At 42.7% G+C, this 144,179-nt stretch overlaps 1 protein-coding gene across 1 annotated transcript; it reads left to right on the plus strand.

The window, feature by feature from the left end:
- The first annotated feature begins 21,147 nt into the window (after nt 1–21,147).
- Nucleotides 21,148–112,008, plus strand: FOXO1 (forkhead box O1). The gene is made up of 3 exons (XM_057707350.1): nt 21,148–22,234; nt 109,250–110,605; nt 111,072–112,008. The coding sequence occupies exons 1-2, from the start codon at nt 21,590–21,592 to the stop codon at nt 110,585–110,587; spliced, it is 1,983 nt and encodes a 660-aa protein (XP_057563333.1). The 5' UTR covers nt 21,148–21,589; the 3' UTR covers nt 110,588–110,605; nt 111,072–112,008.
- Nucleotides 112,009–144,179: the final 32,171 nt, after the last annotated feature.

Here is a 144,179-nt window from a genome sequence, read left to right on the forward strand (position 1 = left end):
CAATGAAGACTCAATGCAGCCAATAAATAAAAAATAAAAGTAATTAATTTTTTAAAAAAAGAGTGTAAATGTCCTTTCCTTAGTGCCCCTTTGGGTCTTCCGGATGCTTGTGTTGATCAGGGCTCCTAACTCTCCCCCGGCCAGTCGCATGTCCATCGTCTGGCACCATGTATGATATACAGCAGAGCATCTGTTATGGATTGAATGCTGGTGTCCCCCCTAAATTCATATGTTGAAACCCTACACTGCTGGGATGGTATTAGGAGGTGGAGCTTTTGGCAGGTGATTGGGATTAGACAAGGTCATGAGGGTGGGGGCCTCATGAATGGGATTCGTGCACATAAAAAGAGTCACAAAAGAGCTTGTCCTCTGCTCTCTGCCATGTGAGGACACAGCAAGAAGTCAGCAGTCTACGACCTGGAAAAGGCACCCTGATCTTGGACTTCCAGCCTCCTGAATTGTGAGAATAAATTTCTGTTGTTTATAAGGTACTCAGTCTACAGTATTTCTGTTATAACAGCCTGAACGGACTAAGATGGCATCAAACAATTTTTTTAAAGGTGGAGCAAGAAGGAAATGTTGACTCTATTGCTTCAAATGAATGATTTGGAAATTAATTGTGTACAAGTTTGGGAGGCTTCTAGTATCATAAAGGGGCTGAGTTAAAAGTGGATGTACTTTTTTTTTCTTTTTTAATAAACATTTATTTATTTATTTATTTATTTATATTGTCTGCGTTAGGTCTTCATTGCTGCATGCAGGCTTTCTCTAGTTGTGGCGAGCGTGGGCTTCTCTTGTTGCGGAGCACGGGCTCTAGGCACATGGGCTTCAATAATTGTGGCTTGAGGGCTCAATAGTTGCAGCTCGCAGGCTCTAGAGTGCAGGTTCAGTAGTTGTGGCACACGGGCTTAGTTGCTCCATGGCATGTGGGATCTTCCCGGACCAGGGATCGAACCTGAGTCCCCTGAATTGGCAGGTGGATTCTTAACCATTGCGCCATCAGGGAAGTCCTGATGTACTTTTCTTCAAGGCAGCATAATGTCAAGAGGTTCTTGGACTTGTCAAAAAGACCTTGTCTACTCTCTTCTTACATTACTCTATCTGCCTATCTATCCATCTGTCCATCCATCCATCAATCATCTATCATCTATTTATCCATCTATTATCTATTCACATCTACTACATACAGAGCGACAGATATCTCTATTTGTATCTACTGACTATCGAGATATAGTGAGAGTAATAAGTGTGTGTGTGTGTGTGTGCGCGCGCGCGTGCGCGCGCACGCACATATTTAAGGATACAACAAATATTCTTCTTTTGGACTTCAGAACCAGGAAATTAAATCCACCTTGCAAAGGGATGAGGCTGGAAAAGTCTAGTTGCTTTCATCATTGCTCCTCTTTGCTTACATTGCATTTACTGGGACTTCTCAATGCAACATCCCAACCTCTTGGTGAGAAAGGTCCATCACTGGCTCACAACAATATCTTTATCTCTTAGTTTATATACTTATGAAGGATGAAAGCTAATGGACCCATTTTTCTCAGTTTGGGCAGAGTCTTAATCTTAGTCCACACCATCAGCCCCTGGGCACACTGTGGATTGGTCCCTTTGGGTTAGGTGCCCTTTCTGGGTCTATTTAGGGACTGGGGAGGATGGGTGGAGTAAAGGTTAGTTAGCACGCCAGGCTGTCCCTTTGAAGGCTGTGGATGGAACAGTTTAACTTAAAAGTCAGGTGTAACAGGAAAATCACCACATATATTCAGTGCATAGCCCTAACTTTCCCATATCTTGTCTGAGAGACATTGGGCAAGTCACTCAATATTGTTGAGCTGCAGTTCCCTCATCTGCAAAATGGGTGTGAGCACACTTGTTCCACAAATTTCCTGTGAGGAATAAACATGGCAAAAGGTGTGAGCTACCTGGAGACACAGGTTATGCTTCCATCACAGTAATTTTGTTGCAGTGGTGCCCATGAGATCTGAGACGATTTTTGTTCGGCTCATGAGTGATAATTTGGTGTAACAAGACTTTTCAATATTACAATGATTAAGGAATAATATATTTTAGATCATTTGCTAAAATAGCAATGTACTTCCTACAACTTAACTTCTAGGGCATTGAAGTAAATTGCTTGAAGAAATTGCTTTCCAAAGACTCCAGGTGGGTAATTTTTGAAGTATGTCCACATTTAAGCAGAGATCAAAGAAACCCATCTAAAAGAACTGTGGACTAAGTGACTTGACAACCGTAGATTGAGCAAAAGTTATTTTTAAAAGGGCTATCTGGGGACTCCCCTGGTGGTGCAGTGGTTAAGAATCCACCTGCCAATGCAGGGTACTCGGGTTCGATCCCACATGCCGTGGAGCAACTAAGCCCATGTGCCACAACTACTGAGCCTGTGCTCTAGAGCCTGTGAGCCACAACTACTGAACCCACACACCACAACTATGGAAGCCCACATGTTCTAGGGCCCATGTGCCACAACTACTGAGCCCACATGCTGTAGCTAGTGAAGCCCAAGTGCCTAGAGCCCGTGCTCTGCAATAAGAGAAGCCACCACACTGAGAAGCCTGTGCACTACAACAGAGGAGCCCCTGCTTGCCGCAACTAGAGAAAGCCCGTGCACAGCAATGAAGACCCAAATGTAGCCAAAAGTAAAATAAAATAAAATGAAATAAAAGGGCTATCTGGAAGATTATGACTCAAACTTTGGAGCACTGGCAGTGGAAGGAATCACAGCATGTGAAATGCTCTAAGTAAAAATGCACTGACTTAAAAAAATTGGAGTTGAGCAGAACACTGAGCCTGTACATGGCAGGCACTCAACACAGACATCAATTACCATTCAGAAACAATGCTAAGTGTTTACAAACAGTTCATCATCTTAATTCTCCAAACTGGAGTTCTACTATGTTTATTAAATCTGAATTTCTTGTTGGTCAAAAAGGCTTATGAGGAGCAGAGTGTTGTCTTTAAGCACCCCATGCTTTCTAGGTTTCGCATTTATAGAGGACCCGTTAGATGCAAAGTTTCAGGAACACGTCAGCCATTCTGGAGTACAAAGTGAAAAGAAAATGCCTGAGGAAGATGACAAGTGACAACATCTAATGCAAATTAATTGGACTAATAATTTGAAAGCAGAGCAATAAAATATTTAATCAAGTGCAGAGTTGCCAGAAATCTGCCTTTCTGCCAGTCCATCTTCCACGATACTCCTGGGATGCTTTCTAGGCGCTAGTTACTTCAGAAGCCAAGACGCACTCACTCAAACCCTCTTAAGAGAAAAAGGATTTGTGGTAAGTCCACATGGACTTGACCTGGGTCAGAGGCCCTTCTAGGAGCCAGCTCCTCTGCTGGGTTCTTACGATCTGCATGCTCTTGCTACTGCTGCCCTGGCCTCCTCTCCCTACGAACGAGCCAACTTGGTCTCAACCCTGTATACCTAAACTTGGAAAGAGCCCATCTGGCTGGCTTAGTAATAACCATAGTCCATATTGGCCACAACCATCCTTTTAGGTCCCCTCTTGATTCTGTGTGTGGATGGCTGGCCCTGGGATCAGATCTTCTGATCCTTCTTATTTAATTACAGTCAACACTGCCCCAGTCAGCCCAGGGCAGCTTCCCTGAGCTGGAGGCTGTGGGCAGGTCAGCTCCATCTAGGAGAAGAAGTTGGGTCTGGAAAGCACTGTGTCTACCTGACAGACATGTCCAAGACACATTTGTTTTTAAGACAGAAATTGAGTCATGTTACTCCTTTCTCATCATTATTTGTTTTTTCTTTTTAAAGTATTTGGGATTCCCAGCCATTACCTTTTTTTTTTCCTGTACCACACAGCTTGTGGGATCTTAGTTCCCCAACAAAGGATTGAACCCGGGCCCATGGCAGTGAAAGCTCCGAGTCCTAACCACTGGACCACCAGGGAATTCCCCCCCACCCATCACCTGTTGTAGTAGTTTCCAATAAGCAATATTTAGGATGTTTCTTCTCCTTCATAACTACCAAATCAGTGGCAAGAAGAATAGAACTAAGGTTGCTTTTTCTTCTTTTTTTTTTTAGCAAATTTGCCAAAGTTCCCAAAAATGTTCCCTATTCATTTTCAGTGGTTTAGCATGCTAGCTGGTGGAGTTGAAATTCAATAAATGTTTGATGAAAATATAACAGAATAATGTTTTCTTAAACTATCGCAATTATGAAATCTTCCGCCTAACAATATTTCTTGTCCTGAAAGATCTCTAAGTTCAGGTCAGTTTTCTTGAGTCCCCCCACCTGGGGGACACAGACTGCTCAGCCTCATATATATTGGGTTGCCCAGTCCCCTTTCTGGTCTCCATCCAGTTACAGTGGAGAAGGGAAGCAAACCCCCAGATCTCTCCCTCAGTTCTACCATCCTTGTAAACATCTGCTCAGTACATACCTAAGATCAGTTTATAATCTATAAGCATAGAGTGGGCTAGATCTTGGGGAGATGTGGGGAGCAGATGCTCCCCTAATGAAAACATAAGCATATGTTTATGGAACATAGTCTTACAAAAATAGTGGAGCACTTTGCATCTTCTTCAGAAGCATCACTTTCCTGTCTTCCCCAAGGACAATGAAATGGGGTTGAATTTGCTTCTGTGTGCATAAAGAGATAAAAATAGATCACACAATTTCTCCAGGGTGATCTTGTTTTAAAATACAGTGTTGGTAATGATCATCTTCTCTTTAAAAAGCCTCTCCCACCCCTACCCCCAAATCCTTCCATAGCCCTGCACTGATGAAACAGCAAACTTTATACCTTTGTACCTTTGCATGTGCTCTTCTCCCTGTTTAGAGCACTGCCCCCTTCTCTGATTTGGAAACTTCTTACCATCCCAGAAAGACACAGTTCAGCACTTGGCTGCTGGGAGCCCTCCTCCCAGGCTCTCCCTGCAGAGCTGGCCCTGGCCTCCCCCTTGCTCCCACGGGCCAGTGTGTCCCAGCGTCCATGCAGCACACGATGCTTAGATCACTGACAGGTAGCCTGGCTCCTGATGAGCTGTGCCACTGTGCGTCAATTACTTACCGCCTTTGTGCCTCAGTTTCCCCATTTGATAGTGATCGTAAAACTCGGTTCCTAGCCTATAGGGTTGTTGTGCTATGTTGCATGATATAGTGCTTAAAACAGCACCTGGCACATAATAAGCAGGAAATAAATGTTAGTTCTTATTCATAAACAGTGTGGAAGGAAGCATCAGTGAGTTTCTTGTGAACAACTATGCAATCCTAAATTTTCTCTAAGTTAGTGGTAAGAACTCAGCATAAAGAAAATCAGGGCAACTGCTTTTTATATCAGGGTTTCCAACTTTACCTACCTGTAGGGTTTGTGATTTCAAAACAAGAAGCCCCACATTCCCATCCAAGACTGTATAAGCCAGGGGCTTCACTGGTGGCTCAGTGGTTAAGAATCTGCCTGCCAATGCAGGGAACACAGGTTTGAGCCCTCGTCCGGAAAGATCCCACATGCCTCAGAGCAACTAAGCCCATGTACCACAACTACTGAGCCTACGCTCTAGAGCCCGCGAGCCACAGCTATTGAGCCCATGTGCCACAACTACTGAAGCCTGTGTGCCTAGAGCCCGTTGCTCTGCAACAAAGAGAAGCCACTGCACTGAGAAGCCCAAGCACTGCAACGAAGAGTAGCCCCCCGCTCATCACAACTAGAGAAAGCCCACCTGCAGCAATGAAGGCTCAACACAGCCAAAAAAAAAAAAGACTGTATAAGCCAGAATGTGTTTGTAGGTTACAGTCTAATTTAATTTTTTTTTTGGAGCTAGAAATTTTAGTCAAACTATGGAATGCAGATGAATATGAGCTCTTTCATAACAAGCATCTACATTTTGATAGGCTTGGTTATTTTTAAAAAATTTAAAAATGCAACAACATTTTGTGCTGTCCCTTACTTTCTCCTAGAGCATGAGCTGAGATGTAAAGTTGAGTCAAATTTATAATGTGCCTCTGACCTTATGAGAAATAGGCCCTGGAGACAGTTTTCAAGTTGTCTAGTTCCTGTGAAATTATAATGGGTAGGTGTGGTTTTAGAAGAACTGTCAGTTAAGGCAGCTTTTTTCCCCCTACAGTATGACTAATAATGGCAGTTATTAAAATTGAAGCTAAAATACCTAGAATTAAGATTTTGGCAGAACACACTGAGACATTCCATGGTTTTGGACATTTTAAGTATATGCCTTGATGAAATGTTCACTTCTCACTTAACAGATTTTAAAAGCAAGAGGTGGAAATAAATGACAGAAATAAAAGTTATATGACAAATGTATCTCAAATGCTTCTCCAATGAATTTTAAAATTAAAAGTAGGATAAGGGAAAAAAGCCTGAGTAGAAAATCAAGTCTAAAGGATCGAAAACAGCTTAAGAAATCCTTGAGGAGAGTATTTCGGGCAATGTAAATTTCCTGGGACGCTTTGCTCTTTGTGAGGTTGTAATACTTTGAGAGTAGCTTTCACTGTCAGGGCTAATCTTTCAAACCTGGCACAAGATTATAAGTGAAAAGGTTTCACTTGGCCCATTTTCGACACGAAGCTATCTCTAGTTTCCCTTTGGCTTTGCAAAAACAGGCTCGCCCATCACCTACTGAAGTGGAAACCCTGAATCACTGCCTATCTTCCCCTCTTGGGCCCCTGGGACCCTTCAGTGCAGACCAGCCTCCAGTTGGTCATGGAGTGCTCTTGGACGCCCACTTACATTTTCTCCCCTTTAGCTGGCTAAGAGTAGATAGAGAGGTCTAGGCCATATGGGCTCCCTTTGCCCTAGTTGGCTGTACATTCTGCCCAAATACAATGAGAAAAAAATGGTTTCCATGTGCAAATCATTGTTCCAAAGTGATTTTACTGTCTAAAACAGGGCTTGCTTTATAAAGGACAAAAATCTTTTTCTACATTTAATTCATCATCACTCCAGTTCCAGTTCTTACCCCGCCCCCTCCCTGCTCCATACACACACACCTCTTTGCATTACTTCCTGTCCCCTCTAGTGGTTCTTCCCTCCACTGATCTCTCCTGGCGTGGAGTGTTCGTCCAGTCTCCTTACAGGGATGTTGGATTTTATCATAATGGCTATTCAGCAATCTGCCTCCATAATTATTATCGTTGTTGATGAAAATCCAAAGCATAAATTTCCTTTAAAGACTGATCCATTCCCAAAGGCCACTTCCTCCCTTTTTCTGAAGTGAAACAAATGTTCTATTTTAGACTAATAAACCACCTCAGGGAGGGTGTGAAGATCTAAGGGAAATTTTCTCTGAGTGAGTATATTTACTTATTAAATAAAAATGATCCATTTCCCAAAATGCAACTGATAAAGTTTTTTCCACCCAAACTAAATACTGGATTGAGTGAAAGATATAAATAAGTCAAGATGTTTAATGTTAAAATATGCCTATATAAGGAACAATAATAAAGATGGTGGGGTATTTATATTACTCTTCAGTAATATAGTATGAAAATTGGACACATTTTAAAGTCATAAAAGGCTCTCTCTTTTTGTTTCTATGAGTTAATTATCTTTTCTCTAAAAGGTAAGAGAACCTTTTTTTGCAAATAGACTACTAATGTCACATACCAGTAGGGGGCACTAAAACATTGCTATTAAACATTATTTAAAAATACTTTTATCAGAGTGAAAGCGGGTTTGGGGGCAACTTTTTCTTTGCCCCATCAGGTTAATCTGAAAATGATGGAGGACAATGGCAAGGGAGAGAAACAGTTCAATTAGAAGATCAAAGCTAACAAATTTACCTCGGCTAAGTTTGCAGAGAGAATCATTTTCTGTGTAAAAACTAACATGACAGCTGTGTTTAATACGTTTGGAATCAGGGAACTTCTCATGGACACAAGACTCCATGCTGGCTCTCTGATGCCCCGTAATGACTCTGGACAATTACGTATGGGGATCCCTCAAACGAAAAGAAATGGCAAAACTCAACTGCGCATAGTCTACTATGCCTTGTGATGGTTTAGAATATGTAACTTTAAAATCCTAGAATGTAACAGCTTTCAGGTAGGTGGTAGTTTGGGCTTGGACCCTTTGGCCATCCACTTGAGGTGTGGCAAGAATACAAGGCGGGGAACGACCAGATGACATTCTCGGGTGTCGGGTGCCACAGCATTCTGGCCAGGCTGGACCACTGGGCACCCTGCTCTTTACTGGCAGGAGCAACCAATGCCGTGATGTGAATGAACATCTGGTCCTAAAAAAGTGAGTGCTCTGCTTCTTGGATTGTTTTATTTCCATGAGAGGGAAAAGCAAGCCCGTGCATGTCCCTTTGGCCATGCTCCACAACTGGAGATTGTGCACTGAATTTAGCCTGGCCTGTGGCATTCTTCTCATTTGTTTTGCAAATGTTAGTAGTATGGAAAGAAACCAGCAGCACAGGGGGAAAAATTCCTATGGCTCTGTATATGTTCAGATTGTTATCAAATACAGGGCCCAGCCCAGCTAGTCTCCAGTGGGGCAGGCTTGTGGTCTGGCTTCGCCAAGATGTTGAAAGCTCCCTCGGCAAGGTAATTCAGCTGTGCTGAACACGAGATGAGGGTTTAGATCCAGACATGGGAGCAGCTGCGGTAATGTGAGCTGAGAGGAATGCAAGCGTGTATGGGGAGTATTGATTTCAAAAGCAGGTTCTCCCGAGTGTTTCTCTCCCCATTAAGAGGCCCGGGCTCATATTAAGACTAGGAAGGGAATTAATGAAGTGTTGTCATCAGCCCAAACAGGTGGACAGCAGAGGCACGGACAACCCTGATGAGACCAAGTCTGACCTATGGGGGTGACCAGCTGACAACTCATGTTATCAGTTGTGATTCCAAAAGGCCCAGATTGCGGGAGGCCTGCGAGGGAGCCACAGAGGTTATCTGGACGGCCAGTGTTTACAATCTGGGTGGACCGGATCCAACAGCGACATCTGAGGCTGGCCCCAGGGAAGGTTGGTCTGGTACTAGGATGCCTTCAGCCACATGGGCTGGAGGGGAGTGCCGGTGGGAGCTTGAATGCTCTTTGGGTAGTTGGGTATGGGAGGCAGGAAACTCATGTGGGTTCTGTAGGCTCCCGAGGGGACTGCCAGAGGATCTGGTCGTTCCTTGCCTTATTCAGTAGGCTGGCCTTTCCATTCTTTCAATGAATCCCACATACAAACGCTTTTTAACCAAAGGCTACTTTTCCTAAATGTGAAATTCCTAAGGGCTCTCCGGAATCCTGGTGAAGGTGGGAGAGAAGACCTCCAGGGGCTAGGGAAGGGAGAGTGAGGCCCCCTTTTTCCGTGCCATTCTTACTTGTCCACTGGATGGTTTACTGAAAGCAAGGGGTGATGGGCCTGTGCAGATGGGCATGGTTTAGCCCTCATGCACTACAGGTACAAGATGAACTGGAAGGGGATGTAAGCCTTTGATGGAACGAAAGCCATGGTGGATGTGGATTTCCACACAGCAGAGAGCCCCTTTGAATACTGTATCTTGAAAAGGAATCTCAGACCTTGTAAACAAGTCTGCAGTGCCCACCGCTAATCCCACCTGCAGGCACCTTTATATAATTATCTCAGTGGAGCCCCGCAGCAGTAAGTATCATCATACCCATTGTTCAGATAAGGAAACTGCCTGGAGGAGTAAGGAGTAGAGTTTGAATTTGAATTTAGGTCCTCTAACCTTCCAGGCTAGTGATCTTCTCACCGCTTTTTACTGCCCTGTGTTGGGTTGGTGAGGGAGGGCTTATAAATATTAGATGTACTAACTAAAGAAGCCATGTGGATTACTGGTTAAGAGCCAAGACTCTGGAGCAGACTGTTGGGTAGGTGTCCCTGTTAGCTAGGTGACCTTGTGCCAGATGCTCAAAGTCCCCTTGGGGCCCCAGAGTGCCTCCCCCATGGGGTTTGTGGAGATGAGATGCGTTTATGTGGTACAGTGCTCGGAACATAGTAGGTTCCAGATGCGCGTCTTCCGCTACTGCTGACCACGCTGCTGGTTCACAAGCCACGCATGAGCAGCATGGATCTGGCTGAGACTTCGCTTTCCAGTTAGCGCTTTGTTTACTTAACTGCATTTTTGGGTTAGGGCCCTTTAGACCCTCCGTGCAATGTTAAAAATTTACCCTAACCTTTGGAAAAACATAACTGATCCTTTGTTCAGTGGATTGGTTTTCTAGGGCTGCCGTGACAAAATACCAGAGATCGGAAGGCTTAAAGAACAGAAATTAATTTTCTCACAGTTCTGGAGGCCAGAAGGCCAAGATTCAGGTGTCAGCAGGATTGGTTTGTCTTGAGACCTCTCTCCTCAGCTTGCAGTCGGCCTCCTTCTTGCTGTGTCCTCACAGCATCTTTCCTCTGTGTGCTCACACATTCCTAGTTTTCTCTGTGCTCACGTTTCCCCTTTTCATAAGGACACCAGTCAGATGGGATTAGGGCCCGCCCTAATGGCCTCATCTTAATTACCTCTTTAAAGGCCCCTTCTCCAAATGCACTCACATTCTGAGGTTCTGGGGGCTTCAATATATGAATTTGGAGGGGTGGATACAATGCAGCCCATAGCAGCCAGGTTCCCCAAGCCCCTCAGATCTAGATGCACTGACTTCAATCTAAGAATGCAACAGGTACCATTTAAAGGGAGAAGTTGCGAACTTGGGAGCCGTGTAATGACTGGTGGATACCAGAGGGAGTGCCATGACACGATCATGAGTGTGTACGGGTACCACAGCACACTCAGGGTTTTAAATTGTGTAGGATATCACGATTTAAAATTTCCCCCTAGCTTCTCTCTCCCGCTCTCCGTTCTCAGCTGTCTAAGAGAAGAACATGTTGCAGGGCAGAGAATGGAAGTGAGTGTGGACTAAGGAACACAGATGTTGCCTCACCTGGGTGCAACTCAACAAAGACCTTTGAATCTCCCTGGGAGACAAGAGAGAGTACTTTATCCATTACGACCACCTTAATAATTTTTTTTCACAACCCATTTAAAAATGTTTTTTCCATTGTGACCAGTTTAAGAATTTATCAGCAAAGGTAGCTATGAAGGTCCTTGCTAATAAAAACTGTCACAGCTTTAAGTGTTTGGGGGTAACATTTACATTACAAATTCTTACCTTGACTGTGTAATTTTAGCAACATTTTTTTTTTAATTAATTAATTTTTTTTTTTTTTTTTTGGCACATGGGCTTAGTTGCTCCACAGCATGTGGGATCTTCCTGGAGCTAGGATCGAACCCGTGACCTCTGCATTGGCAGGCGGATTCTTAACCACTGCGCCACCTAGGAAGCCCTTAGCAACATTTTTTAGCAACTTCTTTTGTTTCTTAATTTCAGGTCCTCCTGATTTCTAATTTAAGAGGTTTCCATGGTTCTCATCAATTTTTGTTTATTAGTGACTAAATTTGTTGTATGTTTTAATTGGGCTGTGAAAATAAGGTGGCATTTACACTCTTTTAATAGAATCCTGGTATGTACACGTAGGAACATGAACGTGTGCGCCTGCGGGTGTGCGCGCGCGCACACACACACAGAGGTTAACATACTTTTAGAGTACCATTGTCAAGAGTAACTAATCTAGGAATAGCTGCAGAATCTGATAATACAGGTGGTGTTTCTTGTTAAAAAAATTTGTCTACATGAACAGACATAAATTCTTTTTCATTTTAAAAGCGAGCATTAAAATTAAACTACTGCCTTCTTCTTAAATAAATATTTCAATAGTCTTAAAAAAAAATAAGACCTAGAAAAAAAAGATTCAGGACTCAGAAGCTGTTATATTCCAATTCCCTTTAAGTAGAATACTTTTTATTGTTTCTGCTCTGTATGTTTTTGTTCTCTTTGTTTTTGAGAGAGAGCTAATGTTGTAGGACTATTCTGTTTTCATGAGAAAGTCACTTGTCTTCAGCTTTTATGTTTCTTAGAGACAACATCTAACTCAAAAAATATGCTGCCGTGCTTGAGTGGGTTTAGTTTTTGAGAATTTTGCCCCCCCCAAAGAGCCACAGAAAACGAAAGAATACATTGTATCAATTCTCTTCTACTATTGTTTTAGAGAAATTTGTTCTATTGTTAAAGTTGTGCTGCTTTCTATGATAACATTATCTGTTCAATGAAGCTGCCAGTGTCATCAGCTAAGCTACCAAAATGAGTCAGCTAACTTTATTTTTAACCACTTTTTAATTGCCTGCTAAGACTATCAAGAATAATGTTAAGAGGATTTTTAAAGCCTTTATAGCAGTGTTTTGGTATATCAGGCCATATAAAATGATGTATCAAAGGTTGAGAATTCTCAAGTCATTTCCACGAATTTTTCCTCTTAAAACTCAGCTGTAGGGCATGCATAAGTAATATAAAACATCCTTGAGATTTGAGACTTTTCCTCCATTTTTGCTTTGACATTCCACGGATGTTATACAATCTCTGAATTCACAAAGAATCAGCTGAATTTGGGCAACCAATGTGCACAACCCTTGAACATGAAGGAGCTGTAGCATGATTTAGAACAAACATCAGTGATTTAGAAATCATGTGTTTACCTAAGCTGAAGTCATTCGTATAGTGACAAAAACCTACCCACGAGGTTGTACCCAAGTCAAAGAACAAACATTTCATCCCTGTTTCAAAGCACTTTAAGACATTATTTTAATCCTTACAATACCTCTTTGAGGTATGTAGGTGGCAAGTAATACCAAGATACAAATTCAAAATGCAGAATAAATTGAACACTACTTAGGGAAAAAAGAACTTTAGTTGATCGTGCTTTGTTGACTTACTGCTTTTCTTGGAAGATCCATGGGTGATTTCATTTGATCATATTTTGCAGGTAAGGCCAACATCATGGCATACTTGATAAAACAGCTGTTGTGATCTATAAGCAAGTCACTGTGTTTCCACAGCTTTCTACTCACACTAGCCTTGGTTGGAGTTGAGCGAGGGACACACGTGGTTTGCTTTTCTATCCAGGTGGAGGCATTCTACTCCTTTCTCTGCCCTACATCCCCGAGCTTTGTCGGTCTGTGTCCACAAGAAATGTAAAACATCATATATACCGCTATTAAAGAAAAGAGATAATATATTTGGATGGTTATAGTGATTTTAGTTGATTATCATACAAAGTTATGATTATCTGCTGACTCTCACAACTGGGTACATTGGCTACTTAAAACTAGGACATCTCCTGGAGATGGGGAAGCATGGAGGGGTGATTTTCCTTTTGTGATTCATTGGCAATTTAAATTGGCTGAAAAGAAGGTAGCCACAGATAAGCTCTTCTGACTAATCCTGGCCTGTAGTCTGTGGGTTATAGAGGCTGCCAACACGTCTCTGTGATGGGAGGCTGAAGACAGGAGAACACAGCCTAAACTCTTAGCTGAAGTGTGTTTTATTCACGCTTTTTGTGAAAACTGGGGGTTTTCATAAAAAGGATCCCATCCCAGTCCCAAAGTAAGTTTTTCTAAAGGTGATTTACAAATATTCCTGACATTGCTCACTTGGTGGTGGAGAGGGTACTGTCCAATTCACTTTGAGGTCGAGAGGAACACAAGGGTTTTGTTTGTTTTGCTCTTAATTTGATTTACTGTCTCATGAAAGTAAACCTTATGGCTTTGATCAATCCCCAGCACATTCAGCAATAGAGCTGGATGAAATAGTATGGGAATAAGATCCCTCATTTGAACTGTAAAATATATGTTCACTTGTTCTAAGCTAAATACGAGCTTCCGAAACTCATATGAGTAATGGCTTTTAGATAAAAATCCAATGCTAACCACTTTCTTTGGCGGGGAGAGAGCTCAATAGAGCTGTTGAACTTGGTTTGATGTGTTTTATTCAGGATAAGGAGAGCTTTGGAAACAGTTTCAGAAGAGCCAACCATTCCGGAAGGGCAGATTGCTCTTATTGTAGATGGTCTGAGGCTGTCTGTTCAAATAAGCAAGTGCTAATGGCTTGACATCCCCCACATCATTTGCGTTATACAAATGCAAACATCAGCATTATTATTGTGATTTATATTCTATCTCTAGGCTTCTTCCATTAACATAAACTAAACTGGTTTCAGGCGGAGCTGATTGCTGACAAAGATCCCCCCCAAAAAATGTTCAAATGTCAATTTTCTGGAAAAAAAAAACAATCATCAAACTAACCTCTGGTTAATTTCTAGGCCTCTAGAAAAATCAATCCCAACATTTATGGAGGGAGAAAGTGTGTTAACCAGGAGGTGAGCTCTGGATTTTGGTAACAGTAGGTTCAAGTCTGATTACAATTAGATAAGCTTCTGAAGTACCACCTTAAGGAAGTTTCTCAGCTCTCCGTACATACCTGTTTCAATTTCTGTAAAATATGAAGCATAATAATTCCTACATTATTGGTTGCTTTTGAAGACTGATTCAGATAATAGCTATATAGTGCTTAGTCCATAATTACTGTTGAAAAATAGTAGTTTTTATTAACATTGGGGCATAAAGAAAAAGTGTATATTCTGATTCTGGGTAAAAAATGATAAATGGCTTGGAAATGAAAACATTTTGAAATGAGAGATATATATTTATATTTACCGATATACATATCCTCTTGTTTCAGATGATATATAAATCTGAAAAACAGGAGGGCAAGATCTCAGCAAGTCTAGTCTTGGATTGTGAAAAGAGTTTCTCCAGGTTGGAATCTTCTGGAGTGCAGGCATGTAACGTAGCTGTCAAATGTTCTGTTTTCAGTTTGTTCAAACACACAATTATTTAAAGTACATAGCGGCGTCATATGAGACAAATCAGTGTTTTCCTGCAGCATGATACCAGTGATCAGCTAATTGGAAGCTCCATTTTAAAATGTTAAATCTTAGAATATAGACCTTCAGTGTGTTTTAAAGGCTGTATTTACCACCAAATAAAAACCTGATACTCCAGAAAAATACTCACTATTTGTCTATGTTTACTCTCTGGCACAGCAGACTTTGCATATGGGCGGGCCCTGTGAGTCAGCCAAATCTGAAATTTGATAAACTCTTACCTCCTGTTTTTACACCATAACTGACACAGTCAGTGACGATACATACCATATTAAAAACACATGTACTCTGATTACACAGTCATTACCTCTTGTTAGTGATTTTTATCAACAAATGACAAGCAACATGGTTAGTTACTATCAAATGCTGTTTCTTCTTCCTTCATTCTTTTATTATTGTGGTGGACTCTCTTCTTAGGGGTTTGTTTACAATCACATTTGACTCCCTTTTCCGACTGCAATGTTATGGAAATAGGGCTCTTTGATTGGAAAAAACTGATTATTGTAAAACAGCAATTAATTCTGACTTCTTAACTTGAACATTCATACATATTAGTTTTCTAATAAGTAGAACGCCTTGTTAAACTTCCTTTCTGCCAAAAATGTACTGCCATCTGTGAGCTACATGGCAGCTTTTTCTTATTTAATACATATGTCCCCCCTTTTTTGGGAAGCATGTTAAGAGCTTTAATATGACATGAAACAGAAATAAAATAGTAAAAACACATTGTGTTTCAAGCATGAATGCAAAATTCAGATTTGTGACATTGAAGAACTTGGGATTTCGTGGGCCATCCATTAATTTTTATGGCAACTCTCAGTCCTTAATGTTAGAAAAAATTTTAATTGTAATGTGGAGGCAGTTTGGAGTTTGGGAGAGTAATTTTATTGTCTGAAAGAGAAAGACCTAGTGTTAAAAACAGGCTGAATTTCATTAAGTAGTCAGAAAACCTCCAGTTAGAAAGGTAAAGTGAAAAGCAATACAATACAAAGAAAGAGTTTTTTTTTAATTAATTCATTAATTTATTGGCTGCATTGGGTCTTCATTGCCTCACACGGGCTTTCTCTAGTAGCGGCGAGTAGCAGCTACTCTACGTTGTGGCACAGGGGCTTAGTTGCTCTGTGGCATATGGGATCTTCCTGGAGCAGAGATCGAACCCGTGTACCCTGCTTTGGCAGGTGGATTCTTAACCACTGCCACCTAGGAAGTCCCCAAAGAGAGAGTTTTGGCCTGAATTCTAGGAGGTCTGAATTCTGGCCCCAGCACTTCACTAAATGTACAGCTTCGGGCAAATCACTTCTCATTGTCTGTTTTCTTACCTGCAAAACGAGGGGTTTGTGTGAGATCACCTGTAAATCCATCACTGAGATACAACCGTTGCTAACATTTTTAGCCGACGATACCTCCAACCTTGTAAATATCGTATCACCAGCACTGTCGCAATGCCATTACGAATGCTTGGTCCACTTTATTTTAAATGACTATATATGATTCTAACAGACATGCCATTCTTTATTTAACCATTCTCTATTGTTGGTCATTTAGATTCTCTCCAAAGACATTTTTAGTATCGTTGTAGGGACCCACAAGTAGTCTCTCACTAACACTCAAAACAAAGCGATAGAGTTTATCAAAGCTGACAAACATCTTCACAACAGAATTGAAAATGTTGGATCTCTGGTTTATGATTTGCCCAGTGCTCCTCTCCACTTACAGATTAGTAAGCATCATCTTTATTTGTGGTAGACGAATAATCTGACGTGGCCTGTGTCTTTTGTGCATTTGGAGCAAGGTCGCCCCAATCCCAAGGCCTGGTGGCCAGAGCTCATACTCGCAACAGCTGCGGATGTGCATTTATTCAGCTCTTCTACAACTTGTTATTTTTCTTCAAAATGGTGACTATGAAAATATTGCAATTCTTTTCTGCCTTAGCATTCCTTGTATCTGTCAAATATTTTTCTAATTCCCTCAAATAAATATTGTCAGTATGTATTGCTGGTTATTTAGAGTGACATAGTCTTAATTCTGACATCAGATATCATATAAAGGAAAACAAAATAAACCATTTTTGACCTCAAGGAGTTTGCCATCAAAACAATGTACTCTGAGATGCATGGCACCTGGCCCATGTAGGTGCTCTACAAGCATTTGTTGACTAAATGACAAAATCCAAAGGATATTATCCCTAAAGAAAAATGACTACTTCTGAAATTTGCTATAAGTACCACTTAATAGGCCAGGTTTCAGAACAGTGGTTTAAGAAACCGAAGCTGTGTTGTTTCAGATTATTATTATTTTCTGGGGGAAATTGAAGAAGGCCTGTTTTAATTTGATAGCAGTACCTCCTAATGATTGACTGATTGATTTTTAAAAATTTATTTATTTATTTATTGGCTGTGTTGGGTCTTCGTTGCTGTGGGCTTTCTCTAGTTGTGGAGAGTGGGGGCTCCTCTTCATTGTGGTGCGTGGGCTTCTCATTGTGGTGGCTTCTCTTGTTGCGGAGCACGGGCTCTAGGCATGTGGGCTTCAGTAATTGCAGCTCTCGGGCTGTAGAGTGCAGGCTCAGTAGCTGTGGCACATGGGCTTAGTTGCTCCACGGCCTGTGGAATCTTCTTGGACCAGGGATTGAAACTGTATCCCCTGCATTGGTGGATTTTTAACCACTGTGCCACCAGGCAAGTTCCCTGCCTAATGATTTAGACACAATATTGGAAATGGGCAGTTCTGGGGAAGGGAAGGTGGAGTATGAAGTTAAGTTCCTTGACTGAAGATAAGCATCCAGGCTTTTTACTCATTAAATTGGACTTAAACGACCTATTTTGATAAGTAAGAATTTAAACCAGAGATCAGTGTGTTGGTGGAGAGGGGTAAATATAGAAATTTCTGCCGGGGAATTGATCAAAGGGAACCATCCCTCGGTCTTCCTGTCAAAGATGATGTAATAATTACCCTGAAAAGAGGCAGAGGAAAGAATACCACATTGGTTTGTGACATGGGCTTTGTGAAGATGAACTTCCTTTCTCATTTTAATTGTGTTTACCTGACTTGAAACATTTTTCTCCCCAGTTTGGCCACATGCACCAATGATAATGATTCTCACTTACTTACTAATCATTAGAAAAAGCCTTCAAAGCAAACAGCTACCACACACACACACACACACACACAAATACTGAGGGAGAAAAGAAATAAATTCTCTCTTAAGAACTAGTGCCAGACTTCCTAGGTGGCGCAGTGGTAAAGAATCTGCCTGCCAATGCAGGGGACATGGGTTTGAGCCCTGCCCTGGAAAGATTCCACATGCCACAGAGCAACTAAGCCCGCGTGCCACAAAAAAACCCAAAAAACTAGTGCCAACCTAAATCCTTTGCCATCCATCAAAGAAAGCGTTTACATTTTTTGACTAAAAAAAAAAAAAACCACTTCTTTTGTAAGCTTTTTTCTTATCTTATTATCACTATCATTTGTGTGTGTGTGTGTGTCTGCTTTTTTAAAATCTTTTAAATCAAAACTTCCAGCTCACTGGAGTTCATCTAAGTAAAATTACTGTAGGATTGACTGGTGAGAAATACACCACAAAGTTTTACCGTGGTTATTGCATATTGGGATTAAAGGGTATTTATAATTTTCTATCTGTGTATTGAGAAGATTATTGATGGGAAAGGAAGAAATTGAAGGCCTAGCCCTGACAGCACCACTGTTTTTATGTGAACTTGGGCAAGTCAGTTAGCTTCTTTGTGCCTCAATTTCCCCATCTGTAAATTAAAGGGACCATCAGGGTGATCTACAAGTTTACTGTCAACTTTATCATTCTCTAGATCTAGATGAAAAGAAAGTTCAGCTTGATACAACCCTTATGGAGGGCAATTTGGCAGTCTCACAATTACAAATACATTTAACTGTTGACCCACTGATCTCTTTTTTGGAAATTCCTCCAATAGATCTATTTGTACATATGCAAAATTAGTTATATAAGGTTATTCATTACAGAATAGTCTGTGACGGCTAAAGAGTAGAAACAAGCCAAGTGTCCACCAGCATGTATCAGTAAATTGATACATACATCAGTATTTTAGGCAGCTTTAAGAGCCTTTAAGTATATTATTTTGAATTTTTTGGAACCACGTGTCTGGGACATAGGTGCTATAGGTACTCTGGGCCTGCTTCAAGTCAAATTTTTTTAAAAAAGACCAAAGAAAGGCAAATATGTCATTTGAAGAAACAATGAGGCAAGATAGCTCAGAAGATTTCAAGGATCTGAGGAGAAAGTAAGAAAACTCCCTTAACCAAATACTCTCCTCCAACTGAGGCCCTGAAAAACCGGAATTGAAATGAAGGCAAAGCCAAATTTGCAGCTGGCTTCCTTTGCCAAGAATGATCCACTAGGACACCGCCTATTTGTAGGGTGCGGCCGTCTGAATGGGGGCTGCCGCTGCAGAGCGTAGCTGGAGAGGTTGAGGGTAGCAGCCGTCCTATGACATTACGGCCTTCCTTTCCGCTCATCATCTGGGTTACTGAGGTCCCCTAGCGGCTGGCAGAGGAGGCCCGAACGGTCCAAATGTGATAGTAAACGCAGAGACCACAAGACAGGCGGGTGGGAACCAACCCTGTCTTCAGTTCACTAGGCTCTCGACGCCCACCCACCCCCAATATCGGTGGGAAGCTGTTGTGAGAAGCGCATTATGAAGAAATAGGAGTTTGGACGTGTGAGACTGTCAAGGAGGAAGAAAATTTTCTTTAAGTCTTTTCAAACTTTTGGAAATGAGGCCTCATTTTCTTTAGATGCCACTTTTTCAGCTGAAAAACTACCTGTTAGAGCAAGGGATTAAAAATTTTTTTTTTAATTTTTATTTTTTGGAATTGGGAGCTGTCATTTTAGACGAGATATTTAAAACCCAATCTTCCATCTTAAGTGATTCCCATCCCTCTGAAAGGAAATGCCTTCCACATTCCTCCTGAAAAAAGCAAAAGCAAAACAAAACTTGACAACTGTTTCTTCTGCTCCCTGAGACACAGGGGCCATTGTCTTCCCACCTTTGGCCCCACTGATCTCGGCAGGACGTCTTGGACCTGGAGCCCAGATGGGGAAAGGTGGGGTGGGATATGTGTGTGCAGGGGGTTGATGGACGCACGGGGCAAGCAGCCTAAAGGAACACCTGGGAGCGGGGCAGGGCTGCGCCCCAAGGCTTTGGTACTATCTTCTCTTCCGTTTTCACTTCTCAGCACCTCAGCACTTCCATTCTCAATAGCAAAGAAACGACAGGCAAACAGAGCTTAACTGGAGCAAGTAATAGAGTGACAAGGCTCTCAGTAAATGCTCTCCTCTGACCCCTTCCCCGTCGCCCCAGATTGACTCAGTGGTTCCCGTCTGGGGAAGAGGTTGCCACACAGGGCACGAGGTTGAGGATGCATTTGGGTGGGAGAGCGCGTAAGAAACACGAGCATCTCCGGCCCGCGCCGGGCCCCCTTCCCTCATTTCCAGTTTCGGGTCAAGAATGGAGTGAACCCGGCCCGTGGCTGCTGGGCTGGACACCCAGCCCCCGTCTACGCCCAAGCGCAGAGGCTCAGCCGGCGGGTGCTGACAGGTGGGTTCCCCGCGCGGAGGCGGCGGCGGCGGCTGCGTCCTCCGCGCGGACTTGACCGCCAGAGCCCCGGCTCCGGTGTGGGGCCGGGTGCGGGTGTGTGTGTGTGTGTGTGTGTGTGTGTGTGTGTGTAGCCCGTGCGGGGGCTGGAGGACTCGACACGTCGCAGGGAATGGAAAAAAAAAACCCCAAAAGAAAACATAAACAAAACCCACTGACTTCCCCACGTTTCTGTGCAAAGAAATCGTGGGCGGAGTCGAGAGGGGGCGACGGAGCAGAATTTGGCGAGGCCGCCTCCGCCCGCCCACCGAGCGCCCCCGCAGCGCCGAGCGTCCCCGACCCCCGCGCGGCCCCGTTTCGGGCCCCGACTGGAGGTGGAGACCAAGCGAGCGGCTCGCTCCCCTCGGACTTCCCGAGTACTCGGCTCCGCTCCTCAGTAGTAAACAAAGTGTCGCCGCCGCCTCCACGTTGGTTTGCCTCCCAGCAATCAAAACACTGAGAGGGCGAGAGACTCACAGAAACATTTGAGAATTACCAGAAAATAATAACAGAGAGCTTAAGAAAAAAAAAAAGAGAGAGCTAGAAGGAAGAGTGCGTGTGTGAGAGAAAAACACCCCACTACCCCCCACCAACCCACTGCCGCCTCCCCGTGGAACACCGGGCCCCGCCCAGGCCGGCGTCCCCACTGGCTGCCTGGGCGGCGCCGCCGCGAACTCATTGGTCGCGCGGGCTGTCAGTCAGGGGCGGGCCGGCGCGCGCGCCGCCGCGGGCGGGGGGCGGCGGCAGATCCCGTAAGTCGGGCGGCCGCGTAGTCGCTGCAGCACCGCCGCCGCTGCCGCAGCCGCCACATTCAACAGGCAGCAGCGCCGCGGTCACGCCGCCCGGGAGAGCGAGCGGCCCGCGGGGCCGTGTCAGCAGGAGCGCGACGCCGGCGCTGCCGGGGCCCGGCGACGTTGGCCTGCCGTGCCGTCCGTGCAGCGGACCCGGAGGAGCCTAGATGTGGATGGACCCGTGAAGTTAAGTTCTGGGCTCGCGCCTCCACTCCGCCGCCGCGCCTTCCTCCCGGTTTCCGTCCGCTCGCGGCACCGATCTCAGCCCCCTCGCACCACCGCCGCCCCCCAGCCCCCCGCAAACCTCGGACCGACTCTTCGCGCCCTCTGCCCTCGGCCCCCCGGTGCCGCGCGCTCTCACTTCTCGGCAGTCCCGCGGCTGGGGGAGGGGCGGGGGTCACCATGGCCGAAGCGCCCCAGGTGGTGGAGATCGACCCGGACTTCGAGCCGCTGCCCCGGCCGCGCTCGTGCACCTGGCCGCTGCCCAGGCCGGAGTTCAGCCAGTCCAACTCGGCCACCTCCAGCCCGGCGCCGTCGGGCGGCGCGGCCGCGAACCCCGACGCCGCCGCGGGCCTGCCCTCGGCGTCGGCGGCTGCTGTCAGCGCCGACTTCATGAGCAACCTGAGCCTGTTGGAGGAGAGCGGGGACTTCCAGCAGGCGCCCGGCTCCGTGGCGGCGGCGGCGGCCGCGGTGGCGGCGGCGGCGGCGGCGGCCGCCACCGGGGGGCTGTGCGGGGACTTCCAGGGCCCGGAGGCGGGCTGCCTGCACCCGGCGCCGCCGCAGCCCCCGCCGCCCGGGACGCTGTCGCAGCACCCGCCCGTGCCCCCCGCCGCCGCCGCCGCCGGGCCGCTCGCGGGGCAGCCGCGCAAGAGCAGCTCGTCCCGCCGCAACGCGTGGGGCAACCTGTCCTACGCCGACCTCATCACCAAGGCCATCGAGAGCTCGGCCGAGAAGCGGCTCACGCTGTCGCAGATCTACGAGTGGATGGTCAAGAGCGTACCCTACTTCAAGGATAAGGGCGACAGCAACAGCTCGGCGGGCTGGAAGGTGAGTGGCCTCGGGACGCGCGTCCGGAGCGGGAGCGGGGCCTCGGGGCGCCGGCCTCCCCCCGCCTGAGGTCGCGGTGGGGCAGAGGATGGGGCGGCTGTGCGAGTTTGCTTGACCTGAACGTGCAGGGCACGCGCGCAGCGCGGCCGGGGTGCGGGAGAGAAGCGGCAGAGGTGGGTCGTGGGCTTGCCCCGGACCCGTCGGGGGACAGCAGTGAGTGTCCGGGCGCGCGCTTTAGTGAGAGTTGGAGCGGGACGGGGACGGGGCTCGTTGGGATCGAAGCGAGTGGAAAAAGTATGCCGAGAAGTGGACATCCGAGCGGTCAGAAAAGTTCGCCGGTGAAAGGAGAGGGGGCTTCACTGGGAGCTGCTCCCCCACGGCCCTTTCCCTCCGGGGCCTCGGGGGTGAGGGCGGCCCCCCTCCGCCGCCGCGGCGCGCGTGCCCCCAGCCCCGGGACGCCCCGCCGAGCCGTTTCCGCCGCGCCGCGCGGCGAGGGGCCCCGGAGCCCGTCCGCCCGGGGAAGGGGCTGCAGGTGGAGGGGGCAGGCGGGGCGCGAGCCGGGAGGCCGGGCGGGGCTGGCCGCGCAGTTTTTGGAGGCCGGTGTGCGTTTTGTTTTGTTTTGATTTTTATTCCAAGTGGCCTCGAGTGCAGGGGGCCGGGCGCGCCTGGCCCGAGGTAGCGCCTCCGACACGTGCGAAGGGGCGGCCACCGCCTGCGGAGCGCCGGCGCCCGGCCGCGCGGGGAGAGCTGAAGTTCAAGTGTGACCCTCGGCGGGGGCGGGGGCGGGAGCTGGCGACGGGGAGGGAGGGGCCGCGGGCGCAGGAAGCCAGCGCCTTTAAAGGGCCAGCGCGTCCTGGCAGTGCGCGCCTCCGGGCCCGGCCGCGGAGCAGCCGGGCCAGCGCTTCTCCGCGCCAGGAAGTGCCCCCAAACTTGGCTTCGCCCAAGGTTCAAGGCCTTTTAATTAGGCGCGGAGAGGCTCCCTTGGATGGCCAGGCTGGGGAAGTGTGTACTCTCTTGCTTTGCCGCCTCAGTGCTATCAAGCATGCAGGTGCAGAATGGAGGTACAGATCCGAGGGGCAAGGCAGCGAGCTTTGAGACTCGTGTTGGAGAAGTTGGAGTGGAAGTTCAAACGTAGGGAACCGGAGGGACCTCCTGTCTCTACGGTGGCCTGTAGATGAGGTGCCTCTGGCTCTTTTTGTCAGATAGATGGACGCGAGGAGAGACTCAGGTGGGGGCAGGCACATCCCTACCCCAAGGTGGAAGAAGGCCCCAGGGCTCTCCGGAGGACGGACTCGGGGTTGGGGAGGCTTATTGGCCGTCCCTTCGCCCTGCGGCTTCCAGAAGCTGACAGTTGCTCACTGTCACAGGTGGAAGGACCGATGTGAAGGTTCCCTAGTTGAGCTAAACGCCTTCCTCATCTCTCATCCGGACTCTACAGCATAATAAAGATTTTTCTTTGCTGCGCAATCGTTACACCAGGGTTGTTATTTACATACACAGTCATCCGTGTGGTTAATGTGTGTCAAAAAGGTTACGTTAATCACATCGTATTGAAGTTCCTGGAAAAGGAGTCAGGATCTTATTTTTCCCAAAGTGCATTTTAGAGTAAAGGCGTCACTTAAAACTTCGTTACTAGGCATTACAGGCAATTTTACCAGGTGCTTCAAAAAGGTAAAGTTCCTCTTTAAGCTCGGTATATATTCTTTTAGGTCAGAAAATCGGGGTTGTCTGCCAAATTCAATTTTACTTTAACATTTGAATTTAAGTACTGACTTACTTGTTCATTTATCAGTCTTACTTGAGCTGTTACAAAGCATTTGCCATTAAATTTTTTTTTTTTTTTTTTTTTGCATTCAAAGTACAGTATGCGCTTACACTGTTTTTTCATGTCCTTGGAAGTGGATACAGCCTACTTCAGCTTGCTGGAGTGCCTTTCTTTAAAGATAGGGATAGACAAAGTTTTGGGATTATTTTTAGTTTTGTCTCTCAAATGGCCTTAAGTCACGGTATTCTTAAGCTAGGAATATAACTTAAACGTTAAAGATTTAGTGCTTTTAAAAAAATAGATCCTAAGGCCAAATCCCACCCCCCCCCCGGCCATTTTTATTAGATTCTTGCTGAAATATTTTTCCCAAATGCAGTTATAATTTTTTTTAAAAAATCTACTGCTCAGAGTTAAAAGATTTTTAAATGTTCGTAAGAATTGTCTGTCCGGAATTGGAGGCCCAGTGGCAGCTCCCATTGGAAACCTAGTGGAGCTTTGGGAGGGAGCAGGCTGCCATTCTCAAGTGAGGAAATGTTTCAGGTGTAATAAGAGTCAGTTGGTGCAAGTCAGATTACAGCAAGTGCATTTTCACTTTGAGTAAAAGGGTATTTTAAGAAGAAAAGAAACAACCTGAGGTGTTTCTAACTCATAACTAGTCTTCTGGTTGGAGTTTTCATAAAAATGAGTTACTTGTTAAAACCAGGTTTCACTCTCAGATATGAAAGACTCGCCTGTTTTAAAGATTCATAAAAAGGAGAATTTTTACTATGACTTTTAGCTTAAAAAAAAATAGGTTCTAAAATGCAAATCAACCAAAACTTAACTGTTTCAGGACTGAGGAGAGGCTGCTTTGGAACTAAATTATTTCCTGTGATCTACTACAGGGAATTAGACTGCATCTTTAAGTAAATATGTTTTCTTCTTTACTTCCTGGGGCCTGCCTGAGAATTTGAAAGTCATTTGCATAGGAAAAAATAGTTGGAAAGCTGTTGAAAAGTTCAAAAACTTAGTTCCTTAAACACTGGTTGTATTTGTGGGGTATGCATTTTGTATTTGTAGGAATGGTATGTTAAATCTCCTTTACACTTGTTTTAATGTTGGTTAGAACTGTCATAAGGTTACACACAAAGTGGAAGCTGAGACTTTTGGAAAACCCGGGATCTTTTAAACCATGTACAGTATTTATAAATAGTGAAACTTCATTTCCATGACCTGTTTTTTTTTTTTTCTATATAGAAAGCTTTATAGAGCTTGGGAAGTAATAATGTGAACTCTGGCTCTGTGTTTTTTGTTTTTTTAATTGTGGTTTTGAGTTGACTTGGTTTTTGCTTTGAAATTATTTGAAACAATATAGGTTAAAAGAATGCTTCAACAACAAAACTTAATACTTGTTAAAATATTAAGTTGTTTTATTATGAGATATCTCAGATATTCTTTATTTTGGAATGATGCTTCTTTAACTTGGTCGTGAACTGATAGTGCATTTCCTTGTATTTAAAAATTCGTATCTATCCTTATTAGGGTTTGCAACCTGTGAGCGAGTAGCTTAGCCACAGGGATGCCATGGCAGGGATGATGGCTGCTTTCTTGCTGCACAATCACATTTGACAGAATCCTAGTGAGGATTACTGAAATTACCTTAGAGAAAACCTTTTTTGCAGTTGGGTGAGAATTTCAGTATGTATACTGGGGGAAAGGAGCATGAAAAAAAGAGAATTGGGAAACATAATACAGTGAGGTGTGCTGTCTTATATGCTATAGGCTGAAAGTTATGTGGGACTGATGTGAACATCTCATGGCTGAGATATTTTGTTCAGAAATTCCCCAACAGATGTCAAATATGAATACCTTAATATCTCCTCATAAGAACTTTATTTTTGTTTTGCTTTTGGACTTGTGGCAAATCCTTGGGGAGATGTGGTGGGAGGGGTGGCTTTTATTTTTGAATGATACTCAACTTTTTTTTTAAAGTGGCAAACATTTGTATACTGGAAAGAAGGCATTTTTATTTCTCATGTGAACTTTAAAAAAGGTTAAAGTTTGTTGAGACATCCCCTTCCCCCCATTGCTTTAAGGCCGTCACATTGGCAGTGGACACAAATATTGCCAGCTAGCATGCGCTGCAGAGGGATCTTTCAAGTGGAAGTACGAGATGGGGAGGGAGGAGTGAGTACTCAGCGGTTGGTTAGAACCCCAATGGGATGCCAGTGTTTTGCTTGCCCTTGTGCTGTAACCTCTTGTCCCAGCTCCTAAACTGCACTTCTGTGTGACTTTCCAAGAGAATAGCTGTCTGTATTGGCCTGGTATTTCTTTGGGAAGCCTGAACTATTTGTATTTTTTCTGGAACTCTCTCTTTTGGAAACTACCCAGTACCCTGGCATCATGGGAATTGACTCTGCCATTTTTTTTGGTGCCATCACTTTGGGGCTTCCTGGAATCCTCTCAGAAAGGCAGTATAAACCCCATGGTGATGGGAGAGAGTAAAGGACTTTGCGATTGTACTCAGCATGGAATGAGCAGGATGGGTTCAGCCCTGCTTCTCTGCAGTTCAGGATTTGCCTTGGCCTTCATAGTAACAATTGGCAGCGATTTGCCCAACCCCCCCCATCCCCCCCACCTTGGGTCAGGTAACCACCTTTTCTTGGCGCACACAAAATTCTGCAGTTGGGGTGCAGTTGTTCCTCAGTTGTGAACAAGAGAGGACCAGATGAACTTGAAAGTGTTTATTATGGTGTCTGAGGGGTTAGAGGCTTGTATTCCAGTGGATATGCTGTATACGAAGATACTAAGGTGTAGAAGAATTTAAGGTGTAGAAAGATTCTGCCTGGAAAGAGAAAAACAAATACCGTATGCTATCTCATATATATGGAATCTAAAAAAATGGTACCGATGAGCTCAGTGACAGGGCAAGAATAAAGATGCAGATGTAGAGAATGGACTTGAGGACACGGGGTTGCGGTGGCGGCGAAGGGGAAGCTGGGATGAAGTGAGAGAGTAACATAGACATATATATAAACTACCAAATGTAAAATAGATCGCTAATGGGAAGTTGTTGTGTAACAAAGGCAGATCAACTCAGTGGTGGGTGATGACTTAGAGGGCCAGGATAGGGAGGGTGGGAGGGAGTCGCTGCAGGGAGGGGATATGGGGATATATGTATAAATACAGCTGATTCACTTTGGTGTACCTCAAAAACTGGTACAAGAGTGTAAAGCAATTGCAGTGAAGAGCTTAAAAAAAAATAAAAGCAAGCAGAAAAAACCAAGAAAGATTTTCCCTTTTTGCTAATTCCTGATAAGGACCAACACTGCTCAAGTCAGTGGCACAGAAATCCTTTGCAGAGAATTACTACTTTTTTTTTTTTTTTTGGTCTCTTGTAGAATATAAGAAACATGAAAATGCATATTTGTATGTTGTTGATTTCATATGGTTCAACCTTTAAAATAACCTTTTTTTCCCACTGGCATCCCAGTTTACTCCACTCAGCCTACCTATGGTTTTTTGACTTGTGGGTTAAGCACTGCAAATAATGTCTTGGATTGAGTTATTCTTGCCACTTGGAAGGCATTTGGGCCACCTTCCTCTTCCCCTGCCCCCCGCATCCATCCTCATGTAGCTTTGATGTAGCAAAAGCAAAGCAAAGCAAACTTGTTCTGATATTGAGCCAAATAAAATTGGAAAGCTAAATCTGCAACTGTTTTTCAGTTTATTTAGTGAATTTTCACCTTAAAGCAGTATAAGGACATAAATTCAACTTGTGTCCTTGTTTTGCAGGCCATATTCATTACAGGAAAAAAAAAGTGACAGAACTGTGGGGTGAGCTTCAGTAGTCCCAAGTCTGGGTTCTGGTGATTGCCGAAGCTACCCTGGTTATGATCTGAGTGCTTCCCTTTTCTCAGTTTTCCTTGACCTCTTTGTAGAAGTCCTTTCTTATCTTTGGCTGGGTTACATTGTACTATCCTGATCCTTACCCCCATTCTGGCTTCTCCAGTTGACTCATTTTTCCTTCTGTGCTCAATTGTAAGTATTCCTCAGGACCAAGTGTAGATTCTTATTTTGATTCTTTCCTGGGTGGCTTTATCCCTTTATTGTCCAAGTCTCCAGTTACCTAAAGGCTGTAAATGTCCCACGTGCACCTCCAGTTCGACATGTCTAAGCCAAGCATACTATATTTCTTCTTAGATGTGGTTCCCATCTCGAGCTCCCTGATTTGGTTAATGGTCTTTAGCCCTTTCCCTTGTTTTCACACCTGGATGTCCTCTTCAGCACTTTCTTCTCATGGTGGTAGTGTCCTCAAGTCTGTTATCTCTTTTCTCAGAGTCTCTTGAGACTTTCACTTCCCAGCTTCTAACCAATCCCGGGGTTAGCTATTATATCAGGCCCAGTCCATCCTATCCCCAGGACTTGGAGCATCCTGTGCATCTGCTGGAGATTCCACAAATTTTGCTTAGTCTGCAAGGCTCAAGTCAGTTCCATCAACTTTCAACCTTGGCTTGTGTCCGAAGGCATTTTCGATTCTCTGAGTGAATGCCTGGTAATCTCTTAATTCATGCTGCTGTGTATTTTAATTTAACTTTAATGTCTGCATGTTTTCAGCATCTCAGTTATATTGTAAATACATGGTTGGAAAAATTTTTTCCTTGAAACATGCATCTTTTATGTTTCAGCTTCCTCTGTGTTCAGGATGATCACATTCTGACATAGGGAATACTGCCAATAGTTTATAATAACTATAAATGGAGTATAACCTTTAAAAATTGTGAGTCACTATATTGTACACCTGTAACTTACAACTTATATAATATTGTACATCAACTATATTTCAATAAAAAAGATCACATTCTGTAAAAGTGAGGATAATTTTATTAGTAGTATAACTAAACAGTGATTATTTTCAATCTATAGTCGAAGTATTTTCTTCCCATTTGTTGAATGAGTACTGTGTATAAGTTATTGTATAGATGCATTTGAAAGATAGAAAAATGATTCAAATGTGGATCCTGTAGGGAGATTAGATGTGACATGTAGTAACTATGATGTATGGTAGCATGGTTAAGTGCCTTAGAGAGAAATGGAGTTCTGGGTTGGCCATTGAGGTGGGCCTTGAAAATGGGATGTTATTCTCCCAAGATTTCATTATAAAATATCAATATTTCAAACATTCAGCAAAGTTGCAAGAGTTCTCCACTAAACACCCATATACCTACCACCTAGTTTCTACTTTTTCCATTGTATTATACTTGCTTTATTATGTATTTATCCATACGCACATCCATCTTCCCATCAATTCATGTTAGTTTTTAAAATTTATTTTTGGAATGATGGACTAGCATTCATAAAGCCATGAAAATAGGGAAAGCACAGTTTCTCTGAGTGATGAATGTGTGCAACACACGGAGAAGGTTTGAAAAATGTAGGAAGGAGAGTCTATTGTCGGAGTGAACTTGGACTTTATATGCATTATGAAAATAATATTGTTATAGACTGAATTTTTCTGAGATTGTATCTTTGTTTTTATAATATAAGAAATAATGAAAATAAGATTACATTTTTAGTTTTTTAAATGGAGTTTCTCAGAAACATGCTCACGTGTAAATATAGACACCCATGGAATGCAATTTAAAGACAGTGTGATGTGCTGTGTTTGATTTAAAACTGATATACAGAATTTGGTAACGCATGGAACAGACTACATAATTGACTTAATGAGATTAGTAGACACTTATAAAATGTTTAGCTTTCTGCTTGGTCTGTTTTTTAAAATCAACTTTCATGCCCAGGGTCCTGGAGGCAGAGTGATTCAAACAAAGATCACTATTGGTCATAAATCTTACTGTTTTTTCTGTATGAGAAATCTTGAAGTTAGCAACCTCTAAATATACTTAGGGCAATTATGAGCAAAAGTTATGTTGACTTAAAAAAGATGCTTTATGATTTAAATGTCAGTTCTCATATTGTATTAGCTAAATATTAGATATCCTTGATAGCTTTCTCATTGTATTATAACTTTATCCACTAATCCAAGTACAGGATGAAGAAGCTTTATAATGAGATGTTTCAACAGATCCAGAGGAGATTAAATTTGGATAGGCTAAACCTAAAATTGATGCCAAGCAGATAGACATAACTGCATGTATTCAGAATACTTGGAGTGAGTCTGACTAGCTGTTGGTGAACTACGTGGGGGGATAGGTCATTTCTTCCAAGGTAGCCCATTCCTGCTGACACTGAGTCAAATGTATTCCTTAATTCTTAGTGATGGTGGTTGGCACTACCATCTTTTGAGAAGAGAATGTCACCTCTAAAGCATGTAGCCTACTGGCCTGTACTGTGCACCTGTGACCTGGGATGTGCTCTTAGCTCCAACAAGCCCTGCTCTTTTTACACCCCTGCAAGTCACATGCATGGAAATCCCTAGGCTACCACCTTTTTGAGTGTGACTTTGTTCTAAAATCTCTGTATAGATCTTTGACCTAAAAAGAAAATCTTTTTCTGCCTTGATTACTTTTCCCCCTAGATGGTATTTGTCTTAATTACAGTGTTGTTCTTTGTGTGGCTTAAGTTGCAGAACTGATCCTAATACTAAACCCTGTGACCTTAACGGCTCTGGGGCTGCTGCCCAGCTCACCTGAGTAAAAGCAAAGCAGTAATGAGAAAGAGGGTGGGAAGAGGCGGTGGCCTGTGTCCATTTGCTTTTCCTTTGATTATGTCAAACAGATATTTCTCAATTGCCATTCCTCCCAAATCTAGAAAATGGGTCATGGTTTTGTGAATCTCTCCTTTTATTATATTAGAGATTTGATAAGGATCAGGGTTGAGAAAAAATACTTTTCTGTTTATAGCCATGATCCTGAAATTGTTACACAGCTGCCTTTGCACTGCTAGTGAGGGGCCTCCAGTATTGGTTTGCTGAGTTAAGAATTTGAAAGTAGCTAAAGGAACCTGGCTTCAGGAAAGGGGGTGGGGCCTCAGTGGTTGCATTTTGTACCTGCAGTAAAAAAAAAAAAGTCTCAAAGAGCATGATTAACCCCCTCCTCAGTCTTATTTGGATTCAAGCCAAGAGAGAGGCCTAGTGAAGGAAGGAAGAAGAGGAGAACCAGTTTGGGTTATGTGGGAAGGTCTGGAGGCACTTAGCTTTGCCTCCTCGCACGGCTCCTCATCCCCTATATCAGTTTTCCTATTTTAGTTAGAAAATTAGTGCTTTTCCTCCACTCGTATCATGCCTCAAAAGCCTACCATGAGGGCTTCCTAGGTGGCGCAGTGGTTAAGAATCCGCCTGCCAATGCAGAGGTCACGGGTTCGATCCTAGCTCCAGGAAGATCCCACATGCCGTGGAGCAACTAAGCCCATGTGCCAAAAAAAAAAAAAAAAAAGCCTACATCTTGCCTGAGAGAGAAATGACCGCACACAGAATTGGGGCAGGGGGAGTGCTATATCATTGCAGTGGTGTTGAGGGTAAGAGTTGAAAAGGGTCTATCTGAAAAGAAAGGCAGTTGAATTTCATGTCCAGTTTGGAGAGATAAATTATGATTAAATTACATAATTCCTAGACTTGTAAATATTGTGTGTCCTTCAAAAGCTTGAAAACAAAGTAACCACATAAATATCTGGAAATGGTCTGTAGAAGTATTATAACTATACAATAGTTCAGACAGTTTGATTGCTTGGAAGCAAGGTCTAAGGAAATGGTTTGCATATGATTTAGCTAGAAGCTCTTATTTTGGCAGATTCTTGTGGCAGTGGATATTATTGTACTCCTGTTTTCACATGAATTTTTTCAGTTATTCCATACGTGTAGGGTTGCATCAAGATAAATGCATTCGAGATGTTATAGCTTCCTTACTCTGTGATGCTTAATTTGCAAAATCATCAATTTGTCACACCAGTGAGGTTCCTTGTCAGGTTTCAGCCTGCCATACTGTGATTTGAATACTGGAGAAACCCAGCTACCTTAAGGCAGGCGTTACACCACCTGTCTGCTTTGCAAGGCCAGCTCTGAGGGGGTTGGAGGGGGAGGTAGCCAAAGGGAACTTGCTGAACTTGTAAATATCAACTGAGGTTGTTTGTCTACCCTGTCTCTCTAAACTTAAATGTAAACCTTTTTTCTCTGGATGGGTAGATGTGCATGCCATCATGAAATTTACATGTAGGGAATGTGAAAGCTTCCTGTGGACCATCCTACTGAGAAAGTTTTATGTAATCTGTGTGACTGTGTTAGTCTTCCTCACCTTTTGAAATTTAACTTTCCCTTTAGTGGCCCATGATGACATTTGCATGCATTGCATGTGAAAGGTCCCTATACTTTCGCTCTCTTCTGTTACCTGTGTGCCCAAAGTGGTTTCCTGAACCCTTTAGAACTCATGAAACAGAATTACCTATGTAGGGCCTGGATTTATATTTATTACATGCATTTGCATCAACGTGCAGGCTTTCAGATTATGTTGTAACACTGATTTTAAACACTGTATTTGATGGCTTTACATTGTAGAAGAGGTCACCATAATGGTTTTTATTGCTGTTTTTATTATCTTCTGACGTACATGGGATAATTAAAACGTTAATGCTAAAGAGATTTTTAAGGGTTAAAAATTCCTGTAATTAGGCATGTTTTGATGTGACTTCCATCCTCTTTTTTGGTTCTGTAATGGATACTTTCCCAGCTGTGACCACACTGCTCTGTAGTAGTCCTGTAATATTATATTCCAGAATTCCTGAGGTGTTTCCTTAAGGTACTTTATATTTCTTGAAATGCCATTTTGACACCTTTGATAATTATACTGAGGACATATTTTTAACAAGCAAGAAGTCACATTATTAAAATTTTGGAAGCATGATTGTCAAAAGCTTCAAGAGTTACTCTGCCCACACTTCAGTATTTAGGTGGGCCCCTGCGGTACAGGACTAGTCCCCCCACTGTCTCTCACCGTCCTTTCAGAGTCTGCCCTTCGTCGTGATCTTTTTCGCTTGAATTTCTCACTGGGGTGTCTAACTCAGAGGTAAATATTCTTAAAGTAATCTGTTCAGCGTAGTTGAGTTACAAGCCATTTGGTGAGTAGCTTGAATATAAAAGTTTGGTGCCACTGCATTCCTTAGAGTGACTGCTTTATCTTGAGCTAAAGGGTGGGGCATAGAGAATAAAATGGAGAGAATATTGATATTGATACGGATGCAGCCCATATTTACGCTGTGTTTTCTCTCCACAAACAATGGGAGGGTGCGTGTTTGAAGTCAGTTTCAGCATTTATTGCCTTTGGATTGCATGCGTTATATATTATGAATTGTATTTCTAAGAAAAAAGTTAAAAATACTGATTATTGTGCCATGAGCTCCCGTTGAGTAATGTAAGTGATCTTGGGTTATGTCAGATGCTGAATGTATTCCTAGAAGGAGTTCCTGCTCAATTTCTTTTGTGATGAAATTATGGAGACATTTTAATCAAAGACAAGCTGCTGATGGCTGTGTTCTTAGACTATTACTTCTGCTTGTATTTATATATAAAAGCCAAGAAGTGAAAAGGGAAAACACATTCAATCCTGGAAGATTTGAGCTGAGATCAATTCCACTTCGATTGACAACTCAGGGCCTCCAATTAAGCCTCATTTACACTCCCCATCTCCATTTGTGTTTCAACTAACTCTCTTAGAAGAGGACTGGAAGGAAGAAGTAATGAAGTCAGAGGATAACGTGAAAACTTATGACATTTTAGAGGGATTCCTTTCATGACTAAATGCTTTGTGGTCCTGAACTGTGTGAACACCCCTGGGATTGGAAATGGAGACCCCCCCCCAACCCCCTCCTTAATCACGTGCCCCATTAAGCTCCTTTCTGAGTGGCTTGCTGAGAGTGTTTCAGGGACTCAGTTTAAAAAATGACATTGAATTTTATTAAGCAAGCTTTCAAGTCTGCCACCTGCTTTGTGCAACAAAAGCTCCCCTCTTCTGGTGAGCTGTCCCTGCTCTCCTGGGCTGCTGTCTCGGGCCTGAAACCAGTTAGCAGCCACCTTTTTGCAGACCTGCACAGGGCACATCACCACCTCCCTGGCCCACCGATAAGAGCATAATGACTTGTTAGACCACATTTATTGTGCAAATGAACTTGAATGTCACTAGGACAGCACACCCCTGTAGGATTAAACAATTTGAATTTAATGTCTCTTTTGTCTTTCATCAGTTTATAGCTTTTGGATTTATAGTTACTCATTCTGGCTATAAATATATTAGTAGTATTTTTGTTTGGCCAGATATGAGGCATGACCTTTGGCGTCCTGCTTGGCTGTGCTTGGGAATTTGCCATCCTTCAGTTTAGATGGAATTCCCTTGCTTTGTTTCCTGTGATAGTGTGGGGAATACACTTTTTGGCTCTTTCAACCAGAGGTGGAGGAAGACAGGAAAAAGTAAAATTGAAACGCACACAGAGGGTATTAATTTTTTCTGCTGGGTGTGGTTCAGTTGGCATGCTTTTTATCAGGAGTCTGAGTCTACAAAAGTAGTTAGTTCATGCTATACCCGGTTTTATTTTCTCTGATCTGGATTTAAATTGTTGACTAGTTTGACATTTTAGGGTCTTTGAACTGTTTTTCATTTAAGTACACATGCTAAAAAGAACTAAAATTCTTGTCTTTTTGTGATGTCTTTACCAGTCCTAAGTATGCCATCAACAGCAGAGAAAACTGCAGAGGGAGAACATACTTGCACCTCTCTCTGAGGGGGAAAGTATTTTGCTGCTACTAAAAGTTTACAGGTGTGATTCTGTTTCCTGAATGTAGTCAAACGGCTGTCAAAAATTAGGCCCTTTGAATTGTCATGAACTTTTAGTATCTAAAATTTGATGAAGTGGAGAGAAAAGTTGAAGCCAGAGTTTTACAATATTTTCTTTTTAAAAGTTACAAAGGTCGCCTTTTGCTTTAAGTGCTTTAAACAGAAAATCATAATCTGTGTCCCCCACCTCTCAATAACCCTTTAATAGGCATGCTTTTCGGTTAATTTTCTCCTTTCCCATCTGAGGTTAATACCCAGAGTAGGTTAGTTAACAGTGTAAGTTGTAGGGAGTCTTATCTGTTCTGTTCTCAATTATCCACTAAATGAAGAATGCCCCATGCAGCCTTCTGAGCTTTTGAGGGCACACATCCAAATGCCCGTATTAGAAGGGCACTTCTTTTTGACCATCTCCTGCCCCCGCCTCCTTTTTCATCTGCTCTTTGCTTTCCTTCTCATTTTCAGCCCCCTCATTTATTTGTTTTGAATACATTTCTCCAACTTACTGATGTAAATTAGGTGAGACCTTTCTTTAAAGGTTATTGCTAGTTACTGGTGTGTTTTACTTCATTATAGCAACCTGATTGTATTTTCGATTGCCATTGGAAATGGTCACAAATCATTAATGGATCTGATCCCATTCAGAAGTATTTACAAGGAGATTTCTCTCTGACAAATTGTCTGTATAGGAGTTACCTTAAAGTGTTGGCCTTCCCACTTTTCTCCTAGTTCTTGGGTTTTGGCTTGAGGCCTTTAAAGTTTACTGAACTTTGTGTAAGAGAAGGTATGAGGAGTCCTGAAGTTTTTAGTTGGACAAATTTTAAAGCTGCTGCTTGATGTAGGAGCCTCTGCTTGGTCAGTTGGAGATTTTGAGAATCACTGCCTCCCACGCTGCTAAAAAGTTTATTTCTATATTGAGCCTCTGTGTTCATGTATAATTCCCTTCCTCCCTGCCCCCAGCTTGCTTCTGGTTCTGGGTTTGGGAGCTACATTGAATTAGCTTAATCTGTTTCCCCTTCAAGTACCTGAAGCCAGTTTCCATAATTATTCTTTTCGCAGTTAACCAGTCCTAACTCCTTAATAAACCCTTCCAGGGACTTAAGATTTCTATATGTTGTGAAAATGGAGAACCCCAAACCCAGTTGTTTGTGGTTGGGGAATGACAAGTGAAGTGCACAGCGAGGCTGATAGTGTCCTTGTCTAGGGGCAGCATGTTTCTGGTAGGGTGGCTTGAGAGCGCCTCGGCTAGCTTTTGGATGCTGTGACACCCTTTGACGTAGAAGAGAGGTAAGAGAACAGCACCAAGAGGCCTGTGTGGATTCTCATCAGCGTTTGGAGGATGGTGGTCCTGTGCTTCACATGAACAAGCTACAAGTCCCACATTAAGCAAGGCCCATAAAGAGGAAATCTAGTAGGAGGAGAGTAGCTGAGGGGAATAAGCTATAAGCTAAATGGAAACAACTTAGTGTATTTTAGCCTTTTAAGCTAAAAATCTGTTAGTATATGTTTGCCTGTCTTGAAAGTATTTTTTTTTTTTTTTTAAACTAACTTCAGTTTGTACTGGTAAGTAGGCAGGGGAAGGGAAGGGAACAGCATTTTGGATGTGGGATAATCTGAATATGTAGAATGTAAATTTCCACTGAATCTGTAGTACCAAATCCATCCCATTCAGTGATGTGTAGTTAACCTATATTTGACTTTTGGGAAGAGAGAACCACACCAAGGTGTGAGATGAGTAATCATAGCCATATCAGTGTTATGCTAGGTGTATATTGTCATCAGCTGTTTTTATTGGGCTAAAGTGTGTCTTTGTGCTTTTCAGTGGTGAATCTTGAACTTTGAGTCTAGCCATAGTCTGGCTTAGTAAATTCTGCAACCTTCTTGCTCCATCTGTGTTAAGTGGTGAAATTATTAATTTTGAGATATGTGGTGTTGGTTGATTTCACATTCTGAAATTTAAAATTTTAATTTCTGGCCTAGAGAAGATGAGGCCATAGACTGGAGAAGTCTCTACATTAGTAAAAGCAGTTAAAATCTCAGGGTTATGTGGTTTTTGTGCTTTAATGAGGAGAGAGAATGCTGCCCCTGTGTTCTGGGTAAATAATTCCATGGACAGACATTTTATCTGTTGATTACAGAGATTTGACTCAGTCAAACCAGGCCTTATGGGGTTGGGATCTCCAGTACTAAGGATTCTCAGCTCCTGTAAACCACTTAGGAAGCCCCTGAGCCAGTACTGTATGTGTGACCTGGTATATCCCTCACGTGCAGATCTTTTTACATCACGAGTGCTTCTCTGGGTCCATTGGATTTGATGCTCACCCTTATCACTGCCTTCTCATTGGTCCTCCCAGTAACTTCCTTTTTTGCTCAAGGCAGCGGAGTCCCCACTCCTTGTCAGTGCACAGGAAACTTTGCTTACTTGGCTCCACTTGGGGTGAGCCGAGTTGGGAGAGGAACACCAGTCCTGTTCTAATCACAGATTGCTGGAAGAATTGACCAGCCAGTGCCAGTGTCCATGGATCCATGGTTAGGTATTTTTCTCACACTCCTGGGAGGATGCCCTTAGATCACCAGGGTGTTTGAGAATCGATGTTGGGGTCATTTCAGAGCTATCAGAATTCCCTCTAGCATTTTCTTTTTGTGATGTGCTCATGAGCCTAGCCCAGATCTGTGATTTTTCAGTAAATATTAGGAGTCCTGGATTTTCTTTCTAGGTTGGTAACCAGATAATTCACATTTAGACAAGTCACATAACTGCTGTATTAGCTTCTTTATCTCTAAAATGGGGTTAATGATACCACTGGGGAGTACTTGTAGCACAGGTTGAGGTGCTTAGAGCAGGGAGCTATGTAATTAGGCCGTATTATACATTTTAGTATTAGCCAGAATGCTTGGGCTTAAAATTCAGAGTAGCTGAGAGTCTGGGTCTTTCATTTTTTGTTTCAGGGCTTCTTGATTATATAAAATATGTTTAGATAAAAAACAGAATAGAACCAAAGAAAGCTAAAACACCTAACTAGTTCTTTCTTTTCCTAAACTTTCCTAGTACTTCTGTAGCGAGTTTGGTATGGGCGCTCTGGAGACTTCTGTTTGGAATAACTTCTTATAGTATAGGAAAATAGCTGGTGGGTTGTATTTGGATTGTATAAATATGGATAATTTACTTTTTCTTTGTATTTTGCCTTTTTATATTTTAAGCAACAAACACTTTTATTATAAGCATTAAGTTTTTTGAAATGAAAATGAAGTTTGTGGTTTTCCATCCTCCTCTTCCTTGAGAGAGAATATTGGATTCAAGCAAGTGATGGTGTGAACATATAAGGCTATCATTACTATCACCACTTTTAGGCAAGGAAACTGAGGCATAAAGTTAAACGACCCAGTGTCACACAGTAAGTGATGGAACCAAGACGCCAGTGGGTTTTTATTGTAGATCGCAGACTCTTAACCACTTCACTTTGCTGTGTCAAAGAGAATGATTATCTTTGGAATCTCGGAAGGAGAAACTAGGACTTAAATTTAAAGTTGGAAATATGAAGGTAAAATAAAATTAATGGATAAGATAATCCTTTAATTAACAGAATCTAAACAGTTAACACACATACCAACAATCCTAGGACAGAAATTTTGCTGACTCGTCCAGTTAGTTAACTAGACTCTTAAAGATGAAAAAATACTTTGGGGTAGTGAATTTTCTTGTCCTCTGAGGAGCGGAAGGAATGCATCTGTGGTGATGATTAATGAGAGGTTGGGAGAAATGACCCAGTGACCCAGTCATGGGTCACAGTGTGGCAAAAAGGAGTTTTTGCCCCTTGTTTTCCTCACCAGACAGATGAGTGGGTGCTAGGGTGTTCTGCGGGCTCTGTCACTGTCCACACATGCTTAGAAAGAAGAAAAGTACTTCCTGTCACAGGGAGATGGACTTGGCTTGTTGATGCTCTGGGGTTAACAAATAGAAAGAACAAATACTGACCCATTTGAACAATTACTGACCCATTTGGGGTGAGCTTATGCTTCAGGAAGGCTACTAAGCCCTCTTTAAGGGACAAGGATGAGGTGAAATTTCTTAGCTAAGCTGTCACCCGAAGTTTACTAAGTACTGGTAGATCTTTACCATTTGGCCGTGTTTCCATTGCACGGATGGGACTTTACTAGATTGTTAATTGGGCTGTATAACTCCAGGATTCCCCTTGTTGAGAGAAAGTCTTTTGGTTTTGCTTTGAAAGCTGCTTGGTGAGAGTATTGTGGTTTGGAGGAAGTGATAGCCTGGGCTTCAGCGATAGATACTGCTTGGCTGTGGATCCTGCTTCCAAATAGTGTTCGTCCTCCCTACCTTTCCCATACAGCCTTTAAAAATCACATCAACCTACAGCAATTATTTTTTTTTTTTTTTTTTTTTTGTTTTGTGGCTCACGGGCTTAGTTGCTCCGTGGCATGTGGAATCTTCCCAGGGCAGAGCTCGAACCCGTGTCCCCTGCATTGGCAGGCGGATTCTTTACCACTGCGCCACCTAGGAAGTCCAACAGCAATTATTTTTTTCCACCTACTTTTGTGTATGTTTCTTGTGTGAAGTGGTGGCATGTTAGATTTTTCCTGAACAGGTAATTTCTAATTGTGCCATTTTATTTTAGTATGGGATTTTGTAGAGGGTTATTAATGTTTACTTTATCTAGATAATGGAATTTCTGTTTACCTAAATAAAAAGGCTTCTTGGAGAAGTAGTGTTTAGAACCCGAAATATTGTCACCAAATCCATTCAAGCTTGTTGAACTTAGCAGGACTTTGGACAAGTTAACATTAAGTGTAGGTTCCTCATCTGTAAAATGAGAATAAAACATCCTGGGATTGTTGTGAGGGCGAAGAGATTGGGGTTGCCACATTAGAAGACAAAGGTGGGCTTCCTAGGTGGCACAGTGGTTAAGAATCTGCCTGCCAATACAGGGGACATGGGTTCGAGCCCTGCTCCAGGAAGATCCCACATGCCACAGAGCAGCTAAGCCCATGCACCACAACTATTGAGCCTGCGCTTTAGAGCCTGTGAGCCACAACTGTTGAGCCCATGTGGCGCAACTACTGAAGCCCACATGCCTAGAGCCTGTGCTCCGCAACGAGAGAAGTCACGGCAGTGAGGAACCCGCACAGCACAACGAAGAGTAGCCCCTGCTCGCCGCAGCTAGAGAAAGCCTGAGACTAAACTAGAGAAGCCGGAGTGCAGCAACGAAGACCCAATGCAACCAATTAAAAAAAAAAAAAAAAAGGTGACTGTCTCCCCTCTCCTTGATCCATTTTATCTAGAGAGATTTTTCAGATGGAAGAGAGAAAGGAAAAAATTCTACATACAGGCATACCTTGTTTTATTGCACTTTATCGTGTTTTGCAGATACTGCATTTTTTTTTTTTTTTTTGAATTCAGTGTTTGTGGCAGCCATGCATCAAGCAAGTCTGTTGATGCCATTTTTCCAACAGCATTTGCTCCCTTTGTGTCTTTTTGTCATGTTTTGGTAATTCTTGCAATATTTCAAACATTTTCATCATTATGTTGTTACAGTTATCTGTGATCAGTGACCTCTGATGTTGTTATTGCAAAAAGATTACATGTCATTGAAGGCTCAGATGATGGTTTGTGTTTTTTTAATGAAGGTACGTATATATATTTTTTGGACATAATGCTATTGCACACTTAATAGACTACAGCATAGTGTTAACGTAACTTTTATGTGTACTGGGAAACCGAAAAATGCGTGTGACTCACTTTATTGCGTATGTGCTTTATTGTGGTGGTCTGGAATGGAACCGGCAATATCTCTGAGGTATGCCTGTATTTCTACATTCCCTACAAGAGTCTAGGCCAGTGGTTCTCAACTGGGAGGTATTTTGCCCTCCAGGGGACATGTGGCAATTTGGGAAAAATTTCTGGTTGTCAAAATTGGGGGTGGAGGTGGGGTTGCTGCTCGCATCTAGAGGGGAAAGACCAGGATTGCTGCTAAACATCCTGCAGTGCCCAGGACTGCCTGCCAGCCAAGTGTGATGGGTCCTCAAATTTCAGTACTGCCGAGGTTGAGAAGCCTTGCTCTGTGCAAAATTACCATTTATTTATTTATTTATTTTTCCCCTGCACTAACATCTCTTTATTTGTTGTTTACTAAGTGACTTCAAAACGTTTTCTGCCCTCTGCCTGGTGTGAATGTAAAGTTTGCTTCAATTCTTTTCATTACTGTCATGAGTTTTCTTAGGACAGTTGCTGCCTTCTGAAATCCTAGGTCCCGCAGGTTGTGTGATGGCAAAGCCTGGTCCTCTCACGCTTATGGCGTAAACAACTGTCATGCAGCACTCCTCCTGCAAGGCTCCCTTCCTCCTCCTACGCTGCTTCTTTTGCCCACCTCCCAGTTGAATAGGATCTCTTTCTTTCCTTTGATTCCTCATGATGGGTGTGCTTTCTCATGAATTTGTCTCTTGCTTCCTGTTTCTCCGTGGACTGCAAGCTCTTTAGGGCAGAATTCTTCCCTTCTCTTTCCTGGTCCCTGAAAACACCTGAGTATAATTCTTTCCACATAAGTGGATATGAAACATTTAGAAAATAATACATTGCATTTTTCTTGATGAGGACAGAAAAACAATTTCTTTTATTCTTTCATATTACATTTTCATACATCACTTTAATATTCTTCTGTAAGTTAGATGATGATAATGCCGGAGGTTCTCATCTGCCTTGATGTGTTTTTCTAGAGCAGCCTTTTAAATGACCAGGTCATTAAATTACCTGGTTCACTGTTACTGTACTAACCTAACCTAAACCAATCCATGCTGTTCCTAAATTTAGGAAGGAAGTGAATTCTCCATAGTGTTCCAGTCTTCTCTGCCGCTGAACTATGCTGGCAGAAAAAGAAATTCCAAGAATTAAAGAAACAGACACAAAGTGGGCAGATATATCATTGTTAACTAAGTAATAGACTGTTGGTAAGAATGTGTGTTGCAGCTTGAAGTGATCCCGAAGTGTGGTGCTTCAAACATTTTATTCTCCTCTGTAGTTAATTTACAGGTAAACATACAGTTTTTGTGACATGCGGTAGTGTTGGTTATCTGAACCATAGGTGGTTCTCATAAAGGTAATCGTTGCTGAGGAAGTCCATGTTCTGGAGTGGTGAGAACTCGGGTTTGCTGGTCACATGCCTGGATTGACTCCTGCCTCTAGCACTTAGCAGCTCTGTCGCCTGGGCCTCACTGCACCATAGTTTTCTCATCTGAAAAATGTAAATAGTAACTGTCTTATAAATTGTTGGGAGAATTCAATAAAATATGAAATATTCTAGTTCAGTGTTTGGAATATAGGAGGTTTTTTTTGGTTTTTGTTTTGTTTTGTTTTTTAAATAAATAGCAGCTATTATTACTTTAGCATAGAACAGAGTATTTGTAGAAGGCAGGAAAGATGAGACTGACATTTTTTGAGCTGATTAAAATTTGATGGCTAGGAACACCTGGGTCAAAGGTGAAATCCCAATGGGGACCTATTATAAGCTTTTACAGCAGGATCAATAGCTGTTGCATATACCCCCCACTTCTAGAAGGGCTGATAACTGTTGAATTGGGAATCTTCCTGCCTGATAATTTATTTATTTATTTATTGGCTGTGTTGGGTCTTCGTTGCTGCACACGGACTTTCTCTAGTTGCGGTGATTGGGGGCTACTCTTTGTTGTGGTGTGCGGGCTCCTCATTGTAGTGGCCTCTCTTGTTGCAGAGCGCGGGCTCTAGGCACGTGGGCTTCAGTAGTTGCAGCACATAGGCTCAATAGTTGTGGCTCAATAGCTGTGGTGCACGGGCTTAGTTGCTCCATGGCATGTGGTATCTTCCCGGGGCAGGGACCGAACCCGTGTCCCCTGCATTGGCAGGTGAACTCTCAACCACTGCACCACCTGGGAAGTCCCCCTGCCTGATATTTGAATCCAGACTTCCTGACTGGTGAGTGAAATTCGTAATCTCTTTGCCTCAGTTTACTCATCTATAAATCAGGGTAATAATGATTGAGGGTTGTTTCGAGAACTATATGAGTTAATGTGTGTAAAGTGCTTAAAAAACAGTGCCTGGCACAGTCATTGTTCAAGAAATGTCATAGTTTATAATTACTGTCATTTATTCAGCTTGTACCTGGTGGCAGGGACTGTGCTAGGCTTGTTGTGAGATGTTATTTGGTTCTCACAGCAATCTTGCAAAGTTAGTATTATCATCAGGAGACCCTGAGAGTTAGAAGAACTTACCCAAGATTGTATAATTCGTTGTGGCAGAGGTATAACTGACCCTACAACTTTTCCTGCAGACATGTGCTATGATGGGCCTGTGAAATGCACATATTGGGTCCCCAGGGAGGGGGCAGCAGTTAGAGTGCAGTGCATCCCGGAGGCCAGGACCATTCTCAGATGCCTGACACTGGGCATGGTGGGCCCCCAGTGCAAAATGAAGGACTTGGTGAAGCCCTCACACTCATCAGGGTGTGCCTGACGGCCAGAGGCCCTTCCTGCAGAAGGCACCACCCCAGTTGTATAGGGCAGTGGTTAGAGGTGAGAAATCTAGTTCAAGCAATTGCCCAGACATGACATTTTCTACAGTTTTTATATACAGATTTTCTGCCAGGATTGTTTTAAAAATATTTTCATTATAGTTTTAACAGGGTATTTGTTTCAGGATTATGAACCCTATTACAAAATTTTCACTAGTGTCTGACAAGCAAATTATGAAGCTGAGTAAAAACAAAACTGACCATGGTAATTTCTTTTTTCTTCTTAAACAACCTTGGTAATGTATAAGGGCCTCCTCCTCATTCCAACGTGTTGCAATATTAAGCTGTAAATTAAGTCTTTATAAGTTGCCCTTCTGTGTTTAAAAGGCTTTTTATTAGAAATAATTAAAATTTTTTCTTAATATTAACAGAAGTTTGTAATAGTTCTGTAAAGCTACAGATATTTAATAGCCTACAGAAAAATATTATTATCCCAAGTTCACTCCTTTCTTCCTGGGAAGAATTGAAGAAGCAGAATGGGAACCAATATTTTTCTGAACTTTTTTTTGGGTTATTTAATGTGGAAGTAGGCCTTAGGATTTCCTGATTGAAAGGCTCTTGTAATAAGCATTTCTCATGTCTGATATTTCATTTCAAGCATGTAGAACAATGCCAGATGCCCCATAAAGTTGGTTATGACTCATAAATGTTGTGAGTTAGGTTTAGAGGCTTAGATTTTAGTGAATGATACTCAAATGATGTTGAAATTGTACTTTTTTAAAGAAATTAAGACCAAAGCCACTTTTCTTAGTAATTATACTCAGAGTGACTTACAAATTATATGTTTTCTACTGCAACTTCTTAGGTTTATATTCAGTTTATTGAACATGGGACTTCTTTGTTAATGTCTAAGTGAGATTTGTTATTACCTATATAGCAAGATAATTAAATATGTACATGAACCAGTTAAGTTGCTGAGTCTTCTCCTGAAGATTTCCCCAACACAAAGCAGGACTTTGTGGTGTCATTGGGAAGATTCTAAGATGACTTTGTCATGGGCAGTTTTATTAGAAAAGTGAGGCTTCATTATCTTTTGCTGTAAAGTCACATAGCTCTGGAATATCAAACCTTGGTATCCTATGATACCTGTCTATCATATGGGCAAACAGTTTGATGTTCAAGAGCTATTGTCAAGTCCTGGATTGTAAAGGAGCTTCTCATAAGTAAGCTTCCAACCTTAATAGTAAGTGCTTTACTTGGTACATTGGTTTGTAACTTTATTTTTATGACCCTGGATGCTTGGCATGATACATACAACAGGCATTTCTACTGATCTTGTGTGCCCGGGCCAGTATTACCCAGGGGGCTACTGAGGTAGTTTGTGTTCCTGTAATTGATTATAAGGAGACTTGAATTCTTTCCTTTGTCATTCAGAGAGTTACTGTGTCTCAATACCTTTTAGGTAAAGGAATGGGTAGACATTCACATTTATATTTTTTCATAGTAGCTTTGTTGGGATATAATTCACATACCGTACAGTTAACCCATTTAAAGAGTATAATTCTGTGTGTTTTTAGTATGTCCACAGAATTGTGCAGCCATCACCACAATTAATTTTAGGACATTTTCATCACCCCCAAAAGAAACCTATAAACCTGACTAGGGGGCTGATCACTCCTCATTGCCCCCTACCTTCCAACCCTAGGCTATATATAAATGGATTCATTTAATATGCAGTGTTTTGTGACTGGCTTTCACTTAGCATAATGTTTGCAAGGTTCATCCATGTTGTAGTAGGTGTCAGAATGTGCTTTGTTCTTTGTCTATTGCCAAATAGTATTCCATTGTATGGATATACCATGTTTTATCAGTTGGATGGACATTTAGGTTATTCCCACCTTTTGACTTATGAATGTCACTGTGATCGTTCATGTATAATTTTTTTGGTGTGTGGACATACCTTTTTATTTCTCTTGGCTTAGATGTATATCTAGGAGTGAAATGGCTACGTCATATGGCAACTCAGTGTGTAGCCTTTGAAGAACTGCCAAACTTTTCTAAAGTGGCTGCATCATTTTATATTTCTACCAGGAGGATATGAGGATTCTAATTTCTCCATATCCTTGGCAACACTTGTTACTGTCTTGTTTTAGCCATCCTAGTAGATATGAAGTGGTACCTCAGTGTGGCTTTGTTTTCCATTTTTCTGACGGCTAATGATGTTGAGCATGTTAATGGCCATTTGCATGTCTTCTTTGGAGAAATATCTATTCAGATTCTTTACCCATTTTATTTATTATTTTTTTTAAAAAGGTTTTTGTTTTTATTTTGGCCTCACCACATGGTTTGCAGGATCTCAGTTCCCCAACCAGGGATTGAACCCAGGTCACAACAGTGGAAGCGCCGAATCCTAATCACAAGACCACCAGGGAACTCCCTGGATTCTTTATCAATTTTTTTTTTAAAGAAAATTTATTTATTTTACTTTATTTTTGGCTGTGTTGGGTCTTCATTGCTGTGCATGGGCTTTCTCTAGTTGCAGTGAGTGGGGGCTCTTCCTCGTTGTGGTGCGTGGGCTTCTCATTGATGTGGCTTCTCTTGTTGGGGAGCATGGTCTCTAGGCACACGGGTTTCAGTAGTTGTGGCACGTGGGCTCAGTGGTTGTGGCACACAGGCTTAGTTGTTCCATGGCATGTGGGATCTTCCTGGACCAGGGATCGAACCTGTGTCCCCTGAATTGGCAGGTGAATTCTTAACCACTGCACCACCAGGGAAGTCCCTCTTTACCCATTATGAAATTGTGTTATTTATGTTTTTATCATTGAGATTTGAGTTTTTTATATATTCTAGATACAAATCCCTTATATATATGATTTGCAAATAATTTCTCCCATTCTGTGGGTTGCCATTTTACTTTCTAAGTGGTGATGTGGTATTTTTTTTCTTTTTAAAGTTGTGGTAAAATCCACATAAATTTACTATCCTAATCATTTTGAAGTATCTAATTTAGTGGCTTTAATACTGTCATATTGTTGTGTGACCATCACCACCATCCATCTCCAGAATTCTTTTCATTCTGCAAAACGAAAACTCTTGATGCATTAAATAGTAACTCCCCATACCCTCCTACCTCGGTCCCTGCCAACCACCATTCTACTTTCTGTCTCTAAATTTGGCTACTCTAGGTACCTCATGAGAGGATTCACACAATGTTTGTCCGTTTGTGTCTGACTTTTTTCCACTTGGTATAATGTTTTCAAACAGATATTGCTTTGTAGCACAGGATTTCCTTCCTTTTTAAGACTGACTGATATTCCCTTCTGTGTATGTACCACATTTGTGTATGCATTTATCCGTCAGTGGACACTTGAACTGCTTCTGGTTTTTGGTTATTGTGAGTAATGCTACTGTGAACATGGATATAAAAATGATGGTGATATTCTTTGAAGTACACCGGTTTTTAATTTTGATGAAGTCCAGTTGATCTGTGTTTTTCTTTTGTCGCTTGTGCTTTTGTTGTCATGTCTAAGAATCCATTGCCTAATCCAAGGTCACAGAGATTTACGCTTAGATTTTCTTCTAAGAGTTTAATAGCGTTAGTTCTTACATTGAGGTCTTTGATCCTTTTGAGTTAATTTTGGTGTATAGTGTGAGGTCACATTCATATTTTATGGACTGGTGGCTCTAAACTTATCCTCCAGCTGTTAGGTCCACTTTGGTTATGCTGCGAAGCTGGAGCATAGACATTTGGCAGAGAACCCTTCTCCACCTCAGTGCTGCCATGCCCACCTCCAGCAGGACCCCGAGCCCCGCAGGATTGAGAACTCTGGAGCAAAGACGTTGCCACTAATTACTTTTGTGTCTTCTCCATTTTTCTTTATTCATCATAATGGATTCTTTCCTTCTCGCTCATCCACCCCCACAGCATAATTTAAGTCAGGCAGAAAATTCCCCCACACCTCAGCAAGCCTCTTTGGCAGTCGGAAGTCACACCTGTGTGGAGGCATTGCTTCTTCTGTTCTTCTTTTCTCCTTCTGAACCACATTCCAGCAGAGTGGTGCCAGGAGGGAATCTTGGTGGCATACCTCAAGGCAGCTTCCCTCCCATTTAATAAATGTGGAAGATTTAAACAAACAAAATGACGGAGTGATGTTGCCAAAGTGTGTAGCCTTCACAATACTTCAGGGGGGTAAATAGATTGTTTTAGTCCCTTTTCTTGTTTACCAGACCAACCATTAAATGACAAGCCTTTCCTGGTTTTTCCAGTGTGGACAAATAATTTTTGCTCTTCAGTAGGAACAAAGATAAAACTGGCCCAGCCTGTTTTGAAGGATTCCCCTGGCTTTCATGTGTATAAACTACATGCAGATTTTCTATATAATCAGTTTCTCAGGGTTTTGGTTCCTCTTGCTGTTGAAATGAACAGTACGTGAATTCCTAGAACAAAATGCCTAGCATTTTGGCAGGTCTGGGGTTCCTGATTTAGCTAATTGCATTTTAAACATTTTTCCCTTAGCTTTTAGAGGCAGAAAGGTAGAACATTTTATCAATGTTTTTAAAGTAGTGAACATTAGTAAGTTAAAAATCCTAAATGTTAGGTAACTAAAAGTTCTTATCACTCCATTTGTTGATGAGTGATAAGATGAGTGCTGAGCTTGAGAGAGGCCTGAACCCAGCTACTTTTTCTTTCTGGAGGCTTCCTGACCACCAGTTCCCATCAGCCTTCTAGGTCCCCTGGTTTCAGAATGATGCATATGCACTCCACTAGTGCATGTTTAACCACCCTGAGTCCCATCATCTGTAGCTTCCTCTTACAGAACTCAGTGCCCCAGAAGGGCCATGTGGAATCAGGTGGTCGCAGGGAAACTGGATCTGTGGTCTCCTCCCAGGTTTTAGCCAAGCGTCACAACTCAATATATGGAAAGAGGGCCACAGGTGGGTGGGTCCCACACCCAGCCTCTTCATGCATCTGCAGGTTGTGAAGTCGTAGACAGTTCAGAACTTACTGTTATAACTATTCACTGGCATTTATTGGTTGGGCCCCTTCAGTGATTAGGATCTAATCATTGTAGTTCAATATGTTATGGAATTCAGATAGTGAGCTCTCATGATGTGCAGGGAGGACACATCAAGATGAGGCTGTTACACTTGCGGAGTTGAGATAGGTTTACCTTATTCACAAGGTACACTTGCGATGAACCTGGTAGACCATAGGTGGTCTCTGTAGTACTGTGTGAATTCAGGGAAATGGTGAGTCTGTTTCAGAGAAGGTGCCTGGGAGAAAACTTGGGGAAGAATGATGAGCCTGCAGGCTTTAGATGTGTGAAGGTAATGACACTTAACACTGTTCTGTATTATTTCAGCTTACAGAGCACTCTCACACTTTGCACCTCACTCAGCTTGAACCTCAGCCACCAGGCCGGGTCCCGTCTACATCTACACTGTAGGTTGTCATGGTCCTCATTTCACAGGTGAGGAGCTGGGCTGCCAACTGAGCACGTGACTGGATACAGCCGAGATTTGAGTCTAGGTCGTGTGAGTCCAAATTCCGCTCTCCCTTTTCCCGCAGTTCGTAGTATTGATAGAATGAACGAAAAGAGGAAGAAAGACAAGCGCAGACAGCACGGCGAGTTCTTCAGGACTGTAGGGAGCAAGGGTGAAAAGTGCAGAAAAGGGACGAGAGGGCCACATGGGTACAAGGTGTGTTGAGATGGTTTTGTGAGAGAGCCCATGAAGACTGAAACCCTCAAAGGGCTGTGGATGTGTGTTTTTAAGAAACTGCTTTTATTGAGACATAACTGACATTCACCGACTGCACGTATTTAGTGTGCCATTGGGTGAGTTTTGACACACGTATGCACTTGTGAAACTTCACCACAGTCAAGATAATGAACATACCCATCACCGTGAAGTTTCCTTCTGTCCCCTCAAAAGATAAGCTTAAAGAATAATGTAAAGAACGTCTGCACACCCTTTACCCAGATTTACCAACTTTTAATATTTGCCACATTTGCTTGCGTTACGTATATATGCATGGCTGTGTGTAAATTTATATAGACATACATTTATATGCACACATTTTCTCCCAGTTTCTTCAAGAGTAGCTTATATGAAGAGTGGATATATGTGTATGTATAACTGACTCACTTTGCCCTACAGCAGAAACTAACACAATACTGTAAATCAACTATACTCCAATAAAAAAAATTATTAAAAAAAAAAAAGAGTAGCTTATATAAGTGGTGGTGCTTTATTCCTTAATGTTTCAGTGTATATTTTCAAAGAACAAGTGTACCCTCTTGTGTATCCATCATACAGCTATCACATTCAGGAACTTCATCATTATACAGCCTGTTTGATCCCATTTTTATTCCCTGTTCCCGTTTTGTCAGCTTGCCAGTAATGTCCTTAATAGCAGCTTGCTTTTTCTTGTGGTAGAGGATCCATTGCGGGGTCACACATGCATTTAAGCATTGCCTTCTTTAGTCTTCTTTGATTTGAACAGTTCCCTCAGTTTTCATCCTTCATGCAATTGTCAATTTGGAAGAATACAGCTATTTTATAGAGTGTCAGAGGGTTTTGAGCAGGTGGGTGAATATGATCCTTTGGGCTTGGGGAAGATGAACAGGTGTGGGATGGACGGGAGAGGTGGAGAGCATCAGGGGTGGTGGCCTTGGTGCTTGGTTCCGAGAGGCCAGGTGGGTGGAGGTAGTACTGATAAAATTGCTTGGCTGTAGATGGTACTGGACAAGGTCAGAACTCGTTGCGGGGTCCCGATAAGGTTCGTGATCTGGAGAATTAAAGAAATAATGAAAGAGGAGGGAGGAGGAATAAAGAAAAATTGGGAAGGCAATCGAGTTGTATGTATAGCAGTACATTTCTGAATATTTACTGGACACCATGACACTTCTGGTTTAGAAGGAGGTTGGGAAATCTTAAGAGTTTTGGATCCTGTGGTCATATTGAAGTTCTTCGCACGAAGGGCCTGTGGCCAGTGAAGTTACCCTTGGGCACGTATTGGTAGCTGGTAACCCTTCAGCCTTAGACGGAGGGAAGTCTGTCCTCTTAGCTTTAAGGAATCAAGGCTGGTGTCACCTTGGGCTGAGTCTGGTGTACCGAGTTTTAGGGGAAGTTCACAGGCCCTGCAAGTGAAACTAGGCATCTTTGCCCAGCTGAGACCACACGGAGAGTATCACCTGGCCTTGAAGGGGGAGGGGTATGGGTGGAGTTTACAATTTTGTGGGTAGCCTATGTTTAGTTTTCATTTCTGTGGGGGTATAACAGTCTACTAAGTGCAAGGAGTTACCTCTGGATCTTCTATATAGTATAGTCAGGAAAATTTGGGAATTTTAACTTGACAAGGAATTATTTTTATAACCCTTGTGACGCAGAGACCGTTGCAGGGTGTGGGGTAGGACATCTCGCGCTGATAGGACAGCTTTAGAAACAGTGTTAGGTTTTCCATTTGGTAAAATGTTTATCACTTATATTAGGTTGTCAAAACTGCCTAAAATCAGTGATCTTACTTGGTTCCTTTTTCAGGAGACTTGGGAATATTGTATTCTTCAGAGTTTTTACAGTGTTTTAAGGGTGGGATTAGTTTAAAATACACCTTATTATCAGAATATCTTCTGCTGGCTAGGATTTTTCTATTCGATCTCAATAGAACATATCATAGAACCAGGTATTTTCTAAAATAGTCTTAGGATTTAAAATAGCAAAGATGGAAAAGGCTTTTCACCCTGGTCCCTGATCCCTGGTCAGGTTTATCATTTAAACACTCACATTTCAGTTTCAGCATCTGTAAAATAGAGATGATAATCTCTTCTGGCCTGAATTACTTCTGCCAGCGTGCATGCGAAGACCCGTCTTCAAATGGTAGTGGGAAGGTTGGTATCCATATAATGTACCTATCATGAGCCATTTTCCTTTCATTTGCACCTAAAATATTTTAAAGAGGCAGTTGCCTTATGTAGAATTATCACAGGATCATAAAACCACATTTTCCTTTGTGGAAAATTAGAGTTTTTAATTGAGTCTCAGTTAATGGAAATTGAAGTATTATAAACTCTGTTTTATAGAATTTTCTGTTATGCCACATTTGGATTTCTGCCCTTCCATCCTAAGTGTTAATGGTGGGAAACTGTGGCTACTTACTGAACAATAGTCAGAATTTGCTAGATTTGTTGGAAAAGTAATCCATTAGCATTGGGGACTACAAGCAGTATAAATTGCTGACACCGTATTTACTTTATTTTGTTTAAGTAGGAAGGAGACCCCTTGAGTGAGTGTTCAGATAATACAGTTTGTACTTAATCATAAGTGCATCTGTGCCAGGTCAAATTAGTTCTAGGTCATAATAGACAGTTTTATCAACATGCCACATTTATGGTAGTCATGGCAGTGCTTTTATTCCCTCACCCCCCCCCCCTTTTGTTTGCTTGGATCCAGATTAATTTACTACATTTTGTGTTTCTTTCAGTTCACTGTGGTAATTCTGTTGCATTAAAGCTTTAATCAGTTTCGTCTTTAGTAATAATTCACTTTATCACAATAAATAGTACTTTAATGAGTTCTGCTGACTTAAATTTATCCAATCAAAACCTTATCACTAGAGTTTTTGTTACTTTTCAAATTAGTATTTAAAACCATGTTTTATAATCGGTTGGCAAAGGACTTTAGAATATACACACAGATCTTTACTGCTGAAAGTAGTATTATTAAATTTTCTACCTAATGGATTGCCAGGAATATTCTTTGTTATATACATGAGAAAGTATTATGCATACTCAGTGAGATAGTTATTTCCATTACTGAAACAATCTCACTGAAAGTTGTAATCATATATTCCTTTTCATGTTTACAAAAAGATTCAGAGTGGATAATTCCATACACTTTAAAATTTTCCAAAAAATAATTTAAAGTGGAGTTGATAAGCTTTAAAAAGTATTAAACTCATATACCATGTCCTCCTGCCATTTGCCCAGCAAACCCCGTTTTGATTTTTGAGGAGATGGTTACTCGGGCCCTATGGTTCCCCACCCCCAGCTTTTGTCAGACTACCATCCTCATAATACAATATGAATCAGGGCTAGAATTTTGTAAGTGGTAGGATAGGGTGGGCGATACCCGGTAAATGATATTTGGCTATTGTTCCTTTTCGGTACAAGTTTTAGATGTTATAAAGTGAAGCATTGCTGTGGGTTCTGATAAGTTTTGGGGAAGCTCCTGTAGCTCACTATTTCTGTATGGTCGTAGGAATTTCATGAGTGGTCTGCTTTTGCAGCAATGTTAGTTGCTGTCAGTTTTGATCACATTACTGATCTGGTGTTTTTTGTTTTGTTTGTTTGTTTGTTTTTGGTTGTTGATGGTGCTATCAGGCTGTGATATGGCAGCAGTTCCCAGGTGCATGAAATTTCAGAGTTGAGACTAGGTCACATCCCCTCTCAGCATCTTCTGCAGAGGGTCACCTAGTCCCTGTTTACCTCCAGAGGTAGGGACTTCTTTGACCCAAGTTTGCAGTACTGGCCTCCTTTCTCTTTGTGGGATGTGCTCTCATTTGTCAGTGGCCTTTTTAAAGTGTGATAATAAAGAGCTCACCTGTCCTCTAGCTAGCTATGACGTGGCCTCTTCTGAGTACGTGGGACTTTAATTTCCTGTGATCTGGAAACTACACTTTGGTTCTGCAGCCTGTATCTTAATAGCATATTGAGAATCTGCATCACTCTGATGGTTCTTCTGAAGCCTGCAGTCAGCAGACATTTCTCTGTCTACCTCCAAACACATTTCCCCCGGTTTCTCACATCTTTTTTAAAAAAATATTTTATGGAGTATAGTTGATTTACAATGTTGTATTAGTTTCTGCTGTACAGAAAAGTGAGTCAGTTATACATATACATATATCCACTCTTTTTTAGATTCTTTTCCCATATAGGCCATTACAGAGTGTTGAGTAGACTTCCCTGTGCTGTACAGTAGGTCCTTATTTGTTATCTGTTTTATATATAGTAGTGTGTATGTGTCAATCCCAATCTCCCAATTTATCCTCACCTCTTTCCCCCGTAACCGTAAGTTTGTTTTTTACAGGTGTGACTGTTTCTGTTTTGTAAATAAGTTCATTTATACCATTTTTTAAGATTCCACGTATAAGCGATGTATCTCACATCTTTTTGTACAACTCTTTTGAACTTTCAATTTTATCTTGATTTTTAACCCAGCATTCTAACTTGGTCAGTGTAATTTAATTCTGTTGTTGATTTTCTTGCTTATCTCATTTTGCTGCTTGTCATTGGCAGGTTTGATGGTCTGCCTTCTGGGTTATCATGTGATACACAGATACACATACAGAGTAAAAAAAGCTTTATTAATAAGTCGACACCAGTAAGAACTAACGCCCCACATGATTCCCAGTGCCACTTAAAAAAGCCTGTGTTCATAGAGTGGCCTTCCAGTGGATTCATGTTTTATGGTCAGATTTTTGATAGTTGGAGAAAGGTATTTCAATAGAATGGTTGTGTTATTTTCCAGAAGCCACTTTCCCGTTTCCATTGTTCCTCTTCCCCTTTACCTGTAATTCATTGTTTTTCAACTCTCCCATTGGAGGATTAGAGGAAAGGTAAAGCAGTGCAGATTAGGCTGTTTTGTTTTGATTTAGTGGAACTCTTGATAAAAGGTATTCTTTCAGCTGAGTATTTGACTGTATAAATGTGTTAACCATCAGCATACTAAAGCCGTGAGAAATGATTGGCATAGGCTTAGATTTGTGACTCTAACCCTCCAAGCAGATAATGCCCTGAGGAGTCTCCTGTCTGGACAAGTAGCACCCTTCTTCCTCCATGCTTACTTATACCTCTAGCAGTTCTTGGGGAATGGGCAGAAATAGAAGTAAACTGGAAAATAATTTTTACAAGATTGGAATTTATCAGTAATATTAATAATAATAGCAGAGAGCTAACTTTTTGTTCTGTGCCAGGCATAGAACTATGCACTTCACGTGTGTTACCTTCTTTAATCATCACATCTGTCCTGAAGTAACTACCTGCTATTTAACCCTGTTTCATAGTTAGGAAATGGGTGCAGGGAACAGTGGAATTCTGTGGACCTGGCAAAAGGTTTAGATATCTTTTGCTTTTTGATATCTTTGACTTGGGAAAGGCAGATTTGCCTTCTGCCAGAAAAGAAAGAAACTCCATGGGTGACCAGGCACCCAAGGAGTGATATCTCAGGGTGTCATGTTGAGACTCAGCCAGGTCAATCAAAGGCTTTGTTTTGTTTTAAATAAACACCCCATCTGTAAGTCTAGCTCTTTCCACAGTTGTGATGTTTGAGATTTTTATTTTAAAATGAAGAATAAGTCTTTAATGGAATATAGGCCATTACATAAGTGAAATGTCAAGCTCATTAATTAGGAGAAATTCTACAAATCATATATAATACTATACACAAATAATTATATAATACTGAAGAGTAATATTAATCCTTCAGATATATCTTTTGAGGAGCCTCAAACATATGTAGATAACCACCAGTCTCTTTTTCAGGATTTTAAGGAGTGAGAAGAACTCTATTTCTGTACTGCTTTCTACTTCCGGATGGCAGTAGAAATAAAAATCAAGCTTAGGTTGGAGGCAAGCTAATGAGATAGCTGCCTTTTACTGAGTACTACTTATCCTGTGCACGATTCTAATTCTTATTCCATCCATATAAGGTAGATAATGTTGCTGTTTCCTCTTCTTCCAAGTGGAAATTGAGGCTCAGCTATTTTAGGTAGATGACATAGTTAATGAAAAGGGCAACCTGGAGTCAAATCCAGGTCTGTCTGTCTCCACGGCTCTTAGTTGTAACTCCTGCTCTGTTCTGTTTTGTCACTCTGCTCTTTGATAAAATGACACTCTGCTCTTGCCCATTTTAGCAAAAGCACCCATCAAAATCTAATGCTGTAACATGGAACACAGCTCTTGGGAGACTGGAAGCGTGAATAGTATTTATTTTATTATGAGTTGGTATTTGTACATGTACATTTAAGTTTCTTAAATCTCGAACTACTCTGGAAGGAATATCTAGAAATGCAGGTAATGTAATTTTGACAGGCATGTCACCTGTTGGTTTCTATTATGCCAGTGAAAGAATGAGGCTGAAGTGGTTGTTTTTTGTTCAGTGGCCTCAAGTGTGTGTGAGGACTAGACTTCAGTTCTTGTTCATTGTAATCTTAACTTACCCTCTAGAGCTTTTCATTCTCTCCAGAGAATTTCACATGGAATGCTTCTCATTTGCTGTGTCCATGTGTGGCACGGAATACCCATGCTTTAATTGCTTAGGAAACTCTGAAATTAGAAATTAAATACTGCTTATGTTTTTGCTTTCTTCTTAGTTATTCTTCAGCAGTGTTACTTGACTCTTTCCTAATTGAAAGATCAGATCTCCCTCCAGCCCGAGCAACTCAGTTGATAGCGTTTCTCTTGTTCCTTCACCCAAGTATCAGTTAGGACAGCAGGGGTGCCAGCCTGGCCTGCTGGGGCTTGCATACTGTGGCGCAGTGTCTCCATTGGCTGGAGCTGAACTCCCACTGACTCCCCAGTGCCGGGTGCCCTTTCTGCAGCACCAACCTGTGATTTTACTGAGGAGACCGACTTCTTGTCCTTACCCAAATGCCTTTTGCCCTCTGCTGAGCCTTTGTTTGAAATTCTTTTTCCCAGCCTCCTCGTTAGACCTGCATTGTCTCATCCTCAAGACTCATCTCCTCTGCAGAACTTTCTAAACGTACCTGTTTGGTTCTTCCATCTCCCTCCTTCAGATGTTTCTTCAAACATTAGCCCCTCTGTAGAGCTCTCTGGCTTCATTATATGTCACACGTGTGGTATTCTTGTCTCAGCGTTGTCTGCTGAGGATATTTGTGTTCAGGGAAATATTCCAAGTAACGTTAGAGCACTTTAGAATTCAGAAGACTTTTTTCCTTTCCCACCCCAACCCACCCCCACGTGCAGTTTGTCAGCAAATTTGTTCATCTCTGGGAATTCCCTAGAGGTCCAGTGGTTAGGGCTCTGCACTTCCACTGCAGGGGAGTTCAATCTCTGGTTGGGGAACTAAGATCTCACAAGCCACAAGCTGTGGGGTGCAGCCAAAAAATATATATATATATATATTGGTCATCTCTGACTTCAAAATATATCCATAGTTCCTTCTACTTCTCACCTCCTCTGCTGCTACCCCCTGGGTCCAAGCAGTGTAATTTCTCACCTGGTTGCTTGCTGGGTCTCCTAACTGGTTTCCTGCTCTGCCTTTGCTTCCCTTCAGCCTGTTCCCAGCAGGCCCAGAGTGATCCTGTGCTCACAGCCTTCCCCCTGGCTGCCTGGCTCCCTCAGTGTAAAAGCCAAGGTTCCTCCAGTGGTTCCTCCCAAGCCTGACCCCCAGTCATTTCTCTGAACTCATTTCCTCCTTCATGTCCCCCTGGTCACATTGACCTTGCTGCAGGCCAAGCATCCTCCTGCCTCAGGGCCTTGGCACCATCCTTTGCCTCTGCTTGAAATGCTCTCCCCCAGGTGTCTGGATGGTTGACTTCCTTCACCTCGCCTCCTTTGCTCAGATGTCGCCTTTTCCATGTGACCTTCCCTGACCACTCTGTTGATAATTATAGCCTCTCCAAGCCCCCTTCTCTGCTTTATTTTTCCTCACAGCATTTATTGCCACCTGAACCACTGCATGTACTCTAGAGCATGGGCTCCACAAGGACAAATATTTTCTGTGTGTTTCTGTGTGTTTTGTTCATGCCTTTGAACCCAGGACATGTAGATGCCCAGCAACTGTTTGCTGCACGAATGCACTTTTCCTGTACCTCTGCTTTCCCTGTCTGCTCTCTACCTTACTGTATGACTAAGGGTGATTGTTGGGAGCATCCGCTTTTCCACTTCCTACCTGTGTCATAATGTCTTCCGGGGCTGTTGAAGCACCTCTTCTTAACTGCATTGGTTGGTCTCCCAGCTACTTAAAAATGGTCTTCTAGCTAGGAAGGAATGAGGTTCTCAGGAGAACCTGCATGATAGAGTATGTTAAATAACCGACTTTAGTTCTGAAGTTTGGACCCAGCAGACGCTGGCTGAGGGTCTCAGAGGGTCTCTGTGCTCTGTGGACTAGTACTCTACTTTCATCAATTTCTTCCTGTCCTGACTTTCTGGTTCATGTTTGTTCAAATAGTCGAAATGCTTTCTGAATGGTCAAGGTTTTTGGAAGGCTGACTACCAGATACGGGGAGCATTGCTGTACTTGTACTTTTTCCTCTGCAGGGTCCAGGGCCTGGGTCTTCCACTGACTGTGTAGCACCAAGATTCTTCTAGCATCATTCTCAGTAACAAAACCTTCTAGATGAAGGTTTGTCCCCTCTGTTCCTTAGTTTTCTGTTTGCAAAATGAGGTGGACTGACTGTATTTTCAGGTCTTTTACAATTCCAGTGACCTTGAATAACTGGGGCTGCTTCCCGGGTGTCATGTTTGGATGAAGCAGGTGTGGTGCCGTCCTGCTGCAGGGGCATACTTTGAAGCAGAGGATCACGTTCCTGGCAGTGCTCTTGCCTTCCTACAGTGGATTTAGCTTGTGACATATCCTGGTAGTTAAATGTATCTAGCCTCAAAATTTCCAGCCACTGAAGGAGATGGGGACAGTGGGGACCAAGTCTACAGCAGACACTTAGACTTTGGGAAGCATCCTGGCATGGCTGGGTGAACTTGAACATAACCACTGGCTCCAAGTCAGTTCCCGGGGACTTTTCCAGCATTCGGTCTCTGTGTTGAATTTTGTTCTTATTCCTGAAACAGAGTGGCTACTGAAACCAGGAACTAGAACTGCTGGAAAATACCTTTGGAAACCACTATGTTGCTTGGTAGTGGAAAGGTAACTGCTAGTAGTTCAAATGCTGGGTCAGATGCTAGTTTTTTTTCTTTCCCCCTCTGTTTTTTCCTTTTTAAAGAGGGGCTTGATTTACTTTCCCTTTTGTCTGTTAAAGCTTTTCTTGGGCTCTTAGAAAAATGAGCCTCATGGTTGTACCAGCCGTGAGTGTTCAACTTTAATTCCTATGAGAGCTGTCCTATCAGTCCTGGTCATGGGACCGAGATGGAAGACTGTACAGCGGAGGAGGTGGGGCTGCTAGGCAGGCAGTCAGGTGGTTCTGGTGTGTGTGGCTCACACTCATGTTTCTTCAAGTGACCTGAATGTGCTTCCTCTTTGGGGACCTGTTTTAAATGCAGATGTGAACACCCCATAACCACCCGCTTAAATTCAACCAGGTGAGAGTCAGGAGATTCAAATTCACAGTGCCTGTGACTTGGCCACGCTGCCCACACACACATCAGGGTCTTCAGTCAGAGATACTAGCATATACAGTAACATTCACCTTGCAGAGGGAGCCGAGTTGCTGTTGCTGTTGCTGCGGGAACGCAGCAACTTTGAAGTTCCAGACTTTGATGTGATTAAAGTCTCAGACTTAAAGTCCCTCTGTGTGTGGTAACTGTTTTTCTTTTTTTAAACACCAAACTGAAAATAAAAATTGATTTAGATTGGGGATGAGGTGGAGAAGCAGATCATAAAGGGAGGAGGCCTCTTGCAAACCACATGTCACTTTGTCACATCCTCCTGTGCCTCAGGAAGAGAGAGAGGACAGACCACTGACCTTTTCACTGTCTCTTTCTACTCGCAGCCATTCCCCACACCGACCCTGCCCGCAACACACATGCCACCCCTCAGAAGAGGACTCTTCTACTTGGCCACGCTTCACTGACCTAGTGATAATCTTGATGGGGAAATTAGAGCTTATGTACATTTAGTTGTTCTTTTTAGCCAAGATCCCAAGGTTCAAATACTTGGGGTCATCTAGTAGGTTTCCTAAAATTGTGGCTGGGAAACGTTTAGTTCTTTGCCTCTGTGTTGCTGATTAAAGGAATATGGGGAGAGAGAAAGCAGAGTTTGTGGGTCATTTCCTCTTTAAAAAGTTGCAATTAAAATTCTATGTTGGTTGATATACCAGTCATGGTATTTAAAAAACAAACAAACAAACAAACAAACAAAAAAACCCACCACAACAAGAAACTTTGTGCCTGGGAGTTTAAAATTTCTTGACCACAGAAATCTTAGGATCAGCTTTCTTTTTGAGAGAAATCTTGTTAGGTATGTTTGCACTTGTTTGTGTGTGTGTATGTATGTGTAACACACGCAAACACATATATCAGATATCCCTTCTGGGGAATTCCCTGGTGGTCCAAGGGTTAGGATTCTGCACTTTCACTGCTGAGGGCCCAGGTTGAACCCCTGGGTGGGGAATTTAAGATCCCACAAGCCTCGTGGTGCGGCCAATAACAACAAAAAAACCAAACCATAACAAGCAAACAAACCAAAAAGAATCCCTTCTGGTTTTTTTCCCGTAACATTGAAAACCTGAGGTATCATCCTAATGCTTAATTTTAGAGAGTCCGTGTAACATTTTTTCCCCTCATAAATGGCATGATCTCTTAATATCTGTGTGTCTGTGATGTGCTATGTACCTGCCATGCTCTGTCCCATTTGAGCTTTATAGGACCCTGTGGGAGAGGTGGTGAAGTCAGATTTTGTCGGTCTCCGCTGTGTGACAACTAATAAATAGAAGAGGGGGTATTGGAATGCCCAAGTGCAGTGCCTTTTCTGCCAGGCCTCTACTAACCTGTGGACCCTGACCTTGATAGTTCCTGCAGAAGGCAGAGCAAAAGCTAGACCCCTGGTTCTTAGGTTTTTGTTTTTGTTTTTGTTTTTCTTGACTGTTGATAACACTACAGCTGTGATGGGAGGAGAGAGACATCAGAGCTTGTCACAGACTGTATGTAGAGTTTCTGCCTTTTAAAACTCATATTTGAAAATGAGAACAACACACTGAAATGCAGCCTCTGCTGTTTGACTTTATGTGTTCTTTCCCCATTTCCCCATCTGTGTTCAGGGGCTAATGAGAAGGGAATGGGCAGGTAAGTCAGTGGGAACTCCTGACAGGTTTTTCTGCCTCTCAGACCCATTTCAAGAAGATGGAATGGAACTGATGGCTTAACTCTCTCCATGTAATAAGTCAGCAGAGCTACGAATTCGTTTGTCTTCACATGTATTTATATACTGAGTATGCAATTCTCAATTCATTGGTCAGATCCTCAAATATACACTGTATGTGCCTAATATTGGCTGCAGCAATGATGTCTTGTTAAGTTTTGTTGTTGTTGTTGTTGTTGTTGTTTTTAATGTACTGAACCTACTCTAGCAGAATTTTGCGTAATAAACAAGATTACATTCTGAAGGGGTGGCATCAGTGATCTCTAGAACCCCATAAAGTCACATAGAATGTGTTGAAATGGCAGACAGAAGAAACTCATTGTTCCTAGAATATACTGCTCACTCGTTATTTTATCCACAGACACGATGGGTTTTGCAATCTGTATGCAGTATAGATATGATTGAATAAGCATTCATCTTTGGTGAAGATGTCACCTTTCCCTTAACTTCTAGTTGAGAGGTTGCAGTAGTTGGGTTCTGAAATGTATGTCTGTATTTGTGTATAAATAAATGTAGTTTTATAAAACCTGGCAGCCTTAGCAAATGGTGGTGAGAGATTTGGGCTGTCATTTAACAGTATTTTCACGTGGTTGACAGTTTAAATAAGCAGCACTTTATCTTGGTGAAGTGAATGCATTTAATTGGTTATCTTGGCCCACCAGGGTATTTGTTGGTCAAAAACGTAATTTTCTTTCTGAATGTTTATTTTTCCTTCTAGATGTTTGTGAGGTATTGTTTTTATAGCTTATATTATTGAAAATGTGCTTTTTCTTTTTAAAGTGCATGTAGTAAAGAGCCTTGTTAATAAAAAAATTAAAATAAAAATGGTCAGGCAGAATGACTTAGTTATTTTTATATTTTCCTGTGAAAACAGCCTCAGTTAAGTGAGCCACAATGAGCCGTGATGTATTTCCTCCCTCAGGATGGAAAATAAGCCATTTATTATTTCAGGTCTGACTCACAGTGAACCTGCTGACACTGGGGTGTTTTAAAATCATAATCATAAGGAACAGGTTAGGGCAGAAACTTGGATGCTGGGCCTAGGATTACCTGCTTATTACAGTGTTTTACAACTTGGATGCTTTAGGTTTTCTGACACAATGTCCTAAACCTCACACACTAAACATCCCCTTGTTGTACAATTATTGCTTGCCGGTTTTAGATGGTGCCAAATAGACAGATGCCTCATCATAATTACCATTTTTTAATTTCACTGCTATAGACACACATATAGGTCGTTATCTCCTCTCCTCTCCCCTGTGTGCCTGTCTTCCTCCCTGTCCTGGGGTCTTTAGTTCATGAAGACTGGGGAGTGAGGGATGTGGTAGGTGGATGCAGTGCATGTGATTGCAAAGAAAACCGGTTATAGCAAATACAGTTATCAAAATCGTCACTTGGTAAGACATGTGCTTCTTTATCAATACATTAAAATAACAGGATTTGGTGGCAAGTCACCATAATTTTGAGGTAATAACCCATTGCAAGTAAAAAATCTTTTGAATTTTTGACAGATCCATTTTCAGTGGTGTCAGAGTCACAGGTACTGCTAATACTGTGTTGCACCGCCTATTTTCATAATTGAAAGAAACGCTAAATTTCAGTGATTCGTTAGTAAATCAAACTGTATGTTTCCCCACCATCTAAGTTTCTTAAATCCCTTGAATTCTATCTATAGGCTCCAGGTTAAGAACCCTTGGCCTTGAGGGATTTATTTTCATCCCCCTTGGAAGACTATCCTTAGGCATCAGTTTGATATATACAAATCCAGTCTTCCTTGAAGATAGTGCTGTTTTACTGGTGTTGGCTCCAAAACAGGGAGGGATGTTGTTTTTTTTTTTTTTTTTTCATGGATTAAAAAATTTTTTTTTATTGGAGTATAGTTGCTTTACAGTGTTGTGTTAGTTTCAGCTGTACAGCAAAGTGAACCAGCCATAGGTATACATATAGCCACTCTTTTTTAGGTTTCCTTCCCATGTAGGTCACCATAGATCACTGAGTAGGGTTCCCTGTGCTAAACAGTAGGTTCTAATTAGTTATCTATTTTTTTTTTTTTATTATTTTATTTTATTTTTTTGGGGGTACACCAGGTTCAATCAACTGTTTTTATACACATATCCCCATATTCCCTCCCTTCCTTGACGCCCCCCCCTCGATTTCCCCCCACCCTCCCTGCCCCAGTCCTCTAAGGCATCTTCCATCCTCGAGTTGGACTCCCTTTGTTATACAACAACTTCCCACTGACTATTTTACAGTTGGTAGTATATATATGTCTGTGCTACTCTCTCGCTTCTTCTCAGTTTCCCCTTCACCCCCCGCCCCCTCCCATACCTCGAGTTCTCCAGTCCATTCTCTGTATCTGCTTCCCTGTTCTTGTCACTGAGTTCATCAGTACCATTTTTAGATTCCGTATATGTGAGTTAGCATACAATATTTGTCTTTCTCTTTCTGACTTACTTCACTCTGTATGACAGATTGTAGTTCTATCCACCTCATTACATATAGCTCCATCTCATCCCTTTTTATAGCTGAGTAATATTCCATTGTATATATATGCCACATCTTCTGTATCCATTCATTTGTTGATGGGCATTTAGGTTGCTTCCATGTCCTGGCTATTGTAAAGAGTGCTGCAATAAACATGATGGTACAAGTTTCTTTTGGGATTATGGTTTTCTTTGGGTATATGCCCAGGAGTGGGATTACTGGATCATATGGTAGTTCTATTTGTAGTTTTTTAAGGAACCTCCAAATTGTTTTCCATAGTGGCTGTACCAACTTACAGTCCCACCAACAGTGCAGGAGAGTTCCCTTTTCTCCACACCCTCTCCAACATTTGTTGTTTCCAGACTTTGTGATGATGGCCATTCTGATTGGTGTGAGGTGATACCTCATTGTGGCTTTGACTTGCATTTCTCTGATGATGAGTGATGTTGAGCATCTTTTCATGTGTTTGTTGGCCATCTGTATGTCTTCTTTGGAGAAATGTCTATTTAGGTCTTCCGCCCATTTGTGGATTGGGTTATTTGCTTTTTTGGTATGAAGCTGGGAGGGATGTTTAATTTTGTCTTCCTGGTCAAATTGTGAATAACTATCTGGAGCCCAGTATGGACAGATTAGCCTTCATTTTCCTAAGATCATCAACTCCTTTGACATCAAAAGATAGATGCCCTCAAATCTGTATTTTCTGTGGTGTTGCATTAGTGTACTCACATGTATATTTGCTCGTACATAATTCTGTACACACTCCAGGTGTGTAATACTGTGCATATAGAAATATATGTTATACATATATATAATATATATAGTATATATGTATATAAAGTGGAAATTACATCCTTTCAAAAGGAAGTATATCCTTTTCATTTTATGAGACAAAAAGAAGAGTAAAGAAAGGAAAGAAATTAACCTTGTCATGGCAAGCAGAAGGAAAAATAAGCAGTAGATTCCCAGTTTGGTGTTCTACCCTCCAGATGACTCTGTTGCATAATATGTTTTGTCATCCAGACGTAATTTTATTTCAAGTCTCCTGAGCTTCAGAAATTATAAATGGTGATGATAATTAATTAAATTGGAGTAGTTTTAACAACATTGGGGTATGTGCTGCAATAAGTAAATGGCTAAATTAAATGACATTTACATTGAGTGTCATTGTTTAATGTTACCCTGATTTGGAGGGCCTTTACAAAAAAAAATCAGAATTTTTAACATTTATTCCAGCTGAGGGCTTTAAAGCAGCCTTTAAAAAATTTTAGTACCTGCACTGAAAGATACATGTGTTCCCTTCCCACCTATCTGTAGGATCTATCACCTGAGCTGAAAATTATCTTTACTAAATTAATGGTGACTGTGACAAATCTTACTGCTTTGAAGGGAGAAGGAGGCATTTTGTGAGATTATACTGAAAGGATACATTTTTCTCCCACTTACATAATACCTACCATAAGAATCAATGAAGCACTTGTGATGACACTTTAATTTGGAGACAGATTCTTTTCTGAAGATAATTCAAATAAGAGATGGCCTCAAGAAATTAGCAAAATGGAAGTAAAAGAGAGTAAGTTAGTTTCTACTTTAACAGCATGCTAATACTCTGAGGGGATGCAGTAGTGACAGATAACCAGAAGTATGCATTTTTGGCTTGAAGGGTAGATCAAGACATTGTGTCAGTCAGCTTTTGCTGCATAACAAACCACCTTGACATCTCAGTGCCACACACCCATAAGTATGTATGCTGCCTAGGGCAGCTTACTCTGTGTCTCACTCTGAGGCTCAGGCTGGAAGGTTAGTAACTGTCTGGTATAAGTTCTTCTCAAGTTGATGTCAGATGCACAAGACTGGGAGCTTTACTGCAAGTTCATTTCCAGCCTCTGTTGGCCAAAATAAGCCACGTGGTCAAACCTGAAATCAGGGAGTAGAGAAGTGCACTTCAGCAAGGGACCATGAGAATAACCGCACCAGAACAATCAGGACCAACAGTTCTATTTACCGCAAATTCGAAAAATACTGGCAGCTGAAGGAAGCATTTGATTATGAGATTATATGGTGCTACTTTGTTGCTTTTGGCTTTTGTCCTTTCCTCTGGCCCAAGAAATACCAGTTCAGCTTTTCATGTGACTGTGGTCTAAATTTAACACATCACAGGGGACATGTTACTGTCAGGTGAGGGGCGAGACAGAGGGAGAGAGAATGGAGCTGAGACAGGAGATCTTGATTCTAAGTCAGGTTTAGCTGTAACCTCTTGGAAGATCCCAGACAGTTGATGTAATTTGTCTCTGTCTTGGGCTGCTTGTTCTGTAAAATAAAGATGTTGGTCTACTGTATCTCTGTAGTTCCTTCCACCACTAGAATTGAGATTTCATTCCCTGTCTGCAACTGCAGCTTTCATTTATTGGCACCTCCAGTCCACCTTTATGTTGCCATGTGTCATAAGGGTGTAAAACTGGGGAAACATCCAAGGGCAAGAGAATGACTTTAGTAGCCAAAGGAGGTTAAATAGTAGATGAGAATAAAGGCACTGAATGTGTGGGTACTTGTTACCTACATGCACTGTACTAAAAATGTGGAATAATTAAAAAATGGACTGTATCGAGGGTTATAGAATCCCCCAGTAGACGGAAATTGAGAGTGGAGACAATGCCTCATCTATCTATCTGTATTTCATTCATTCATCCATTTGTTGATTTATCCATTTGTAGTGCCTAGTATGGTGTCTGACGTGTAGGAGAGCACCTTTGGAATAAATGGGTCAAGTAAAGAAGTCTCAAATGGGAAATCAGTGAGGGTGTAGCCTAAAAGTGTCATCAAGAAGAATGTGGGTTTTCTGGCACTCATATGTAGTGACTGGAATGGATAGCTGTCTGCCTCTGGGCATTTGGAATGTTACAGTAGTCCAAGGATTGCACCACTGCTGAGATGTCATGTACTCTTGGACTCCTTGCTCTGTCTCCTGCATTTTGCTAGGCACTCAGGTGCAGGACAAGAGAACAGTCACTGTCCTCTGGTTTTTCCTGAGTTGCAGCACCACGTGCCTCCTTCTGTAACAGAAGCCTGGACACAGGCAGGGGAGATGTGTAGGAGGCAACAGTGCCCTCCGGTCAGGAGAGACAGGGAGCTCTCACTTGGGAGAAACTGAAGGGTTTTATGGCGAGCCTCTGGGAAGCATGAAATGACACGATACATTTTGGGAGCCCAAGTACGAAGTCTGAAGGGGGAGGCAGGGTGAAATAAGGCTGCAAAGGCAGGCAGGGTCAGATCTGAGAGTCTTACATGAACTTGATCTTTACCTGATGGAAAAAGGAAGCCAGTGGGTTTTAAGCAGGTTCAGGGATGTGATCAGATGTGCTTTTTAGAAAGTGGGGAATAGGAGTGTCTGGGTGGAAGTTGCATGGGTGGAGGTGCAGGACCCTCACTCAGATGGAAGTGTGGCTTGGGGCAGATAGAGGAACAAGGGACACCTGACAAGTAGAGTCTCCCAGGGGCAACCACTTCCAGAGCCTTTCTCAGTCCTTATTGGCACCCTGCCTCTTTCCTCACCTTTCCAAAAAATAGAGAACGTGATGTGCAGTCATTTAAAACCTTTTCCTCCACTGACAGAAGCTGGTGTGCTGCTTCTGAAGTGTTGCTAGGCCTTGAAATCATCTGCTTTAGGCCAGATAGCTTCAGGTGACAGGATGGGTGTGGTGTAGTCTCAGTGTTAAAGGATGACATAACCTCAGTTTGGTAAAACATCAACTTGGGGTGTTTGAAAACCACCTTGGTCACTAAGGCAATGGCCATTATTTTGATCATCAGTTTTTACATTTTCTTCGTCTTGCTATCTAATATTTGGAAAAAACTTGTTTTTACAGTATTTTGGTTAAGAAGAACATGCCTTTCAGTAAATTCCACTGCATTATTGTGTCAGAATATCTTTTATGTTGTCCCAGGTTTGTTGATGTTTTTATTAGTTGGTCCATGTACATCTTCTAGATTATTAGGTTCGTACTTACTAGCTTTAAACACTCATCAGCTGGTATTAAGAGGCCCCTCTTAGCGGTTAGTGCTGGCGGCACTGCTGGTGTAATCTGTGGTACCCTTCCACACACTAGTTGGTTGTTGGCCAGCCTGCATCTCCATTGATCACCAGTGGTAGTCCTTCGCTTTGTGCAGCTGATGATGATACAGCTTCTGTCTTAAGAGGCTTAACAACTAGTCTGGGCTTAAATAGCTGCTGAGACACAGGTATTAAGGGCAAGTAACTGGAGAGAAATGTAAAAGGGCGTACTGGGGTTTCAGGGGCTACAAAGGTCACATCAGATTGGAAGCACCAGGAGAAGCATGGCCCACGCTTAAGATGAGTGCAGAAGCATTGGTAGAATTTCAGCAGGCCGACACCGCTTTTGGGCTGGGCAGGGCGGGGATTCAGGGTGGGAGGAGCAGCCTGAACACAGGGATATTGGTGGGAGAGGGTCGGCATGTTCAGGGAATTGAGAAGTGCAGTGTGGTTGGAGATGGATTGCTGGAGATAATGCTGAAGTGGGGGCCTTGTCCCCATCATTTGTAATTGAGAGTTGGAGCTACTGAGAAGGGAATATTTCATATGTATTATTGCTGACAGTAATGCTGTGGATTAATTTGTAAAGTGCCAATTATGATACCCTGGACTGCTTGGATTTGTGACTGAGCATCTGCGAAGAGATTGGAGTTATCCTGGAAATATCCACTTATTCCTTGATCAGGGAGTAAAATGATATGATCATGCAGTGAATTCTAAGAGTTTTATTTTTCTATTTAGTTATTTACTCCTGTAGTCATGTACTTGGTAACTGACTTTTAGTATTGACTTTTTTTTTTTTTAAACAGTGTGTGGTTTTGCTCACTAAAAATGAGTGGATTACAGTTTATCAAAAATATATATATTAATTGTCATGTTGGAAATTTTGAGTTACCAATTTTGCCTACCTAAAAGCATGTTAAAAGGACTTTGACATAACTGAGCATAATTACTTTTCCTGGGGATGCAGTTCCTTTACTATTACAAACTCAGCGTGTACATTTCAAAGTTTTTAAAAGATGTTAAATCTCATTTTTTAAAAATCACACTCATTTTGAGTAAGTGACAAAGAGCATTGCTACCCAGTTTTATTTGTTTTTTAATAAATCAAGAAATACGTACCAGTTTTTAAATTTTGGAAACAAAGACTTCAGGTTTCTCTGGTGTTTAATAAATGTGATTATTCATAGCAAAACCTGCATTCCTGAAGCAGTTTAAGAACCAGGAGAAGGAGTTTGTGTCAAATAGGAACCAGCTGGATTTTAGAAGGAAGGCGTTAACATATAGCTGTTTTGCTCTCTGTTAAGTAAATACACTTCGGGTTTCTCTCTGGAAAAAATAACATCTTAACCTAGTAGTATGTGGCTTTTTGTTCGATATAGGACTGTTTTGGGGATGACGGTAATATTTACAAGTATGTGAACAAATACAGAGCTGTCTGGTTTAGAGCCACATTGCCCGTTACGACACTTCTGAAGAAAGTTTCCAGCAGAGAAAGGCTGATGGTGAGTAAGTGGCATTACCTTTCAGTATCTGCAGTGTAGGCTGTGTGTCTGTCGCCTTTTCATCCACACTGGCGTCTTGGTGTCTTTGCCTAGTGCCAGTATGACCCTGGGCTGAAGGCCTCTGAGTCCCTTCTAATCCAGAGAGCACAAAGGAAGGGAACCGTGCTAAGAGAACTCCGTGAAGACCATGCCACGTATTCCAAAGCAGAGGAGAATTTAAAAAAAATTGTCTGGCACCAAGCTAATTATGAGATAATTGAGTTACACACGGTCATGTGTGCACATTAATTAGCATGTACATACACGCACATACATATACAACATCACTATTTGGATTTTCCAGAAGATGGACTTGTAGGAACAAGTAACAGTCAACTCTTACCCATTTAATGTGTTAATAGTAGTACTTCTTGGGTGGCAGGTCTTTTTTTTTTTTTTTCTTAAATGGAAGTGAAACATTTCAGGTTAATTCAGTCACGTTCAACATAAATCAAGCGTTTAAAAAAAGAAAAAAATCCGGTAGTCTTGTCTGTCTTTACCCCTGTCTGGCAGATACACTTTGGTGGTAACACCAGAAGATACACGTTACCCCTGTCTGTTTGGGGTACACTTTGGTGGTAACACCATCCGTGGGAGCAGCCCCCCGGTTGACCAGTGCTTCACCAACACACACGTGAACCCGTGCACTCCATTCCCCCTGCGAAATACCCTTCCGGGTTCAGTGCGGCTTTGGCTGCTTCTGCTACCCTCTAGTACGCCAGCTTAGTTTATTTTTCTTGGAACTCATTTGTGTTTTCTCAGACATGTTTGTGCAGTTGTACTGCTTTCCCAATTAATAAAAAATTAAATATTAAATGAATCTGTTAAATATGAAGGTGAAATAATTATCTTTAGGGAAACTAAGTTGAGTACTTTGGAAAAGCTTAAATTGCTAATAAATTAGGTGTGATCAGACCCTATAAAAAATTAGGGGGGAAGCATGAAGAATTCTGTAGTTGGATTGCTATGCAGTGGTTGGGTAGGTTGTAAATCTTCGGTGACAGTGCATTGTGGATTTATTAGACAGGACCTTGTCTCAAAGGAAAGATTTTACCTTATCTCAAGCACATTTACATGTGTTTATTTTAAGTTTAATGTTTACGGCCTGTATATCAATTTTTAAAAATTCTGTACTTCAGCTTTCCCTTTTTAAAATTAATTGGCTAGCTAGAGTTTTGATCTGGTTTGGATTGTATTGGGTAACAAATGTGTTTTAACCTAATGGTCAGTGACATTAAAAACTTCAACCAACGGAAGCCAGATTTGTTTGGGATGTGTCTTGTTTCTCTTCATTAGCTTGTGCTGGAATGATAGATTATCTCAAGGACGTGCTAGGAAAAGTCTGAAATGCAAATAAAAGGCATAGGCGTAGTAAGAAGTTCAAGGAGACTTGAAGGATTATTGCCAATGCTTTCAATTAAAACTGGGGAAATGGCCCTAGCAGTGGTGTAGCTGCTGAGTGACAGAGGCAGTGTGTGGGTGAGCGTGTATGTGGTGTGTTTTTGTGGGTGGGGTGTTCACATTCATCCCTTACTCATCCTGCACAAAATTGCCTTTAGACTGGAACCTTGAACTCTGTACCAGTTTTATGGTAATGTGAGTAAGGTGCAGAAGATTTTGCTCGTGAAATAGATGAGTTTGGTAGTGTGGTGTTTTTGGCTTTGTTTTGCATTTGGGGTCATCTTTACTTGTGTCAACTAAAAAGGATAGATTGTTCTTCTACTCCCAAGTCTCTCGCACAAATCCTGGAAAAGCCTTAAAATGATTGCCAATCAGTAGCCAAAAGTGGTGTGTTAGGGACTGTGTAAAAGCATGCCTGCTAGATAGAATGCACTGTGTTGGGATGAAAGTGTTAGGGACTGTGTAAAAGCATGCCTGCTAGATAGAATGCACTGTGTTGGGATGAAAATGTTAGGGACTGTGTAAAAGCATGCCTGATAGATAGAATGCACTGTGTTGGGATGAAAGTGTTAGGGACTGTGTAAAAGCATGCCTGCTAGATAGAATGCACTGTTGGGATGAAATTAAAACAGCAGTTTGTCCGTCCCCGTCCCCCGCCCCCCAATTCAAATGATTTTGTGTAGAAAAACAGCATAAAGAAAGCTCTGTTAGCAATTGAAGATAGTTTCTCTCCATTGGTGTTTGAAATACTCTTTTATATTGCTTGTAAGGATTTCATTCTCTTTTACATTTCACATGTACATTGGTTGTGCATCTTCCTCCATCCCCCCATGTTTAATCCCCAAGGGGTCTGTATTAATAGGTTTTATGCTTTGAACTTAAAAAATGTTTCTTGTCCTCAAAAGTGAGACTGGGGAGAAAGAGAAGGAAGGCTTTTCCAATTTCCTTTGAAAGCTTTTATTTATCTCATATATCTGTTCCTTTTGAAAATTTCTCTGTGTACAGCAGGCTTAGGTTTTTGCAAATGACCAGTTTAAATGCCAGAGAGTATGTGCAGATTCCCTGTCCCTTGGTTGTTCCTGTCCCCATTCCTTTGCTCAAATTCATCTTCAGGAAGTTAGAGAGAGGAAGCATAACCTGCCTGCACATAAGACATAGATTGGTTATTTAATTTGCACTTAGTTAAAAAAATAAGTTAAAAAAAAAAACTTTAATTTGTTCCTGCCATGATGGAACTAAAAATTAATTAAAAAGAAAACCAGAATGCCTGTCTTTTTGCCAAGGTCTGTGAATTTTTCTGTGTGCTCTGAAAGCACGTGCTCGCTTGTGCACACACTCTCTCTCTATATATATATATGTATTTAAAATTTCATTATTAACAGTAATATACGTACCTCTGTAGGGTTCCACTTACCTTACTTTTTAATCTCTAATATTTGAAAATGTAGCTAGATCTTCTGGTACTAATTTTAGATTACATAACAGGTCTGAACTGAGGATCTTTGGTGATATTTCCATTTCAAAGTATTTTTCAAATGAAAATATTAATGATAAAACTGTGCTTTATATAAAGATATGCCTAGGGACTTCCCTGGTGGTTCAGAGGATGTGACTCCGTGCTCCCAATGCCAGGGAGGGGCCTGGGTTCGATCCCTAGTCGAGGAACTAGATCCTGTACGCATGCTGAAGCTAAGAGTCCGCATGCCTCAATTTAAGTTGCCATGCTGCAATGAAGATCCCAAGTACCTACCACTAACACCCGGTGCAGCCAAAAAAGAAAAAAAAAAAAGATATGCCTAGCTATTGCTCTGTATAGCAAAGTAAGAATAACATCTTTAAAAATGTGTGCCAAAAAGTGACAGTCTGACGGAAAAGCCATTCAGCCACTGAGAATTTTAATGGGAATTTCAAAATCATATTTCAGTGAAGTGTCAACGTTTAATGAGTTCGGGCAGTTCAGAAGATTGATTTGTTCAGATTTGCTTGGAGACTTGGCGAGAACTAATTTGACTTTAAATTTGTATTTATAATTTAAAAACATCATAAAAGAAAATTTGAAAAATAGGGAAAAGACCCATATTTAATGAAAGAAAACCATGTTTTAGCGATGCTCCCCTTTTTTATGCAGTATCTTTTAAAAATCACTGTTTAATGCTGTATGTAAACTTGCCAGCTTGCTTTTGATTAATAAAGTAAGTTCAGCCAGGGAATAATGTAAAATATGATCATTGCCAGCATAAGTGGAAGTGACTTGAGCAGATAACTTTAAATCAAAAGCTAAATTCCTCCTTTCATATTATCTATTGTCATCATTTAGAGAAAAGAGACATACCTTACCTTAGGAATTCTCACTTAATATCTCCCAAAGACTGGGCTTTAACAAACAAATTTACCGGTTGTCATCTGGTGAAGGGGAGTATGATTGCAGAGAAGGAGGATAGGGAAAGGAGGACAGGGAATTGAACTGTGACCTGTGCCTGTGGGATGATTTTCTACCTAGACTAGACCCACCTCAGGCTTATGCTTCTGAACACCGTTACCTGGCAGGCACTGATCGCAGCTTTTCTGTTTTCCTGTCTCTTTTCAGCTTTTATTTGTAATAGATTTCTTGATGAAAGACCGCTGTTGATTGGTTGTTAATCGTCTAAACATTGGTTGTTATGATGACTAGGAAGCCTAAATAAAAATCTCTCAGCTCCAATTTGGGCAGAAATGTGAAAGCCCAGTCTAGTGGATTGCCTTTAAATCATCATTGGTGATACATAAATCAGGGTAGAGTTCTGAGTGGGAGGAGCATCTGAGGAGTCAGGTGGACAAGTTTGAAAACCCCATTAACTCTTTCAGAACAGGAGGCTACTATTTAGTTCACCCAAACAGTAATTTACTAAGTTTAGCATACCCAGACAGTAATTTGCAAAGTAATACCTTGAAGATGTTAGAAAGAGTTAATGAAGCTTCTGAAGTTACTTTGTATTTTCTTGGAGAATCTGATTTCAGCATTTACAGTGGTTATACTTGAGAAAAAATCTTTAAATTGCGTGCCTATTGCGGGAATTGCTGCTAAACATATTCTACTATCTTTAGGTTTTTATCCTACTCCTACCCTATTTCTGTCCTTATTTTGCATGCTCCTTTTTCTTCTCCTGTGAGTATCCCCCAAGATACAGTCCTGTGTACCTCTTGCTTGTTTCTTGTCTCCTCTCTCCTCACTGGCTTCAGCTGCCTTGATTGAGACACATGGTTTCTGGACACCGTTTAGTTCTTGCTCTCTTGTTCTTCATCTCCCACACGACATCGTCACATCTTTTTTTGCAGAGCTTTGTCTGCAGGTGGTGACCAAATGGCCTTAAACTTATTTTCCTCCCTAAAACTGGTTTCCCCTCCTAACTTATTTTTTGAGTAGCACCTATCACTTTCCTTTCGGTAGCCTCATCCTGGAGCCATGGAGGAAACTCCTTGCATCAACTCCAGCCCCCACAGTGGCGCGGCAAGTGGAGGCCCCCTTGGGGTCTTTCCCCCACCCCCTCACCACGGTCCTCACCATCTCGTACCTGGATCATGACACTGGGCTTGCTGCCTCCAGTTTCCTCCTCCTTTACTCTCCTCTGAGTAAGCTTGTGACATTAAGTTACTTGACGTGTCACTTTAATTACATCATTCATTATATCATTCATCCCTTCAAACACCTTCACATGCTCTCTGTTGGCATTCAAGGCCACCCAGCATCCGAAAGTCCCATCCTTCCAACTTCCTTTCCTACAAACTCCTCTATCAGCAATCTCTAGGGCATTCTCTTCACTCCTAGCTATTTTGCTCATTCAGGTCCCCCAGCAGGGCATTCCCTTTCCCTATCCACACTAAGTAAATCCTTCTAGAACTAAATTCTGCACAGTTCCATTTATATGAATTTCAGTAAACAAGCTAAACTAGTGAATCTGTCAGAAGTCAGAATAGTGGTTTCCTGTGGGGAAGGGGCTGCTGACTGGGTGGGCCACAGGAGCCTCCTGCTGGGGTGCTGGGAACGACCAGGGTGGTGGCTACACGGGGGTATACAAATGTAAAAATTCACTGAGCTGTACACACAGATTTCAGGGCTTGGATATATGTAAGTTAAGTATCAATAAAATGCAGACTGAAACAGTACCCACCTTTCAAGGCTGCAGTATAGCTTAAATTCAGTATTGTATTGAACATGCTGAGGACAGACTGGCATGTGGGGGAAACCCCATTTCCTTCAGTTGGACAGAAGTTGTCTGTGTCAGTCTGAATTGTATGGCAGATATTCACCATCAAGACTAATTTGGCAGATGATTTTGTCTTGGAGACATATTTTTGTACTTTCTTCACTGGAACTGCCATGTTGATTGCCCAGTTGATATTGTTGATTTAATGTGGATCCCTGTTTTTATTTTTGTTTATTGTGTACGTTTTTGATAATCAGTAGAAATAGTGGCAGCATGGTGTGTCATGGAAAGCTTTTAATGACTTTAGAGATTTTTTTCCCCCCTCAAACATTGCACACAGAAAAAAAGAACTGTATTTGAGAAGTATTCACCCAACAAGCATAAGATGGGAGTTCTTTCCCTGAGTATTCTAGTTACGAGGGAAGCATCCATACATGGGACCTGCGGCAGGGCGTATTACAACTCAGTAGAAGGAAGACTTTCTTTGCAGAGTTGGTAAAATGGGTTTAAATGATTTTTAAATAATAAAACATCTTTTTTTGAGATGGTGGTTAGCAAACTTCAGTGTGTGTATGAGTCACCCGGGGATCTTATACAAACACAGTTTCTGACTCAACAGGCCTGGGGTGAAGCCTAAGGTCCTGCATTTGTAACCAGTGCCTGAACGATGCTGCTGGCCCCAAAACCACACTTTGAGTAGCACAGAGTCAGGTGTATACTCATGTTTAGAGATGTGACATTATAAAGGGCAAAACAAGAATAGCTTAGTCCATAAAAACCACTCCTTAAATTCTGGTGGATAGTGACCACGTGAGCCACGTTTGTGTAAATATTCCTGAAAGAGTCCATTCAAGAAGGCATCGACTCTTAACGTTTTGGTGTTACAGAGTTTTTTCTCCTTCATGCTAGTGGGCAAGACTGGTTGATTTCATGGGTTTGTTTCTGTTCCTTCTTGCAGAAATGTTGTATCAGTGGAAAAGGTTGTGAATTCATCTAGAATTTTTAGAGAAAGAAATTTAGAAATAACTGAATCATTTGTGAATGCCCTTCCTTTAAAAAAAAAAGAAAACCTAAAAAAAAATCACCAATAGGACACAGCCCGTCTGAACTGTTTGTGACTCTCTTCTATGAACAATACTTGGCAGAATCACCACCACTGTGCCCTGTGCCATTTGAAGAGCCAGTTTCCCTGCTTCATGCTCTGCTACTCTGTGGTAGATTTCCATCCTCATCTCCGAACGGGGGCCTCTTTTATCCTGTTGTTTCCTTTTGCTTGTCATATTCTTGACTTGCTACATGATGATTTTATACCTTGTCAAGTCTTTAACCTCTGTCAGCCTGTGATTTGAAACTGAAAAATCCAAGTTACAAATTGAAGGCGCGACCTGACCCTTTGATGTTGGGAAAGCGGTGCTGTCAGAAGACTTGTCCCCAGTGCTGCTCCAGCCCTGCCGGCTGGGCGGCCGGGTGACAGGAGGAATGTGGCCTTGCCTGCTGGCTCCCGGGCACATTCCTTTCTGTTTGGGACTGAAGTACCAGACGCTCATTATTAAATTACTTAGCGGAGATTTTGTAGCACCTCTGTTGCCTTTCGAAAGGCCCTTTCAGCCAGGGAGAAGGGTGTGTGTGGGTAGAGGGAGGGGGAGAGCAGTTTTCACACTGGTGAACGGGCCCGCACACGGTCCTCGAGATGCCTGCGAGGGCGCCGAGGCTGGCTGGTTCTTCTCTGCTCCAAATCAGCAGAAGAGACTTTGGCAGCTCAAGGGAAGGTTCTGCACAGGGCAGGGCCCTTCCTTCACCGAGGGAAAATGTAGGGTTTCGGCTTCAACCTTGACTCAGCGTTGCCATTTACATTCCAACACAGGAGACCTTGTTTAGGCTATGATTAAGGGCCTGCAGATGGTGGGCTGTGGTTTACAGATCCTGATAACTTAGAGCCCACGCAGCTCAGGCTGATAAAATGGGCTCCAGTGGTCTCAGATGTGTGTAATTGAATTACGTAGATGGTTCTGGAATGTCCTCCCTACTGTCTTCCTGGGGAGATCTCTCTGTCTTAGAGAATGAGAGAAGGTACAGAGGCTAGGTGGCCATGAACTTGTCTCATCTGTCAGACTTTGTAAGCCTTTATCTGTAATGATGGTAATAAGAATAGCAGTCCTAAATACTTCACAGGGTTATTGTTGGGATGATTGACATGATATATATGGAAAGACTATGGTCTTACAAGCATTAATCGCATGCACTTATTTGTAAACAGTGGTCTTCCAGGGTTTTGCTAGTGCAAGTAGCCTTACTGTGTGATCACTGCTGAACTGGCAGGGAAAGGCTGTCCATTCCTTCTCACAGGCTGCTGGGGAGGTGAATTGCTGTTGGCTCTGGAAGGACACATAGTGGGGAGATGGGGTGAGGGGACAGGCTCTCTTCCTCTTAGGGGTGCAGTGCTGGCTTCATACAGAATGAGGATGCAGAGATGTGGTGGAAGCAGGGAGGATTAATGATGAGATGGCCTTAGGGACAATAAATATCACAGTCTTTCTCCTCTGTGTACCACAGCGCTTAGATGAGTACATAGAAATCAAGAAGTATCAGTGATGTTTTAAAAAGTGGGTGTGACTATACGTGTTGCTGGCTTGGGACGGAAGCTTGCTGAGAACAGAGCCTGCCAGTGACGCGTATGTTTAGTAGAGCGCAGATTGGGATTGCTTGGCTCAGTTAGAGAAGGTGGCCCTAATGATACCAGTGGTACTCCTGCCGTGGACCCTCACTGGGCCAGCCACTGAGCTGCCGGGTGCTCAGAGAATCTGAACTCACTGGAACCTCAGTGCTACTGTCACTAGTGCTACTGTCTTCAGTTCAGAGTTGAGGAAGCAGACTTAGAAAGCTTAAGTAATTTACCCAATGTCATGTAACTAGTGACTGTCAGGGATTTGAGTCAAAAATCTCTAAAGCCACATTGCTTCCTAAGGCTAGTTTTAAAAATTTGATTCCTCAAGTGTGGAATAACCCACAAAGATGATAAGATAGTCTTCAGAAAGCTTACATTTCCACGGAGGCACATGAGGCCATGGAAAAAAGTGGTGTCAGGTGTTATAGAAATAATTGTGTGCCTGGGTTAAAGCAACCCTGCTCCATGGTCTTTAGCCCAGGCCTTCCTGTGGGTTGTCACGAAAAAACCATTCAGAGTACAAACAGGGAAGACTAGCTTTCATGCAAATAAACACATGGTCCATTTGGCCACCCAAGAGGACTTAAATCAGGTTCTATAACTGCAGCCTCTACTCTCCCTTTCTTGTATGACAAACACACAGGCTGTGATCTTTTTTTTTTTTTTTAATTATTTTATTGGCTGTGTTGGGTCTTTGTTGCTGCACATGGGCTTTCTCTAGTTGCAGCGAGCGGGGCTACTCTTTCTTGTGGTGCGTGGGCTTCTCATTGTGGTGGCCTCTCTTGTTGCAGAGCACGGGCTTCAGGCACGTGGGCTTCAGTAGTTGCGGCACATGGGCTCAATAGTTGTGGTGCACAGGCTTCGTTGCTCCGCAGCATGTGGTATCTTCCTGGGGCAGGGATAGAACCCGTGACTCCTGCATTGGCAGGTGGATTCTTACCCACCGTGCCACCTAGGAAGTCCCAGGCTGTGATTTTTTTCCCCTTGAACTCAGAGAAATTTCTTTTGTATTAAATAATTACAATGCCAACAATGCCATGTACTGAATGCTTTTATGTTTACTTGTTGGACTTGGAAAACGCTGCGTGGCGCCCCCCCCCCCCCCAAATTATGTTGACATTTCTGCAGAGCCTGTCACTCACCAGAAGGAAGAAGACACACATGTCACTGTTTTGTAGCCAGTAATCCAAGTTGTGAGATAAACACACCTTGAAATGTGGTTTTCCTACCTCATGTTGTTTCATGGCCTTGCTGCTTGAAGTATGGTCCGTGGGCTCGGCTGGTGGCATCAGAATCACCTGGGAGCGTGTCAGAATCTCAGGCCTGACATCAGGCATACCGAATCAGAATCTGCATTTTGATAAGATCCCTGGCGATTCCTGTGCTCGTTTACTATAAGAAGCACAGGATTTTATGGTACTCACCCCACCCCCCCACCCCAAGTTAATGGTTAAGCTTACTGAATGGAGGTTTTTTTCCTTCTCTACAAAACCTGTTTCAAGAACAGAATCTTATATTTTTAGAGCCAGAATAATCAAGTGTAACTGTTTAGCACCAAAGGGGCATTTTGCTATTTCTTGCAAAGTCTGACATTTATTAAACCTCTTAATCACTCCATCTCAGTTTTCTCCATTTGTAATGCAGAGTTACTAGGGTGTTCCTTTACTTGGGAAGAGGAGTTGATCTTGGCCTCTTAAGAGTGTAAAAACCACAACCTAATTACATATGTCTCTCGTATAGGTACCACTGAAGATAGAAGCCTGTTAACCAATTGTACGGTCCAGAGGGCCCCTCCTCCTGCTGCACACCTTTTCTACTGCCTTCATCTTGTGCTCTTCTTTGGAGGGGGGGAGTGTGAGGTGAACACGTAGACAGGTGCTCCGCACTGTGTGGTTTGAACCTCTTCATATATTGTCCATGCATCTTGCCTTCTCAGTGGTGGGACTTAGGTAACCCAGGCCTGATTCTTATTGCCTACAGACTTTGTGACCACAGCCTCAGTGTCCTCACCCCCGAAATGAAGGCGTTGGATCCTGACGCTCGCGAGATCCTCACCAGCCCATTTCTACCCTCTCCAGCCACCTCTTCATGACCTGGGGCCACTTCTGCCGGTGCTTCTGACACCCCTTCTTTCTGCTCTTCCTCCTCCCCGCTAAATGCCCTGCCTTCTGCTCAGCTTCTTCTGCCCTCATGGACCTCCTTATATTCCAGAAGAGCATAGAGGTGACCAGCGTGGGCTTTTTGTGCACTATCCATTAACTATTCAAGGACTCGGAGGTGAACTTGTGAATGTATTTGAGTGTATATTACTGCTCACTTGATAATGGTGCAGCTGTTTTGGGGGCCCTTCAAACGGAAGACACCCTGGTATGAAATGTTCTCTCTCTTTATTCCCCCATTTTTAGGTAGGAGGGTTCCCGAAATCCTTTCCAAGTTAGGAGGAATTAGGAAATCTTGGATCACTTTAGTATTAACTAGTTGTGGGTTGTTGTCAAGGGAGCCATTGTCTAAGGGGACCTCATTAGGCAGCGCTCTATGATGGTGACAGGGTGGCTTACATCGTCTCCCTAAATGTAAGTGATCTTAGAGCCAATTGATGAGTTTCACTTGAAAGCCTCCGAAACATCTAATTAAGGAGCAAAGAAGGATCCAAAGTCCTGCATTTTTGTTATATTGGGGTAGATTTTTACCGGAAGCTAGAGGATTCTTTATGTAATAAATCGCTGTTTGAAAAAATAACAAACAACAGAAAGCTAAATTTTCACTTTTTTTTTTACCTGTGTATAAGTTAGAACCGGATTATAGGTTGGGATGTCAACTAGTTTGTATTATTTATTACCAGAGTTCAAATTTGAACTTGAAATATTTTTAAAGCACACTATAACAGCTTTTCTTTGCAGCATGTATACATATCTTGCTAAGCTTTTTCATATCACCTAGGTGGAAAACAGTAGCATCTTGGAATGATTGTACACTGGGGCTTGAGACCCTGTAAGTGAACTGTTTTCTAATGACTGTATTATGTGTGTGACCCAGGGTTCAATTCCTTTTCTCCTTGAGTCTTAGATTTTAAATGATCTCATTCAAAATGCCTCCTTCTATTCTTGAGGCATAGTTGGTATTTTATCAGTGTTAAGTTTTATAAACATAACTTGTGTAGGCAGTGAAAAGATTGCTTAATAGATTGGTAATATCATAAGCCATGTACCTTTTTATTATGTTTAATAATGTGAGACCTAGAAATGCCCCTGATATATTTCTTTAATATTTCATGGCAAGACTATAGGGGTCTGCCATCCTTGTTAAGCAGTAAAGTAATGTAAGGAATTAGAAAGCAGGAATTAGGATTATTGAAATTGGAAAGGAGGAGGGAGTAACTTGGATTCTTCTCAGTTATTAGAAGTCTGTTCCTGACTATGCTAAGCACTGCAGAGAGAGAGCCAGACAGAGCCTCAGTCCCTCGGGAGCTTACGTCCAAGGCAGAGGTCACCTGATGCTGCAGTTCCAGTTGTAGAATTGGAGCTATTCAGAAAATGTTCCTGAGGAATGTAGTAATTAGGGCACTCTTCTGGTTTAGTCTTGCTTCTTCCTTGCTTTCACTGCTATTCAAAAAGAGAATGTTCTTTGTTCTGCATCTTTGAAATACAGATTGATCTGCTGCTTTTAAAAATTTAAGATAACTGCCTGGAAGACATTGTAGGCTTAGTTAACAAAACAGATTGTGCAGCGGGCAGGAAGCAGCTGGCTCTGTCCTGAGTTTTGGTAAGTTTTTTTGTTGCTTTTTTTTTAAATGGAGAGCAGGTACACAGGCCCTTAAATTAGTTTGTCCGCAATTTAGTAACCTAAGAGCTGTTGGAGGCAGAGATGAGAGTAGCATGAAGATGGAATGAGATGGGGATTGCACACTATGATATACCTAGCTGGTATAAGAGGGAAGTGTATGTAGCTATGGAATATTGATAGGTGAAGATGCCAGTGTGTGAGAATTCAGCCTAATGATTTATTTCACTTAATCCACTTGCAAAGCTTTAGCTTATTTACTGAGCTATAGCAACCAAGAATTTCAAATAATCTTTGCCATAGTTTTAAGTTATGTGCTGTCCCCAGGAAATAACAAACAGCCAGCAGCCCACGGGGAGGGTGTGAGGAGTGTGGGAAGTTAATGCCCACCCACACCACCATGGTGTGCACAGACGCCTGTCAATTGGAAATTTAAAGTCTTCCATAAAACACTTGGTTAGGGGCTTCCTAGGTGGCGCAGTGGTTAAGTAATCCGCCTGCCAATGCAGAGGTCACGGGTTTGATCTCAGCTCCAGGAAGATCCCACATGCCGCGGAGCAACTAAGCCCATGTGCCAAAAAATAAATTAAAAAAAAAAAAAAAAAACAAAACACACTTGGTTAAACAATAAAGTGATTGGGAAGGTGATGCAGTCACACCTTGAAATATCTGTAGTGATTTTGACTTGGGGTGAAATATGCATTGGGACCTCTTATCAAAAGTAGAATTTCACAGAAGTTGCTGAATGAAAAGTCCTTCACTTTCAGCTGTTTTCACTCTGAGATGCACCAGGGCAGCATTCGGTGTTTCCGTGCAAGTCATGTTTCTTGCTGAGATCTTGAAGAGATAAAAAGTTAACAAATCCAGGAGGAAAAATATTGTACATTGTTTCCTATATGAATTCCTATGATGGTAGCCATGTCAAGAATATGCAGAGACTTTTCTTACTGTATCCCTTTATTATTCACCAAGTCAGTGTGTCCTAAATATCCCATACATGTCAGGCACGGACCTGGGCACTGGAGACCCAACAGTAGACAATACTCACAAAATTCATACCCATGTGGAGTTTACCATCCCAGCAGGAGAGATTGTAATAATTGTACCAATAATTAGATACGTATAACAAGAAGTGTGTCATGGTGCTAAGTGCTTTGGGAAAAAGCCAAGTAAGGAAAGTTGGGGCGGGGTGGGATCCTGACTTCTGGGGTAGGCTATTAGCGTAACATGCCAACACCTGAAACCATGAGGTCTTCTTTTAAATCTTTTGAATTTTGTACCACATACATATATTTCCACATTAAAATAAATCCTAAGGAAAAGAATATGTGGTGTTAGCTTTTGGCTATGCTATGTCATTCTTTCATGATCCTGGGCCCTAATGAAGTCTTTGAACCCAAAGAAGGGAAAAGTAGCCAAATCTTGGCTTTGTACTTAAGGAAATGCTAGTTTCAGTTGCTTCATTTTTTATATTGAAGGCTTTAATGAAATGGAATATTCTTGTTATCAGTTACGATTTATAAAGTATCCTAAAACTTAATGGTTTAATAACACATAGTCCTTATTTCACAATTTCTGTGGGCGAGGAATTCTGGGCCCAGCGTAGCTGAGTGCCTGGAGGGGAGGAGATGACACAGGGCCTGCCTATCAGGAGGATATGGCCTTGACTGGCCTTGAGACTGGAGGGACAGAGCATGGAACTACCTTTCTTTCTGTCCTCTAAGGAAGGAGAAGAAACTCCTCTTTTTTTTTTTCATCCAGTTTTTCAATCAAATATAACACTTATCACAAGGAGACAGTAGTAACAGTAAAAAGTGACTGTCCTTTAATGATTTTACGCTTTCTCATTTATAGGCCCCTTTGGGAGTTTCCTCTGTGCTCCTCCATTCCGCTCTCCGTCCTTCCCAGTGGTCCTGGTGCTTTAGCTGGTTGGCCTGCTGGGAAGCACGAGGATTCCTGTTCTGGCTCTGGCTCCCTGTACTAACCTCGTCTTCGTCGCCCCCTCCACTTCTGGCTGTCTCTAGGGCTTCAGTTGCTTGAAATTCTTTTACCTCCATCGAGTTTGCAGTTCTGCCCAGTTTGGCTGAAGCTCTTCTTTTTGTGATGCTTCCCTTCTCCACATGAGCCACTATCTGTTGGACCACGTCTGGACCTAGTCATAGTGCTCTGTGTCCAGAAGGTGCGAGCTGCAAGGCATTTCAGCATGTCTGCATTACTGCCATCCCTCAGCATCAAGCTGCCAACTTGCCCTCTTCCATTGCTCAGCGTTCCCCCTTCCTCCTCCTTACTTGTTGATGGACTTCTGATGAGCTCCCTGAGTGGTCACCTCTCTGCCTGAGACTCTAGTCCTCTTGGCCTCTGCTCATCCTGCACCCATCACTCGTGCTCCAGTCCTCCAGAGGTCTTCTAGAACCTACGCCTGGTGTTTTTTAGCAATACCTAACACCTTGAAAAGCAGAAAGGAATAAAAGGAAGAGGAAAGTGGACATTAAGTAAAAGAGGGTTTTGCTGGGCAGCTTATAAAGTGGAATGTTAAATGAAAAACTGTCATGTGCCAGGCAGAATGTTTAGTTAAATTAAATCCACTCCACTCCTCAAAGCAATTTAATTTTCTTAAAAAAACAAAGCAAAACAAAACAAAAGCTGCACAGAAGGCGTTAGTGCAGTTCTTGGTGTGTCATTTAAACTGGGCTTGCATTTCAGCTTGTTCCCTCATCCTCATCACACTTCCATTCACAGCAAACCTGAGCCAATCTAACAAACCTAGACTTTGAGACTGCTGGGATTAACCTGTGCTGCAGAGATGGAAAACTCAGCTTTATCTGTTGAATTTCCTGGGTTTGTGCTGCTTTGGGTTCATCTTTAGATTGCACTAGTTCCGGTTTTGAGTATCTATATTTTAGTTCTGGCTGCGTTCCCACTTGGAATACACGTGTGCCTCATTTTACATTGAGCCTCACAGATACTGCGTTGTCACAAATTGAAGGTTTGTTGAACAAGTCTTTTGGCGCCATTTTCCCAACAGCATTATTTTTAAATGAAGGTTTGTAGACTGAAGGCAGTCTCTGTCTCCATTCTGCACCCTTGAGAGATGAACTCTTCTCTCAAACTTGAGTTATTTTAGTTCTGGAAGGGGTGGGCATTTGGATAATGGTCATTTTGGAAAGAAAGCTCTTTTAGGGACAGTAACAGCCAGGAGTTATTATGTAAGAAGGGACCCAGGAGTCTGAGCAAGAAGATTCCCTTGTTTGTGGCATTTGGGCCATGGTATAAATTCCTCTCATAGTGTTTTGTTTGCGTCCTTGGGCTTAGATGTTATTAGATGTTACTAGTCTAATCCAATCAGTTGTTTAGTGAAAATAGGTTTTCTGTTTATACGAGAGAGCTTCTTCTTTGTGCTGGAGTAGTCATTCTGGGACAAATGATGGCTTTCGAATCCGTTACATTTTCAGACTTGCTGTAGGAGTTGTAAAGTAACACCACTGTTACTGGGAGTTGGGTAGGGGCCATTGGGTAGGGGCCATGAGCAGTAGGGAGAGAGAGGCTGTCACAGGACAAAATTGCAGACTTCTGCTAAAACTTCTTGATTGCAAATTATGGCAAAACAGTAAGACCTCTGTCGCTCTCCAAGTTACTAGTATTTGCGTCTTCACCTTTTTGTTTCCAAGCACCCCTCAAACACCTGCTTCTTCTCTTGTCCAGTCATGCTCCGGTGACCAGCCCCAGAAGTCTGGTGGCTCTTCCTGCCAGCTCAGAACAGCCAAGCCCCCTGCCCTGGGAACAGGGGCACTCCTGAAAGCCTCTGCTGCTGACATGCAGAAGCACCTGCCTTCTTTCTTAACTTCCAGGCAGAGTCATGGTGGTGGCTTTGAAATGTGTTCTGAAACGGAATGAACTCAAAGGATTCTGTTAATCTATTCTGATTTATTTAGGAAGCAGCAGCGTTCATTATTTGACTTATGTTACTGGTTAATTAACCAGACTAGAACATGTTTCCTTTTCACAAACTGAATGCTGAGAGAGTAACAAAGACCAAATATTTTACAACACGGATCCTTGAGTTTGACTCTGAAATACCATATTTTATTTTGCAGCAACTTCCGGTTTTAGTGACACTGAAATACTTTCTATTATTATCAAGTTTTGAATTTTAAGTAAATTGAGATGGAAATGAAAGTTGTTTCTAAAAATAATACTGACTGTGCTTATGTGATATATATATGTATATTTTTAAATTCCACGTTGTTGAGGAAGGCCTTGATTGGGAAGAAAATGTAAATTTCATGCTGGTCTCTTCTTGTTCAGAATTAATGAGAGTTGGATGGAACCATTTATGAGACTGGATGGGAATGTGTGGGGGTTCTTTTAGTGTCGGATGCTCCTGCGGTCATGTCTTGATGATCTACCCTGACTGACCATCCTATGGGCTGTTGGCATCCGTGGCATTTGTAACTCCCTGTCTTGTTGACAGTGACGAACCTGCCCTTTATTTTACCAAGGAAGGCTCCTTCGTTGCTTAGTCTCAATACTCGTGGGCAGGTTTGGTTGAGGACTGCTCTGATGTTCGAGGCTGGCGCCGTCTACCAGTGAAGAGATTCGATGGATTAACAGGGAAGAATGTTCACGTTGCTCCCCAGCTCCTTTTTAGCGGGGGGTCTTTTTTGGGTGACTTTCTGGCTTGGAGTAAATTCTCCTCAAAACCTGATACACTCATTAAAATACAAGGATGAAGATATATTCCAAAGATTAAAAGTATCTTTTTCTGGATTTTGGGATTCTGTGAACATTGTTTGCTTCTGCTAGTGGCGATTGTGGAGGGTTTAACACCCTCATTTTCACTAGGATTTTAGATAACTTGGTGGAAAATGAAAAGGAAGGCAAGAGAACTTTGTCTCACTCGTGACATCACTTGGCTTATCCAACTGCAGCTGAATCAAGACGTGATAATGAAAGTAGAGGTCCTTTCTCCAGGTACGCCTGACCTTCCTGTGAAGTATAGCTCAGGGAATCATCCCCAGAGCCTGTTTTAGGAACACACAGTCATTCAGGGAGGAAAGGTGCGAGAGTTAGCACTTCCATAATCCTCCACTCTTGGTTTCTTTAGGATTAAATGAACAATTATTGAAATGTAGACTTGTGTTTGCCTGAACCCCTCTAACCTTTTGTTAATTGAGTTTAATTTGTGAGATTCCTGGCTTCCTGCACCACTTGTACCTTAGCACATGTGGGGGTATGGAACACAGTGCAGTATTTTCTGTACTCTGCATTATGTAATATGAAAAGCACTGTCCTAACCTGAAAAAGTTTGTGTGTTTCTCCTCTTTTGTGTGGAAGATCTATGGTTTACTTGGAGGCCAGCCTACGTAGCACAGAGGCAGAGACCCATTTTCACTGCCAACCCCCTGGCCATTTTCAGTGACAGGGAAAGGATACTGTGAGTGCCAAAGACAGCACTTTAATTGGATGGGTTTCATAATTAATGTCTCCTTAAGTGAAGACTTCTGTTTAATTTGCCTTTCCAGACCATTTGGTAGAAATTGCAGAGGAACAGAGGGAGAACAGCACGTTGTAGTTGGCAGGCAGTGAGAGCAGCCGTGGAGGTGCCAACTCCTTTGTTTAAAGGTGGCTGTTTTCTTCAAGCACTTGAAGGAGATTTGGTTTTTGTCTAGTGAGCTGTGCTGTAGGTGCAGAAGGACTGCTGCCTTTGGGACCATCCTAGTAATTCTTACGGTTGGTACAAGTTTCTCCCTCTGTTCTTGAGTCTTTCTTTTAACAAAAATGATGTTATCTGACCAACGTACCCAGCCTTGGATAGGAGATGAAATTTGGGTAAATATTTTAAAATTTGTATTTGAAGGGGAAGATGAAAACTATTCATGTAAATAACTGTTTGGCTTATCTGGACTTTTCCATTGTTTTTATGTTCCTGCCTCGTGTGGATAATTGACCATTCGCTATACCTGTTGATGCCTGGGGACCTTTTCACTCTGGTGTGCGCACTCGCGTGCTCGCTCTCTCCCCCCTCTCTGTGTTTCTTTTCTGTTCTGAGTCCTCCTTCCCAGGCAGAGGTCAGGCAGGTACACGTGTATTTGGGAAGAAGGTGGTGGAAAAAATATGGAAAATGAGCCCTTCTGACTTTGGATTCAGCAGTTTAGCATTGGTGCAGTAGGTGGAGTTATTCTTGGAGGCCCATTTTGAAGATTGCTGTGCAGAAACCCATCTGTGCTGCTGGTTGCCAACATTTCTGGTACAAATATTGTCATTTGCTCTTGAGGCAATCTGCTATTTCAGTCCTAGATGCAGTTTTGTAATATGCTGGGCAAAATAGTAGAGAAAAAATATCTTAAGTGGTGGTATAATCTTCAGTTTAAAAACACTTTAGCAATGTTTCCAGTAGAGGATTTGTTCAACGTGTCTTCTTTTCTCCTTTCCTTGGCTTGTAAACATAATCTAAATTCATTTTTCTCACTTGCCCAAGCCATGGCTTCCCTGTGCTGACGCTGCACCCACCCAGAGGGGAGATGAGAAGTTAAATACTATTCCTTTAAAAGCACACCCTGTGAAGGGTTAGCATGCCTTGTTCTCTTGATGAGAAAGTAAATTGCCCAGAAGTTACCTGTTTAAAAAAAAAAAAGTCAAACATCATAATACACAACCCTGCCTCATAGGACACTGAGAAGAAGGCACCCTATTGTCTGTGCAGAGTGGATGCTCCCCGAAGGTTTTGGGGTATCTCCGGAAACCCTGGGGATGGAACTGTGCTCCATTTCATTGGATTTTGTTGTTAGGCCTTTCCTAGAGAGGGCAAGCATGTTCTCTAGGAAGTAGTGCGTTTCTTTCTATTTCTGTGGCTTTCTCATTTTTTGTTCCCAGCCTGATACATAGTAAGAAATCCATTTTCCAGTATGACTCAGTGTACACGTGCACACACATGATATAAGAGTTTTACAAAATAGAAAAGCTCTCTATTTTATTAATTAAAAAAAAAATGCTGGCCTCAACCCTCTAGATTGGTTTCACTACTTTATGAATTCTGATCCAGAGTTTTTAGCCTGAGGGCTTTCCTACATTTATTCTTTGTTTTTTTCTTTTCTTTTTTTTAAAAATAAACCATTTATGTATTTAATTTTATTTTTGGCTGTGTTGGGTCTTGGCGGCGTGCGGGATCGTCATTGCAGCACACAGCCTTCTCTCTGGTTGTGGCTCGCGTGCTCAGTAGTTGTGGTGCACGGACTTAGTGAAGTCCTGAGGCGTGTGGGATCTTAGTTCCCCAACCAGGAATCAAACTTGTCTCTCCTGCATTGGAAGGCGGATTCTTAACCACTAGACAACCAGGGAAGTCCCACCCGCATTTACTCTTAGAAGACCTTCATGTCACAGTAACCTTGGAGTTAGTGGGGAAGTGGGCCTCCACGTATGGAAGACTGGCCCTTGGTCCTGGAATGGGAGGAGGTGTTCACGCTTCCTGTGGGTTCACACTGAAAGAGGTAGCCTCTTTTTGGATTGATCTCATCTCAAGCATGAACCTGATAAAACTGTGTACTAAAAACACCCCCAAAGATGTTTGGTGCAATGTTAGCCCTGATGTGACATACTAGCCAGGATAGTTTTGTACTTATCTGGACATCTTCGTCATTTAGATTTTGCTTTCAACCCTTGAAAACTGGTGGCTGCTTGGATTCACTTTCCTGGATGGGGTTTCATGCTCCTTGCCTTGTGCGTTCACCTGAGTCAGGCTCACCTGACCTATGGTCAGCTGTGTGCAGAACCTTTGATCCCATGAAAGTACACTCCTCTGTTAATTTCCAGAGCAGATGTGAAGTCTGCCTCCACCCTGGTGGAGTCAGATGGCTTGTCAGAAATGTATAGGAATTTTAGGTGATATCAATATTTGATAAGAAATGACTGTCCTTTCTTGGCCAAAGCAGGAGCAGTGGAAGCCAGTGCAATCAGGCTGCAGTAGTGTTCTTCCCACTGAGTCCCTGGCTGGCCTGTTGGTATCTGGAGCAGTGATCTTGTAAAGACTTCATTGTGAAGTTGGCTGTGTGTGTGTCCAAAGGAAATACTATATATTAAAGAGGAAAGCGGGGGAAGAAAATTCCAGGAAGCTGATAGGTGAGGTTGACACGTCCTCATTCACTAACGATGCTTCTGTTATTCTTTCTGGAAAACAATTATGATTTAAAATTTGATCTCGGAACAAACTGGCTTTTATCCATAACCTTGTAATTATATTTTTAAACATCCTTTCTTAACTACTTATTAAATAACATCATACTAATAAGTTGCCTTGTATTATTTGGTGTCGGTGACCCAGACAAGTACCACAGACGCAACATTTCTTAAACTTGCGTGTCAGATGAGATCCTTGTTCAGGTTATTCTGGGGCTTCACGCTCCTCCTGTTGAATCAGACTCTATATGGATAACATAGTTATTTTCTTTGAATATGAGAACTGAAAGGAATGTTGGAGTTGAAGTTAGTCCAGGTGTTCCCAAACCTGGGAACCTGGGAAACTACTGGTGACCCTCAGTAGTATTATGACTTTTTAAAATACAGAACCTTGGGCCCCACTCCATACCTCCTGAATCCCAGCCTCTGAGCCAAGGGGTTTAGGGTTTCAGTTTTTAACACGCTTCCTAGAAGATGCCGATTATTAGTCTAGAGTGGTAACCACTCATCTCTTCAGACTCCTTCAGGAAAGGGAAATTGACTCGATGTGCTTGGGTACTGGGCTAGGAAATAGCAGCACAAGAAATCCTCTTCTGACATCTCTTGATTCACTCAAATAACATGCACGTCTTAGGTCCTGACTAGGTTAGGTGAGTGCTGGCAGTTTCGAGATGAGTGAGCGGCGTCCCTGCCCTGGAGGCGCGTGGACTGTTACTCAGCCTTTCCGAAGGATGAGCTTGTGGGGGGTGGCATGAGAATTTGGGAAGCTTTTTCAAGCTGTGTGCAGAGCTACCCCAGCTCTCAGTTGGGCATGTGCCTCCAGGATGGGGGTCAGAAAGTATAGGGCACCGAGTCTCCTTCCCTTCTTGGCTGCTGGGCCCCCACTGTCTTGCTCAGCTTGATGAAATAGTCCTAACATCTAGAAGCGCACAGAGGCTAGTACAGTTAGTGCGCAGGTGCTGCCACGTGGTTTTAACAAATGTTGCCCATCTTGCTCAAAGCCTGCCTGCCTCCCCAGAGGCAGTCAGCAATTCAGAGGTGGGGTGTTGGGGGGCTCCTTTCCTTAGAGCAGCCTGCTCCCTGGCTGGGTTGATGCATGTGGGTCCATAAATCCTATACAGGTTCCCCCCCCCCCTTTTACATTTATATAAATGTTGTCAATGTGGGTATTATTCTGCAACTTCTTTTTTTTGTAAGTCAGCATTGTGTTTTTGAGATTTAGCCATTGTTATTACATGACCTGACATGGCCCCATACTTAACAGTAAGATCAGGAAATTGAAGCCAGACAGCTTGAAAACCTTCTTAATGGAAAAAATGCAAGAAGATGTGGGTGGGAGAGAGTTTCTGTTGAATTTTTAGTATAGAACTTTGTCATTTATGGGAAAATAGTTGATTTGAATCAGGCACTGTTTTGAATAGCCCAGTATCAATTTAATGAGAATTAATTGCATGTTGTATGAAAATTTCATTGTTTTTATTTACTATGGGTGTAGTTATTGCAGTTTGGTTCCAGACAGGTGAAAGTTAAGATTTGTGGCATAAAACAGGAAGCAGATGGGGGCTAATTAAAGTTCTGTTGATGATAAAAGGATGACTGATCAAGGAGCAGCTGGTTTCCCAATTTAAACACAATTTGTGCTATTGTATGAGGACAGCCCTCCGCAAGTTCTCATGATTATCTTTCAAAGGTGAAGGAATGTGTTTCAACCACAAGTGTGAAGGCTGTTGCACTCTATTTTTGTTCACCTTTTTTGCCTTCAAGCAGTTTCTCTTCAGGGTTTATCCACGATGAAGGAAGGGGTCACAAAACCCAGCTGAGATTTTCAGTTGTGCTCCGTCCATTCCAGACACATTTTATACCCTGGAAAAGCCCACATCCCTGTCTGTATTCCCCAAGGATGTACCCAAGCATTTGGTTTTATTTTATTTTATGTTTTTCCTGATTTCTTCCAGCACCCTCTCTTGCTGAGTTTTAAAATGTTGGTGCCCATATCTTCCTAACTACATTGCCCTCCTATGCCTGTGTGTAGATGAGGGCTAAGAAGTGCTTTGGAAAGTTGAACTGAAGTGTCTTTGAGCTTCTGGCTGAACTTATTTTGCTTGATCATGCCCTGGGTGACTTTCACCTTCAAGTGACAGCATCTTTTGTTGCTACTGCTAATAATGGTTGGATAAACATTAAGACCCAATGCCCAGGGATGTGTTTTGCCTAAAAAAGCGTACTAGCACCTGGTTCTCTTTGAATTTGTGCAGGGCGGTGACATTAGGTTTCCCTTGCCTTTAGTCAGAGGCTAGACGTTTGCTTGACATTTTATATTTATAAGTGCTTTGTGTGGTTATCTCATTTTAATCCTTATAAAAACTCTTTGAAGTGGCAACTGTTGCTCCCATTTTGCAGATGAGGCGATTAAAGTTGAAGTGACTCAGCCAAGGTCACATGTTCACCAAGTGCCAGGACTGGGTTAGAATCCAGGTTTGTCTGACAACAGGCTCATGTTCCTTGGCCACCATATTCTCCTGGTTTTGTGTAAAACTATTGTGAAACTGTTTTTTTTCCTACTTCCTGCTTAAGGAAAGACCTGTTGTTTCCTGAAAAAATAAAAAATCTTAAGATATAGTTTGTGAATTTCATCTTATTTGATTATGTAAATATTAATACGTTTGTATCATATGATACAGGTCCTGGCAATTGGTAGGAAATCAGTCTTTTGAATGAACACATGAAAGAGGAAGAGGCATAGTTTTTTTTCCTTTTTAGGTCCCTGCCAAGGAAGTAGCTTTATTCTGATTTTAAAAGTTATACATGCTCTTTTTTTTTTTAACAACAGCAAAAAGGACAGCATACCACTAGAAAGTGAAAATCCCCATTACCTTCGCCACTGAGAGACATCATCATCATATTCATTGAGGTTGCCGTGTAAAAGAAATAATTGACCATGTAGATCTCATTTAACTGGTCATAAAGGTCACCGTTTATATTAGCTACAAATAGCATGCACTGGAGGTTTGGGGGATGTGATAATTGACATTCATTGTCAAATGTTGTATATAAATAAACTTTCCAGTCCTAGCTGCTGTTTTTGCCCAGTCTAGTTCTACAGTAGTCCTGCTACATGTTGTGTTGATGAGGAGAGCCTGTGTGCAGGTTCCTCTCCTTCAGGCTCATTTCCATGACCCTAGAAACTATCTCCCTGCTTACATCACAGCTCTTACAGTGTGTGGTGTCATGGCCAGAGCTGGAGTACTTTCCTGACCTAGGAGATGTCTCAGGTATTGTAGTCATTTTTTTTTTTCCATTTTGCTGTCTCCTGAGCAAATCAGCCTACGACACTCTTCTCCTATCTTCTGTTGCCCTTTTCTTTTTCCTCCTGTACCTCATTTGCCTTCCTTCCTCTCACAAAAGCATTAAGGGAGGTGGGAGAGATTTGGAAATGAAATTAGAGTGGGCCCATTCTTGTCCCTTGGTAACTCTGCCTTGTGTATTTTTTAAATACTGGTGTTGACTGTTACTGTGAGATCTTAGGCGAGGGGCCTGTGTGGGACCTGCTTTGTCTTGAGCAACCTGACCTGCTCAGAGAGTCTGCGTCTCCTTCGTCCTTCAGAGAGTGAGGGCACGGCATGGTTCACAGAGCACCTGGGCTTTCCAGGGTACATGGGACAGGTGTGTTCTTTGGTAGGAAGTGTGGGCAGTGCTGCAGCTTTCAGGCTTGCCCTTCTATCCTGGGTGTAATCATAAAATCTCACAAGTGCACAGTACTCTATTTATGCTTTTCGAAGAAGTTGTATCCATTACAACTCCTCAGTGGAGTTAGGACAGGCATTATTTTTTCCGTTTTATAGACGAGAGAGCAGAGGTACACAGGATGTAAAGTTTGTCCCAAGTCATACATACAAAGATAGAACCAGAATTAGGTCTTCACTCCCTTGACCACTGTCTTGCCATTAGGCCAGCATGTCCCAAAGTGTGTGCCGCTAAGCCTTCGTTCCACAGTATGATCTGTCAAGAAGTATCAGAGACATGGGGGGTGCATGTGATCACACCCGCAGAACAAAACATGAAGTTAATGAGGGGTGTTGTGTTTTGCTTTGCTTTTGTACATTAACATAAAGTTAGTTTGAAAGGCTCTAAAAATCCTGCTGTTGGGAATCCTGTGTAAGTCAGTATGGCCAGATGTCCTGAATGTACTTCCTCAGAGAGCTCCTTTCACCCTAAGAGGAACCAGTGTGCTATGGAGCGTGTGTTGGAGATGCTCTCCTTGCTGTAATGTGCTGCTTTGTCCTGGATTTACTTTTGAGGTGCTCCAGGAGACCTCAGTGGTTAGAGGAAAATCTAATCTTTGGAGACCTGTAAGGCGAGTCCACATGGGCAGTGGTTGGAGATGCTTTGGGAATAGAGACTGCCCTGGGGGTGGGGTGGGAGGCTGGCCGTGGAGAATCCTGTCATCATGTCATTGTCAGCAATTCAGCAGGAGCTTTGTGGAGTAGGATTTTAACCAGAACGCAGGAAGGTTCTCAGTCAACAGGATCAGCATTCTAGGACCGGTTGTCAGAGTCATTAGGTAAAGATTCATGAACTGTAGCCTGAGTGACAGCTGCACTGTTTGGCAAGGATGGACTTCAGAAATTTGGACCCAGAGCAGCCTGCTGCTGCCTCTTGGCAGGTGTCTGACCCGGCACATTCCCTGAGTGAGGCCATCTGTGTCAGCAGGCACCCCCCTCCTCGCCGCACGCTCTTCTTCAGTATTTAATATTCAGCTTTGCTGCTTTTGTTGCTCTTATTAGATTGGTTGATTATGGGGGGAGGGGGAAGAGCATGGTGAAGGTGTACGTTGCAGATTACACATCCCTCTCATCAGTTAGCCCTCTGCTTTGGGAGAAGCAGAACTTCTTAACAAAACTCTTTTTTTTTTTTTTTTTTAGGTAAAGTGATCCAACCAGGCAGAAATGATTTATTTTTTTGCATTGAAATCTCAAGCTAAGGAAGCAAGTCCAACTTCTCAGAACTGATGTTGGACGTCACACTTGATCCCCCCGCCCCGCCCCCTGGTCTGTCTGTTTTTCTTAGTATCTACCTGCTTTCATCCTTACCTAAGCTAAGCTGTTCTAGGAGTTGAGTGTAGATGAAAAAAGTATTTTAAAATCCAGAAGATAGAAACTCTGAATTGATGGAAATGCTTTGTTTGGTTTTGTTTGTTTTGGTGGGAAGAATAAAATGATCCCAATAGGAGCAATGGTTGGGAGAAAGCGCTGTGAAATAGATGGAAAGTTAGTAACCTAAGGTTTGGTATTTCTCTCAGCAAGTATTCCTCAAGGGCAGGAAGGAAAGGAAGCAGACAGAGAGGCCAGGGCCCCTGGGCTGTGGAAGAAGAAAGGTCAGTGGTGTCTGCTAAGGGTAGGGTTTATACCCACAGTCATGTACTTTTATAATCAAATTCTGATGGGATCGCTGTTAAAAAGTGCCCAAGATTTAGACCTCTTTCGTGTGTGTGTGTGTGTCTGTGTGTAGTGCCTTTTATGATAATGGAGGTGTATGTGTGTGTGGGGGTATTATTGGGGTGAAAAAGCCATCTCATTAACCTCACACCACTGCCAGCCAGCCATGGGTCGGTCTCAGCCCTGGATCTCATATGTACCTACTAGGGTGCTGAATAACTGAGTGATTTGTTGTAGCTTTATCCCTGTTTATGTTGAACAGTCCATGGTTACAGTGTAGGGCATTATTTCCTTTAATTTCCCTTTAGCCTTTCAAAACAACCTGAAGTTATGGTTGAGCCTAGACAATGATCTCAAGAAACAAAAATAAACCTTTCAATAAGTAAGAACGGGATTTGTATGCCAGGTGTTGTGAATGATGGATAAAAGTATGAAAACACAGCAGACTTCACGAATTTTAGAATTTGTTTTCGAAACAACTGGTCCCTGCCTTCCTCTGATCATGAAGAAATCAGAGATCATACCACGAGTTTCAAAACAACCAAGCAGTATTCGAATCATGAGACAAAAGCCCAGCAGCAGCTTTAATATAAAACCCCTGTAATTTTCATAGGTGCATGAAGGCCTCCAGGTGACAATGTCAGCATTGCCACACAAGCTGTGGCAGCCTCCTGTTGGGGGGGATGGGGGGTGGGGTTTGAACCCAGGGCCTTTCGGGGTGGGGAGGAACCATACTGAAGACAGCACCTCCCCAAGGAGCTTTTGCTTATCGACAAACATTTATATGTACGTAAAAATAGACTCCCGCACATACTTAAAGTTTTGGATAATCAAAAATCCCTGCTTTCCGGACCTGGAAGCTGTTCGCCTGGAGTCCACCTGAAACCTGAAGTTACTTTGAAGCCGTCTGCCAGGTCCCTGGGCTGCCCGCTGGTGCCCTAACGCTCAAGCTCTTCCTCCGCTGTTTATACGGCAGGTTGGGGCGCATCTCACCTGCACTTAGCACGTTGGGCCCCCCACCCCCACCCCAGGAAATCCAAGTAGGGAGTGGAAGAGGGGCTTCCCCAAGCTCAGGCCCATCCTCCTAGCCCTGACTGGGAACGAGGAGTCACTCTCCCTCTGGTCATCCCTCAGCATAGGGAGCTCGACCACTTGGCATCATAGGAAGCTAATTTTCTGTAAAGGAGGAGAGTGTGACCTCCCGTAGATTTTTGCTGCCTTCTGGTCAAATAAATGTTTTCCAGTTAAGGCTCTCAGGCCATTCTGATTGGCAGCCAACTTTGCCCAAGACGACAGCCAGATTCCAGTTGTTACCAAGAAGGGAAAATGTGACCTTAGCCCAGCGCAGGTAGGCACAGGTGGGTGGGCCGCTAGCAGAGGTCACCTCAGATGTCACCTCGACCATCTCTGTGGGTCATGCTCAAGGACACAGCCGGGGGGCCAGAGCCAGAATTTGGACCCTGGCCTTCAGACTCCTGGCACACATATTTTGTGCTTAAAAAACCCAGGTTTTTAATTCATTTTCACAACCATAAACCTTTAAGGAGGATGGTGAATTCGATCCTGTCGTGTTCTCTTGGAGCCATGTAAAACGGGCCCCGCAGAAGCCGAGGCCGCCAGCATCGGGCTCCTTTGATATTATGCATCCCCCTCGATGTCTTTAGATTTGATCAGAAAGTTAGTTTAAAGCATTTGCTTCAAAATAAGTTATTTATTTGTATATATTCAATAAACATAGTTTTTAACTTAAAAAAAAAAAATCCCTGCTTTCCGAGAAGGACGCACGCAGTCTCTCCCACCCTTTCCTCTAGGCTCCACGTCCATTGTAACTTTATTCTGATTTTTCGCTTGCTCTCCTGAGCGTTTTAAAAGTCCCCTTCCACCTTATTTTCCCCTATTTCTGTGTCTGAACCCAAATACGGCCATACCTACCCCTTTTTGCTTCTCCAGACAAGTCTTTTTAGTGCTTTTAACAAACTTGGGCACTTTGTACACACTGAGCATTTAGTACTGTGGTTCAGTAAGATAAATACTGTTAGGTTGTAAGGCACCTGCCTGGGATTGCTCAGGTGTGGGGTCTCTTGGGTTTTCAAACACGTTGTACCTTTTATTCGTGTTCTGCACTCACATCAAGGATTCCCTTCGGTTGTATCCAGTAATCAAAATCTTGCCTTTCCTCGTGCCCCAGTTCCAGGTTAGGGTCTTTCCTTCTTTGTTTTCAGCAGGTGCCACCTTTCGTTTTCATGTTGTCAGCTACCTGTATATGACCTGGGGAGGCAGGAAAAGAGCCTCGTGTTAACTTTGTTGTTTCCACAGTACCTAGTATACAGTAGGGGCGCAATAAATACTTGTTGAATGAAAATGACATTGACTGCTTTTAATCTGACTGAATTAAAAGACCCTGATTTATGTTATTGAAATATGAGTGGAAATTAATTTCTGAGATTGTCTGAATTTAAATAGTTCATGTTAGACCCATTTCAGCTAAGCTTTGCTTGGTTTCTTGATAAATTTTGGGTGGATTTTTCAACGATAAAAATGAAGGTAAAAGTTTATCTTCTGTTTGTATTCCCGGTAAAAATGATTGACTGAAGGTCCTGTGGGATCCTTGGTACCCTGGCCCCCTCGATCCCCCAACAACAAAACAGCGCTCTGGTGCTGGCTGGGGCACGGCTGACTGGACACGTTCTGCTCCAGCCCTGACTGACCCTAGGGTCCTTTTGGAACAGTCATGTGTCTATATAATTAAATAAACAAAAAACTAACCCAACCTTGAAGACTCTTTGAAAGAAAATATTTGGTTCTAAAATTACATGCTACTCCAGCTTAATTTATAGCTAGTTCGAGGACTGAAACAGTTATCCAGTATATTGATGTCTTGTCTTCATTAATTGTTTGGTAAAATTATATCATGGACTTTAAAAATGGTTAATGTGTAAAACTTCTTATCTTTGGGGGTAAGGTTGCAGTGAAGAATGATTGTTTCAAACTTTGTTCACCCACTAACAATCCTGAATGCCCCGTTACAGTCTTAGCTGGGTTGTCAGAATTTGTCTCAATTACTTTTCTGAGTAATAAAAAAAGGAAAATAAGTTAATACCAAAGAGACTACCTGTTGTTTAGAACAAAGTGAGAGGGGTTGAAATTAGACTTATCTCACTGCTCATAGTTGTTTACGTATCTGTGATAATGGGGTTAAGAACTTCTTCCAGAAAACCTTGCTTTTGTTTTAGAATATCAAGGATTTCTAGAAATTGAAATTGTTAGTGTCTTTCACACTTGTAATATGCTGTGTGGTTTCCAAACATGCGCTCACTTAGTTTTCACCATGCTTCTTTGAATTATATGATGGTAAGGCACAGGGCATCATGCTAACTTGCCCAGATTCATGTGCAGAGGAAATGACGTAACTTTGACACGAGTATAATCCCTTACTCTTCTGGGAAGACCCTTAATACTGAACCATTTTGGCAAATGCATCATTTTAAGAAAATGGAGAAAAGACACCCCAAATGTACTAATATTATTGTGGTTGAAATTGTAGCAGTGGTTCAGAGTATCCTTGAATGCGGTAGTGTGGAAGACATACAGAACATGTGTACTGTGTGCAAGATTCCAGCCACAGTGGTTGCTATTCACAGTTCCATTTTGGACAGAATTCAAAGTGAGAAAACTGAAAACGGGGAGCATTGAAGTTCCAAAGAGGAGTTTAAGGTGTACCACCACCGACTATGGGCTTGGGTGAGAAGTTCTAATTCTCCATTGGTTGGAATCATCCTGAGAAAGGGTTCATATAATCATTTATTCATTTTTCTTTTGTTAGTTTCCCTCTAGTATTTAAGATAGAGCTTAACTGCACAAAATTCTCTCATTGTTTTCTCAACCCAAAACAATGCGTGTGTGTTGTGTGTGGCCAGTGCATTTTAAAAGATGCACACCTTCCTAAAAATGATATTCATAACTACCAAAAGTAGCTGTGAGGTTTTTTTTGTCTTGGAGATTTGTAAATATAGTCTTGTACTGTTAATTCTTGACAGTGTTGTTTGTATTTCCAAAGAGGTTATGAATTCAAACTACAGCATTAGAGTAAGAAGTTTGAATACGAGGAAAACTTTCCAGATGGGTAAGGTTTGCTGATCGCTCAGTTGGGAATCCTCAGGTGGTTTGGGGGTCCCTTTTGTCCTACTTGACTTTCCTTCTCTCTTTTCTCTGGAATATGGACCAGCCTAATCCTGGGGCTAAGCTCAAAAATAATGGAACCCACGGGAGTCATAGTAGATGTCCCCAGGTTATCTAAATCTGGTTCCAGGGCAAACTTAACTTGAAGCCCTGAGCCCAGGAGTGATCCTGGCGAAGCACAGTCTCCCAGAGCTGGCCTCAGTCTTGACCTGAGACCTGATTTAGGCTGCGTTTCCTCGTGGGCATCGCTTAATAAATGTGTTACCTCTGGTTTCAGTGACTATGCAGGAGTGAGGGGGCTGCTTCTCAGGCTCCTTCCCTGTTCAGTTGATGCAGAGTTTTCAGAGGTGAAAATACTGTTCACAGCGTAGGTGACAAACAAGCACAGTGCCATGTCACCATGAGAGCTCCATGGACAAATGCTGCTTGAGAAGTTAAGCGCAGGCCTCGTGCACGAGATGGGCTGTGCTGGTTGAGGAGGTGTGCTTTTAGGGTGGACACATTATGGAAGGCCTTGAGGGACATGCATTTGTAGGCTTTTAGGTAACTTAATGAAAGCTGCATTTCTGAAACATTTTGAGGGGTTCTTTTGGAGTCCATGAACTGGCATGGGTCCTGGTGGTGCTGGCGGGGCCTCTTTGTTGTTTGGAAGGAAGGTGTGGAGGGTAGGGCTGCTGTGTGGCAGACCTGCTGTATCTGGTGTATGCACTAAGGTGGATCCCTTACATCTGCAGTGGGCTTAGGGACAGCTCTGGCTGATCCAGTCTCCCATGGTGGGGGGCATTTTACTTTGTCATAAAGTAAATGGGCCCAAATGTTTTTGCTAGTATGGAGTCAGTGTATATTTGTAACTCTTTGACTTGGGACAAGCTCTGAAGAATTTTTGGGAGGTAGCCCCCAAACAATGTATACTTAACAAATCACTGTTGCCTTAGGTGCCAGAATGATGGACAGGCAAGCTGGTTTCAAGTTTCTGTACAATCAAGAAAACTCTACATTGCAAATAATGTGTAATTCAGTGTTATATGTTGTTACAATTTGCTGTTCATTTTGTAATCTGGATTTATCATATTTGAGTTCCAAAATAGGAAAAAAAAAAAACCCACATAAACCTAGACTTTGTACTTTTGAATTCTGTTTACTGTGAGTGCAGCTCTTGGTAAATAGGTTAGGCATTCAGTGGCTTTCCCTAGATTTTCCAGACAGTGGATGTATTTAGAATGAAAAGCAATTATAATAGTATATTCTATGGGTGGGATATTATCCTAGAGAGTCTAATCTGTCCAGGTTTCAGCCTTATTGCCTTTACATTCATAAACCTTTTTGTTGGCTCTTGTAAGCAGTTTGGGTGCAAACCTTGAATAAACATTTACTTAACATGAACAAGTTTAATGGGCTCATCACTAACTGACAGAATACTTTAAAACTCACTTTAGTTCTCTTTAGAAAAATTTAAGGTGGATCAAACTATTGATATATGCTATGTTTCATTTTATGCCTAATTTAAGTTCTTCATCAGAGGAGAGTAAATCCTAATGTGTGTTCTTTGTTTTTGGCTTTAATTTTGTTTTGCCTTATTCTGGTAGCCAAATACATAAGGTAGTTAATTGCATTGTAAAGCAGTGCGTTTATAGAGCCATTGAAGATTCGAAAAATGGTATGGCCTATAAAAGAGACAAAGATTTTCATTAGGAAAATGGCAGAATCACTTCAACAAAGGAGTTTCCTCTTAATACTCCTCTCTGATGGGGCCTTATGTATCGGAGGCAGTCATCAGGCAAGAGCAGCAAAAGCGTCTGTATTCTGGGCGGTTAATTACAAAGTTGCGGAAAGGATAGGCTGCTTCAGGTCAGCCGATGGACGAGGTGGGGAGTGGTGGCTCCCTGCTGTGAACTTGGCAGTGCCCGCTGGTCCCTGTGCCTCCCTGGGGAAGGAGTGAGTGGGTTAAAGGGTGGCGGGGGGTGCCTGCTTGCTGCACTGGAGCTAAATTAACCCCAGGAGAAACAAGCTTCACTTTGAAATCCTTAGTAGCCGACACATCGTTTTTTTTTTTGTTTTTTTTTTTTTTAAGGGCATTTAGAAGAATTTTAGCTAAATGAAATGTAGTCTCTGTACATCTACCACGGGGACTTTATTAGCCAGGGTTGATGACTTTCACTTGAGAGTTAGCCTTGTTGGCTGTATGGCAACATCAGGCCCAAGTGTATGACCTTGGGAGGTAGTTTCTGTTTTCCAGGCTTTACTTAAACAGGGTTCCACGTTAGCAACGTCTGTGGAGATTGTACAAGGACAGTGATTCCGATAAATGCCTCACGATCTGGAACAGAAGGGAAGATGCTTAGATGCTTGCATCTAAGGTTTCAGCCTCACCTGGATTGTTCTAGGTTTTGTCTTTGGGAGTTCCTACTTTCTGATTGTGTAAAACACAGGGTGTGAAATGGTATAGGTTTTCACATCCTGAAAAATAAGGACTTTGCCCTTCCTTTCATAAAATGTAGCTTTCTCTGGTACAGGGTTTTCCTATGGGACACAGCATGGGGAAACACGGTGCTTCTTTTTAATTAGAACCTTCTGAGAAGCAAAAGCTTGAGATAGTTTTAATATCATTAAGTAAATTTTCTGTTCCGTCCCTGAAGATTTTTTTCTTAAGTTCTAAATGTCTGAGGTTGTTGGCTGAAAATTTACCCTGAAATATTGAGGCTTTTGGCTAATAGGAGAGCTAATTAAAGATGAGGCAAACCTTGGAGCATCGACTGTTTCTCCATCGCAAGGTTTCCTCCTTGGCTGTCCTTCTACGCCAGGAGTGCCTCTGTCTTCATGCCTTGTTTCCTGATACCACGGTCCTGTTCACTTTGTAACCCACCTCTTTACCCAGTACTCTGCCCTGCAGTCTGCTCTGAATCAGGGGCTCTTTTAGGGTTTGCTGTCTGTGACGTAGGTGGTGGGTGGCCAGAGTGTGGGAAGAGCCGAGGGAGAGTGCTGTTCTCATGATCGCCATCCTGGATGCAAGCTGTTCATCGGCCGACTGGTGTGCATCCCTCTCCTTGAACAACCTCGTGGACACAGATTCCGACGGGGGTTGCCCCCAAAGCTGACGGAACACGCTGGTTTAATGGTCCAGGTTTTTACCTTTAAAATCCTCTCAAGGGCGAGAACAATTTCTCTATCAGAGGGTTGCAGCTCAGTTGTGAGGACATGGAAACAGCCTCAGGAAGGCTGGCTGCCTGTTGAACAGGAAGTTTGTGATGAATGGTTTTTAATCAACTTGTAACCATTCATGATGGCTAAAAAAATTCCTGTTTATACATCCCTTTACTTCCTATCACAATACAGCGAACGTTTTTTTCTTCACTTTGCACCAGGTGATGTGCTGAGCACTTTCCGTAGAGAGGATGCTGTTCCGTCCCTGATGATCCCATGTAATAGCCGGTACTGTGTCACAGTTGTCAAGACTGGGGCTTGGGGAGACCAGGTAACCCAGGGGCCCTGCAGTCTGACCTTGGGATCCAGCACCCCACTGCATCCTGAAAACACGGAGCTTCTCTTGAGGTCTTAATTTGTCTTTTTGGTTCTGTTTTACATGAGAGCATAGTCTCCCATATGCTTTTTTTAGTAGAAGCTGATTTAATGTAGTCATATTTTCCTTCCTTTGGAATGATTTGAGTCAGACATAAAGCTGCTTAGAGCTAAATGTGCATCTGTAGCCTTTGGAGAATCTATGGCTGAGAATTGGTTTGGTCAGGGGAGGGTCATTTCATGTCCTTGACACATGTTCTTCTAGGACTGAAGGCCCATGTGATCCCGCTTTTTGTAAATGAACACCCGTAAGCTTTCCATCTGCATTTTAATCTTTCTGAACTCTATTTTCCCTAATATAAAATGAGGGTGTTAGGCCAGGTGACGTTCCCAGGGCTTTCTAGCTCACACGTTCTATGAGGCTGTGAGTCCTCTGTCCACAGAAGTTCCTGGGGAAGCCTAGTCCTAGCACAAACTGGGAGTGAGAGTGGCCTTTGGGATCACTGATATGCAGACAAGAAGGACAGGTTTTGGGGAAATGAAACCAGCTTTATAGACGAAGAGCTGGATGCCAGGGCCTAATGTGTAAGCATGTAGATGAAGCTCTTTACCGCAGATCTTCCATTACAACACTCCCTGAAGTTGAATTTTTATGCTGTCATGTGGTAACATACGTCTTTTGACATCACCTGTAAAAAAGAAGGATGGGCAAAAGGTCACATGTTTTCCTTCTGTTTGCAAGCAAAATGCATTATTTTACAAAGTTGTTGTTTTATTAGCACCTCTAACGGGAACTCTGTTGAATAGCGATTATTCCTACTTTCTCCTTAGTTTGTTTTCACTCTTGGACGTGCAGGAAGGGATGTGTAAAAGAGAGGAAGCAGGAGGAGGGGGTAAGGCCACTCTGGGAGCCATAGCACACATCAACAGAGCTCACAGAATTTAGATACAATGCTTTTGGAAAAATCTAGTTTGTCTAGCATTTTGAAAGAATTTCTAGAATTTCTAGAACAACAAGTTCATTTAGTCATGTGTTCCAGTGTCTTAGTTTGAAGTTCCTTTTGTTTGGCTTGATGACTGTTGCTCACATCACCCACCCTCACGCAGGGCGATGGGCAGTTCTAGGCTGTGGGGCCTCTGAGGGCCTTTCCATTTTCCTTGTGGGTCCCCACAGCCTCTTTACACAAGCTTTCTCTGGGGCGATGCTCACATCTGAAATTCACACTTCAGCTGCTCTGGTTTCCTGCCGCAAAGAGTAACCAATTAGAATTAAAAGCAAATCATATTTTGTAAATTTATTACCCGTTGAAGCAGAAAACGAGTTTTCTAAACTAGTATTTGTAAACAGTATTATTTCCGCTCCCTCAAGGTGCACACATGTAACCTCAGTCTTAAGCATGTTCCTTTGATTCTTCTTAATGATGGTGAAGCCAAAAAGTGGTGTTTCCAGCTGGCAGTGGTGCTGCATTCAGAGTCACTATGCATGAGATTCATTTCCTGAGCCTCAGTTTTCCTATTTTTAACATGGGGCCAGTAATCCCTGCCTTATAGGGCACTTCCAAGGATGGACTGAGACATGCTATATTGAAAGCAATTTGTAAACTATAAAGGAAAATCCAGGTATAAAGTATGAAGGCCAGGGGATCCTGAGTAGGATGTATTCAGCGTAAGTTGCTAGTTTTGTTTCATTTTTGGTGAAACACAAAGACCAGAGTAGTCTTAGAACGCGCAGCAGAACGTGGGGTGCACAGCAGTCCCGCTGCTGGCACATCCCCAGAGAGCACCGTCCTTCAAAAAGACACGTGCACCCAGTGTTCATGGCAGCACTGTTGGCAATAGCCAGGACGTGGCAGCAACCCACATGTCCATCAGCGGAGGAATGGATAAAAATGGATATGTGGTACGTATATACAATGGACTATTGCTCAGCTGTGAAAAGCAGTGAAACTGGGACATTTGTAGAGACATGGATGGACCTAGAGACTGTCACACAGAGTGAAGTGAGTCAGAGAAAAACAAATATTGTGTATTAACACGTATATGCGGACTATAGAAAAATGGTGCACATCAACCCGTTTGCAGGGCAGAAGTAGAGACGCAGATGTAGAGAACAAACATGGACACCAAGTGGGGAAAGCAGGGAGGGTTGGGGGGAATGAACTGGGAGACTGGGATACCAAATTGTACACTCTAAATATGTGCAGTTTATTGTCTGTTAACTGTATCTCAATAAAAGTTCTTAAAAAATAAAAAGAAATAAAGCAGGGTGCAGTAGTGACGGGTAGGTAGAGTGGAGGCTGTGCGGTGGTAGTCTCCATGCACACTGGTGGGTGGGCTTCATGGAGCTGGGCGGGACCCCAGGTCTGAAGGTGGGATTCAGAAGGGCAGGGAAGGAGGGGAGCAAATGGAGGGCTGGACCCTAGGCCATGTCTTCAGCCCAAGCCTTGGGGGACCTAAGAGTCTGTTAGACTTGACAGAAGGTCTGGTTCTGCTCCCTTGGTTTTCTTTACTGGGGCTTCTAGTAGATTGGAAGTTTACTGTTATAGTCTAGTGCTCTCTACATGTTTTTGTAAATATCACATGCTCTTTTTGATATTACATTTATTCATTTATACTATACCAATATATTGTATCTATTATATAACACATTTGCTCATTTTAAAGAATGAGATAAAAATGTAAAGTAAGTAGAAAGTGTAAAGATTTCTTCTTGCACGTCAGTGGCTGTCAGGTTATTGATTCAGACATCCAGGCTAGGCGTGTCCTGGGGAGGGGCGGTTCCTATCATGTGCCCTCAGGGTTTCCAGGGCCCAGCCTCAGAGCCTGGCTTCTTTCAGCCAGGAGGGCGGTGGACACGCAGAGCTCAGTCATAACCGTACCCCCGTGGAGATGCCAGACGGCCTGTGGAAGTGGCCCTGTTCAAACTCCTGTGGCCACCTCCCTGTCGCACGCCCGCTGACTAGAGCGCGGATAGCCCACAGCGGTACCCACACACAAGGCTCAGCAGCAGCCTTGAAGATTCTGAGGATGTGACCGGCAAGCGTGTTCACAGACCAGCTTTAGTATCTGAATCCTTTCATTAACATCTGCCCACAGCAGACACTGTGTAGTGCAGTGAGAAAATATTTTAACTCTTACCCCAGAACTGGTCTATGTTTCAGTAACTAACACATAAAAGCCTTATGTTAGTGGGAACAGTATAATATGGATAAGTCTCTAAAACACAGACATGTTGTATTATAGATGCCATTATCCTAATACCAACAAGAGCAGCTGATACTGGTTGAGGTAAGGATGTCTGTTATCTCATTTAATCTTCACAGCAACCCCATAAATATAGGACCTATTAATCCATGCAGCAGATACTTGAGTGTCTACTTGATGATGGAGCTATGAGGATACAGTGCACAGAAGACAGCGAAGGTCCCCGAGCTCATGCAGCTTACAGGGTGGTGGGGAGCCAGACATAACAGAGTCAGGATTGTGGTGAGTAAACCAGGTCCTATGTTAGCTGCAGGATGGGCTGGGGTTCTCAGGAAATGCTTCCGGAAGGAAAGCACACTTGGGCTGAGACAGAGTTGGGGGTGGTGGTGACCTTTGGCAGCAAAAAGTTGAGGCTCCTGGACAGTCCTTTGTACATTATTTTCTGTCCCAAGTGGCCATTTAGATGGACTTGTTCCTTCCCCAGGTAGATCATAAAACACCCGAAGGGCAGACTCTGTGACTAATTCCTTCTGAGTCCTTCACTGCACCCAGCATAAATCAGTCCCAGTAAAAGTTACTTGGCATGAATTGGTACACGAACGGACGGAGAAAAGATGTGGAAGGCATTACACCTTCCCTGTGATGTTTTTGGGATGTCAGTCAACAAATCTTCATTGAGTGTATCTTGTGTGTAGAGCATCTGTTAGGAGCTTAGAGATTAGGAAATAAAAACACACTTTAGCCCCTTGCCTTTTAAGAAGCTTGGAATCCAGTCTGTGGAGTGCACAAAACGAACACCTGAGCTTTAGAAACAGCCAGCAGAACAGGTTGAGCAAGCCAGGGCACACCAGGTCCAGAGTGCCCCTTCCCCTAACCCGATCCTCAGACTTCCATTGGGTCAGGCTTTCGAAGATCTCAGTACCCTGTTCAGGGTGGCCAGGCTCGTAGATTGGAAGGGAGAGTCAGGGGTCGGTGGCAGAGGAGCGTGTGCAGAGGAGAGCCAGCTCAGCACCGGCGGCAAGCCTGGGCTGCAGAGACTACGGCCAGTGGAGGAGAAAGTTGCTGAGTGGTCCTTTTCTCTAATGGTCTCCTGTAGAAACTCGGGATTTGGGTAAGTGGTTTGCAGTGCATGACGAGTCTTCTGTCCTCACACTCTGCCTCTCTCCTCACGTGATATTTGTTCACGGTCAAAGAACTGAACAGCTCAGAGCAGTGCTGGCTGTGTGTGGCTCTCTGCACAGGTCACGGGGAACCGCACTTTCCTCTCCTCGGCTGTGTCCACCGCATCCGGCAGAGATTTGCAGACATAACATCATTAATAGCGCCACACATTTTTATAAGCTTTACCTATTCAACATCCTCCACTCTGAGTCCCCACACTGGAAATCATAGCTTCTTTAATGTCCTGCTGGCTGTGTGAAAAACAGGAATTTATGTAACAAGCCCTGCACAGCAAACCTTTTCCTGTTCGGAAAAAAATTTTTTAATTGTTGGCAAGGTTAGGAGACAGCTCTGTTGCTCAAAGAGCGACCTGGAATGTCCTCTTAGGAAAATATGTAGCATAATTTTTGATAAGTAAGGGATTACTGCAACACCCCTGCCCTGCCTTCTTTGGTAAGTCTAAGTGGTAAGTTAGTATATATCCCATTCCAGTTAGTGAATGCTTCCTGAACTTTTTAAAGATTTCATCATTACAGATTCTGCAGTCTTGTTAGAAATGTCCCCTAATTGCAGTTGCAAATGATCTGATCTAATTATGTGTATCAGAGAGCTGTACCACCCCTCCCCCAGGCAGTGCAGACAGCCAGGAAGCCACTGTCTAGGAAGATCTTCCCCCTTTATCATTAACTAAATGTGACAGGGACAGGAGTCAAGCTTCCTTTCCTCCAGAGATCTCATCGTAGCTTATCTGTGTTTCTATTGTGTTCAAAGAACAAGATAGTCATGATGGAATATTGTGTAAATGCCCAGACTTCCAGCATATACAGGCTCCATTCCAAGTCTCCCCCAGGGGCAGGCCTGCTTCTTTGAGGAGGAATGTAGAACTTGGTTTGCTGGTGTTGGTGAGCCCAGCAGATGAGGCTGTGGCTCTGGGAGCACATAGTGAGTGCATGTGTGTGTGTGTAAGTAAAACCCCATACGATTTGGGGACTCTTATGGGGATGAAACAGGGAAATTAGGGAAATGCAGTGCTTGGCCTCTTTTAGGGGTTCTTTAAAGCCTGTCTTGGGTCAGGGATAGATCTGTAGTTGAGAAGGAAGAGAGTTTTGGCAACAGAAGAAAACCCTCACTTCCATCCACGTATACACCTGCCTGGCAGCCCACCCTGAAGCCCGCATTCAGAGCTGTGGCTGACCCACACTCGCCTGGGCCTGGCAGAAGGGCTTGTCACATAGCTGCTGTGTTGCAATCCTTGGGTGGAATGTAGTACAGAGGGTCAGAGGGCATTTCGAAATGTGAATTTCTCAGCCTTAACTGTCCGGCCTCACTCTGACTTTTGCATCTCCTTTTAGAAAGTGAGGTTTTTTCCTTCTGTTTTTTACCTCCTTTTAATGAGAAAAATTGCGAGCTCATGGTTCGTGCTGAGCCCTGGCCTGTCCTGCTGTGCAAAGGCTTTGTTCTGGTGCAGTGATTGGCACTCAAGCATCTGCATCCCACGGCCATGGCATGAGGATGTGGGTGTTGTGGCTGCATCCCTGGGTGACCACAAATCTAGCCAGAGCCTTTTTGTGGTCAGGGAGTGGGCCTGCAGGGGTCCAGGGGGCTTGGTAAGCTAAGCCTTGCATTCAGTTGGCAGAGGAAGCCAGGGAAGTCTGGGGGCCACTTACACAGCCCTACTCCGGGGGTCCAGGATGCCCAGAACCTGCTCCTGGACTTGGGATCAGGGCCCTGATTACGGAGACTGATGCGTGCCCTGTCCTGTGCTGGGGCAAGAAACTATCAGAGAAGCTCCCTCCTTCTCAGGAGCGCCCCCCTCCCCCGCCGTCCACATGCCCAAGAGGCTCTCCAGATGCTGTTGGTCTCACCGCATGTCCAGTAGGGGAATCAGATTCAGGCTTCCTTGTTTACAGCCTGGCTTCACGGCTTCTGCTGGAGCTTGTGACTGCCTCTGGCTCCCGTCGAAGTGTGTTTGGAGTTGTGAGTTTGTTTGTAATACCTCTGAGCGCCTATCCACACCCCAGTCACTAGGAGGGAGATGGGCTCAGAATGGGCTGTGCCTTTTGGCTCCCCCCCCGCCCCAAGTTGGGATCTAATACCTTCTACTTGGTGACCACTTACCATGTTGCAGACGCCACTGAGCATTTGACGTACCTTATCTCACTGAGTCCGTAGAACAGCCTCAGGGGCTATACGGCACATGGCGGCCAAGCAGTCTCCCGAGGTTTGTAGCCAGTGAGTAGCAGAGCCACCTAAGTGCTCATAAAAAGTTGATTTTCCTTATTAACTGTCCTAGGGGCGTGCATGTCACAGTTTACTCATGGAGCCATACTCAGCGGATCAAAGCCGCCAGCTCTGTCCTCTCTACCACTCCTTTCCTCCCAGGTTGGCTTTTTGGCCAAAGTGTAACCTCTCATGAGTGTCAGAGGCTGAGTTAGTTGGTGCATACTACTGGTTACTGCTGGGAGGAGAGGGTTGCAAACAATACTTGAATTTAAATTTTTCTTTTTCCTTTTTTTTTGGGGGGGGGGGGGGGCAGTTCAACTTTCTTTAAAAACAAACAGACAAAAACCCAGCAACAACCCTGTTGTCCTTGTATTCACCCATGTCTGCCTAATGGACTTTTAGGATGTAAACGAATCTAGGTCGATCTAGTTTTCAGGCTTTTAATTCTCGACTAAGCATGTATCCTGCTTCCTTTCTTTCTTTTCTGTGATCAAGTGGGCCTTGTAATATAAAGCTTCTCACTTTGTGTACATGGCAAATGTGCTCTCGGAAGACAATTTGCAGTAGTTCTAGGGGGTGAGGGTGATAGAGTAGAGAGGGGTTTTGGTAACACTTTGTTATGGAGTGCTGTTTGCGTAGCAAATCTAAGTGGTTTTAAAACCAGCTCCTGTAATTTCCCTGCAAAATGGAGCTATATAAAAGAAGGCATCTATAATAATGCTTGTTTAATTTTGTTCCCTCGTTAAATTAAGATGCAGGTACTATTTTAAGATACGATACTATTTTTCCTTTACTGGTTTGGGCTCTCTTTGTAGTGACTGTACAGGTCGAAATCTATACTTTAAACTCTTTCAAAACTTGACTTGTCTTCCATGTGGTACAGGTCTGTATTGAGTGGTGGGTTTTCCAGTTGGAGCGGTTTTGTGTTTCTAACGTGGTGTTTTGCTTTACAGAACTCAATTCGTCACAATCTGTCCCTACACAGCAAGTTCATCCGCGTGCAGAATGAAGGAACTGGAAAAAGTTCCTGGTGGATGCTCAATCCAGAGGGGGGCAAGAGTGGGAAGTCCCCCAGGAGAAGAGCCGCGTCCATGGACAACAACAGTAAATTTGCTAAGAGCCGGGGCCGAGCTGCCAAGAAGAAAGCGTCCCTCCAGTCTGGCCAGGAGGGTGCCGGGGACAGCCCAGGGTCGCAGTTTTCCAAGTGGCCTGCGAGCCCCGGCTCTCACAGCAACGATGACTTTGATAACTGGAGTACATTTCGCCCTCGAACTAGCTCAAATGCTAGTACTATTAGTGGGAGGCTTTCTCCCATCATGACCGAACAGGATGATCTTGGAGACGGGGATGTACATTCTATGGTGTACCCACCGTCTGCTGCAAAGATGGCTTCTACTCTTCCCAGTCTGTCTGAGATAAGCAGTCCTGAGAACATGGAAAACCTTTTGGATAATCTCAACCTTCTCTCATCACCAACGTCATTAACTGTTTCAACCCAGTCTTCACCGGGCACCATGATGCAGCAGACACCATGCTACTCGTTTGCGCCACCAAACACCAGTCTGAATTCACCCAGCCCAAACTACCAAAAATACACGTATGGCCAGTCCAGCATGAGCCCTTTGCCCCAGATGCCTATGCAGACACTTCCGGACAACAAATCGAGTTATGGAGGCATGAGTCAGTATAACTGTGCACCGGGACTCTTGAAGGAGTTGCTTACTTCCGACTCTCCTCCCCACAATGACATCATGACGCCAGTTGATCCTGGCGTGGCTCAACCCAGCAGCCGAGTCCTCGGCCAGAATGTATTGATGGGCCCTAATTCGGTCATGCCAGCCTACGGCGGCCAGGCGTCTCATAACAAAATGCTGAACCCCAGCTCCCATGGCCACCCTGGACATGCTCAGTCTACGTCTGCAGTTAATGGGCGTGCCTTGCCCCACGCGGTGAACAGCATGCCCCACACCTCGGGTATGAGCCGCTTGGCCCCAGTGAAGACAGCTTTACAAGTGCCTATGTCCCACCACCTGCAGATGAATGCCCTGGGGGGCTACTCCTCCGTGAGCAGCTGCAACGGCTACGGCAGGATGGGCATTCTCCACCAGGAGAAGCTCCCCAGTGACTTGGACGGCATGTTTGTTGAGCGCTTGGACTGTGACATGGAGTCCATCATTCGGAACGACCTCATGGATGGAGATACATTGGATTTTAACTTTGACAATGTGTTGCCCAACCAAAGCTTCCCACACAGTGTCAAGACGACAACACACAGCTGGGTGTCAGGCTGAGAGCGAGCGAGTGAGCAGGTAAGAGCACCCCGATATCAAAGGACCTTCTGAAATCAGGACTTAAAAGAGAGGAACCCAGTAACTTGCCTTGTATCTTCCATGGCTGGGACTTTCTGGATGTCAGCTGGCCGCCCCTTGCAGAGAGGCATCTTTTATCATTCATTCTCCACCCTTTTTTCAGCTTATAAAATTTCCTTTTGAGCTTAAACATAAGGAATCTTCCTCTAACTGCTTTAAAGAGTTTCTTTTGACAGTTAGACGGCTGCATCTTTTTAGTAACTCTTCAATAAATGAATATATTTGATACAAATCAAATGCTGAAGGGTTTTTTTAAAGTGGAATTTTCTCCTATTGAATGATTCCAGAGCTGTTTGAGAAAGCCCAGCCCTCCCCCAAGTATGTCTGTCACCCTGATATGTTAAGTTGAATTGATTTTAATTTGGCTATATTTTCATTGTGTATGTGTATATGTTTTTTTTCCTAGGCTACACTTAAAAGTACTTCAGATTGTCTGACAGCAGGAATTGAGAGAAGCAGTCCAAAGATGTCCTTCACCCTACCTTTTCATTTTCTTGATTAAAAAAAAAAAAAAAAAAAGCATTTCTTTTTTCCTTTCGTCAGACTTGGCAGCGAAGACACTTTTCCTGTACAGGATGTTTGCCCGATGTTTGCAGGTTATGTGCTGCTGTAGATAAGGACTGTGCCATTGGAAATTTCATTACAATGAAGTGCCAAACTCACTACACCATATAATTGCAGAAAAGACTTTTGGATCCTGGTGTGCTTTCAAGTTTTGTATATAAGCCGTAGCTACAGAATTGTATTTGTGTGTGTTTTTGTTTTTTTAAATATTCATTTGGTCCAAGGAAAGTTTATACTCTTTTTGTAATACTGTGATGGTCTCATGTCCTTGATAAGTTAAACTTTTGTTTGTACTACCTGTGTTCTGCTGAACTGATGAATCACAAAGAACCAAGCTCTCCATCCTGCAACCTCCACTGAACAGCTCTGTACCTGTTCACATTGCCACATAGTTCACAGGAGAACCCAGAGCCTGTTGTCCAACTGCTGAATCAATGGACTTATCACAACTCTTTTGGAGGAAAAAAAAAAAAGATTAAACGCCAGCCTTGTACAGGTCTTTTCTATTTTTTTTTTTTTTTTGGTTTGTTTGTTATTTGCAAATTTGTACAAACACTTAAATGGTTCTAATTTCCAGATAAATGATTTTTGATGTTATTGTTGGGACTTGAGATCATTTTTGGAATAGATATGGAACTGTAATGTTTTCTTAAAACTAGAGTCTACTTTGTTACATAGTCTGCTTGTAATTTTGTGGAATCCCTGATATTTTGAAACAGCACCTGTAATTTTCATTTTGTATTTCTAACTGGATTAGTACTAATTTTATAAGTGCTTCACTGGTTTGTACACTTTGGGATGCTACTTGGTGATGTTTCTGACTAATCTTAAAATCATTGTAATTAGTACTTGCACACTGAACATTTCTGGCCCTATCTTGCAGGAGAGTGATGTATAGTTATGGACATTTTGCGTTTCGTGTTTAGGAGAACTTGATATGTTGTTACATATGTGTTTTAAAGGAATTCTATCTGCTTCTGCTATCCTAGGAACTAAGCATACTGCAAAGCACTGAATCATCGATGCCTGTGTGCTCTTCGCGGCCCCTCTCTGGGCTGGGGTGCAGCCTCATAATATTTGTAGATCAGAAGGGGAGAGCTGCCTCTAAAACAGTGCTCCATTCTCAAGCTGAGGGTTTTGATCAACTTAACCTTTTTGAGTTGAGCTTCAGCAAAAATTTTTCCTCTTAGTACTGTGCTCTTCCTGGTCTAGGTGGAGGTTGGTTTTGTAGCTCTGCCTTGAAGGATTATGTCCACACTCACACTTGATCCCCTTTCCCTCTGTCCTGCGGATTGCTTGGCACGCTGTGGAAAGTTAAGTCGAAGGGGGGAATTTCTAAATGGGACTTGAGTGATTTATAGAATGCTTTGTGTTCATGAGTGCAGATGGCTACCAAATGGAATAGCACTTGCTTAAAATTGGGGCAATGAGTTTGAAAACCAACTGTAAGTTGTATATTAAAAAGCCTTTGCATAAGTTAAGAATTGGAGAGTCTCTTTCACGTTTAGCAACCCAAACTATAATTCTGATGATTATGTTGTAATGTTTTCAGTTACCTGTAACTGATAGACCAGGTTAATTGGCTTTGCGTCCCATTTAATCCACCGGTGTTTTCAAGTTGTGTGGAATGCCTAGAGTCAGCACAATAAAAGGAACAGGTGCACAGAAATGTTCCTCTGCCCTTCTTGAGAAGGCTCTGATTTTGTGAGCCTAGCCCACATCACACTAGTTTTGTCTTGCCCGTGAATTGTGTCTCTTTTGGCTGGGTTTTTCCTCCATGTTTAACAAGAACACAAGTGTTCACTGGATTTCCTCCAGGAGGCAGGCTCTATTGTAAGCTTCCCACAGTGACTTCTACACTTTTGAAAATTCATTAAACAGCCACCTCTCTAACCATCTTCATCATTGGCCACTCGAAATAAGTCTGGTTTTAGAAACCCTAGTTCCTCTGAGCCGTGCCTCCTGCACATGTGCTAGAGCTCGTTGGGGCCAGAGCACTCTCTGTTCTTCTCTGTGACCACCTACCACCAACTTCCCACCTCCCAGGCCATCACACGAGCCTCACAACCTCTGTTGTTCATTGAAGAGGCAACTGTAGCTAAAAATCACTGTTAAAATCTTAACTACTTCATAGAGTGACTTCTAAAAAGATGTTGCTCCCTCTTGAGTCTGTGTAGATATCTTTTTTTTCCCCTTCAACTTTTTCTTTGTGTTGAAATTCTAACAGGAATCCTGGGTAGCTCTCCAGGGTACAATGAAGTCCAGTGAAAGGCACCTTGTCTATTTTGAAAACAAACATTATGTGACCTCTGGTAATTCTTTTTCTGTATGAATACTGACTTTCTGGAGTAATGAGTATATCAGTTATTGTACATGATTGCTTTGTGAAATGTGCAAATGATAGCACCTATGCAGCCTTGTTTGATTTATTTCCTCTGGTTTGTACTGTTATTAAAAGCATATTGTATTATAGAGCTATTCAGATATTTTAAATATAAAGTATTGTTTCCGTAATATAGACGTATGGAATATATTTAGGTAATAGATGCGTTACTTCGAAAGTTCTGCTTTGGCAAACTGACAGTCTAAATTAATCAGCAGATGTTATATACCCCAGTGAGCAGTAAATCAGTGGATCATCCCAAGAAGAGGAGAAAGACCCTTAAAATGGAAGTAGCTCCCCCAAAACATACGATTTGGACTTGTTCAGCTGCTGGATATATGTTACCAATCCCCGCCCCACCCCCTGCCCGCATTCCCCAACCCCCAACTGGAAATTCTTACATTTAGCTCCTAAGAGTTCTTAATTTATAACTGACTTTTAAATGAGAAGTTTCTCTTCTGGTTTTAGTTTGGGAGTAATCATTCAGCAGAAGATGCAATGTGGTTTATGCAAACAAAACAGCCTAGCATTACTCTTGGCCTCCTCCCGGGGGTGGGGGGTGACAGCCTGGCAGAACGGCCAGGTGCGGCCACGTCCATCCCATCAGCACGCAGTCATACCCGCCCACGTTTCGCTACTCGAGTTTAGTACCAGTGCAGATTCCACGTTCCCATTCTGATACTCTCTGAGAAGTGCCTGATGATGCTGATGTACTTATAGACACAAGAACAATCTTTGCTATTATTGTATAAAGCCATAAATGTACATAAATTATGTTGAAATGGCTTGGTGTCATTCTTTTCTAGTTGTGCAGAATAAGCTGTTTATTAGTTTTGTTGTGTTTTTTTTTTCTTTCATGTTTACCTGTCATGTGAGTTAAAACCTTGTCAGCCACAGTGCCGTGGTTTATTCAAATCTGGTATTTCTTTGGGGGGCAGTGGGAACAGTCCCTCTGGGACCAGACTGTAGTCCCGGAGAGTTGAAGAGCAAATAGAGTCCCTGATAACAAATTACCCTGGAGCACTTCATCTGTGGAATGTCTGACACTGCATCCGGCACAGAAATGACTAGGCATATGAAGTCTCGAATTGGAATTGGGATAGGCAGAGCTAAGGGAAAAACACCTGAAGGGCAGGCCGGGGAGGGCCCTGGCTCGGTCACTGAGCATCGGTCACTGAGCAGGGATGGGTGCTGTGGTGGGAGCAGTGGCTTCCCGAGGCCACACGAAGGGGGGAGGATTGTGTCTTCCATTACGTGGCTGCAGATTGGGGGTTTCTGTGTTTGATTTTTTTCAGAAAATGCCCGAGGAATGAGCTAGGATTAGATTAATAATGGTTAAAATATATCTTAAAACCAGAATTAAGTCCTGTCTCTCCATGCTTCTGAGTCTTACTAGGCAAGGGAACATCTTAGTTGGAGTAGCAAAAAGGAAATAGGTCGTTTTAATGTTTATCTGTTTAGACACTGGAAGATCAGTCCAGCTTTCAGGGTGTTTTTTTTTTTTATTTATTTTGCTTTTTTCCTCCCTCCCTTCCCCACCCCCCCTCCTTCCTTCCTTCCGTGGAACCCTTGCTTTAAAAGACACCAGAATCAGAAGCCCAGAGTGTAGAACAGATAAAAGCATCTACCCCTAGACCTGGGCTTGTGCACAGATCACTTTGAAAACTACTGATCTAGTCCAAATGCAGAAAAACCCCTTGATTGTACCACCAGAACTCCTTTCAGAACCCTCTGTGCATATACACAAGATCACGCACCTAATGTCATTTATTAAGATCAGTTTAACATCAGTTGATAAGAGGAAACAACACAGCAGGAGAGGACAGTTCCCATGGTTGGAGCTTGATGGTTCACTTGGAGGGAGACACTTCCTTGGACAGCATCAAGGCTCCTGCTGTGACCAGACTGACGGATTGTTTCTTGACCTGTGGACCTGCCGCACTGAAGGGCTTTGCTTTGGCTGTTTGTCCATATTGGAGCTGACCTCCTGTAACAATGATGGTGCTGGTTAAACTTACGCTGGTTGGTGTGGTTAGGCGGAAGGCTGTTCCGGGAGACGTCTCGCAGTAAGTGGCAGTCCCGGCAGTAGTCAGCTATCGCGAAGACGTTGAACCTCATATCATCTGTTAGTGCCCTTCATGGGTCATGAGTCTGCAGCCAGGCTGGGCCGTGACCTCTACGATGAGAGTGTGTTCATGTTAGGTTTCCTTATTCTCATTTACAGTTTCGTTATTTTGGTGTAGAAAATCACCCTGGTGATCACATAGATACATGGTCTCTAGAATGTTTCCCAGTTTAGGAACTGGAAAATGAGTGAAGTTAGTGTGGAATGGAAAGGGAGGTCTATGCTGGCATGAAAGAATGAGGAAGGCAGGTGGTCCTGCGTGGTGGCAGGTAATCCGGTTGTGAGATGGAGACAGCTGAGGTACGAGCTGAAGGTGAAGGGCGAGCCTTTAGAGCTTTTGACCGGAGGAAGCTACAGAGTGGCATGGGCATCTAGACATTCAAGAGAGAGCTTTTAGTTTTGCAGGTGGCTGGGAGAGAAGGCTTTCTGTGCAGATCACTGGCTTTGCCGGCATGGCTGTGAGAGGACGAAGTTCCATACTGAGAAGGCAGTCACCTCTGAAGGAGAAAAAAAGAGAGATTGAGGCCAACTTTCTTAGGTCAACTTTTCTCAGCTTGACTGGTAGCGCAACGCTGTTTGAACTCACAGGCAAAACGAAACTTCTTGGCATTAGTACTTTTATCACGTTCACGTCTTCGAGAAGTGAAAGTCTTGTTTGCACTGGAAGCTACTTACTGGTGGAAAGTAGAGATTTACATCCTCCAGGAAGAAAGAGGGCAACTTGGTGAGGGCTTGTTAGTCATTCTTTACATCTCCTTCCTTCCATGAGCTCCAGGCCCTGACAAGCAACTTTCCGAGTTCCCGTAAAACTTAAAAATTCGCCTAGGACGGTAACCCACTTGCTGGAGTTTCTGTCCACACTCTTGGGGTTGTAACGTTACTAAATTTGCTTCTCCAGTGAGATTGCTCTTAGCTGCTTAGAGCAGGGCTCACACAGTGGGTCATCTTAAACCAGATTTCTCTCTCTGATGAATTGGGATAGAGGGCGGTTCGCTTTGCAGTTTGGTTGCAGAATGTTCCAGAACAGACCAGAGATGCCCACTGCCTCGTGTGTGCTGCTGGCAGGGACACTCGGAGTGAGTGCAGAGCAGTAAGCTTCTCTGATGTTGGGCAGCGATTTCCCCACAGGTGAGGTAGGTTGAGGATACCTTCTGCTGTGTGCCTCACCGGTTTGATGGGAGCATGAGGTAATGTCTGCAAGTGGCTTCTCCCGTCAGGGGAAAAGCTTCTACGTAGGAGTTGGTGTCAGCATAGGTGATGATAGGCCTTGGAGATTTGCTTCCTTAGTGGGGCTTGTGGACGGTCACCATTTCCCTGCAGGTGAAGTTGAAGAGCTGGTTGGCTCATTACCATTTTTTTTTCCTGCATTCCCAGGTGCAGGCCTCTGTCTCTTCCGCAGGGGAGTGTGGAGACATGTTACCAGACCCAAACTCCAGGAGAGTCTGTAACCTCTCCTAGGTAACTCTAGAAGTACTTGTTGTAAACCCGTTATGTGCCCATTACAAACTAGTTGAGATGCTTGTTTCCCAAGAAGTCCTCTGTGGACCTGTATTGAGAAAATCGAGAGACTTGACCTTAACCTCACCCCCTGCCGTGGTCACCCACAGACTGTTGAGGACGCCAACTCCATGTGCCCTTACAGGCGGCCAGCTGAGCCTAGGGGTAGAGGAGAGAAGAGGACAAGGCTGAGGTTGAGGGGGCCTCACAGTGTGCCGGAGTCCAGTTGCCCAGTTCACAGGAACTGAGGGTTAAGTGTGCAGGAATTCTGTGAGCCAATTTCAGATACCACCGTTATTTGCAATTAAATTCGATAAACTTACTACCAGATAACTTACAGTAAAAGATAAAGGTAGTGGACTTCCTAGGTGGCGCAGTGGTTAAGAATCCACCTGCCAATGCAGGGGACATGGGTTCGAGCCCTGCTCTGGAAAGATCCCACATGCTGCGGAGCAGCTAAGCCCGTGCGCCACAACTGCTGAGCCTGTGCTCTAGAGCCTGTGTGCCACAGCTATTGAGCCCGTGTGCTGCAACTACTGAAGCCCGCACACCTAGAACCTGTGTTCCACAACAAGAGAAACCACCACAGTGTGAAGCCCGTGCACCACAATGAAGAGTAGGCCCCACTCGCTGCAACTAGAGAAAGCCTGTGCACAGCAACGAAGACCCAAGACAGCCAATAAATAAAATAAATTTATTTAAAAAAGACAAAGGTAGTAAATACTCAAAACTCATCACGTCCTCCGAGAACTACATCTGGCTCTTGTCCACTCTTGAGGTGTTTGCGCTGGTCGTATCTTAGGGTGAGGATGCTATCACTGCTGGTGCTGAAGCTGAGCAGAGTTTGTTTAATAAATACAGTTTGAACGAGGGTGGGAAATGGCTTAACAGTAAATCATGTCAGTTAAATTTATTGAGCAAAGAGTTAGTGGACTGGGATGCAAGTCCCTTTGTCAAATCCCCGCTGAACTGCCATCACCACCATATGTTGGCTACAGATAAGAGTTTGACAAAAATCAATTTGCCTGATAGAGTTCACAGTAAAGGCTATTGTATATTTTATTATGTGTAGGTTGTGTGCTACATATTCTTTATATCAGTAAATCCCAAATAAACTTATGTACATGTATGCAGGCATATGTTACATATGAAGCTCCGTGCTGCCCCACGGAGCAGATTAAACATTGACCAGCGCACCCCTGATGGGTGTAATGAAGGCATTAAAGGACTGGCAGTTTGAATGACATAGGAGAACAGGTGGATTGGCAGGGAGGGAGGGAGAGCACAGGAAGTTGTGTCAAGGTCCAGGGTGTGGTCATGCCAGCCGGTGATTGACAGGCAGTGAGGATGGGGCCCTAGAGTGGAAGAGGTGAGGGAAGAGGAAGCCTGAAGATTACATGGGGCGAGCAAGTTAGACTTCAGAGCTAATAAAAGGGGCTGCAGGCCTGGGGTGGGGAGGAAGTCTTAACTTCAAGTGCCCAAACCTTTAATCTGGGGGAGGAACCAAGTGGCAGGTAGACGTCAGTGACTAGGAAAGGTACACAGGGGAGTAGCTGAATGCCCTAAGCATCAACAGAGGTTTTAAGTTTTATTATTATTATTTTGGCCTCACTGCTCAGCTTGTGGGAGCTTAGTTCCCTGACCATGGGTGGAACCTGGGCCCTCGGCAGTGCAAGTGCGGAGTCCTAACCACTGGACAAGCCAGGCAATTTCCCAACAGAGACTTTTTTTTAAACGAGAGGGCAGAAGGGGAAGATTCTGGAGTTGGGAAAGGAATACAAAAGGATGCCAGTCTGCTTTGGGGACTCATCATGGTTTGCCAAATGGAAAGAATCACACCTACTCAACTGGAGTTACTGAGGGAAACAAATGACCTCCGTTAAGTGCCTGTCACAGTGCCTGGCTCATAGAAAGGGCTCAAAACATAGTGATGATCAGACATTCTAGTTTGGCCACAACAGGCTTGGGCTAATTGTGCCCAGCACAATTATTATTAGCTGCACTTGTCAAGAGTTTGGGTGGTTAATTATATGTTCACCGCATCAGCAAATGACTGTTTTCTAGTTAATTACTTCCTAGAGCCCTCACTTCACAGTAGACACACCAAGAGCACCCCCCTGGGAGAAGCAGTCTGGCTGGAGGGTTTTTCTTCTAAAGGAATGTTAGCCCAGTGTCTGAATAGCATAGGTTAATCCAAGACGTACAAGGTCTTTCCCTACCTTCCTCTGCATTCTCATCTCTTCCACCCTACGTACCAGTCACACCCAACAGCCATTCCCTTTTATGCTTCCAGTGGTGCACAAGCTGGAAGATTTTGTCTGGAACGCCTTTCTCCTTTCTTTGTCAACAAGGTACAGCTCAAAGCCTCCTCCTACCCTTCAAGCCCCTGGGGTGAGAGTCATTCCTTTTATAGGTGGGCTAGATGACTCTCAGGACTCCTTTTCCAAATGCAGGCATGTGTCTGTGTTTAGCCCTGGCTCCATGATCATAGTCGTCAGTAGTCCTCCTGAGGCAGCCCTCTAGCCACCCTGCAGAGACCTTCAGGCCAGGCCAGGCTGACTTGGGTCATCCCCAAGCTCCCAGTGAGTCTAAAGCAACTGGTCAGTACTTGCCACTGGACACAGCCAAAGGCATTCCTCTGGGGTGAGCCAGTCTGCATCTGCCAACATTCCAACAAATTAAAAGCAGACCAAGAAGCCCAAGGTATTTGGACAAGTCTGGAGCTGCTATTCACTTTCTTCAACTAAGGAAAGTTCAAAGGCAAGAGAGGGGATATGACCAATGATGAAATGTTTTATAGGGATCGTTGGTTTTCCTTCCAGCCACAGGCTGCTGAATTCCCCCTTTCCATACAGCTCTTCTCTGGGCTCAGGGACCAGGGTCAGTCCCCTTTGCTTAGATCCCATCTCCAAAACTTCCAGTAACGAGACCAAGATGCCAGTTTATCTGCATACCCTGCAGAGGGTTGCATGTCTATAGACACGGCTAGGTTGTGTAAACCTGAAACTGTTCTAGCCTCTCCATTTAAAAAAAAAAAAGAAGACACAGCTGGTCACCCTGAGATAGTTGCTGATTTGTTTTCACAGAATCTCATCCAAAAAGACACTGTCATTTGTAATTTTTGCCTTAGTCTCATGTCGTTCAGTTGTCTCCACATCTGCCCTACTGAACGGGGATTAGATAAAATAGGTGGGTTTTACATTCTGATTTTTAAACTAATATTTTGAAATTAATTTGAAATATTCAAAATTTTTTTAAGATACAATATTATTCTGAAAGGAAGGTGATTATTCTGCAAGATAACAGTTTTTCCTACCTCAGTTTACCACACCTACCAAAACAATGACTTGGTAAAAGGAGATATTTCTTGAAGTCAGGCAATTCTGTTTGGAAATACTTGTGAAGTTGTGATAAAACACACCCTGAATAGAAAATTTCATTTATTCTTAAGAATGTATCTTATGAGATGTCACCAGTTCTTAGAGCCTGTGGGCTGTATTTTAGCTTAGTATTATCTTTAAGGTTCCAGTTCCCTTTGGACTCCTTTTTTCTGTCTTAATTGATATTCCATTAAAAGCATGATTAATTTTCAAAACCGTGGATCGGACTGGCTGGAGGCATTTAACAGCTGTATGGAATCTCATGTAACTGTCATGTGCCTTTTTTTGGAAACAACAATTGTCCTTGTCTTTTGTAAGAAAATCACATGCTTAAAAAAATAGACGGCTAGCAATAATTCTGTTGTCACTTGGTTACTGGCAGGAGTAGGAACAGGGAGGGAGACATAAGAAAAATGCATTCTTGGATCCTTCAGCCACACCAATCTGCAAACCTTCCTGGAGTAAATAATTTCCTTTGTCATTTCTGGGTAACTAAAAAAAGGCTTCGGAATGTTTCCAGGCTTGGGCATTCGGTTGTGCAATACTCTTGAAGTCTGAGTTACCTTATTTTGCTCCAAGAGTTGGCTCAAAACTCAGCCATCGGCCCCCCTGCTGGATCTGAGTGTCAGAGAAACTGATATCAATTGAATGAATGAAAATTCAGTCTTTATTATGGACAATAATAATACTCCCTCTGGGATTAGATTTTCTTAATAGTCTTGACAGCAAAAAGAAGTTTGAATCAGCTTTGGATCCCAAAGATGCTGTCTTGACCTAAGCATCTTGAGATGAAGCCTGACTCTGTCTCAAATGTCCCCACCTGGGAAGGGAGCCCCCGACTTCCCTTGGAGAGAGAGCCTGCCCACGTGGGTGAGGGGAAGGCCTCCTGTCACCTTCCAGATTGCAGAGAGTGAATGTTCCAAATATGGAGTGTTTGAAAGCGGTAGGGCTGCCCATTGACCAGCACAAAGAAAGTGTTGGAATTGAGTGTTTCTCTGAGAAATGAGCCGATGTTATTTTCCAGGGCAGACTTGTGGAAGAAAAACCATAATTAAGAAAAGCAGGTGGGTTATTAGGAAAGGTTTTTTTCTTCAAAAGGTTTCATGATCTTAGTAGCATTTTGCGTGTGTCATACTTTCCGTTAAAGGTTACTTAGCATCTGCTGAAGTTAGTTCCTCAGCCTTCCTTTGAATTAAAATGAGCAGAGCACACCCACTCTGTATGGATCACAGACTAGGGAAGGTGTCCCCCGGGTGGGGGAGTTGAGTTGCTAGAGACCGGGAGGAAACTTGCTGAAGTAAGACACAGTGTTTCTCAAAGTGTAAACTACCAACTGTGTGCAACATGATAATTTGGGAGGATTTGTAAAGATGCAAATTCCTGGGCTCCTCCCCAGACCTACGGATTCAAGAATCTGGGATGGGTGGGGGGGTGGGTGGTGATGGTGTGTGATGGCTGAGAAATCTGCATTTTAACTATCCCAGGTGATTTTTGTGAGCACTGAAATTTGAGAACCACCATCAGTCTATGGAGATGCTGGTTTACTGCTATTCATTCACCCATCCATTCTTTCAGCAATTAAATATCTCCTGAGCACCTGTGTACCTGGCCCTCTGCAGTGTGCTGGGATGCCCTGTGTGGCACACGGGACAGACCCATCATCTACCTTCATGAGGCTTTCAGTCTCCTACCGGCTTCAGATGTGTAGTGAGGTTTACCAGAAAGACATCATGGAGTCTTCTTTAAAAACAGGCTACTTGGATCCGATAAATGCTGGGCGGATAACTGGCCCTAAAACTTTAAAATTTCTGTCATTCATCAAAGGCTTTTACCTGCCTAACCTGCCAGGCATGCCAAGTAAACTAGTTGAGCAGACTGACCTTCTGCCCTTTGGGTGCTAACGAACCCAGGCCTGCTTTGGCCTCTTGCCAGCACCAGGACCCCTCCCTGAGTAACACTGTGGAGTGGCATCAAAGCAGCTTCAGCCAAACGGCAGCCCTGGAAACACAGCCAATTTGATTCCTACTGACCAAATGGCAGAGCTAAGTGCATCCAGGTCTGAGAAAAATAACCCAGTCTGTGTAGGGTTTGTTTTCCATTGGAAATGAAGCTTTTTTTTTTTAATTTAATTTTTTAATAGCTGAAGGAGAGAAATAGCTCATCTTGCAAGATCTTTGAAAGAATGTTAAGCTGGACCCAGTTGTCCCGGCCGAGATGAGCTTACCATACCAAGCGCTGTGGTCCAGGCTGGGCAGACACCGCCTTGCCCCTGCGCCAAGCCTGCGCAGCTCCAGGGCAGAGCGCTCCGGGGTGGAGAGCCTCTCTTCCAAACCCCGGCGAGAAGCAGCAGCCTGTGGCTGGGTCAGTCACCCCGTGATAATAGCGCCTTGACACCTCATTTGGGTGGTGTCCTCAGGCTGAGCTCTGCCCCAGACAATGGAATGTTCCAGATCACTGGAAGTCTCTGCCTCTGTGGCTGCCTGGATTTTTTTCTATTTTGTTTGTAAAATACCCTCCAAAGTAGGACATAAGTCTCTCTTGTAAAAAGAACCATATCCAATTCGGCTTGACCTTTTCAGGGTCATTACAGGCATAATTGAGCCAAGTTGATATCCAGAGGTGTCCTTGATTCCAGAACCTTGGCCTCTGTGCATGGGTGCCGAATTGAATCTTGGAGACAGAATTTTTGGTGAAGTAGAAAAGAATAGCTTTATTGCTTTGCTGGTAAAAGAGGATATGGTGGGGGCTTCCTAGGTGGCACGGTGGTTAAGAATCTGCCTGCCAATGCAGGGGACATGGGTTCGATCCCTGCTCCAGGAAGATCCCACATGCTGCGGAGCAACTAAGCCCCTGCGCGACAACTATCGAGCCTGTGCTTTAGAGCCCGTGAGCCACAACTACTGAGCCCATGTGCTGCAACTACTGAAGCCCACGTGCCTAGAGCCTGTGCTCCACAACAAGAGAAGCCATGGCAATGAGGAGCCCGTGCTCCATAAAGAAGAGTGGCCCCCACTTACCACAACTAAAAGAAAGCCCGCGCACAGCAAAAAAGACCCAACACAGCCAATAAAATAAATAAATAAATAAATAAATTTATTAAAAAAAAAAAAGGGATACAGTGGGCTCATGCCCCCCAAAACTGTGTGTCCCAACCTAGGAGGATTTGGTGAGGAGTTTTATAGCAATGGTTCAAGGGCAGGGTTGCTGATAAGAATCAGGGTGTGTGCAGGGCCTGCAGGCTTTAATCTGGCCTCAGGTGGTCTCCTGATGAGCTCCTCAAGGTCATCAAACTGTGATCTTCTCTGGAATGAAGAATGTTGATGTCTTCCATTTGTTGGGGGTTTTAGTTATGTAGAAGAGCTCAAAGATATTGTTCTGTGTATCCCTTGAGATGGAACCATGACCCTGCCCCAAGGCTGCACGATTGTTTCTTGACGGCTCCTCCCTTGTCTCTGCACCCCCTTCCTGCTCTGAGTAACAACTGTTTGAATCTGCCCTTTGGAACTCAGGGTAGGTCATGGAGGCTGGAGTCTGTTCCCTACAAACAAGAAATGGGGGACACAGAAATGCTTCCATGCCCAGGAGCCCAACAGGGTCCTGCTTGGTTTCATCCTCAGTGCTGTGAGGTGGATCTCATGGTTGGACCCTTCCTCCTTCCCTCCACCTTTCCTTCCTCCATCTCTCTCTCCCTCATTCCCTCGGCCCTTCCCTTCTCTTTCTCTCACTTACTCTTTATTATGGGAAATTCCCAACATAAACAAAAGTATTGTAAGTCTCCACATCCTCATCACCCAGGTTGAATAGTTATCAACTCATGGACAAACTCGTTTCATGTATACTCACCCTTGACTCTGGATTATTTTGAAGAAAACCTCATATATCATATAATTTCACTTGTTCAAAAAATATGTATATAATTATATAGAAAAGAATCCTTTTAAGTTTTAAAATACTTTTATGGCCATATAATTTACATACATTGGGATCCTCAGAACTTGTGTACCATTCAGTCAGTTGGACAGCTGCAAATCAAGGAACAGCATGTTTTCATCGCTCCATCCCTTCTTGCCCCTACCCAGTCAGTGCCCTGCATGAAGAAACAACCATTGATCTGGTTTCTGTTGCTATCGGTTTTTTTTTTTAACTAAATTTATTTATTTTTTGGCTATGTTGGGTCTTCGTTGCTGCACACGGGCTTTCTTTAGTTGTGGTGAGCGGGGGCTACTCTACATTGTGGTGCACAGGCTCCTCATTTGGGTGGCTTCTCTTGTTGTGGAGCACAGCCTCTAGGCATGTGTGCTTCAGTAGTTGTGGCACATGGGCTCAATAGTTGTGGCTCGCGGGCTCTAGGATGCAGGCTCAATAGTTGTGGTGTACAGGCTTAGTTGCTCTATGGCATGTGGGATCTTCCAGGAGCAGGGATTGCACCCAAGTCCCCTGCACTGGCAGGTTGATTCTTAACCACTGTGCCACCTAGGAGTCTGCTACCAGTTATTTTTTGCCTATTCTAGAATTTCATATAAATGGGCTCATATACTGTACTTGCCTGCCCCTGAGTTCTTTCATTGAGTTGTGTTACTTTGAGATTCGTGCAGGTTGTTGCTTGCATCAGTGGCTCCAGCTCTTCTATTTCTGAGGAGTGTCTCATTGTATAGATATGCCAGTTGGTTGATCCATTCTTCTGTTAATGGACATCTGGACGGTTTCCAGTTTTTGGTGCGCATGAACAAAGCTGCTATAAACATTCTTCTACAGGGCTTTTTTGGGGGACATATATTTTCATTTCTATTGAGTAAATATCTAAGAATGGAATTGCAGGGTCATAGGTATATTTTCCTTTCTTTGGTTATCATTTGGGGTTTTTTTCTTTTTTTCTTTCAGTATAGTTGATTTACAATATTGTGTTAGTTTCAGGTGTGCAGCAAAGTGAATATATGTATTCTCTCTCAGATTCTGTGTTTTCATTTTTAAGAAAATGCCAAGTGGTTTTCCAGAGTGACTGTCCCCATTTTCCATTCCCACCAGCAACATGTGAAGAGTTCGGATTGTTCCACATCCTCTCCAAAATTTAGTATTTTTCATCCTTTTACTTTTAGCTGTTCTAGTGTGTGTAGTGGTATCTCATTACAAGTTTAATTTGCATTTCCCTGATGATTAATGATGGTGAAACCTTTTTCATGTGCTGATTGGCCATTTGTATGTCTTCTTTTGTGAAGTGTCTATTCAAGTATTTTTCCCATTTTTAATTGGGTTGTTTGTCTTTTTATTATTGAGTTGTAGAAGGTCTTTATATATTGTGGATGCAAGATATAGTACATAACCTTGTTTTGTGTGTATCTGTTTAAAGACACATTATTTTAAAAAAAATTACAGGTGTTGTTTGTTCTTTCTATCTATCTAGCGACTATCTATCTATCTATCTATCTATCTATCTATCATCTATCTATCTATCATCTATCTATCATCTATCATCTATCTATATACCTATATCATCTATCTGTCATCCTTCTTTTTCAGATATACATGTTGCACATATTTTCTCCCAATCCGCTACCTATTTTTTGATAGTGTCTTTTGATGAATAGTACTTTTAAGTTCAATTTATTTTTTCTTTTATGGTTTATGCTTTCTGTGTGTTCACTAAGAAATCTTTACCCACCTCTGTATTCTCTTATGTTTTCTTCTAACCACTTTGTCGTGTATATGGGATCAAGAACTAAAACAATAACAAAAATGTAACCACAGTACCATTATCACACATAAAGTATAAAAAAGTCCTTAATGTTATTAACTATCCAGTCAGCACGATGTTCACATTTTCTCAATTATTTTCTGATTTTTTTCCTTACAGTTTTTAACATTTAAATTAGAATGCAAATAACATTCATATATTGCTATTTTTGTGTTTCTAAGAATCTCTCTTAAGCTATATATATCTCCGCCCCCCTTTTTTTTTGCACTCTGTTGAAGAAACTGGGTCATTTGTCTTGTAGAGTGTCCCACAGTTTGGATTTTGTAGATTGAAGCTTCGTGGGGTCATTTATTATATTTCTCATCCCCTGTGCACCTGAAAACTAATGGTTAGATCTAGAGGCGTGATCATATTTAGGCTCAGTTTTGTCCAGAATACTTCATGGTATCGAGTGAATACATAGGGTTGGAAGTGTATGGTGTTCGATTCTCTCTCTTTTGTATGATGTTAGCAGCCATTGACGATCATTGTTATCGTGACTGTTTCATTAGGGGCATAAAATGGTGATATTCCAGCATTTCTTCTAAATTCACGAGTTGAAACTTTCAGTGGAGCGACTTCCCTGAAGCAACTATACGGATGTCCTGTGGGCTTTATCTTGAGCAGTTCTGGGAACGCCAGTGTTTCTAGAGTTATTAATCTGCTTTGCATCGCTAGATGTAAGGCATTAGGCTGAAGCTGTTGCTTACTGATGGTTACAACAACAGCAGTAATAATTGCTAGGTGCTGAGCACTTCGGGGGCGGATTCTAACCTAAGCACTCAAGGCATCTCACTCATCTGATAGTCTGAGTTGGATATGATTACTCACAGATGCTCATGGCTTCGACCATAAGATAATAGACTTACCTAACGCTCTCTGATCTTCCAGGCCACTGTCTCCGCTGTGGATATGTGGAAGACGTCCCTCCTCCTTTAACTTTATAGGTCTGAAAAGATTTATATCATTAAATGCCTTTCCCTGTGTGAAGAAATATGAACTCGGGGCAAACACTCACATGATAGGATGTTGACTATTCCCATTAAAGTTAAAAGAGAAGGGCCTTGGCTACAGCGTGAGTAATCCCAAATCTGGCTGCTTGCGGATTCGAGCCAGAAATTTAAACACATCATTTGCCCCTTACAAAGGCTCCATTTCCTCCTTGGTAGAATGGGAAAAAATAATACTGGATCATGACTTGTTGCCAAAGAGGTGTTTCCTACTAGCGACCAGCAGGAGACAGCTTGGGTAGATGGTGAGGTCTGTAATTGCTTCCCAATAAATACAGAAAAACATCCCAGAGAACACACCTTCCCCGGTGAGAGCCCCCATTCTCCTTTCCTCATGGCTTCGTGTCTTTTACGAGGAAATGATCTAAGTGACTAGACGTTTGAGGGAAATTATTAAACAGAATACTTGTGATTGGGTTTGACTTGAAAGAAGAAAGTGTTAAGATTTGAAGGGCGAATGAGTTTCTGCTACCTGGCAGTCCGTTCTGCTGGGATGCACCACTGCGCTGGTTCATGGGCAGAGACGTTTGCATTCTCTTTCTTGATCTGAGGAGCAGGACTATTTCTTGTGGGTTCAGCTACTTGTGCCTCTGTCTGTTTCCTTACCTTTGAGTCCCTTCCACAAAAATATCTTCCACGTACTGAGCGGTTTCTATCCCTTTGCACATGTAACTCCATTATAAGACAATCTGTTTTCCCTGAAATTTCACTGAGGATTGCTGTGGGCTTTCCTGAAGATGCAGATATGTTTGATAAAAGTACACCAGTCTCCGTTGCTTTATGGGAGGGATTCTGTTTTACACAGAATGAGGGTACATCCCAGTTCCTCCAAGACAGCTTCCACTTATGCTTGTCACCCTGTTGTCCTTAATAGTATCCTCCCTCCCTTTCAAAAACGTCTTGGTTTAGATGAACATCAAGTGGACACCCTACTTTCTCTCAGTAGCCACCCATCACTTTTCTTCAGGCCCAGCCAGGAAGGGGTGGACGTGAGCCAGGAGGAACGAAGATTAGAGTCAGCAGGTTGAGCAAAAGGCCTCCTGGCTCTTCCTGAATAGAAGAATTATGAGTGCTTCATGACTGTCCCTCCGATACGGTCAGTGAGACTGAGAATGCCACCTTATTCCTCTTTAGCCTTGTTACTTTTGGTAGCTAGGAAACATGGTTTTTCATCTGAAGCCACTTCAAGTCAGCCATGATGGAGCCTATTCCAAGCCAGTTTCAGAGAAGATAGCAACCAACATGCTCCATGTTAGCCTGTCCACGTGCGTCTGAATTGCCATCCTACAAAATGAGACCAGATGGTCACGGCTGGGTCTAATACTCCAGAAGCTTTTACCCAGCGATCGAGAACAGTGTTAAGAGTGTGTGCTGCCTAAGGATGCTGTTCATTTCAGGCAGGTATCTCAGTGCTCTGCCTGTGTACCATAGTAGACCAGCATCGTCCAGACGAGCAGAGAGGCAGGGGAAATCCAGCTTGATTTTGAAATACAAACACGCGCGCGAAAACCTAAGATCTACTCATAAGTGCCCTGTACAGAACTGGTCTGAGTCAGAAGTAGACACAGCTGGACGCAGCTAAAATAACCAAGTATTTTGCCTGATAGTGGCTCTAGACTCAAATAAGGAAAGACAGATAAAAGTTGAGTTCCTAAGAGAGTGCAATTTAGGTAACTTTTTGGGATATACAAAAAAATCATTCATGAATTGCTCCGGTCCTTATTCATTTATACGTTCTTCTAACAATGTAAGAATCAAGATGAGTGCTCTGAAAACATTAAAAAAACTAAAATGTATATAAATATTAAGTATTATTATTGAGAATCAGCTGTACTCATGATGTTGTGTTTGGGGCTGTGGGAACAAAAAGACCAGTAAGACATAATTCTCATCTTCAAAAACCTTATAATCTAGTAAAGCAAATCATAGCAACCCAAATGGGCTCCCCATAGCCAAAGCTAGAACAAACCATTTGAGCAATGAAATAAATCATGATAGAATGTATATTTAATAGAAGTTACATAATTTAATATAATTTATCGATGATCCATGATACATAATTTATAATGAATATAATTTAACATAATCATATATCCTATAATGTAATATATAATTGTATTTAATATTAACTTTTATATAAAATAAGCATCCTCAAGTTAATACTGATACGTATAAATGACGGAAATAAATAAATATGTGAGGAGAAGGGACAACTCTTCTCTACAGAAAAATCCTAATGAATAAATGTAGAAGGAATGAGAGAAATAGAGATGACTGATGGAATATCATGGTAATAATTACTGTAGGAAGATGCACTGATGAATGGTAAATCAGAGGGCCAGTGTTTAAGAAGGAACAGTTCATTCCCCCTGGGGCGGAGGGATGGAATTACCTGCCCCCAGGTGTGAGGTGTGGACCTGGGCGGTGGACATGGGTGGGGAATCTGGGTGCCTTCTTGGGCAGGGAGTGTTTGGCCGGGCCTGAAAGGCTGGGAGAATTTTGATGTGCAGGTTTGGGTTGGGCAGATGAGGCTTTGAAGGTGGATGGTTTTTTAAGGGTCTGGGTCAAAGCCCCAAGGCGGGAGATGGCAGGAAAAGAGTGAGTGGGTAGCTTTGGCTGGGGGTCTACAGCCTTGACGAGGGATGTGGAGGCCAGGCTGCTCATGGCAGTCGGTGGGTGGGGGGCAAGAAGCCAGGCCGAGGGTGTTGAGCACCTTCCTCGGCCCAGCACGGGGGGACTTCACCCCCTGGCGGGATCAGGGACACAGTCCGAACCTGTCCCCGTTGCCTCGAGAGCAGCTAAAGGTATGAGGGAACAGGTGGTGTTTTGTGGAGGTTGAGGCCTCACTGGGGGAACGACCGGGAGACCAGTGTGCGCGGAGAGGCGGGCGAGGTTCCCAGCGCACAGGAGCGTCTGTTGGGTGACCGCTTGGGTCACTTGGGAAGCAGGTCTGGCCCCAGGTCTTCGTCCTTGGCTGCTGTCTGTTCTGAGACTCTCTCGTGGTACCAGGAGGATGGCTGTTGTGACATGGACCCTGGCCTGCTCAGAGAGAGAATCATCTCCTTGTCAGATGCTTCCACCCTCTGGGAACCAGCTCGTCGGCCTGCCAGAGGCACTGGGTCCAAGGGTGTCGGGAAGGTTCTGTGGGTATGTCGAACGCCTGGCGTGTCCCCCCGGGGATGTGTGGGGCTGGCCTAGATCCTCTCATTGCCAGTGGAAACGCTGTCTCTGGAGCCTCCCCCCTGATACCGTCCCCCCGGAACGGGGGCGGACTTGGGCGTGCACGTTCCTCTGTAGAGAGGTGCTGGGTTCTTAGGTCATGGCTAGACAGCCCCCGCTGGGCCTGTTTCCCTTTCCCTTCACTCCCGGCTGGTGTCGGGAGATTTGGGGAACGTGTGACTCATCGTGGCCAGTGACTGTGGCCGTTCTGCTGAGAAGCCGCGTCCCAAGGGAAGAGGCAGGGCTCACCAGGTAGGTGCCGGCAGCCACTTGGCTCCCTGGGGTGACGAGCTCAAGTGCGACTTTGTGGCCGGGCGTGATGGAAACCATAACACATGATTCTCTGGAGCGGGGCCTTGCTGGCTGGGAGGATGTTTGGCTCTGCTTGTGTTTGAACAGTCTGACAACAGCTATAAAGCTTAGCAGCTGTGAGGTAGATCAGGTACCACGGGATGTTTGGGCTTAGGTTAACTCTGGGGTCTTGAGGCTAGAGCTTCAGCTTTAAAGAATTCAAGCAATGAGTTAGCACTTACTGAGAAAAGTACACTCTTAAGCTCTCTTCCTATTCAGTTCTGGAGACTCTGTGGACAGCAGCCCTTCCATGAATTAATTTTCTGAAGAGATGAATTACCATATATCTCCTTCCGGGAGTTGACCTCAAGATGCCACATAAGTGTTCCTTTGATCTTCTGGGAGCCTAGTGTTTTGACCGGGGCCCATTGTAGACACGAGAACTAACTCCTTCATGGAGAGTCGGTAGCAAAATGAGGGAGGGAGATGAGCCCGGCCTCTGCCACCCTTTCCTCTGTGTCACTGTGAGAGGGATTCCTGAAATCATGGGGAGTAACGTAGACCTAAAAACCGCATCCGGGTGCGAGTGCGGTCTCGGGCCTTTCTGTGTCCAGGGTGGGGAGCTGAGTGGGAGGCGGTAGGGAGGAGTGGTTGGAGGGTTGGGACCTGTTCTCAGACACAGTGTCAAATCCTGGCGCCTCCCGATAACAGTTATGTAACCTTGGGCCCGTGCCTTCTCCCAGCCGGGCCTTTCTTTCCTCCCTGATGAAATGAGATAATAATGCATTCTTTTCCGGGTAGCTGTGAGGCTTCATTAAATAACAGTGACCGTGAACTCCCTGTACAGAGTCCAGTCCCAGGCAGTGTGAGCTCCCACCCTTCCTCCTGCGGGAGTTTCTTTTAACCTTCTTAAGGAGGTAGATGTTCCCATCTTCGTTTTCAAGGGAGGAGGCCGAGGTGAAGCAGCTCGGCCAAGGATGGAGATGCCCCAGTCCACGCTCTTTCCATCACACCGGGCCCCCTCCGGAGGTCAACAGGCTGTGTGGGCTCTGAGAGGCCACGGCCGACCTTTGAAGCTCTTTCAAACGTCTTTGCTGTTGCCGAATCATCCCTGGAAAAATCTGTTCATCAGACATGTGCCCTGCCAGGTCATCCAGCAGCCCAAGTGCTTTATTTTTTTATTTTTTATTTTTATGTTTTGCCAGTGAAACAGGCTGCAAGGTCCATCTCCAGTTTCATCTTCCACAAGTCTCGGTGTTCAGAACCATCACAGCAACTGTTTTGGTTAAAATGTCTTACATGCCAGGCATGGCGCTAAAAGTGTTCCCTGCGTTCTCTCATTTTATCTCCCACGTCAGCCCTGAGAGGAAGGTGTTTTTATTCCTATTTCCCTGATGTGGACTGTGAGGATTAGAAAAGGTAAGAATGAACTCCATCCTGTTGAAGAAGAGCCCATCTGTCTAACCCCAAAGGCCCTGTTCTTTCCCACCTTACTCAGATAAATCCAGAAGAGATGTTAGTCGTTTTCTGTAGCTGAATGTCCAGGGCAAGGGATGTTCGGATATGGAAAAACACGTTACACACCTGACAGGTGTGACCCAACACAGGCCACACCTCGAGCAGCCCCTAGGAGGTAAAGGTGGTTTTTCATACTAACACTGTTATGGATTGAATGACATCCCCCAAACTTGCTCCTGAAACTGATGATTCTGGAACAAATAATCCAGGATTCAAGGAAAAAAAAAGGTGGGGAAGTTGTAATGAAATAAACTGTGTAAACCAATAAGCAACCATGACGCAAACCTGTGGTGAGACCTTTACCCTCCGCAGGGCTATTTTACTAAATCTTGTGGGGAGAGCTCACCTCTACTCAGAATCTTCCTGCTGTAATGTTACTCATGGATACATAAGCTCTGACTTTCATGAACCAGTGTGAAGTATTTTACTTAAAAAAAAAGCCATTGAATGGGTCTGGGGCTCTTACTTCCCTGACGCTAGTAAATCTTATGAAGTCTGTGTGCAGTCCTGGGATGCGTGTAAACCAAGACGGAAACATACTCCAATCATTGCCAGTCATTTGTGGGGTCAAGTCCATGTATGTGGTTGGTTTCTAGTTTCCTTGCAACATCCCTGGCGTGGGAGGCAGTAGTTCCATACATTACATAGTTATGAAGATAACAGGACCTGGTTTACAGTGTCATTATTTATATGCCATTCATTCCTGCAAGGCATTTGCATTAATAGTAAAGGTGGAAAGATAAGAACTAAATAACTAAGGAAGAGAGAACTGATTGATTAAAAGACTTTCTCTTCCTCATTGTTTCTTTTTTCCTTTTTGTTTCTCACATCATCCTTTTATACCTCACTCTTTTTATTAGAGAACACTGTAACAGGCACACATGTAGAATATTATTATTATCCAGATTTGATACCTGTAGCCCTCATTCACCTCACACCAGAGAGCTTTGAATTCAAATGCTTGGAATTATCTGTATCTGCAAACACTTCAGCATTAATCTTTAAAAGATAAGGACTCTTGTTTTTTTTAAAACCATAAAATGATTATCATGCCTTAAAAAAACAACAATAATCCTTTATTATCCATTGGTGTTCATATTTCCCTGATAGTCTGACACTTTTTTTTTCAGTTTTATTGAGGTATAATTTACAAACTATAAACTTCACCCATTGTAAGCGTACAGCTTGATTTTTAGTAAATTTATACAGTTGTGTAAACATCACCACAATCCAGTCCTAAAACACTTATGCATTTTTAATGGTTTGTTTGCATCATGATTTTATTAGGGCCCTTATATTGTGACTGGGTGATGTCTTTTAAGTCTCTTTTAATGTATAGGTTTGCCCTCTATAACTTTTTTTTTAAAGCGAAATAGGTCTTTGCCTTTAGAAATTCCCAAAGTATAGATTTTGTCAACTGCATCACTGAGATATTATTTAACATGTTTCTTCCCCCTGTATTTCCTGTAAGTTGGGTTTAGAGACTTATTCAGGTTCAATTCAAGTTCAGTTCTTTTCTTTAGCACGATTACATCACGGCTGGTGTCCTGTACTTCCAACAGGGTATCATGGTGTGTGATGTATCTCTCTTTTCTTTATGTTAGCAACTTTCGATAATTATTGCCTAAGTCCATTATTTCCTTAGGATTGCAAAATGGTGGTTTTCTAATTTCATTTTACTTCTGCCTTTATTACTTCTGTGAGATAAACTTGTCCTCTTAAACCATTTGGTCTCCTAAGGATGAATTTCAATATGAAAGGCAAGATAGATGCTTAATTCTTTTGTTTTATTATTTTTCAAAATAATGAGTTGCTTCCCTAGCATTGTCCAAAGATAACCAGTGAGGTTTTTTTTTGTTTTCGAGTGTCATTATTAAGTCAGAGATTCAGACTTACTGGAAGTGTTTCAATGTATTGTGGTAATTGTCCTCTTTGATGCTCAGTTGTTCCATTTTGTGCAGGTTGGAATCTAATCAACTTGGCACCTCCATTCTTTTGGACATGACTCTTGTAGTTTTTGGTAGCTTCTTCTTCTTCTTCTTCTTCTTCTTCTTTTTTTCTTTTTGGTGGTATGACAAAAATTTCCAGACTCATCTGGTACATTTTGTGCCACAGATCTGGAGTCAGTCATTTCTTCAAGGAGTACTTGTTCTTTTTGGTGGAAAATTGTATTCAGAGACCATTGTCTGGGCACTAGGAGGCTCATTAATCCTGGATAGGTTATTTTTCACTAGGAATTTTAGTGGGCAAAGCTAGAAAAAAGTGTTTAAGATAAAATACATCTTAACTCATACTGTTTAAGATAAAATACATCATAATTCATGCTGTTACTTTCAATTCAAACTCAAGGGCATAAAGTTTTTTATTTAACCTAATTGATCATATGATTATATTTCCTTCCTCCACTCTATTAGTCGTTTGTTCCTTTTACTTGCTGAACAGTATTTCACTCTATAATATAACACATTTTGTGTATCCATTTACCAGCTGATAGACATTTGGATTGTTCTCAGATTTTGGCCGTTATGAATAATGCTGCTGTGAATAGTCTCATCCAAGTCTTCATACAAACATATGTCTTAATTTCTCTTAGGCAGATACCTAGGTGTGGAAACTGTTTTCCAAAAAGGTTGTACCATTTCACACTCCCACCAGCAATGTATGCGGGTTCCAGTTTCTCCACATCCTTGCCAACACTTGCTTCGCCCTGTTCCCAGCCTATCTTTCTGATTATAACCATTTTCATGAGAGTAAAGTGCCTTCTCATTTTGGTTTTAATTTGCATTTCTTTAATGTTGAACATCTTTTCAAGTTTTTATTGGCCATTTGCATATTTTCTTTGGTGAGCTGTCTATTTAAATCATTTGCCTAATTTTAGAAATTGTCTTATTATTATTGGGTTGCATAAGTTCTTTATATATTCTGGATGCAAATCCTTTGTCAGATATAGGATTTGCAAATGTTTTCTCCCAGGCTGGGGTTTGGCTTTTCATTTTCTTAATGGTCTCTTTTGAAGAACAAAAGGTTTTAAAGGTTTAAAGTCAAATTTAATAATTCTTCTGGGCTTCCCTGGCAGCACAGTGGTTAAGAATCCACCTGCCAATGCAGGGGACATGGGTTCAAGCCCTGGTCTGGGAAGATCCCACATGCCATGGAGCAATTAAGCCCGTGTGCCACAACTACTGAGCCTGTGCTCCAGAGCCCTCGAGCCACAATTACTGAAGTTCGCCTGCCTAGAGCTCATGCTCCACAACAAGAAAAAAAAAAAAAAAAAGCCACCGCAATGAGAAACCTGCACACTGCAACAAAGAGTAGCCCCCACTCACCGCAACTAGAAAGAGCCTACACAGTAACGAAGACCCAATACAACCAATAAGTAACTAACTAACTAACTAACTAACTAACTAACTAAATAAATAAATTTATAAAAAAAAATTCTTGTATGGACCATACTTTTGGTGTGATTTCTAAGTCTTTGCCCACCCCAGGATCATGTAGATTTTCTTCTAAATTTTTTTTCCAGAAATTTTACAGTTTTAGCTCTTATAGGTAGGTCTTAGATCCATTTTGAGTTGATTTTTGTGTATGGTGTGAGGTAAGGGTCTAAATTAATCTTTTTATGTGTCAATATAAAATTGTCCCAGCACCATTTGTTGAAAAGGCTCTCTTTTCCCTATTGAATTGCCTGGGAATTTTTGTTGAAAATCAATTGACCATAAAAATAAGGATTTGTTTCTTGACTCTTAATTCTCCTTCATTCATCTGTATGCCTGAATTTACAATAGTACCATACTGTTTACAGTAGAGCCACACTTATCTATAGAGCGTTATAGTAAGCATTGAAATTAGGAGATGTAAGTCTTCAATTTTGTTCTTTTTAAATATTGTTTTGTCTACTCTAAACATTTCACATTTCCATATAAATTTTAGAATCAGCTTGTTGTTTTCTGCAAAAATCATCTGCTGGGATTTTTTGCTAGGGTTTACATTAAATCTAAGATGAATACTCATTCTTCTCAAGCACACATGGAATATTCTCTGGGATAGATCATATGTTGGGTCACAAAACAAATCATAATAAATTTAAGAAGATTGAAATCATCTTTTCTGGCCACAAAGCTCTGAAACTCGAAATCAATTACAAGGATAAGTGTGGAAAATTCACAAATATGTGGAAAACAGTCTATTGGTCAATGAAAAATCAAAAGAAATTTAAGAAATCTTGAGCAAATGAAGATGGAAACACAACATGCCAAAACATATGGGATGCAGCAAAAGAAGTTCTAAGAGGGCAGTTTATAGTGATAAATACCTTCACAAAGGAAAAAGAAAGATCTCAAATAAACAACCCACCTTTACACTTCAAGGAGCTAGAAAAAGAAAAACAAATAAGCCTTAACAAAGCCCAACAAACTAAACTAGTTTAGAAGGAAATAAAGATCAGAGTGGAAATAAATGAAATAGAAAATAAAATGACAATAGAAAAGATCAATGAAACTAACAGCTGTTTTTTTTTGAAAAGATAAACAAAACTTTAGGTAAACGTGCCAAGAAAAAAGGAAGGCTTAAATAAATATAATTAGAAGTGATGCCACAGAAATACAAAGGATCACAAGAAACTACTATGAACATTATACACCAACAAACTGGACAAACTAGAAGAAATGGATTAATTCCTAGAAACATATAACCTATCAAGACTGAATCATGAAGAAATAGAAGGCTTGAACAGACCCATTACTAGAAAGGAGATGGAATCAGTAATCAAAAACTTCCCAACAAAGAAAAGTCCCGGACCAGATGGCATCAATGATGAATTCTACCAAACATTTAAAGAAGAACTAATACCAATGCATCTCCAATTCTTTCAAAAAACAGGAGAGGTGGGAACATTTCCAAACTCATTTTATGAGGCCAGCATTACTCTGATACCAAAGCCAGAGAAAGACACCACAAGAAAAAAAAATGTAGGCCAATGTCCCTGATGAACATAGATGCAAATTCCTCCACAAAATGTTAGCAAACTGATTTCAACAATTTCAGTACAAGGACTGTACACCATGATCAAGCATTTATTTCAGAGATGCAAGGATGGTTCAGCATCCACAAATCGATAAATATGATATGCCACATTAACAAAATGAAGGTTTAAAATCATATGACCATCTCAATAGATGCAGAAAAAGCTTTTGACAAAATTCAACATTGTTTCATGATTAAAACTCTCAACAAACTGGGTATAGAGGGCATGTACCTCAATATAATAAAGCTATATGTGACAAACACAAGGCAATGTCATAATCAATGGTAAAAGCTGAAAGCTTTTCCTCTGAGATCAGAAATAAGAGAAGGGTTCCCTCTTTCACCATTTTTATTCAACATAGTATTGGAAGTCCTAGCCAGAGCAAAATTAGGCAAGAAAAAGAAATAAAAGGCATCCAAGTTGGAAAGAAAGTAGTAACATTGTCTTTATTTGTAGATGAAATTTTATATCTAGAAAACCCTAAACACTCCACCAAAAAACTGTTAGAACTAACAATGAATTCATTAAGGTTGTAGGAAACAGAATCAATTAACAAAAATCAATTGCATTTCTATACACCACCAAGGAAATATCAGAAAGAGAAATGAAGAAAATATCCCATTTACAATTATTACAAAAAAAGAATAAAATGCTTCAGAATAATTTTAACCAAGCATGTGAAAAATCTGTTCACTGAAAACTATAAGATGTTGATGAAAGTCAAGAAGACACAAATAAATGGAAAGATATTCTGTGTTCATGGGTTGGAAGAATTAATTATTAAAATACTCATACTACCAAAAGTAACCTACAGATTCAATATAACCCATATCAAAATTCCAATGGCATTTTCCACAGAAATAGAATGGTCCTAAAATTTGTATGGAACCACAAAAGACTCTGAATAGCCAAAGCAATCTTGAGAAAGAAGAACAAAGCTGGAGTCATCACACTTTCTGATTTCAAACTATATTACAAAGCCAAAGTAATCAAAACAGTATGGTATTGGCATAAAAGAGACACATAGATCAATGGAACAGAATAGAGATCCCAGAAATAAATGCATGCATATATAGTTAATTAATTTATGACAAAGGAGCCAAGAATATACAATGGGGAAAGGGTAGTTTCTTTGGTAAATAGTATTGGGAAAATTGGATAGCCACATGCAAAAGAATGAAACTGGACCACTACCTTACACCATAGACAAAAATGAACTCAGAATAGATTAAGGACTTGAACATAAGACCCGAAAACATAAAACTCCTAGGAGAAAATGTAGGGTTAAGCTCCTTGGCATTGATCTTAGCAACGATTTTTTTGGATTTGACAGAAAAAAAACAAAGGCAACAAAAGAAAAAGTTAACAAATGGGACTACCGCAATAAAAAAGCTGCTATACAGCAAAGGAGACTATCAAGAAAATGAAAAGGCAACCTATGGAATAGGAGAAATTATTTATAAACCACATATTTGATAAGGGGTTAATATCCAAAATATACAAGAAGTTTGTACAACTTAAGAACACAATAATAATGATGATGGTGGTGATGGCCTAAGTAAAAAACTGATGAAGGACCTAAATAGACATTTTTCCAAAAAAGATATGCAAATGGCCAACAGGTACATGAGAACAAAATGTGCTCAAAATCGCTAATCATCAGGGAAATGCAAATAAAAATTATAGTGAAATATTACCTCATACCTGTTAGGATATCTATCATCAAGAATATGAGATATAACAAATGCTGGTGAGGATGTGGAGAAAAGGGAACTCTTGCACTCTATTGATGAGAATGAAAACTGGAATTATAGCCACTATGGGAAATACTATCGAGGTTCCTCAAGAAATCAGAAATGGAACTACCATATGATCCAGCAATCCCACTTCTGGGTATATATCCAAAGGAAAAGAAATCATTATCTTAAAGAGCTATCTGTATTCCCATGTTCACTGCAGCACTATTCATAATAGCCCATGTATGGAAGCAACTTAAGTGTCTGTCGATTGATGAATGGATAAAGAAAAAGTGATATAAATATATACATACACCGGAATGTTATTCAGCCTTGAGAAAGAAGGAAATTCTGCTATTTGTGACAATGTGGATGAAACTGAGGTCATCATGCTGAGTGAAATAAGCTAGACCAGAAAAACAAATAGAGCATGGTATCACTTACATGTGGAATCTAGGGGGAAAAAGTCGAAGTCAAAGAAACATAGTAGAAAAGTGATTGCCAAGAGCTGGGGATGGGGGAAATAGGGAGAGGTTGGTATAGATTTTCAGTTCAGAAATCGCACTTGGTTGTGGTAATTCTTTTTATATGTTGTTGGATTCGATTTACTAAAGTTTTGTTGGGATTTTTGTGACTATGTTCAGGAGAAGTATTGGTCTGTAGTTTCCTTATCTTGTAATATCTTCATCTGGTTTTGGTATTAGGGTAATCCTGGCCTCATAGAATGAGTTAGGAAGTATTCCTTCTGCTTCTGTTTTCTGGAAGAGATTGAGGAAAATTGATATAATTTGTTCCATAAATGTTTGGTAGCACTCATCAGTGAAACCATTTGGGCCTAGTGCTTTCTTTTTAGGAAAGTTACTAATTATTTATTTATTCAATTTCTTTTATAGATAGAGGTCTATTCAGATTATCTATTTTTCCTTGTGTGAATTTTGTTGGTTTGCGTGTTCTAAGGAATTGGTCCTTTTCATCTAAGTTATCAAACTTGTGGCCACAGAATTTTATATAATATTCCTTTATACCTTTTAATGTCTATGGGGTCAATAGTGTTGATTCTCACCATTTTTTTTTGAATTTATTTTATTTATTTATTGGCTGTGTTGGGTCTTCGTTGCTGCACACGGGCTTTCTCTAGTCGCTGCGAGTGGAGGCTACTCTTCATTGTGCTGCGCGGGCTCCTCATTGTAGTGGCTTCTCTTGTTGTGGAGCACAGGCTCTAGGCGCATGGGCTTCAGTAGTTGCGGCACACAGGCTCAATAATTGTGGCTTACGGACTCTAGAGCACAGGCTCAATAGTTGTGGCGCACGGGTTTAGTTGCTCCGCGGCACGTGGAATCTTCCCAGAGCAGGGCTCGAACCCATGTCCCCTGCATTGGCAGGCGGATTCTTAACCACTGCCCCACCTAGGAAGTCCGATTCTCACCATTTTTAAATGAACTTCTAAGTTTTATCATTAGTAGTTATAAAGAACATAACTTTAATTCAAATATTCTTGGCTGAATATGACATTGTTTGAATGATTATAAGATTCAATATCAATTCTGTTACTGTTTTTGATTTTTATACATGTAAATGCTGAGTAATCTTGTCTGCATACATAAGTAGGTAGGAGTGGGAAGATTCTGTTAGAGCAGTGTCACTCAATTCTCTGAACTCCTTCTGAGTTAAATGCCAAAATCGCTTGGGGATCTTTCATCAAAAATTGTTTTTAGATGAAGTTAGTGAAAAAATCTATTAGGAACGTCTTCCATTTTGTTAAAAACAATGAATTAGAAACTACTTGAACTGCAAGAAAATATTTTATTTACTCATTAGTTTTGCGTGTTTTCTCAGACACAACCTCAACATTCCAAATAAAACTTTGCCTGGTGACCTGGAGGTTTTTCATGAACAAGAAGGCATCATTATAAAATCTGGGATGAGGAAGAGGTAACTATTTCTTGTGTGAAGTAGGAGAAGGCTGTATTATGAAAGAGGAAGTAAGAAGGGGGAACTTGTAAAATACTTGACCCTAATCATACTCAAGTCAAACAGTTTAGGAAAGACTGAAGGTAGAACTTGAGCTCCAAAAGGTATTTCCCTTAAAACTATGTAAGGGCCTAGGTGTTCCTTGGGAAGATTTGGTGTATCTGGGGGCAGGTACCCTATTTTGAAGATTCTCGTATGGAAAAGGCAGGAAGGCATCCTTAGCAAGGTGGCATTTGGTAAGAGACCTAAAGGAAGTGAGGGTGTAACCATGTAGCTATCCAGGGCAAAGAGCACTTCAGAAGGAACCACGAAGGCAAAGGCCTTGAGGTAGGTGTGGTCTTGGAGTATTCTGGAAACAGCAAGAAGGCCAGTGTTCATTGTTGCAGAGTGAATAAGGGAGAGGATGATAAGATATGAGGCCAGAGAGGCAATCAGCATCACGTTAGACCTTAGAGTCCAAGGTAGGAATGTGGGATTCTATTGTGAGTGAGATGGGAAGAATGGCTCTCCTTTGGAGGGTTTTGAGCTTGGGGGTGACATGACCTGATTTTTGTTTTAAAAGGCTCAGCCTGACTGCTATGTTGATTATTACATAGAAATATCGTTGCCCTTGTCATTTCTGGGTAGTTTTGTTAACAACTCTTTCTGGGTTCACAATGAGAACAACAGTTGTAATGGTGCCTGATGGTGCAAATAATCTGACCCTGGAGGAATCTGGGCTGCCCACTTGTTCTGAGTGTGGTTTTCTCAGCTTTATCGGCTTTGGAATTCTTGTATTCAAAAGGGAGTTACCCCCTTTCTGGCTGCCACCCCACTGCACTCGAGCCGTAAATGTTGGTGTCTGAGAGTCAGAGATGCGCAAGAAGGTCCCAGCTGATGACCTGCAGGTCATGGAGTCACAGGTACTCTTGAAGGTCATTTCCAAGGATGCGACCCTGATGCTCAGGCTTGTGTGGGGACGTTTATTGGGGAGTGCTCTGATGACGTTACCTGCTGTGGTTGGGGGGAAGCCAGACCAGAAGGAGTTGTTGGATTGTGAGGTAGTTGCAACAGAACTCTCAGCCTTCCTAGGAGAGGAAGACCCTTTAGAATCTTCTCAGTTGAGACTTGAGGCCTGGGCCTTCATACCTTCCTCATCAACTGGTCAATGGTCCTGAGTAGCGCCTAGAAAGGGAATGTGAACTTGGGCCAAAAGTAGTTTCTGGGGAGGGACTCAGCTGTGAGCCTCCAGCAGCCAAGACGCCAGGCAACCTGGGGAATGTGTCCCAGTGTTGAAGGGGGGTCTCCACCCCAGCTGGTTAACTGGAAGCGCCCTTTGAAGACCATCACCTCCCTCCTAGATATCACTGTTGTGAAGTTAAAGAAGCTGAGGCCTGAAGGGAGTGCCTTTGGTTTATCTGTTCCTCATTTTCTCTTCTGTGAATTACAAAACACAAACATGACTTCAACACCAAGGCCTTGTTTTCTAAAGGAGGGAGAATGTAAAACTTATTCTTTTTTTTGGCAGGGGGGCGGCCAGCATTGGTTCTTCATTGCTGCGCGTGGGCTTTCTCTAGTTGTGGCGAGTGGAGGCTACTCTTCCTTGTGGTGTGTGGGCTTCTCATTGCAATGGCTTTCCTTGTTGCAGAGCATGGGCTGTAGGTGCACGGGCTTCAGTAGTTGCAGCACTTGGGCTCAACAGTTGTGGCGTTCGGGCTCAGTAGTTGGGGCGCACAGGCTTAGTTGCTCCACGGCAAGTGGGATCTTCCTGGACCAGGGATCAAACCCTTGTCCCCTGCATTGGCAGGTGGATTCTTAACCACTGCGCCACCAGGGAAGTCCCTGTAAAACAATTTAAAAATGTATTTCTGTAGTTCAATGGATAGTTTTTTTGGTTTTGGGGTTTTTTTTGGGCACAGCGCACAGCTTGTGGGATCATAGTTCCCCCACCAGGGATTGAACCCAAGCCCCCAGCAGTGGAAGCACAGAGTCCTAACCACCAGACCAGCAGGGAAGTCCCTCAACAGATAGTTTGCAATGACTGTTAGTGCTGAATTTATGTATTTATTTATTTTCAAGAAACAGTTCTTTTACTTCCCGAGAACTGCATGGATTATTCAGGTGATCACCAAGTTCACTTCTCACCCGTTCCACGTACATTCTGTTTCCCTCATCGGTCCACACATCATTCATGACAATAAAAATCCACTCTGTGCCCACAGCTGTGACAGGAATCAATTCATAACATTGAGATAATTTCAACCAACATGAAGCACAGTGCTCAGATAATGTCGTTTGCTCTGCTTGGGTGGTTCTGTCTTCCTGAGTTCACTGTGAAAGGAACATCTTTGACCACCCAGCAGTGAGGTTCCTTTGTTTACGAAATATTTCTTGCAAAAAAGAAATTGGATAGGACTGAAACAAACAGATTTTGTAAGGTGTGAACGGAAGTCAATAAACCAACTGTAAGAAGACATTTTGGAGACAATTGGGGAAAATCGAATACATTAAGAAATGATAGTAAGTAATTATTACCACTTTTGTTAGGAATAATAATGGGTCTGCCGTTAGGTTAAATTTAAATCTTTATGCGTGAGGATCAATACTGAAATTTACAAGTAATATAACATGAGGCCTGGGATTGGCTTAAAATACTCCAGGAATAAGAGGAATGGATGAAATAGGAATGGCAACATGTTGATAGTAGTTGGAGCCGGGTCATGGTCCAGGGAGCTTAATTTTTACCACTTTCTTGACTTTTGTCTGTGTTTGAAATTTTCCATAATAAAACGTTAAAAATGTTGTTTTCATGTCTGGTTTTTACATTTTCATTTTTACTGGATACAGGCTAAAGTAAGGGGTTGTCTAGTTCAGTGTTGGATTTCTGACAGTATGTGTCCTAGTTTAGAGAAGAGGCTTAGCCCAGCCCGCAGAAGTGCCCAGCTAGACCCCGTCTGACTACGCTCACCCTCCAGGGCGAGCAGTGCCACCCGCTGTGGGTTTCACTGGGGACGACCTCAAGCATGGCAGAAGGAGCAGTGAGCTGACAGGCAGGCCTGGGTTCAAACCCTGGGCCACCTTTTATAG

Source organism: Hippopotamus amphibius, chromosome 14 (genome assembly GCF_030028045.1).
Source record: "Hippopotamus amphibius kiboko isolate mHipAmp2 chromosome 14, mHipAmp2.hap2, whole genome shotgun sequence".
Taxonomy (NCBI): Eukaryota; Metazoa; Chordata; class Mammalia; order Artiodactyla; family Hippopotamidae; genus Hippopotamus; species Hippopotamus amphibius.

What these genes read in the sequence shown, in the direction of transcription:
- FOXO1 (XM_057707350.1), top strand. Translation starts at nt 21,590, where the DNA reads ATGGCCGAAGCGCCCCAGGTGGTGGAGATCGACCCGGACTTCGAGCCG. An exon ending in ACAGCTCGGCGGGCTGGAAG is followed by an intron (nt 22,235 to 109,249) that starts GTGAGTGGCCTC and finishes TTTGCTTTACAG; the next exon opens with AACTCAATTCGTCACAATCT.